Source organism: Hemicordylus capensis, chromosome 3, assembly GCF_027244095.1.
Source record: "Hemicordylus capensis ecotype Gifberg chromosome 3, rHemCap1.1.pri, whole genome shotgun sequence".
NCBI classification, from domain to species: domain Eukaryota; kingdom Metazoa; phylum Chordata; class Lepidosauria; order Squamata; family Cordylidae; genus Hemicordylus; species Hemicordylus capensis.
In genome coordinates, this window is record NC_069659.1 from 96,710,789 (window position 1) to 96,823,688 (window position 112,900).

Here is a 112,900-nt window from a genome sequence, read left to right on the forward strand (position 1 = left end):
TAACTTCCTAGATCAGTGTCAGTGCAGTGATGCTTTTGTGGATCTGTAATGCCCAGGTGCTTGGTTCTGTGTCCCTGTAACACTTGTGTAACACATATATTTTTAAATAAATAGAAAATTGGCCCGTTGGTATACAGAACAACTAAGGGAGCTGAAGAAGCAAGATAGACAACTGGAGCACATGTGAAGAAAGACTTGACACTATTTTATTTATTTTTATTTAAAATATTTATACCCCGCCCCTCCAGTACACTACTGCTCAGGGTGGCTCACTCTAAGCCAACAGATTACAACATAGAGCAGATTTGAACACCTACAGTGGGTATAGGAAAGAATCACCCCCTTTGATAGACCTTAAATTCTGGTTCCCTTACATCCTGAAATGAAAACACAAAGAAAATTCCCTTCACCAGCTGTACTTATCCAATGCAACCTATAACATCCAACTGAAAAACATCACAATTACAGCCCAGAAAGAGTGTCAGAGACAAAAAACAAGAATTACTGAGATTGAAAAAGGATCACTCCCCCCCCCCATGTCAATATTTTGTTGAACCACCTTTTGCTTTAATAACAGCCTTGAGTCTGTTGGGATAATTCTCTATCAACCTCATGTGGCCCAGTCAGAGCCCAGACCTAAATCCCATAGAAAATCTGTGGAGAGATTTGAAGATAGCAGTCCACCAACACCTACCATCCAATGTGACCGAACTTGAACAGTTCTGTATGGAGGAGTGGGCAAATATTGCTCCGTCTAGATGTGCAAGGTTGATAGAGAAGTATCCCAACAGACTCAAGGCTGTTATTAAAGCAAAAGGTGGTTCAACAAAATATTGACATGGGGGGGGGGTGATCCTTTTTCAATCTCAGTAATTCTTGTTTTTTGTCTCTGACACTCTTTCTGGGCTGTAATTGTGATGTTTTTCAGTTGGATGTTATAGGTTGCATTGGATAAGTACAGCTGGTGAAGGGAATTTTCTTTGTGTTTTCATTTCAGGATGTAAGGGAACCAGAATTTAAGGTCTATCAAAGGGGGTGATTCTTTCCTATACCCACTGTATGCTCAGGTAATACATGCAGCATTCTTTTCTGCCCATATTGCATCCGCAAGTTCACGCCCAGTGGAGTTGTCAGAGTTGTGAGAGGGCTAGTATGTGCCCCTCCATGGATCCCTTGAATCAGAATTTGGAACCATCAATTACCCACTGTGACGTTTTTAATGAGTTCTTTGTGGATAAAATATCTCATATTCGAACCTACTTAGGACTCGGACCCCACAGTGTCTGCAATGTCTGATATGGAGGTGTCCAGCAACTTCTCTTATGTGGTTAGGTTGGATCAGTTGCAGTCTGTGACTCCCAAGGATGTGGACAAACTGCTTGGAACGGTGGGGCCTACCACCTGTTCGTTTATACTATCTGGCAGGGGAGTTCCTGTAGGCCTGGTAGATATTATAAATGCTTCTTTGAGGAAGGGAAGGATGCCTCGTTGCCTTAAGGAAGAGGTCATTAGACCTCTTCTGAAGAAGCCTGCATTGGATCCCTGAGTTAAACAACTTACCCTGGCTAGGCAAGGTAATTGAGAGGGTGGTGGCCACCTACCTCCAGGCAGTCTTGGAGGAAACTACAGGTTACTCACCTGTAACATTGGTTCTTCTAGTGTTCATCTGTACTTCTACACATATGAGCTATGCGCCTGCACAGAGACCTCGTAGGAATCTACAAGCTCGATTTCTCCTGCTTTGAGTAACCTGTAGTTCTTCGACGTGATCTTTGTCCTCTACTCATACGAGTGCATAACAAGCAAGCACCCAAGAAGGAGGGAAGAAACAGAGGCAATATGCAAACAGCCAGAAAGAATTTATTTCAAGACAAGCAAATTCAACTGAAAATAGATTGCAGAACACTCCTGCCAAATACAGCATCATTACGTGCTCTAACATCAGCAGCATAATGAATGAATGAATGAATGAATGGGGTGAAACCCAAGTAGCTGCCTGACATATAGTGTCCAACAGGAACGCATAATCAAAGGCCACAGAGGTCGCCACAGACCTAACAGAGTGTGCCTTCACAGTAGCAGGCAACTTCTTATGGGCCAACTGATAACAAAGTTCAATAGTGGAGACTATCTACCTGGACATGGATTGGGCCGAGACTTGGAGCCCTTTACGTGGCCCATTGTATAGAACAAACAAGGAGGGAGACTTCCTCCACTCAGCAGATCTCCGAACGTAGAAGGACAAGGCCCTTCGGACATCTAAACGGTGTAGCAATTTCTCTGCATCTGATGAAGGATTTGGAAAGAACATGGGTAAAGTGAGTGGGGACGAGCAGTGAAACATGGACACCACCTTTGATAGGAATTTGACAATAGATCAATGTCTTGTACAGATGGATTAAATGCATCAAACCCATTCAGGGAAGCAAAGGACGTGAAACGAGTCCATTTGTGGTTATACAACTTCCTTGTGGATTGCTCCCTAGCAGCCACCAACACCTCTTTCAGTCTCAAGGGGAAGTCAGCAAGACCCACCATGCAGTCAAGTGGAGGGACCGAACATCCGGGTGTAACACCCATCCCTGTCCCTGAGACAACAGGTCCGGAAGGACAGGTAGATGTCGCCAGTCCAGCACCATGCACTTCAGGGTCAGAAACCAAGGCCTCCTGGGCTACCACAGGGCTATCAAATGTAAATAAATATCAGGATTTCCCTGGCCCGATCCACTCTGTTTACGCAAGACCTTCAGAATGAGAGGAAATGGAGGGAACACATATAGAAGAGTCCAAGACTGGACAAAGGCATCTCCCAGTGAACCTTTGCCATCTCCTCCCCTGTAGCAGTACAGGACACATTGTGTATTGTCCTGGGAAGCAAACAGGTCCAGAGTTGGAACCCCCCAACTCACAAATATGTCCCTCAGAACACCCTGATGTAGCTACCACTCGTGGGAGACCACAGTTATCCTGCTCAGAGTGTCTGCCTGAACATTCAGCACACCTTGGATATGGACTGCCTGAGGCAATACCCCATGTGCCAGGCACCAATGTCACAGTTCCAGAGCCAGAAACAGAAGGCTCCTTGAGGACATGCTGCCCTGGCAATTGATACAGGCTTTCGCTGTCGTATTGTCTGTCTGTATCAGCACCGAACGACCCCCCAACAGGGGCAGGAAGCCATTGAAAGCATTGAAAATGACCAACAGCTCCAAATAATTGATGTGCCAAGTCCGTTCTGCGGGGGACCAATGTCCACTCAGACAAAATCCGTCCAGGTGAGCTTCCCAATTGAGCTCCAACGTGTCCGTTATAAAAATCCTGATGGCTGGATTGGTGTGGAGGTGTTTGGAAAGGAGCACCAAAACTTAGGTGCCAAAACTCTGTCCACCACTGTGCCGTCACCCAAACCCAAGGAGAGGGTGAGCGTTCTAAATGGCCTGGATCGAACATGTCCAAAAACCATCTCTGAATGACATACATCCAAAGGTACGCTTGAGGTAGAACGTATGTACTCGATGCCATGTGGCCCAACAGGCGTTGTATGGAACGCATGGTCTGTGGGAACTCGGCTAGGAAAGCTGCAGCTAGCCTCTCAATCCATCAAGCTGAATAAGTAGTCCAGCTCACCTTTCTGTTGGTTGCACAAGTTTACACCAAAAGCCGAAGCCATACGGGCCACATAGGCTGTATACAGTTTGAGATCCTCCGATGGAGAGACAGACTTAGAGTCTGAACGGATATTGAGTGGGGGACAACCCCATGGATACAACTTCAGAGTCTGGAGAGCTATCATCTTTCTCATACGCAGGGTCCGGAGGCGCCGGTAGATCTTGCGTTGCGGGCATCGAACCTGAAGGGGAGCCCAGTGTGCTACTGGGATTGTCCGGTACCAAAACTGGAAGGTCCGATGGCAACCCCTGGGCTGGTACAGAATCTCGCTGGAACGCTGGTATCGACAGAACTGGTTCATTGCTGTATGGTTCATTGATTACTGTATGTTTTAATTTTTGTAAACCGCCTTGGGGTTTTCTTTTAACGAAAGGCGGTATAAAAATGTAAAAATAAATAAATAAATAAATTGCGGTCAGCTCGAACCCGTGGCAAACGATGTGGTAAGCGGGAACATGATCGCCCTTCAGAATGTTGGGGCGGGGGGCTCACGCCAAGCCCTTATTGCCATGGGCTGTCCATACACATGGTCTTCTGGGCAGTGGGACCCATAACGAGGTCAGGTATAGTCTGAGTAGTCCCATCTATAGTCCAGCTGGTATTGATCATAAGATCCAGCATCTCGGCGCCAAGCACCATAGGAAGATTCAGCTTCCAATAAAGGGGATCAACACTCAAGTACTCGATATCGATTTTCCCAGTGAAGATCCTGTCAATAAGATGAGGAGCAATCTTCTCGATGAAGTCGAGGTGGCAATCTTCACCTAGGCAACCACGAAGCACCTTCTTCAGGCTTGGGCGGGGTGTAGGCTTCTTCTTCAGATGAAGCATATGCCGTCTCATCCGTCATGACCAATGCTCTGCTGGACTGTGTCCGCTCGTTGGTCACGTCAAACAACTCTGCCGCTATGGGTGAACCAGGGCACGTTGATACAGATGACTTTTGTGCTGGATGATCCGAGGCTGTCTTGGTTTTCTTAGGCACCGGAGCTTACAATATCGGGATGTCTTCCGCCTTTTGTGTGTGTGTGTGTGGGGGGGTAATCAGAGGGAAATGCTGACCAGCCGGCAGTTGTCTATGTAATTTCAGCTGCTGCTTCTTAATCTTCCCGAAGAGTTCAGAGAGGCCTTCAGTGCAGCCGGAGGCTGATACAAAGTGATCTCCTCTGAGTGCGCCCTTTCATTCGAATCCATAGAAGGCTGAGCATTTGACGGTGTCAATACCAATACCGGTATCAGTAACGGTCTAGTTTTGGGTCTCCACAGCAGCAGATGTCACATAGTTCGATGGTATTGATGCAGCCATTTTCAATGACTGTTTTAATGACAAGGCTTCCAATGGAGAGCCAAATCCCACAGGGCTGTGCGCGAGAAGCCCTATTTCTGCAAGCCTGTTTTGTCAACTTCTGACAGCGCAGACAGGTCTCGACAATGTGGGATTCCCCTAAGCACAAGAGCCACTCGGTGTGCATATCGGGGGAAAGGTTCTTCAATCCACAGCAGACACACTACTTAAGAGTTCTTTGTGCACAGCATACACTTCGAAAGCCAGCAAGCCACCACGCTCCGTCCCAGCCGGGATCGGAGCTCTGGGATGATGGGCTGGATGAGGGATAACCAATTATGATAACAAATTATGTTATGAGGGATAACCAATTGAGACTGAATCCAGATAAGATGGAGGTACTTATTGTGTGGGGTCAGAACTCAGGTGACAATTTTGATCTGCCAGTTCTGGATGGGGTCATCCATGCACTTCCTCAGAAGGAACAGGTATGTAGTCTGGGGGTGCTTCTGGATCCAAACCTCTCTCTGGTACCCCAGGCTGAAGCGGTGGCCAAAAGTGCTTTCTGTCACGCCAGCTGCATCAGTTTCTTGAGATAAACAAGCTCAGAACAGTGCTACATATGCTGATAACCTCCAGACTTGACTACTGCAAAGTGCTCTATGTAGGGCTGCCTTTGCATGTATTCAGGAAACTGCAGCTGGTACAGAATGTGGCACCCAGGTCATCTCAGAGAAAACATATTATTTCTATACTAACAAGAGCTACACCAGCTGCAGATAGGTTTCCAGGGAAAATACAAGGTGCTGGTTATAACCTATAAAGCCCTAAACAGTTTAGGCCCAGAGTACTTAAGAGAATGAGGCACTTCACATGACCTGTGCAAAGCACCAGGAGAGTTTGTGCAGGGAGAGCGGGCTTAGCCCGCTCTCCCTGCACACGAGCAGCCTCCAAGTCTTGGGCAGCCAGATCACCGGCTCCATAATGGAGCCAGTGGGGGCTGCGGGGATCAGGGGCCGCCCAGCCCCTGGAAGTCCCACGATGCCCCAACCAAGTGCAATGGACATCATGGAGAGACCCCCAAGACTGCGAGGCTTGTTTTATCCTCGTGTGTTGCCGCAGCACAGTGGCACACGATCAACTAAATTGGCTTAGTGGAGCACTCGCTCCATTACTCTCGTTAAAGGGGAGGGGTAGTTTGGGTGGTTTGCTGCCAGGGTCCACATGACTCCCATGGCAGATGACCAGGAGAAATCGGGCTGGGCTGATTTCTCCTGGTTGTGAGAATAGCCCCACTTTCTTCTTCGCTATGAATGCCACTGCCCATTGAGATCATCCAGAGAGGCTCATCTGCAGTTGCCACTGGCTCATCTGGTGGCTATGCAGAGACGGGCCTTCTCTGTTGCTGCCCCAAGACTCTGGAATGCACTCCCTGCTGAAAAAAGAGCCTCCCCGTATCTGACAACTTTTTAAAAAGCAGTTAAGATATATTTGTTCACCCAAGCTTTTAATTAGATTTGCAGTGTTTAACATTCTGTTCAAATTTAAATTATTTTAATAGTTTAACTTTTCAATTTTGTTTTAATTTGTACTGTTTTATTGTAAACCGCCCAGAGACATAAGTTAGGGCAGTATATACATACATGAAATAAATAAGCAAACATGAAGACACCATTACATCTACCCTCCAAAATAAAACTTGATGACTTGAGCTTCCTAATATTCATGGAAGGAGGAGGAGCAGGAAACAGTCTAATAGTAACAATGGAAAGGCTAGTGGAGGAAGCTGTGGGAAAACCTGACAAGGAATGGGGCAGCAGAAACTGTATAACGTTCACAGGAAGAGTGAGTGGAGTGAAGGCAAGGAGACTTGCTGAAGGCAATGTTATAGTGTAGGAAAAGGTTACATACTGAAAAGCAAGATTCTGAAGAAATCTTGGGTGGTGGAAGCTTGAAGTTCAAGAGTGGCTGTTCTTACAATGTAGCTGCATGAAGGTTTTAAGTTGCCAACCTGTAGGTAAATCAACTTGCAAATAGGCACCCAAGCTGCTGTGCAAGTTCTATATTTGTTCCTCGTTGTCTTTTGACCCTGGTTTTTCCTGTGGTGATCTTGGCACCTGTGTAGTGCAAACATCTCAGGAACAAAGACAAGATAGCTTAAGACAAAAAATAATAATAAAAACGAACACAATTCAACAATTTTGGTGCATTCTGTAGTCAATTAAGACATTTTCTTCACAGATAACTTAACGAACACCACCTTTCAATAATTTATAACAGTAAGAGACAAATGTAGCTTGCTTGTAATCAAATGCGGTTTTATTCACGCCATTACATCTTTGACTTCTAACAGTCTTAAGCAGAGATGATGACACATTGTGGTCAAAGTATTAAAACTCTTGGGGAAATAACATACACAACACTAACAGCAGAACATTTTCATAAACAGTATGTGTTTCTACAAAAATACAGGCCAACAGCCAGACTAACGAAGTGCCCATGTAGCAGGGCTGTGCAGTCATGTCAGTCTGCCATACCCTCTGTCACGCATTGTCAGAGGGAGAGCTGCAATAACCACCGCAGGGAGCTTCCAACAGTCAGAACCGCTGTTGTTGCAGAACTCTGGAGTTCCAACTTGTCTGTCAGACTCCATGCCCACTGCCCTTTTCTCCCCTTTCCTTTACCTGTAACTGGGTCTGGGTGGGGGCAGGGAAAAGGGCTCCCTCTTTGGTCTGGAGAGAGCTTCCCTTCTAGGGGCCTCAGGGGTCCTTACTCAGGGCCACTCAGGATCTAAAAGGAAAGCTGTCCTATTAAGTGCCTAAGTGACCTGGCTGCTTCTGGGATTACCTGGGCCACTGAGGCACCCAGAAAAACAATTTTAAGATCAAGCCTCAAGCTGGCAAGGCAGCTGGTTAAGTGCTCCTTCCAGAGCAAAGAATAAGCTAGGCAGCCCTGCCCTCTGCCCCTATACAGGTAGAGGGCAGGGCAGCGGGGTGGTAGTGTCCAACAATATGTTAGAGTTCTGCAATGACAGGACCTGACCCAGTCCCTTCCAAAAGTGCTACTGTTGGGTCATGTGTCATCTGAATCCAATATTTTCGGTCATGTACAGGCCTAGCATGCAACACCACTATAGAGGAATGATATTCATCCATCTTCCCTTCCCCTTCTGAAGGTGACTCTGACTCCAAAAAGTACATTACTGGGGGTCAAACAGCCCTCAAGGACATATTTTCAGACTTAGTAAGGAAGGGGAGATCAACAAAAACCAGCCCTCTACTGTTACACTCATCCAGAATTATCTACATGTGCACATTGTTAGTCTGGATGTCAGTCAGTTAAGAACTCAAGCTTTTCTCACACCGTAACTGCATCTTCACCAAATTTGCATCATTCATAATTCTTGAATTTCACAAGCTGCAACCCATCTTATAAGAAGGTTGGGCCTTATTAAAATGAGTTACAACCAAATAGGACTTCCTCAAAATAAGTGAAAAATGGCATAACCAAAAATGAAATTACAAGGCATATATCTGACTTGGGATATCCTGCTATATAGCACTTGACAAGTAAGTTTCCACCTTGGAAAGTGGAGAACAGCAGAAGAGATGATGTACCCATTGTTTGCTCCCATCACTGTCAATGGTGTGGTACACGGCACGCTGCCCTCTCCACTCATCTCATCACTCAAAGAGACAAGTGCAGGAAGAGGAATGGCACTAGTTCAATGGAATGGCTACCTTAATTTATCCTACCCAGCAATAAAACTCTTCAGTATTTATCACTCACATTAGGCAGACTCAAATGTCTTAGCTGTGCATCTCTTGCAACACTTACTGATGACATCAGATTTTGCAAAATAGTTATTAGTGAGGGTGTGGTATTATGTGGCTAGCTTGAAAACCTGATGGGTACTATTTAAAGCTATGACAACTTTACTTTCTTCTGCACAGGAATAATGGTCACGTACATGTAACTACTACAACTAGAGCATGCTTTATCACGAACAAGAGGTTTTTAGAACCTACTGCTGTACAGATAAAATGCTAAAAAAAATAATGTCATAACGTATACTCTTATATTTCACTCTCTAATATTTTAAGATCCTCGAGAAGATCTTGGGCCAGCATTTGTAGATCTACATTGCGGCTCTTTGACAGCATAACGATACGTGGAAATGGCAACGTGTCGCGCATTTCAGGAGCTGACTTGGTCAAAACCTCTGGCTCTAAAATCACAGACTGGAGAAGCCGCAGAACATGAAGACAAACTTCTGGATCTACATCTAGAAGTGGAGAAGAAAACCGTTTAGCTAAGCTAATTGTTAGCATTTACAAAGGAATAGAGTCCTGAAAGATCAGCTGTACAACCACTACACAAGGCCAACTTTCCCCACCTTCTCATTATGTTTGCCTTATTCTTTACTCCAAATGTAGCAAGTCCTATAAATGCTTATGGTATTAGTATTACTTAGGGGTGTGCATTCACTTTGCAACAAAAACAAAACAAAACTTTGAAACAAATGGCATCCATACGCTTCATTCATTCCTTTTAAAAAAAAACACACACCAATGTCACAAATGAGTTTTCATATTCATTTCATTTGTTTTTCCCAGTCAGATGCAGGAAGTGGAAAACAGAAGAAGAAAAGAGAGACTGACATTGGAGAGCTTACATCTTTAACTCAAAACACATTTTAGCAAAAGTGCCCAACTTTATGAATAGTCTTGAACTCTCCGATCACAGTGGCAAGGGAAAGCTGGAACTCGCTGTGCCTATAGGTTTGTTTGCCTGCTTTTTGCATTGCAAGTTCTTTCGCCTTAACAGCTGAATATTGGCAAGTTCCTCTGTGATGGTCTGTTGCTGTGCAAAAATAGTTCCATTCCCAATCACCCCTCAGAGTTCCTCAATCCATTGCAGACTGAGGATAGTGTTACCAAACCATTGCATACTATGTTTTCTTACCTTTTCTATTCCCTTGTACTTGGTAAGTTTAGCAGTTTGTAATTCTGTGACCTTTTGTATAATGATCTAGTATCAATTTTAACCAATTTTAAACATCCATTGTAGTTTAGAGAAAGATATTAGTTAAGAGCCTATGTGCCTTTTAAAACTATCTATAAAGTGCTTTTTAAATTATTTGTAAAATGAGGAAGCTTTTCCCATTTGTCTGAAATTTGGTGGGTTTGATCCCCAAAATGAGCAGTAGCCTGCTTGAAAAATTAATACCAGTTGAATGAAAAACACAAAATCACAGACAGTAGAAAAGCAGTTGACTCCCCCATTGAAAACTATGGGAAATGAAAACAAAATAACCAAAACATTTTTGCATATCGCTAAAAATATTGTAATAGTGAATTACAAGCTTTTAAATATTGGCCAACATTCAGACTAATACTGTATGTACAGAACAATGTTTTGTGCTCTCAAAAGGGGAGGGGTGATTTTCATTGACATACATGCCCCACTTTCCTCTGCAGCCTAGAAAATATGTCCCCAAGAGCCCCACAACCCTCACAGACATAATTTCAGGGAACACAGAGAGAAGAGGGAATCAATGAAAATCAACTCTCCCCATGAAATATTCTTCAACATGCACAATATTACTCTGGATCTGTCAGCCATTGCAGTTTTCAAGTGATGTACAGTACTGCAACACAAATTTGGACCACAACCTGGTGGGTTGAAAAAGCAGTACTACTGCTATTTTCTTTCTCTCTTAAAAGCCTTCAGCAGCAAGTTGTGAGGGTACTGTTGAGTGCTTAGAGGATGTTAAGGTTCATGCACATTTACTAGTGAACAAATGCCACTGAACAAAGTGCGGCATATTGCCAAGTTAATATGCACATGACTAGGCTGCAATACTTAATTCTACACTTCTCACCCAGGAATGGTTTACACATTCTTAGCTGTCAAACACAATTGTGAACAGTTCCCACCACAAAGAGCAATTCATCTTGCAGGAAAAGATTTCTGCATTAAAAAGAGAAGTCCACATAAGGTTGGGCCAAAGTATTGCCAACAATAGATTAGTGGGGAAACAGAGGGGGGGAAGGGGGTGTTGGGCACGAAATGCCTCCCAGCCCCTTTGCTCTGCGTACCTTTATTTTGCTTCTTCTGTTGCAACTTGCAAACACAATGCTCTGCCTCTATTCTCTCCTCTGTGCCATTCTGCCTCTGAATAGAGACAAAAGCACAGCATGGGAAGAGAGCGAGCATTGCTTAGGCAATGCAGAAATACTTGTCTGGTTTCCAGCCTCTGCTGCAAGAGTGCAACACAGCACAAAAGTTGACAAGTATCCCCAAATTACTAGGCAACACAGGAATGTGCTCCCTTCCATCATTAAGTGGGTGAACTTTAACTAAATTCACAGTCCCTCCCAGAAGCATCAAGCAACAGGGGGATTCCACAGCCTACAAATGAGGTTGCAAAATGAGAGGAGCTGTTCTGATTCAACCTCTGCAATATTACAAAACACCTCCACTATCCGTGAGAGAACTGACATGGTAAAAGTCTGCCCCTGGAACTTCCTACCACTTTGGGAAGTGGAGCATGAAATAATATTATATCTTGCCAAAGGAGATGTCAGAAATGTTCCCCCAAAGCTCAGAAACCTTTTTGGTGCTTTTAAAAAAACTATTAGTCATTTTAAAAAACACATTCCAGATATTTGTGTGTACATGTAATTTGGAACAGTGTGCAGGAGTAATTTAATGCTAACAGAATTGCAAGTGAGAAAGTTTTAAACAGTGCACTGAAAATCTACCTTAAATTCACTGACGTTCCCTAAGCAGACAGCATAGTGCTGTTTGATGTCACTAGAATTCAGCCACCAACAAAAGCAGCTGATGAAGCAGACAGTCACATGTTTCATTAACGGCATACTCTCAGATGAACCATTCTCTATAATGAGGTTTAAGTAATTGCATTACATCAATGCTAAATTGTTAATCTGCAATAGGCTCTAGAAATGTGGTGTGAATTCAATTGACACGTGCCTGTAACATTCTTTGGTCACTAGAGGCAGGATTCATTACACGGACAAGTAATGCATACCAAGTTCAAGTCTAATGTACCAGCTTTCTCAAGTTTTCATCACGATCGCATTTTAAAAACATTTCATACTAGCTAAGTTACATTATGGGCTGGCTGTGGACAATATGCCAAAGTTTAAAATCCTATCCACACTTATCTGGGACTGGGAGGAAATCTCACTGAATTCAGTGGCTTACATACTGGACAGCATCCCCTCAAAGCGTGGGCCATGCACACTGGTTCCATGCGACTGCAAAGCCTGCTGACACTGCTAGCGAAGTTGGAGAAGCTCCAAGGCTCCTAAGGATTGTGTCATTGCTATAGTGACCCTTCTTCCATCTTTCCCACTAGCAGTTTCAACTGGCTCTGCAGCTGCACAGAACCAGCACACGAGCCCCACTCTTCAATCAGCGGTACACTGTGCAGCATGTAAGCCAGTGGGGTTTGCTGAAGGTGACCCCAGAGATACTTTACTGCTAACTAAAGTGTTAAAAATAGTTTGTGAAGAAAAGTAATGTGAGGGGCCTGGCCTAGCAAAGGGTCTTCTCTGTGATGTGGCAGGAGCTATGCAGAGGGTGTGGGATGGTGCTTTGACAGGGAATTGCTCTGTGGGGGAAGATGGCAAGAGAGGAGAATCTTCTTCCTTGAAAAACTAGACTAGAGGCTAGTGTTTTGGGACACTTTTGTCTTCTCTCTTCTTTTTGTTTCCTTGTACTCTTGGTTATCTTATAAAATACCAGATCAGGGTAGAACAGCTATGTGGAAAATAATTATGCATCCTGCCCCGAAGAAAGAGTGGAAAATATCTTAGTAGTGAACTTAACTTCACATTACATTGTAACTGTGAGCCAGTACTAATACTTAAAACCGAAAATGAAATCTCTGAACCCTGAATATATTTGTGGTAAGAGAGGCCTTGCTCTCTCTCTCAACTCATGGGATGAGTTGTTCCCATGTTCCCAAGAAATACCTCACACTGTGCCAGATACAGGCAGGAGGGGAAACGTCTCATTTACATCCTAATGACAGATGATTTCAGCAGTGGAAAATGTTAATGTCTGCTGAGAGGAGGGCTCCACCAGCCTGCACCATCTGAAGGTTTCATATATTTCCCTTAAGTAATGCTCCAGACCCTGTATGTGTGGGTGGCTGTAAGCTGAGAGTCATGTGAGTGTACATAAGGGACAGTTAAGCAGAAGACACCGTAGAGGATGGTAGAATGTAGAATCACAAAAGCAAGAACCTCTGAAGGAAAGGCTTGACAAACAAATTTGGGAACCTCTAGTACATGCTCTCATCTATTCCATCAAATCCTGCTTGAAAAAGAACTCAGCTGCCTTGACTCGGGAGCCTTGTCATTAGTCAAGGCTCAAAATCAGAAGATCTCCTCTTTAAAGATACATTTCTTAAACTGCAAAAACTGTCCAAGTGACCTAACTGGATATGCTCAAGGATGTATTCTGTGCTAGTGTCACTTATCACGTTGCAGTTCAGTTTGTCCCCTCCCATGGACACTTGACTTAACATTTCATATGGGCTAAAAGATATTTTAATTTGGAGATCGTTTTTAAAAACTGAGGTTAAGCAGCTTTTAATTTTAAAATAGTGCTTTTTATTACTATTATAGAGATTTTAGTTACAGCTTTTATCAAACTATATTTTTACCACTGCTAAATGCTCCAAGCCTTCATGATGGAGCAAGTTAGATACTCAACAAACTAAGTAAAACACCACAAGCTAAAAGTTAACAAACTTGCCTATCCAAGGTACACATGCTGAAAGCTGGAATGAGACCTTGGTGTGGCGGAGGGTCAGAAAAGAGGACAAACTTTAGACTTATCTTTCCATCAGCAGCTGCACAGTTAACGCCTTTGTGTTTTTAGAAGATGGCAACACATTTAATTAAACATTAGATTACATCAAATATGTAATTCCAAGCAAGAACAACTTCTTTGTTCTAGAATTTTGAAGGGCATAATTTGGATCCTTAATTTAAAGAACATTTTAATTTAACTACCAAAAAAAATCCCAACCAACCCCTGAAGTTGATTAATTCAAGATTCTATGTATGTCCTGAGCAGCAAATCTTATTAATATATTTTACTTCCTAGCAAATGTGGATAGAATTGTAGCTGATATGCATGAAGAAATGCGTGATGTTCTATATGCTTTAGAACAATCACAATACAAGTTTCTTTAGAAAGATTAAGAGGTTGTTAATTAAACAACACATTTACTGAAGTTCTGCAGCAATTTTAGTTAAAAAGGGGTTTGCATGTATGTAGGACAAGGCCACAGGTAGGCAAAAAAGCAAGGTTCTGCAAAAACACAGAGGCTGGCGTGTCCAAACTTGTCAAACTCAACCAGTGCACCAATGGGAGCATTAAGAATAAAACTCAGATCACCTGCATCTTTTTCTCATACACCAAAGCTCCTTGGTTTGATTACTGTTATACTTAGCTCATAAACTAGTTTTCTCCTGAATATTTACTTCCTTCACTACAGTACTTAAAGATGAATAGAAGATTGTCTACATATGTAAACAGCATTTCTTTGATTGTTTTGGTGACTATACACGATAGTACAACTCAAGAGATTCAAATATTGGTGTCCACTGCCTGCCAGTTTATAACTGAAGAACATCAGTGGTATTTTTGCCTATGTCCCACAGCAACATTCAACTACACGTCCTCTGCCATTTATAATCAGAAAAGATACACACATAAACATCCATCTAAACTTCCAAATTCACCTGCTCTTTGTATCAAAGGTTTTCTACTTGTGGGGAGGGCCTCCATATGCAGACATGAGGTATTCAAGTGAGATTCCCTTCTTTCCACCCACTGCAGTCTCTCCCTCTCCCTCCTCAACTAACACACAAACACACACACACTGTCTCTCTCTCTCTCTCTCTCTCTCTCTCACACTCACACACACACACACACACACACACACACACCCCATCTCGCCTTGATTCTTCTTCTACAACCCATCCTCCCATTCTCTATTATCCACCACTTCCTTGTTCTTAAAATATGGCTTTCTTTGGCATATTAAACACAGTGCTCTAAATCTCGCATAACTGCAAAGAGATAATTTACTATTATTGCCATATTAACTAAAAGATGCATATTAGGATAACTGTAAGTTTCATATATAGAGATATTGCATCTGTTTTCCAGCAAAAGCATTATCTGGTACTGTATTAATACAATTCTTACCGTTCAGAAGCCACCAGAGTAATGGGAAGAACCCAGGGCTTTCACTGATGTACTTCAAGCCTTTCACGTTGATACTTACATTGTATAAAGACATCAGCATTAGCCTGTAACAAATGTTGAAGGTGACTGAATGTGCAGATTTCATCTCACTGCAATAACTGTAGAACTTGTTCACAACAAGTCTCAAAAGGTTTAATGCATTCCCGACATTCAAAAAAGCAAAGGCTGGGTGCATCTACCTACATTAATATAATCCTATGTGTTCTTTTTATTCATTTTAATCTACAGATGAGCATTGTAATAATGCAGTGTCAGGAAACCTGACGGCAGTTAAATCCCATTGAACTTGCTGGAAAGGTTCATGTGAGCACAGCCTTCAATGATCACACAACACATTCAGTGAAATCCTCTTAATTGGGACTCCCTAGTGGACAGCCTATCATCCTGATTAAGCTACTTGCCCTGACAAACAGAAAAGGGCACTTTAAAAAATTAGCCTGAGACGGCTTAATTTAAAATCCTGTCACACAAGTGCAAATCCCAAGACAATTTTACCCTGTTTCACTTCATTCATTCTCTTGATAGCTTCAACACCTTTATTAAAGATCAGCTTCTTTCTCTGAACGCCATAGACCTTTTAGAAACTCACATAGACCTTTTAGAAACTCACCCTGCACTCCCTCCACTACCTAGATCCAGTGGATATTTTTACCAACAAAGCTGTAGTTCTGTCTCAGGTACACTAAAGCAGTCCTCTCACATTAGCAGGTTCATATTAAAGGTTCAGCTCAAAGATTCCAATAAAAGAGGTGCCTCATTCCTAACACTCCCTTGGAAAGAATGCTATTCCAGATTCCAGCTGCATCAGACCCTAAGTAAAGCATTCTAATCATATCTTGCATTATTTTATTCATTTATCTGTAATATTTATATACCAACTGATATGTGCCTCTCTGGGCAGTGTAAACAATTTAAAAAACAACAAATACAAAAAACAAAGCAATTTCAAGGAATAAAACGTTAACAATCTCATAGGATTAAATAGTTAAATAGTTAAAAGTTAATTTCAGTTAAAAGCCTGAAAAAGCAGGTGTCTCGAGGGTCTTCCTAAAACCAATCAGAGATGGAGATGCTCTAATTTCAACATGGAGCATACTCCAAAGTCGCGGGGCAGCCACAGAGAAGTCTCGGTCCCAAGTCGCCAGCAAACAAGCTGGTGGCAACCATAACTGCATCTCTCCAGATGATCTTAATAGGCAACAGGGTACATGACAGAGAAATTGCTCTCTCAAGTACCCTGGACCCAAGCTATTAAGGGTTTTATAGATAATAACAGTACTTTGTATCTTGCTCGGAAGCATATCAGCAGCCAATGCAGTTCTTTTTAAATCAGTGTTATATGGTCCCTTCGGTTTGTCCCAGAGTCCAGTCTGGCGGCCGCATTCTGTACCAATTGTAGTTTTTGGACTACGTACAAAGGCAGCCACATTTAGAGTACATTACAGTAGTCAAGCCTGGAAGTTACCAGCATATGCACCAGTTTTAAGGCCATTTGCCTCCAGAAATGCGTGTAGCTGTCGTATCAGCTGAAGCTAATAAAAAGCACTCCTGGCCACTGCCTCAACATGAGAAACCAGAGAAAGTTCTAGATCCAGGAGCACTCCCAAGCTACATACCTTATCTTTCAGGGGGAGTGTAACCACTGTTCCTCTAAAGCGTGCACATGTGCTCACAAGTTTTTGGATGTCCACTCAGTTCATTTTAGATCCCGCTCAGGTTAAATCAGGAAGGCCCCATTCTGAATATACGTGTGCATGCACTGGCTTGATACTGCCGCCCAGAACAAAACTCATTCAGCACAGAGATGAAAAAAATTAGAGGGACCACTGAGTGTAACCCCATCCAGAACTGGCAGATCTAAACCATCTCTCAGGTCCACAGCAGCACCTCCATCTTATCTGGATTCAACTTCAGTTTGTTATCCTGCATCCAGCCCATTACCACCTCCAGGAAGGCATTTAGAGAAGTTATGCCATTTCCTGATGAGGTCAATATAAATACTGTTAACACCCTTCATAAAACCTCCTGATGATCTCTCCCAGTGGTTTCATGTAGATGTTAAAGAGCATTGTAGACAGTATGGAGCCTTGTGGAACTCCATACTTTAGTTCTTGCTTTGCAGAATAATAGTATCCAAGCAACACCATCTGGAATCTACCGGAGAGGTAGGAACAGAACCACTGTACAACAGTGCCACTCAATCCCACTTCCTTCAGGCGGTCCAGAAGGATACCATGGTCGAAAGCTGCAGAGAGATCCAAAAGGATCAGCACACTCACTCTGTCCACAGCCAGTTGGAGATCATCCATCAGGCCAACCAAGGCAGTCTCAACCCCATAGCCTATATGAAAGCCAGTTTGAAATGGGTCTAGATAACTTGCATCAGCCAAAACTGCCTGGAGCTGAGAGGCCACCACCCACTCAATCACCTTGTCAACCATGGAAGATTAGAAACAGGTCTGTAAATTAGCTAACTCTGAGGGATCCAATGCAGGTTTCTTCAAAGGTAGTCTAATAACAGTCTCCTTAAGACAAGGAGGCATCCTTCCCTTCCTCAGAAAAGCATTTATAATATTTACCAGACCCTCTCTGATAAAATGATTACCAAATGAGATAAGCCAAATTGGGCAAAGGTCAATAGAACAGGCTGCAGGCTTACAATCTGAAGCAGTCTGTTCACATCCTTGGGAGTCACAAACAAAGTGATCCAATCTAATCCTATAAGAGGAGTTGCTGGACACCTCCAGAGTAGACTCTGCACCTTCCACAGTAGACTCTGCGGAATCCAGTTGGGCTCACATATGAGAGATTTTATTCGTAAAAAAATCATTGAAGATGTCACAGTGAGTGACTGAAGATTCCAAGTTCAAATTCAAGGGGGAGAGGGCATATACTAGCCGCCTCACGACCCTAGACAACTCTGCTGAATGTACATTTGCAGAAGCAATGCAGGCAGAAAAGAACCGCTTCTTTGCCACCCGCACTCCCAACGCGGAGATCTTCAAATATGCTCTGTGTTGTGCTCTGTCGGATTCGCGCCACATCTTCTTCCACTTGTACTCTAGTTGTCTACCTCACTGCTTCAGCTCCCATAGTTCTTCCAAATACCACAGAGCTGATTTTGAAGCAGGGAGGAGAGGACGCTTACGAGTGATTGTGTCTACTGCTCTAGTGAGTTCATTATTCCATGTTTGCACCATAACATTGACAGAATCACTAGTAGAGCCAATTCTAAACCCTTTCGAGACTTCTTGGAATCCTCTTGGATCCAATAACCTTCCTGGGTGGACCAACCTAATAGGTCCTTGACCCCTGCAGAGGTGGGTTGTGGTTGCAAGTCCTACCTTAAGCAGATGGTGGTCTGTCCATGACAATGGAGAGATGACAGGAACACCTCCTTGATCATTATGTACTCAAGACTAGCACTAGTTCTCAATTAGGTATGGACTGAATAATACCACAAACAGTCAGACAGAAAAATCTCTTATAGAAAACAGGATATCAGGGAGAATGTTTTTAACCTAGCCATTTCCCTGGCACTTAGTTTTTAACATAGAAGGACCTAGAAGAGCATTTAATCATGTGAGCCCTATCTACATTTTGAAGTGAGAAGTAGGCTTTTTTTTTTTAAGTGAAAGTTCTTTGGTACTATATTCTAAAAGCCATGATCTTTATCAATCAGAACCACAAATCTTTTCAGTAGCAGTGTGACCTGGGATGCTCTGTGCCAACTGCTTGGGCTGGGAGTGCCACCTCAGCTACTAAGTAGTGGGGTAAGGTTGCACTAGGACACTGTGGAGCCCGCTAGTTGCCCCACACACCTGCTAATGGAGGCGACTATTTGCTTTCAGGTGAGAAAGAAGCTAGGTTTGCCGAACTATTCTAAGTTGGAATGATCGTGAAAGAACTTCCTGCCTGGGCAGATTGCTTCTCATGTAGTTGCTGCCCAGCTCACCACTTCACCTGTTCCTCTTAACTTCACTAAGGAGGAGGTTAGATGAGGTAAAGGCAGAAGAGATGCTCTACAGTAATCTAATCCTACGCGCTCTCTGGTTCAACTAGGAGAAGCTCTAGCAAAAACAGTTGTCTCCTTAGAGGCAGAATCCAGATTGGCCTTGTAAGGAAACCCCTCCCTTGGGAGGAAGTCATCAATCTTAACCCTGCCTCCTGTCATCCCAAAGCGGGAGACTTCCCAGTAAGCCAAGCTGTTTCTGAGCAGGAACAGACCAAGGTACATGAGAGGGACTTGTCTGGCTACATTTCAAAAAGAGAGGAACCAGCCTGAGTCACCACACAGCTCATGCTAAGCCCCCCCCCCACCGCCGCTCCTGCCCTACCTAACTGCTTATTTGAGTTTGAGCTATTTAGTTTGAAGAACCAAGACAAAGAAACAAAATGATGCAGTTGTCTTAACTGTATTTCTTCCTCTTTGCTATGATTGGAGTGGAGGACAAGGGCAGCTCTGTCCTTCAGTCCCATAATAATAGAGGCCTGCATTTGATGGAACTGTAATAAAATTACACTGTCTTGGAAACAGATTGTACTAGAAAGAAGAAAAATATGACCTGAATACCACAAAGTGTAAAAAAGAAAAAGTGTATAATTATTAAAAGGTGTTTTAACTACAACTAATAAGTAAGACACCTTAAAAATGAAAACGACTTGATCCACCTATATTCATGATTAAAGTTTGACATTTTTAAAGGGAGTAGAAATGGTAATGCTCCCCAAAGTAGAAAACAAGCAAAAATCAAGGCAAGAATGATCAAACGGTACCCTCAATTCATATATCATACTAAAACCAAATATATGGTAGAATTGTTCTTCTGAAACCTCATGCCCATTAATCTGAAATTTATATACTGAGCCTGTAAAGAGATTCTGTATGTTTTACAGGAAAATAAATTAAAGTGCTGATTCCAACAATAAAAACATTATATTAGTCTCGAGCAACATAATTAGATATCCCGTAATTATCAGCCTTGAAATCTGGATAGTAAACCTGAGGTTCTTTATTCTTCTGATGTTAAGATGAAATTAATCCTGAGTTTCCACAGGACTGGCAAAGAAGAAGAAGAAGAAGAAGAAGAAGAAGAAGAAGAAGAAGAAGAAGAAGAAGAAGAAGAAGAAGAAGAAGAAATGAGCTGCTTTTATTTATATTTCGGAGAGGCCATGGCATATTTATTCAAATTACAAAAAAGTCACCCACCATGCCATTATTTTTGCAGTGACATTATTCTTGTCAAACCACTTGTTACTGTTTACACAGCACTTAGAAAATATACACACTGGATAAGTGCTATGCTCTGTCAGCTATTTTCAAATGCTCCCAGAACTGTGTTTCATAACAAACTGCTTTGCTAACTTGCATACTTGTGAACACTCATACAAGAGTGAGACAAGATTTTAATTCAAAAACAAAAGAACAAATACACTTATTTTTCAATCCTCATATCTGATTGACAGAAAGTTATTTTTTCTTCTGATGCACAATTTCCCATAAAAATACTATGGTCTGAGAGCCAACATAAGATGTTTAAAATGTTGACAAAAATATTATATTAAGTTGCTCTTACTTAATAAGGTTCCTAGTTATGACTTTTCATGTGCTTTACATTTGTTTATTGGTTTTTATTTTTGAAATGCTTTTATCAACTACTTCCAAGTGTCAGAGAGCCATGACAGAAATATTTTAGATCAATACATGGAATGCCATCTCTCAAATAATGATGTGATATGACTAGTGATATTTTTTTATACTCTAGCCTCAGTGTCTTCAGTAAGACACAGAATAAATTTAACAATCCAAGGTCTAAACTCTCTCTGGGTAGACTAAAACCCAAAATTTTGATCTAAAATCCAATTTAATGAACTATTTATTTATTTACAATTTAATGAACTATTTAATGAACTATTTGCTACAATGGGCAGAAAGCCATGAAACTAAGAACTATGTAGACAAATAAGCAGCTCAGTTAATTGTTTAATAATTGACTTTTTATGTGGGCTAAGTCAAAGAGAGTGGGGGGGGGGCTTCATAAACACTCTCACTATAGTCACTACCTGCAGCAGTCTTTTGTGGATCGCTATGAAAAGAACGCAAGTGCTCACCTGTTCAAGAAGCACTGCTGGATAAGTTGTGTTTGCCAACACCTACCTAATTGATTAAGATCACTCATATCATGAACAAATAGCTTCATTTGCCCTCAGTGGCATCATCAGCTAGCCAAATCTGATTGGTTATAGAGCACTGAGATTTTACTACCGGTAAGTTCACTAGGTGGATCCTGGTTAGCTGGGATAACTGTATGAAGGAGAAAAAAGCCCTAGCACAGGGGGAAAACGAAGTGAAAGCATGTCAAAAAAAGAATAACTACAAACAGGTGCAAAAAAAGAGACCATTATCAGTAGTAGGATCGATCCATCCCACCACAACCCACCCAGAAAACAATTTTTATATATACCACTTTTCAAGAAAAGTTTCCAAAGCGGTTTACATAGAAAAGAAAAGAAAAGAAAAAAAAGAGAGAAAACATTGGGGGGGAACTTTGGAAGCACTACTTTCACATCAAAAACCAAAATGGCTCAACATGCAGGGAAGACTTTGGAGAAAACTGAGTTTTGCCAAATATACTCTGGACATTTAAACTGTTCCAATATAGAGAAGCTGACACGTTCAAGTGAAGATGGTGGTGCGGGGAGGGAAAGGGAACAGACTATGTTGTAAAACAGTAAGTTTTTTTTAAAAAAAATTCACAGTAAAATGATGACATGGTCTGTGGCTAAGTTTTATCTTTTACCTGATCAGTAAAACAACATTGGGCAGGTTGTTGGGGATTTTACTGCTTTCATACTACATATGTTGTTAAATATTTTTTTCTGTGCTTTTTCTTAGCTTGGAGGGTAGAGAGTGGATACTACTATGTAGCATGCATAAACAAGAACCAAAGGCTTCATTGTGTGTTACTCAGAACATTAATTACTCCTCTGACAGCCTTCGCCATAGAATTTAACCTTGCTCAACAAAAATGAACATTTTAAAACTTACTGGAAGTTTTTTCCTCTCTTATGTTTCCTCCCTCTGGAGGTGGGAGGACATTATGTGTCACCAAGTCAAAAAGCAGTACACCACAGGGAGGGTAAACAACCCTTAGGTCACGTACTCTACTCTGTCCTGGAGAGTTCAGGACTAGAGACGTCCTGCAGAATCCTTCTCCCAAAGGTGACTTTTGCTGAGGAGAAGAAATCTACCCAATAATCCCTAAATAGATGATCCAGTTTGCTGCCCTACATATCTCATCTAGGTGAGCTCTTATGAAGGGGACAATTGAAGAGTCCATCACTTTCACCAAATGGGTGTGGATTCTTTCTGGGCAAGACCCGAGACATAAGACACTTCCATGGCCATCTGGCTATATTGGCACTCCCACTCCTTGTTGGTTTAAGGACAAAAATTGGGAAGAATTAGCTCTTGAACCCTTTAAAGAGAGTAATTAATCTTGGGAATAAAAGAAGGGTCAGGGTGTCCTGCTCTGACCTGTCCTCAGAGCTCACAAGGCTGGAGGTGAAGAATAGTTGAGGGTCTTGTGCAGGCCAACGGCCTGAGCTCAGAGTATCCTCCCCAGCCCCGCCTCCATGCCTGGAGTGTCCTGACTTTAAAAGGAGCCATTGCCTGGAATCTGATGCTTCTCCGCTGTTCCAGCTGATTTTCCCTGGATTGCTGGTGGCACTGGCAGGCTGATGTTAGGGGTGCTAGTGGTGATGGTGGAGAGGCCAGCTCTGTGGCAGGCTCAGGTTTCCCAAGTATGACCTCAGGGGTTTCTGGCCCCAAAGGGCTTCCTCGGTGGCTTCTGCTCCTGTGGATTCCTCAGCTTCTAGCTCAGTAGTGTGGTCTAGGTCAGCCTGATGCCCTTCTGCTCCACTGGTTGGATACGGGATGAGGGGCCGGCACCAGTTCCACCCCCTTAGTAGGGATGTGCAAAACGATTCAGGTACAAAATTATTTGTACCCGATTCTGGCTGATTCAGGTGATTTGTAGAAAAAACAAATCACCCCTGTCCTCAATTGCCCAGATTCAGGTACCAAAAAAATCACCCCGATTTGGATTCAAAAAATTCAGAGATTCAGACCTCCATTTTGTGGCCAAAGTGGGTTGGCTGGTAGTGCCCAATGGATGGAAGCTACCATCCAAATTTCAAAGAAATTGGGCAAAGGAGTGATTTTTAAATAATTTTTGAAGTTGGAGCATCTTTAAACTTTTCTCCACAGGGAATAATGGGGATTTCAGCAACCTTATAGCTCCGGGGGGGGGGCATCAGGGTGTGCCAGAGTGGTGGGTGGTAGGGCCCAATGGGTGCAAGGAAGCTACCACCCAGATTTCAAAGAAATTGGGCAAAGGGGTGATTTTTAAATAATTTTTGAAGATGGTATGTCTGGGGCAGATAAGGGGTTTTGGGGGCAGAAGAGTGGGTCAGGTGGTAGTGCCCCAATGGGTGCCAGCTACCACCCAGATTTCCACCACCCAGATTTCCAAGAAATTAGTGAAAGGAGTGATATTTCTGAATTTTGCGTGTTTTTAAGCTTTTCCCCATATGGAGTAATAGGGATTTCAGCAGCCCCATAACTCCATTTGGGGGCACCAGGGTGGCCCAGAGCAAGCGGTGGTGTAGTAAACATACAGTGCCAACAACCCACAACGAACTGGGTTTTGTTGTTTCTGAGGTGTTCTGCGAGTAGATTCAATGACAGAGTAAAACAGTGTGGGTGGTTCTGGGTGGGTGGGGGGGGAGGATTGGTTTTCTCCGATCTCCCTTCCTCCGAACCCTCAGGACACATTTAGGGGGAATCACAGAGCACTTTTTGAGGGAAGGCTAGACCTGCAAAAATGCTACTTTATTCTGGAACACGCTTCCTTTGCTGCAAGCATGCTTCATTTATTATTCATTCTTTCTTTCAATTTATATACCGCCCTTCCAAAGAGGCTCAGGGAGGCTTACAAAGTTTACAAAGGTTCATAAGTCAGGATGCCAGCCACTGTTTTAAAAATATAGTTGAACTCCTTTGCGACAGGCCACCGGGACCTTTGTGAAACCTTTTGGGGCAGCTGTAAGGCTGAAAATAAGTACAGTATTGGTACTGGAGATCCAAAGCTGTATCCAAACCTCTGCTTCCTTTGTGGTGGGTTTCCCTGATGGAGATTCACAGGTAGGCCTCCATCAGATCCAGGGAGGTCAGAAATCTCCCTTCACCAGACAAGCCAGAATGGATCAAGTGTCTCCATTCAGAGATGCTTCTTTTTTACTTCTTTTTTTTTGTTTTAGGTCCAGTACTACAGACAACGACAGGGATCTGTGGTTGCCAGGAGTCGACACCGACTCAACGACACACTTTACCTTTACTACCCTTAGTTCCCCATTCTTACAGTGAAGGATTTCAAAATGCTGGATTACATTCAGGATTCTGTGATGCTCTTCCAAATTCTAGAGCACTCAGCTGAATCTCCCCTTGAAGTGCTCATGCACTTCAGGGCATTCCCCATCCTACCTGGAATCTCTGGTTAGGGCTGCTCCAAGTTAGGCTGAGATCTTCTTATTGGCTCTAAAGCAGGGATTCTCAAACTTGGGTCCTCAGGTGTTATTGGACTTCAACTCCCATAATCCCCAGCCTCAGTGGCCTTTGGTTGGGGATTATGGGAGTTGAAGTCCAATAACATCTGGGGACCCAAGTTTGAGAATCACTGCTCTAAAGTATTCTTGGAGATGGGTTTGGATTTGTTTCCACTGAGCTTAGAATACCTAGATTCTTTGAAAGTAGAATGTGGTTTAAAGCAGCAAAAGGATTGGGTATTTGAGGCTGTTTCCCCCTCTCTTTCTTGGCTCGTACTGTCTTCTTCTTGTACTTTGTATTGAACAAGATAAGGCTTACTTCCAGGAAAAACAGATGTGGTAAGCTGGCTTTCAAATGAGGGTCAATACCTCAGTGAAGGAGCTGAAGATCAGCTGTGACAATGAAAGCCATGGGTCAGATCTGGCCTCCATTGGCATGGAGTCAATCAGGAATGATACTCTGAGAAAGGATCCCTTTATCTCTTATGGGAGCATTTTAAGGTTTCAAACTTGGGAACATTTGTCAGATTGTTCCAAACACTGTGGAAAACAGTCTGATAAAGTAGGAGAAACATCAAGAGAAAGCCAGCGTGGTGTAGTGGTTAGTGTTCATCCACCTGACCTTTGCTGCTTCTTGGTCTTCTTTTTAGGCCTATCTCCTTCAGGAGGAATCTGAAAATTAAAATGGCTGAGAGAGAGCCTGAAAAAGCCTGCCTTTCTCTTTCAAGGCAAAAGAGCAATTGGAAAAAGAAGTAAAGTCCCTCCTTTGCCATACTTTCAGGTTTGTTCCTAAAACAAGCTGTTGAGGAGGGCCTTACCCCAAAACAGAACACCCTCCTGAATCCAGAGGGAGAATGTAAATACCTGCTAAGGGAAGTTATATAAAAGTGTATTACCACAGAAGGATTAATACATGTGGACACTGTCTTGCAGCCTGTTTAACAAAAGAAACATAAAAACAGATTAAACTGACGTAGATAAACATGGCAATTTGTGTTTTTCTTTCAGCTGTTTGTTTTGAGGTGAACTAAGAAAGCATTGTAGTAAGGAATGCTGCAAGACTGAAGTTCTTGAGAGTTTTAACAACAACTGCTAAGCTGTTCAAAGGGCAAAGCTCAATTCTAAAACAGGCTGCATATGTCTACATAGCTCCCCTCAGCACCTCCTTCTGTTGTCAAATGCTCTCTTTAGTTTACAAAATGGTATTATTCATACTTTGAAAAAGTCCAAAAATTTTCATTAGGCACCTCATTTTAGTTGTATCTTTAAACAAAATGTTATCTTAGCCTGATTTGTACAGATTTATGACTGGTGACAGTACTTCAGTGTGTTTCAAAAGCCTGTACTGTCCTCTGCTGGGCATCCTTTGTAACAAAACATAAAGCTTAAAATCTATGAGGCATATTTTCAACAAGCAAAACAAAGAAAACTTATATATTGATTTATAATTACAAGCTGAGGAGTAAATGCTAATTGCTTTCCTGCCTAGGAGTTATATACTGGAGTCATTTATTAAGGACATGATTAAGAGAGTTTCTTTATGTATACACAAAAACTTGCAAGCATGCACTGGGACCGGTCTCTTATCACAAAACACCAAACCATCACTCATCAAAAAGAGATGACTTCTAAATTATTAATAGTTAACAATTAAATGCTAAAACAATTTTTAATGGTGTTTCTAGTTGTACAAAGGAAGATTTTGTTTGTTTACTTCCAAGGTTCAAAAGCACTCTACTGCTTTAAAGCAGCTTCTGCCCTGCTCACTTCCAATATTGGAGTCAGGCTTGGGGGGGAACTGCTTAAAACCAGCATAATGTACCAAGTAAGGCAATGGTGAGAGATTTGCTCCCCTCTTGTATACATACTCTCTCTGGTATAAAAAGCAGATCCCCACCCTGCACTTTAAAACAGGCTAATGTGGCAAGCATGTGTTTTTAACACACACAGTTGCCACAGATTACTTTGGCACTGAATTTCCCCTGGAGTTAGCTGCCCTCAGCCTCTTTCTACTGCTGAGCTGTGCTTTCCACATGCTCTATGGCACCACCTAGATAGAAGAGCAGCTGTTTGTTTGAACTTCACTATGAGCCCCGTCACCCATTGAGATCATCTGGAGAGGTTGGTCGGCAGTTGCCACTGGCTCATATGGTGGCTACACAGGGACGGGCCTTCTCTGTTGCCGTCCCGAGACGCTGGAATGCGCAGCTGGCTGAAATAAGAACCTGCCCATCTCTGACAACTTGTAAAAAGGCTTTAAAGACACATTTATTATTCAGCCAAGCTTTTTAACTAGACTTGTGTTTTTAAATTGTTTTAGGGCTTTGGTTTCTGTTTTGATTTGTTTGATTTCTGTTTTAATTTGTTTTATTGAGATGGACGTTTGGCGGGGGGAGAGGTTTACACATTAACTAACTAACCAACCCACCCACCCACCCACCCAAACACTCACAAATCCCTGACTCCTGGGAGTAACCCTGAACTGACAGCAGAGCTCACCTGCAAGGCCTGCCCAAGTAAGTACTTGGTCTCATTTGGTCTCCCTGCCTGCCAAGCTAAGGCAGCTACGAGGCCTGAAGCTGCTGCTTCGTTTTGCAAATCAGTTAAGTTGCTTCCTGTGCCAAGGATTGTGACTGCTTCATACAGCCCTAAATCTATTCTTCTCCTCCTGCCATACAAGTAGAAAAACCGCCTTTTCTCCTAGAGCATTTTCAAGGCTTAAATAACTGTTGAGCTTCTCTCACACTATTCATGCTCATTGTTGACACACAGGTAGAAGTAGAGGCATTTTTATGGCCAATATAGATTGTTTACATTCACATTACAAATTGAAATTCTTACAACCACCCTGCCCAGTAGGTCAAGGTATTATCATCTCCGATATGGCAAATGTGAGATAGGTGGGGCTATGGGTTGAGTCCAGATGGGGGCTTACTTAAACTGGGGGCTTTCCAAGTCATAGGTCATAAGCTTAACCATTCCACCACACTAAATCAGCTCCTGAATATTGGACTGCAAGACAACATACTTCATTCTAAATACATCAAATCATCATACACTTTCAGTTTGGAGCAGCATCCAGGCTTCATCTCTCCCAGAAGTTGCATCATGGTGTCCAACAAGACCCGATTTGAATTAACCAGAAACTCACGACCACATGCTAAAGCCGCCACATCTACAAAAGAAAACACAAAAAAGGAGCATAAAAGCTACACTTCAAAGAGAGTGCAGTCCTGTTCCACACAGTTCTGAAATCTAGCATTATGTAACTTAAATCTAGCACTACTAAAAATATTGTAATCATTGGGAAGTCTATGGTCTTGGAAGTCTATGGAAGCCAAGTCTACGATTGGGAACTTCTGGAAGACATATTTGAGAGGCCTCCTCCACACTTACATTCTATCAAACTTCCAGGATCAAACAGGTACACACACAGAGCAGCACTGCGACTCCTTGTCAGGTGTAGAATACCATTCCATGCACATTCACGGAAGTCTGGACATCTTTCAGGAGACATTTTTATTTCATCGGACTTATGCGGACAAGGGTAGTTTTTAATCACCAAGCACATTCACCATCAGCAGCTCCGTAAGCTAGGAACACGTCAGTAAAATGTTGGGAAGAAAGAGCATGCACTCCCAGTAGGCATGATGTCTCTCAACCCGTTCAAGTCTGGTTCCCGCATCGGATTCCCAACATTCGCTCGACATTCTCTGCCCAACATCAAATGCAGGTGTCAAGTTGGGCAGAAAATGCCAGGTGAATGTCAGGAATCTGGTGTGGGAACCAGACTTTGGTGGGTTCTGACGTCATGCCCGCTGGGAGCACATGCTCTCACCTCTCGACATTTTACTGATATGTCCCCAGCTTACAGCTCTGTTAGTGGTTGTGTGAACCTGTCCACCATAATTACATGTACAGTTCTGACATACTGTTACCTGCTTAGAACCTCTGGAATATGACAGGCCACAAAATAATATTATTATTGCATAATATTGTTATGAAGTAATAAATACAATCCCTATCTTAACTATCATATTTACTACATTTAATAAGTTACATGTTTAACTATGTTTACTCTCCTTAGATCTGAACGGACAAAGTTTGGAGAAGAAAAGGTATATTCCATTTTAATAAATCTATCAGTTACAGAAATTCCCTATGCACAAGAAAAAATTTAACTTCAGCTGTACATTAGAGTCATTTGTTATAATACATAGCCTAGCACATGCTTACTGACTCAGGGACAGTGGTTATTTTGCCAGGCTGGAGAGTAGGAAAATATCTATCTATCTATTTTTTTCTCCTGGGTGTGACAGGGAAAATACGTCCCGGCAGCCCAGCCGATTGGCTGGGTTGCGGAGGCGCCTAATTGACTGGCACACCCAGGAGAAGGAGAATTGGCCGGCTGCAAGCCGGGGGGGGGGGTAGGGCAGGAGAAAGCGGCAGGGGGGAGGGCAGGAGAGAGAGGCAGGGGGAGGGGAGGGAGGGCAGGAGAGGGGAGCAGGGGGAGGGGAGGGAGTGCAGGAGAGACTGGGGCAGGAGGGTGAGAGGGAAGTGAGAGTGAGAGAGAGGGGTGGGAGGGCAAGAGAGAGTGGGGCGGAAGGAAGGGGGAGGGAGGCAAGAGTGTGAGGCAGGAGGAAGGGAGGGAGGGAGAGTGGGGCAGGAGGGAGAGGGGAACAGCCAGCCCCAAAAAGCGCACAGATGCTCTGTGCAGGTTGGCTAGTCTTTTACATATTACCTGAACAAAGGTTGATCTGAAAGTCATCAAGATTACAGATGAATTAAGAGCAGACATATCCTCAAGCAAGAAGTCATTAATATGGTGAAGTCAGATTTCATAAATATTAAAACTAAACTACAAAAGGTCAGTCTAAACAAAATGAACCCAGTACAAACATTTTGAAAGGCAGGGAGTTTTTACAAGATGTAGGTCAACCTAATGTGTGATGCATTTTATTCTTCATACGACGTAACAGAAGTGACTTACTTGTAACAATCCCTGCCAAAGCTAACACAAACTGACTTTCATCGGAATCCACATCCTGCTGTTTGATATCTTCACCTAATGATCGCACAAAACTCTCCATCGTTTGTCCAGCAATGCTAAAAAACTTTACAGCTTTACTCTGGAAGTTCATGAGGAAAAATTACTATTTTATACTTACAAATGTATAAGGTCTGAAACAATGCTTAGGTTTTTCAATAAGTAACATTCAAGTGAATGCGAGGGTGTGCTGGTATTATCATTACTGATCTGCACAACACATTGTTCTCTATACTACACCAAGACTCCTTTGCAAAAACAAATTTTTTCTATTTGCTATACGTCTCCTAGCAACTTTCGCAAAAATGTGAAACAGGAGGTAAATGGTGTGAAACAGGAGGTAAATGGTGTGCGGATGTTTTGAAACTGCATCAGCTGTGTAGACTGAACCAACCATCACTTGAGATTACATTTATCCAATATGTAGCCTGTACTCAAGAGTTAGAGATGGCTTCACATATACACATTTCGATTTTAATCATCAACACAGTAGACAAGTATCTCAAAGAAAGTCCTGTGAGGAGGAGTTGAAGGAGCTGGGTATGTTTACCTGGAGAAGACTTGGGGGGCCGGGCAGGGGGGTTGGATTATGAAAGCCATCCTCAAATATCTTAAGGGCTGGCACATAGAGGGAGGCCTGGATTTATTCTATGCTGCTCCAGAGTCCCAATGGGTTGAAATTGCAAGGAAATAGATTTAGGCTAGACATTAGGAAGGATTTCCTACCTGCAAGAGCTGTTAGGCTGTGCAACTCTATGATTCTAAGTAGCTAAGTTCTAAGTTCTATGATTCTAAGTAGCACAGCAGGAGCTGAACTTTGCATATAAGTCTAAGACAACCTCCTGCACATGTGCAATCTCATTTGTGTACATAAATGGCCTCTATGGATTGAGACCATGATTCTTCTTTTGAAGCTACCATTTCAAATCACAATTGGACTATATTGAGGAAATAGTGTTAGAAAAACAGGTTGCTCACCTGTAACTGATGATCTGATAGTGATCCATTGATATCCATTAGAATGGGATCTGGGCCTGTGCGGAAGCCTCTCGAGTTCTACAGCTCCTCTTCGGCACCTGCGCCCCACCCCATGTGACCACGTGGCTAGGAAGGAAGCGCAGGCACCTCAGTTCCTTGGAGACCGCCGAATCAGTCTAGTAAGCAGGTAAGTTCTAATACAGAAGTTCTACTACTACTGCGGAGGGGAGATCCGGGAGGGTCTAATGGATATCAACAGATCACTACCAGATCATCAGTTACAGGTGAGCAACCTGTTTATCTGGATCGTGATCCGCTGAATCCATTAGAATGGGTGTTTAGTTAGCTCCTAAAGGAGGAGGAAGCAGTAGAGTTATTGCAACACCCTTTTCAGGACAGCTCTCCCAAAGTTCGCCTCCACAGCAGACCGCAAGTCTATAGCGTAGTGCTTTACAAAAGGTTGCTCTGAAGACCAAGTAGCCACCTTACAAATGTCTTGGAAGGATATGCCAGATAGGTGAGCAGCCAAAGCGCCATACGCCCTCGTGGAATGCGCCTTGATGGTCTTTGGCGGTTGAACTTTCTGCAGAGAGTATGCCAGACGGATGGTTTCCACAAGCCAGTGTGATAGTCTCTGTCTAGACAATGCCTGCCCTTTCTTCGCTCCCTTATAGGAGATGAACAGTCGCTTTGAAGACCGGAAAGGCTTAGTCCTAGAGAGATAATAGAGAAGCGCTTTGCGAACATCCAAGGAATGCAGAGCCTTTCCCAATGGCGTGGATGGCAACTTGAAGAAGGTGGGCAACACCACGTCCTGATTTATGTGGAAGTCAGACACAATTTTACGTAAAAAGCTGATATCTGGTCGAAGGAGAACCTTATCTGGGTAGAAACAGGCATAAGGGACATCCATCCAGAGAGCCGTAAGTTCACTCACCCTGCGAGCAGCAGTGATAGCCACCAAGAAGGCAGTCTTCAAGGATGTCTGCTTCAACGCCGTGGAATGCATGGGTTCAAATGGGGGCTTGGTCAGGGCCAGAGAGATACTCCACTGCTCAAGTGGCTTATGGATAAGGGGGTGCAGGTTAGAAAGGCCTTTCAAGAAACTTTTGCAAGAAGGGTGGGAGAACACTGTCTTGCCATCCCATCCTGGATGCCTAAACGACAGTGCCGCTAGGTGGACTTTAATTGATACACTTGAAAGCTTTGCCTTCTTCAGAGAGGTCATATACAGTAGGACCTCCCGGGTGGAGGCTTCCTTAGGGCAGAAAGCATGCCGACAAGCGTAGGCAGCATATCTTTCCCACTTGCTGGCATAGTTTCATCTAGTAGACGGCTTATGTTGATTCAGCAGGATTAGTTTTAGGAGTCGATCCTCCACGCTGTTAGTTGTAGGGTGAGTACTTCCGGATGCAGAAGGCACCCGTTTTCCTGAATCAGGAGATCTGAATGATTTGGAAGTCTCTGAAAGGTGTTTGAAGGTAGTCTGAGTAAATGTGGAAACCATGCTTGGCGGGGCCACCAAGGCGTGATCAGGATGCCCTTCACATGGCCCGACAACAGGCGCGCCACAACCCTGCTCACTCCCAGCAGGGCCTATTATTCTAGGTGCTTTTCAATTTTATCCTTGAAGATGCTTTCCATCAATTTGCCTGGAACGGACGTTAGGCTAACTGGTCTGTAATTTCCCAGATCGCCCCTGGATCCCTTCTTAACACGGATTTTCAAGAAGGATCCAGGGGTGATCCGGGAAATTACAGGCCGGTTAGCCTAATGTCCGTTCCAGGCAAATTGATGGAAAGCATCCTCAAGGATACAATTGTAAAGCACCTAGAAGAACAGGCCCTGCTGGGAGTAAGCCAGCATGGCTTCCACAAAGGTAAATCTTGCCTCACCAACCTTTTGGACTTCTTTGAGAGTGTCAACGAGTGTGTGGATGAAGGTGATCCAGTTGACATAGTCTACCTGGACTTCCAAAAAGCTTTTGACAAAGTTTCTCATCAAAGACTCCTGAGGAAATTTAGCAGTCATGGGATAAGGGGACAAGTACATGTGTGGATTGCTAACTGGCTGAAAGACAGGAAACAGAGGGTAGGTATAAATGGAGAGTTTTCACAATGGAGGGAAGTGAGAAGTGGGGTCCCCCAGGGATCTGTACTGGGACCGGTGCTTTTTAATTTATTCATAAATGATCTAGAAGTTGGGGTAAGCAGTGAGGTGCCAAAATTTGCAGATGATACCAAACTCTTCCGGGCAATGAAATCTAAAATAGATTGTGAGGAGCTCCAAAAGGATCTCTCCAGACTAGGGGAGTGGGCGACAAAATGGCAAATGCGGTTCAATGTTAGCAAGTGTAAAGTGATGCACATTGGGACGAAAAACCCCAACTTCAAGTATATGCTGATGGGATCCGAGCTGTCGGTGACGGACCAGGAGAGGGATCTTGGGGTCGTGGTGGACAGCTCATTGAAAGTGTCGACTCAATGTGCGGCAGCTGTGAAAAAGACCAATTCCATGCTAGGGATCATTAGAAAGTGGATTGAAAATAAAATGGCTAACATTATAATGCCCTTATACAAAACTATGGTGCGACCACACTTGGAGTACTGCATACAATTCTGGTCACCACATCTTAAAAAGGACTTTGTAGAATTGGAGAAGGTACAGAAGAGGGCAACCAAGATGATCAGGGGCCTAGAGCCCCTTTCTTATGAGGCAAGACAACAACACCTGGGGCTTTTTAGTTTAGAAAAAAGACGACTGCGGGGAGACATGATAGAGGTCTATAAAATCATGCATGGTGTGGAGAAACTGGAGAGAGAGAAATTCTTTTCCCTCTCACACAACACTAGAACCAGGGGTCACTCCATGAAATTGATTGCCAGGAGGTCTAGGACCAACAAGCGGAAGTACTTTTTCACACAATGCGTGATCTACTTGTGGAACTCTGCCACAGGATGTGGTGACAGCCAACAACCTGGATGGCTTTAAGAGGAGTTTGGATGACTTCATGGAGGAGAGGTCTATCAATGGCTACTAGTCGGAGGGCTGTGGGCCACCTCCAGCCTCAAAGGCAGGATGCCTCTGAGTACCAGTTGCAGGGGAGTAATGGCTGGTGAGAGGCACGCCCTCAACTCCTGTCTGTGGCTTCCAGCGGCATCTGGTGGGCCACTGTGCGAAACAGGATGCTGGACTAGATGGGCCTCGGGCCTGATCCAGCAGGGCTGTTCTTATGTTTCTTATGTTTCTGCTCACAAGAGGGCAGAGGGGAGAACATGTAAGTCCAACGTTCCGACCAGTCCAGCTGGAAGGCATCTCCCAAAGACAGGGGGTCGTGGCCCGCTCTGGAGCAGAACAGCTTGCATTTTTTGTTTTGCTCTGTAGCAAAGAAGTTGATCTCCAGGAAACCCCAGAGCCAGAATATCTTGTGCAAGTAAGTGTCGTTCAGTTTCGACTCGTGTCTGATTTCTGTTGAGAATGAACGGCTGAGGCCATCCGCCAGTGTGTTGTCTGCGCCCTTGATGTGGATGGCTACTGGCGTAATGCTGTTTCTGATGTACCAATGCCAAATCTGAAGGTTCAGGGCACACAGAGGCCTGTAGACTGTCCCTCCTTGTCTGTTTAGATAGGCTATGGCCGTAGTATTGTCCAGTTGTAACTGTACAACTTGGCCCCGTAGCACTGGAAGGAAGGCTGTCATTGACTGAAACACTGCTAATAGTTCTAGAAAATTTATGTGCAGTTGGCTCTGAGAGTGAGTCCAGAGGCCTTGAGTCCCTCCTAACTGGGCAAAGAGGCACCTTTTACCGTGGTGATTCTCTTTATTTAGCAGGGGGAGAGTAACTGGCCCTATCTACCCCCAGCACAGTACTTCCAGTGACTGTTGCTGGTGTGTGTTCTATGTTTCTTTTTAGAATGTGAGCCCTTTGGGGACAGGGAGCCATCTTATTTGTTTTCTTTCTCTTTGTAAACCGCCCTGAGCCATTTTTGGAAGGGCGGTATAGAAATTGAATTAATAATAATAATAATAATAATAATAATAATGGTGGCATTGCAATGACCACTTCACCCTCTCAGGGAAGCATCCATCATCACCCAAAATGATGGAGCCTGAGCTTGAAAAGGCACACCTCTGAGTAGATAAATCCCCCGAGTCCACCAGGACAGCGTGCGTAGGACTGGCATGGGTACCAACAAGAGTTTTACCGGGCTGTCTCTCAGCAGGTTGAAGGGGGAGGGGAACCACATCTGCAACTTTCTCATCTTCAGACAGGTGTATCGAACAGTAGATTTGCAAGAGGCCATCAGGCCCAAGTTGCACTTGACGAGCTGGTTGTGACGGGTTGTCTTGAAATTGTTGTACAAGCGACGCGATGGTCTGGTAACGTTTCCCCGGAAGGAACACCCTCCCCAGGGTAGCATTTAGTACAGCCCTAATGTATGAGATGACGGGCACAGATGTGAGGTTGGATTTTTTCCATTTGACCTGTATTCCTAGGTCCTGGAGAGGCCACAACATGTATTGTAGTTGCGAATGTAACTCGTTTTCATCCTTTGACGACAAGAGCCAATTGTCTAGATAGAGGCACAGTTTCAGCCATTTGTTCGTAAGTGGGCCACTACTACCGCCATGCACTTTGTAAAGACATGTGGGGCGGTGCAAAGTCCGTATGGTAGCACTTGGTACTGGTAAACCGCATTTCCTACAGTGAACCATAGATACTTCCAGAAAGATGGACGGATCCCTATGTGAAAATAAGCATCCTTTAGGTCTAACGTCACCAGCCACCATTCTTGATGCAGAAGCGATAGGATAGCCTGTAACATTGTCATGCGATGCTTCTTCACTTGGACGTATTTGTTCAGATGTCTTAAGTCCATAATTGGTCGAATCTCTCCATCCTTCTACGGGATTTGAAAATAACAGGAGTAAAACCCCTCCTGCCTTTGTGCCCATCACAACGGCACAATTGCTTTCTTGCATAAGAGTTCCTGAACTTCTTGGCCTAAGGCTGGTGTCACCTTTGTGAAGCAGATGCCCCGAAACTGTGGACAAGCTCTGAACTCTATTGCATAACCATACTGGATAATTTTCAGCACCCAGCGATCTGATGTTATGTGGTGCCATGCTTGCGCATGACTTGCCAACCTGATGGAATTGGTGGCTAGTGGGAGCGGCTGGTCATTGTTGTTGTTGTACACCACTCCCCAGCTTTCCCCGATGTTCTGGGGAGGTAAGCAAAATTGTGGTATTTGGTGATGCGATGGGCTGTCCTGAATCTCAAGGTCGCTGTTTCCTCTGCCGGCTTTCGTTGGCCTGCCTGAAATTTCCCTTCTGTTGAGTGTTACATTTATTATAAGGCTGGTAAGACTTACGGTAGGGCAAGGGCAATAAAACGATCTTTGCTTCCCCCCATAAGATTTTGAGAAGGAAGCAGAAGTTGTAAACATCTTGGCTGTGAACTTTGATTTTTTCATTTTTTTCCCCCATCGTTGCATCGGTCTCCTCCGAGACAGGCCCTTTCCATCGAAAGGTAGCCCTTCTATTTTGTCTTTCATGTCCTGCTGGAGGGTAGCAGACTGTAGCCATGCATGTCATCTTAGAGTTATTGCTGTGGTGATGGATCTGGACTCTGATTCTGCCAGATGCTTGGCCGTACTTAGTTGTTGGCAGGTGAGGTCCGCTGCTTTTTGAAGTGTTTTGCGGAATCTACTCTTAAGCTCTTGTGGCAACAGCGCATCCAAGTCTTTTTCTAGACTCTCCCATATACAATAGCTATATTTCGCCATGCAGGCAGAGTAATTTGCCACTTTAACTGAGAGGCAGGAGGTAGAGTATAACTTTCTCCCCATAACATCCAGCTCCCTTCCCTCCTTATCAGCAGGGGTGGTATGTCTCCTCCCTGATCTGGAACTGGTTGCACAATCAGTGACTATGGAGTTCAGAATAGGATGTTTGAACAGGTACATGTTGTCTTGCTCTTGCACTCAATATAGGCCCACCAAACACTTCGACGTAGGAGTAGACGTGTGTGGTACTTGCCATGCGCACTGAGCTGCGTTAGAGGTTATAGGTAGCAATGGTAAAGCGACTGGTTGGGCAGATTGGGACCATTGCATAAAATTGTAGACAGGGTTGTCAATCATTTTTAGCTAAGAAGACAGATCTAGACCCAATGGAGCAGCCATCTGCTTTACATGTGAGTGGTATGCCTTCAGTTCCTCTGTTGGCAAAACGTGGGCTGGGGTAGCTACATCTGGGGATGGATCAGCCTCCACGGTTTCTGCGTCTGATTCAAAATCGGAGGAGCCATGGTGACTGTCTCCAGAGCCGTCATCAGAATGAGCTTGACTGGATGGTGGTACGCCCGGTGATTCAGGGGGCAGAGGAACTACTGCTGCCAAGAGGTCAGATTGCACTGCCGAGCTGGTAAAATGTCCCACTGCCGTCTGGGAATATCTATTGGCAGTAATAGGTCGAGGAGTCTGAGTCAAAGCCATTTACAGTGTTTTCACTGGTCTGGCAGGAGCATCTCCCGCTGATAGTGGGCGTATGCGGAGCAGTGTAGGATCTAATTCAGGCTGTCGAACCAAGGAGTCCTCTGGCTGTTGAATCACAGAGTTCACTGGTCTCCAAGCCCAGTCCTCTAGGTAGTCATAAGCCATCCCCGGAGAGGTGGAACCTGGCGGCGCCGTTTCTTTTGAAGGTGTTACAGCATGGCTAAAACCACAAATGTGCCATGGCATTGGAGTTGCGAGTTGCATGGATGTCAGCAATCCCGGAACTGGGGTAGAAACAGGTGCATGGTCATCGTGTGAGAGCGCAGAAAATCTCGAAAAGTTGAGGGGGTAGTAGTAGTTGAGTCCAGCGTCTTTAGAAGAGGTTCTAAAGGAGCTGTCTCCGCATCATAGAGATCCTCCTCCTCCAAAGAGAAGGTCATGACAGGCCTGAATCGAGGAGTCACGGTGGTAATATTAGCCGGTGTGTTCAATACAGAAGGTTGTTCCTCATCTCTCGACGTCAACGGGGACCTGATAGGAGTCATAGCAGGTCCCAAATCATGGGCGGAAGGTATTGTGGGCAACGACACTGGTGCAGCCATCAATGCCGATCGCACCGCGTCTCTTGATGTTGATGACGGTTTTGCTTGTCGACTTGACGGAGAAGTCTCTCTCAGTGTTGATGTCAACATCGAGTGACACATTTTCGGTTTCGACTGAACAGATTTTTCTGTTCGGTGCCGTCGGTATCGAACCCAGAACCACCTCTTGAGCCGATTTCGGTGATGGCGTCGAGCTCGATAGTTTTCGCGCCTGTTTCACAGGTTTTTCGGCAGCAGCCATCTTGTCACCCGGCCTCTTTGAGGACTTAGGGGTAGTCTTGGCAGGCATAGAGGTTTTAGACTGGGCTGAACCCAGGGTCCTCATGCCATGTGGAGATTTTGACGAGGTCGAGGGTGCAGTTAAAACATCATCATAAAGAGCTGCTCTTAGGCAAAGTTCTCAATTTCTTCTTGTCTGCTTAGAAAAGGACTGACAAACTTTGCAGGCCAAAGTTATGTGGACTTCCCCCAAGCACATCAAGCATAAGCTGTGGCCGTCTTGAGAGGGCAGTTTTGCTTTACATTTAGTACAGCGTTTGAATGTTTTCTTTCCTTTAGGGGTATCCATTGTACTCACTCCTTAAACAGTCTGTGGTCTACAGCCAGAAATCCGTCCACCCTTTCCAACGTTCAAAATCGCCAGGCAAGGGCAGCAAACAGAAAACGGTACAAGGTCAAATCCAGTGATCAGTCAGTCCAAATCACAATCTGAAGAATAGTAAAAAAAACAGTCCAATTCAGAACGAAGTCATATACTAGAACTTTTTGTAATGTAGCAAGGAATCAAAACGAAGGAGCCGCAGAAATCACGAGCGATCCCTACAGCGGTCGAAAAGGAACTGAGGTGCTTGCGCTTCCTCCCACCTTAAATAGCCACGTAGTCACGTGGGGCGGGACGCAGACACCAAAGAGGAGCTGTAGAACTTGATACCGAGAGGCTTCCGCGCAGGCGCAGAACTCATTCTAATGGGTTCAATGGATCACGATCCAGATCTGAAGTTTCTCCACGGTAGAATACAAAAGAGAATTTCAGGATTCCTTCCAAGAAGCAATACTGGACAATTTTCTAGACTGCTTCTCCATTTCCCAATGGTGCAATGGGAAATGAGCACATTATATAGGCATTCCTTTTTAATTCAGGGATTTCTATGGAGAGAGACATTAAAGGGGCTATGAAACGTTCCTGCAGAAAATGTTGGGAGTGGCATCCCCAAAACAGGAAGTGGTTAAACAGTTTAAAATGTTGGTGGCAGCAGATACTGGATACCACTCTGCTGCCACAGCAGCTAGCAAAAAAAGCAGCACCCTCAGCAATCCCATACCAAAATGTAGCTTGTGTTTACTTCCTTTTGCAGTTCCACAGGTTGCACAAGTTTCTGATATACAGAAGTGGCAAAAACAAATGCAAAATAATTCCCAAAGATGTCATTTGAGTGCCACACTTTTAAATACAGCCATTTAAGCTGTATTAAGCATCAGTTTTGTTCTAACAGTACTAGTTTTATTTTGTCAACTCAGTGTGGATCAGCATGTGGCCAAAAACTGTGTAAATATATTTGCCAGTGGCTTTCCAGAACCTAGATCAAAGTAGATATATCCAGATCCTGTGTGCTGATTGACCAAAAAGGCAAGCTGGTTTAAATAACAACAACAACAACAATAATAATTTTAAAAGATTTTTGAATCTGCACTAAGTCACAGTTGTACTAAACTAGAATATCTAACAAATAAACATGGATGCAGTCACTGTACTGTACTTACACTTCCTAGGATATGTTTAACTGCTTCTTCATTGCTAGAGACACTCCACAACAGTGTGCAAACGGCAGCTCCCATTTCTGTACAGTATTCTGCTTGCTGCAGTAACTGCTGCTTTGCCTCACTCAACTGCTGCCGAACACTTAATTTTTCCTGAAAGTAGTCAAACTAAATATGACAACTTGTTTAATACTGAGGGGCATTATATTATTCAGAACATCCGGATTAGTTTGCCCAGTAAATTCCAAAGTAATCTGAGCAAAAATGTCGTCCCCACTCCACCCACCCACGACTCAAAAGAAGCCCTTGTGCAGTAGATCTGCTGGAACTTTAATAACCCTCAATTGATAGTCTCTTATAGCTGTATGGTACTGAAATGAGTGCAAGGACCAAACTGGACATGGGGGTGGTAGCAATGTTTATTGAACACGTTTGCCCCATACAGGAAGATAGACATCTAATTTTAACATCAAAATGGGCAGGTAGATGAGGATGGAAGAAAACTCCTGTGCCTAACCTTACCTTCTGACACTGGAGGCGAGCCAGGCTTGGAGGAAGGTGTTTCTAATGACAGGACATGGAAAGGCAAGATGGGAGGGGGTTAGTCTTCCCGCACCCACTCATTCCTACGTTAACATTAGTCTGCCACATGCACCCTTCTTTATACATGAACAGGACAGACCCAGAACAAAAAACAGTGGCTGCCATCTTCCCATCTCATTAGGATCAGGATCACAAGACAGATATGTGATAAAGTCTCTCCGCCGATAGAGAACCTGAGGAACTTGCGATGTTGCAGTCAAATGGATATGTGATAATAGGCATCTTGAAGGTCTAGAGAGAATAGCCATAGATTCCTTTCCAGTAGCGACAGAGTTGTGAGGACGGGAAGCATACGAAAACACTTGTAAGTTATGAACTTGTTGAGGTTTCTGAGATCCAAATTGGACGGAGGCTGCTGTCCAGCTTTGAGACTATGAAATACCTGGAGTGAAACCCTGGCATCCCTGAGTTGGTTACCTTCTCTGCTGCGTTCTTTAGAAGCAGTGCTGAAACTTCTTCCTCTAGAGCAGGAGTGGAAGGTGTGCAAATGTTGCTGGAAAAGGAGGGTTTGGTGTTGAATTCCAACACATAGCCGAGGTGAATAAATGTTAAAGGACCCACTGATCTGACGTTATTGCATCCCAGTTTTCCAGACAAGAGGCCAGGCAAGTGTTGAGTGTGTACAAGGGAGATTCATTGCATCTTATGAAACAATAATTGTTTCTGCTTCTGCGGAGCGACCTTACCCTGCTGGTAAGGAACCTTTGGCCAAGACTGAACCTCATTGTTGGGTCAAAAGGAATGATCTGACGAAGATTGTTGTGAAGTTGATCTAGGTCTAGGAGATTGAAAGGACACTATTTATATTGTTTTTGCTGCATGTTGAGGTTGGTAACATAGGACGTGGATCTGGCCATGGATCTGGCACCTTTTGTAGTTTCATCTGTCTGTTCTCCAAACAGGGTCTGCCCTTCAAAGGGTAAATCCTTGATTTGGGCACGGGTTTCATAAGTGAGGCCCAAAGAACAGAGCCAAGCATGTCTATGAATAGCCACAGACATTGCCATCACCTTGGCTGCACATTCCACCAAGTGGCACGTCAAATACAGCTCCTGTTTGGCCAACTGTGCTGCTTCTTTTAAGAAGACCTTAGCCAGTTCCTTCTTATCTTATGGAAGTAAGCTTCGTACTCCTGGACCCAGGCCTCACCCTGGTATCCCAGGTGGAGGCTATGGCCAGGAGTGCTTTCTATCAGCTTCGGCTGATTCCACAGCTACACTCATTCCTTGAAAAGGATAACCTCAAAACAGTGGTGCATCAGCTGGTAACCTCCCAGCTTGACAATTACAATGCGCTCTACATGGGGCTGCCTTTGTATGTAGTTCAGAAACTTCAGTTAGTTCAAAATGTGTCAGCCAGATTGGTCTCTGAGGCAACCCAGAGAGACCATATTATGCCTGTCTTAAAACATTTACACTGGCTGCCGATATGTTTCCAGGCAAAATACAAAGTGCTGGTTATTACCTTTACCTTTAAAGCCCTGAACGGCTTAGGTCCGTATCTTAGAGAGCGCCTTCTTCTGCATGATCCTCACCGCATGTTAAGGTCAGATGAGGAGGTCCGTCTCCAGTTCCCACTGGTTCATCTGGTGGCGACTTAGAGGCGGGCCTTCTCTGTAGCTGCTCCTGGGCTATGGAATGCACTCCTGGCAGAAATCTGTAATTTGCGTTCATTATTGTCTTTCAGGAGAGCCCTTAAAACCTATCTCTGTTTGGCCTGACCTTCCAGGGTTTTTAAATTTTTATAAACTTTTTAAAATTGTTTTAAATGTTTGCCCTGGTTTTCCAGGGTTTTTAACTGTTTGAATGTTTAATTGGTTTTATTCTGTTTTTATAGTTTTGATTTTAATTAACTGGTTTTAATTGTTTTTATTATTTTGTAAACTGCCCTGAGCCATTTTTGGAAGGACGGTATATAAATCGAATAAATAAATAATAAATAATGAAAGGAGCAATCTTTTCCCACAAGTGGTGGCTATACCCTGCATTGTAAGCTTTATCGTTTGCTATCTTCAAGTGTAATATAGCAGCCAAATACAGACTTCTTCCAAAATTATCCAAATTCCATCCCTCCTTATCGCCTGGGTTCTAAGCATGACCACAAGTCTTATTCAAAATAGCTTCCACAACAACTTAGTTTGGAAAGATGGAAACATCCCCCTCTATTTGAACTCAATAAAATTTTTCCAGATGACCTGTAGGTTGAGGCAAAGAAGACAGTTTTTTCCAATAGCTCCTTACAACTTACAACAGAGCTTTCTTCAATTGCAGAGAGGCAGGAACCTTAGTTTCAGCATCAATTGGGCTAAAGAGAGGGTCAAGATCTCCCTTCTGCTGTGTATCCAGGTTGATCCCCAAGGTGGAAGCCATCTGGGAAATACATGTCAATTATCGCTTATTCGGACTGCTTGGGACCGGATAAGTTCCAGATTTTGGACTTTTTTGGATCTTGGAATCGTCCATAAATAGTACAGTGAGGTGGAACTCTCACGAGAGCACGCAAGAGTTCCAGCAGCAAAAAAACAATGGCGGCAGCAAGGAGGTGGGCGAGTGGAGGAGGCTAGCAGAGGAGGTGGGAGGTGCCGGTGGCAGGATGGGATGGCCCTGGCCCTAAGGGAGGCGGTGGGACAGCCCTGGCCCTGAGGAAGGTGGCTTGACCGCATTTTTAAAGTGAGCTGAGGCAGGGGTTTTTGTTTTTTACAACGTGGTGTCCGGATTTTGGAGCATTCTAGATTTTGGATTTTGGAAGGGATACTCGACCTGTATAAGCTGAATATAGCTTCAAATCTTCCTAAGGTAAAATAGGTTTATTGTCCGGCAATGATGAGAGTCTGTGGATCCTCGCCACCAGATTCTACCTCACACTCTGTCTCAGGCTCCTCATTACCCAAGTCTGGTTCCGCAGCCAGTACCTCTGGAAGAGCAGGAAAAACTGAGTTATCTGAAGGCAGTTGGAGGAGGGGCTGAGTTGTTTACGTTCAAAACCGGCTGCGGGAGCTTAAGTTGGGCAGTATCCACTTTGGGTGGCCTGCTAGTCTTACATTGTGTAGTAGAAGAAGGGCAGTGTGGGGATCTGGATGGGACCGCCTTCAGGACTGAAACATGTTGGGGCTGCGGCGTAAGTTGCCATAATGATCCAAGCGGTCCCAATCATACCACTCCTTCTTGTTATCTCTGAAACAGGAGGCATAGGTAGACTGGTACATTCTGTCCCGCCCAGACTCATAGTAATTGCCTACCCACCGGATTCATAATGGGCCTGGAGCATTGTCTTATTCCTGTTAGCTTTGCCCTCAAGGTAGTATCTTCCTCATAAAGAGACTCAGTCCATCCACCCGCACAGTGATGGTCTCCAGGGGACTCACAATCTCGGAGGCAGGATTCTCTATCCCAACGTGAGGCATTAAATTGGGAGCAATCCAAATCATAGAAAGGCCCCCCAGTCAGCGTGGGGCAAACCATCCTCCCTATCCTCTGTTAAACAGTCCTCTGCATCTGAGAAGGGATAATAGGGTTCGGCTCCCTAATCGCCTTCATCCTGCTCATCTTCTCCCAGTGAGTGTTGCCAAAACAGGTGATAATCTGGAGAGCTGTCTGCAGGCACTAGGTCCACTCCCTCATCCTCGAAGGCTCTCGGAATTGGAAGATCGGAAGTCTCAGCTTCCCACACAAGCTCCTGTGGAGGGGGGAGCTTTTTCTTTTAAGCTGAAGCATCGGCTGGGGCGTCTCCCAACTTGTTTTTTTTTAGACATTTGTTTAACAGGCTGCTCAGTTGTAACACTAGCCCGCTTTTTCTTTAGGGTTACTGATCCCGAAGGTCCCTCCTTCGGTATAGAGCTGGCAACACCTGAAACCATTGGAGGCGACAGCGTTGAACAGCGGTTGGAGATAGCGTTCCAGTGCACTGACCTTTTGCACCGACTATCCTAATGACCACTAGGGCCATTGGGAGTAGAGATAGCTAATGAGGGTCTCCTTACCTGTCCCTGCTTTACCCCTACTCTATGACCCATGCCTTGACTCCTCAGGCATTTCCTGTGATGAGTCAGAATCCCTTATTTTCCTCTTAGAGAACAAATGGAAACATCTCTCTCCCTCCCTACCTGTTCATTATGTAGCCTTTAGATAGGATTAGGTCTTTCCTATCCAAAGTATACTTCACCAATAAATCTACTTAGTATTTAATTCTACAAGAATCTCCATGTGTCTTCTCTAAATACCTTCAACAGCTAAACTCTGCATTCTACTCCGCAACTGGAGTGGCTAGTTTTTTTAGTGCTCTGCTAATTAATCACAAAACCCATCACAGGTAAATTACACCCTCCAGCAACAGTTCCCGAAGTCCCCTCTCTCAAATCAGGAGTCACAGGTGCAGAAGCTATCAGTATCAGCTCCAGCTTAGACAGCAGGGAGGGAGTCAAAGCAGAGTCTGGCTGCATAGCAAGGACTATTTCACCTAAGAAAATAGGGCTGGTCTGCTTTGACAAGTCCTGCGAGACACGTAATGCTCATTCCCACAAAACAGAGCAAAGCCTCAAAGCTCTATTCTTCCTTACCACTTTGACAGTGAGAGCAGGCTGCCACTACGTGAGCTTCACCAAGGCCAAGCAAGAACTCTTGTGGTAGCAAGCATGACTTGTCCCCTTAGCTAAGCAGGGTCTGCCATGGTTGCATATGAATGGGAAACTTGATGTGTGAGCACTGCAAGATATTCCCCTCAGAGGATGAAGCTGCTCTGGGAAGAGCAGAAGGTTTCAAGTTCCCTCCCTGGCTTCTCCAAGATAGGGCTGAGAGAGATTCCTGCCTGCAATCTTGGAGAAGCCGCTGCCAGTCTGTGAAAACAATACTGAGCTAGATAGACCAATGGTCTGACTCAGTATATGGCAATTTCCTATGTTCCTAATTCCGTTGTACAGCCCATGCACTTTTTAAATTCCGTCATGCCTGGCATATAGCCCAGGAAAAACGGTCAGAGGCCCTAGCATTCCACCCGCACAAGAGCAGGACTGCAAAGGTGGGAAATGGGGGAAGGAGCCCAAATGAACAAAAAATGGAAGGAAAGAAAGGCAATTACCTGAAGTGGGATAACAGGGGAAAACTAAGAAACAAAAGCAACTAAACCTTCTATTCAACTCTCAGTTCTATTTTTGAAGCCCAGTAGGTCTAATGACTGTATCATGGACAACAAAAGACTGAGGGGATGAGGAGTGGTGTAGCCGCTATATATAGCGGCAGGGGCAGGGTTTCCGCCAAAAATCAGGGATAGAGCTTGGTAGATTCCGACATGGTCTTTACGCATGCTCAAAGCCCACTGGTGTAAAAGGCAGAGACCATGTCGAAGAAGCACATTCATAGACTCTTTTTTATGATACCACAGATATATGTGGTAGGATCTTAGGTAAGATAAGAGTAATTTCTATTAATTGGTATCAAAGTGGTGCAAATCCACACCCCATCTGAAACTGGGAAGTGGAGTTCTGGTCACAAAGACAGAAAGGAGAAAGTGCAGAATGCAAGCATCAGAGACAGATCACAGACTCTTTCCAGTGAAAGGAAAAGGAACATAGTAAAATTCCCAGAAACTACCACACAGAATTATCCTGAGTTGCATTAAATCCACTGGTTAACTAAAATATTATTCAATGTCAATTAGAACAGAACTTTGGCAACCACTTTAACTAGCATGGCAATTCTCATGTTGTCAACTGAAACATTAAAGACCTAACTCTCAAAAATAAGAAACAAGGACCATTACATGTATAGATGAGCTTACAAGTGATAATCTTATCTACCTTTCTTTCTTTCATACAGTCTGCTTGGGCTGCTTCCAGGCGGGCTTTGAAGTGTTCACAATCCATTCTCAATTGTTCCAGCTCATGTTCTCTCTTTTCTACAACTGCACAAAAAATGGAGAGGCACATATAAAACAATGTCGAGAACAAAATAGATCAAGTATTCTCAAATACTATAATTTGCAATTAACAACCAAGTTAGCAAACCATAACAACTAGCTGATCCGGCGCAGACCATCTGTGCCCCTAGTTCTCCCTGTCATTTCCACCCCCGCTTCAGCCCCAGTCCGTTCTCCATCCTTTCCCCCCTCCATTCAGCCCCAGTCCGTTCTGCGCTTGGCTTTCCTTTCTCTTCCTGCCCGCCAGTGGTGGTTTCCCTCACTGGCCTGCGTGGCCGGTGCTTTCCCTCCCCACCAGCCAGGCTGGGCTGTGGGAGCTTTCCCTCCCCACCCCCTAGCAGAACTTTCCCTCCTCGCCAGCCAGCCGTTGCCATTTTCTCCCCATCCCTGTTGCTGTCCCCTAGGGAGCTGCTCGCAAACTCTCGCGAGAACTGCCACACATGGGATTAGCGACGGGTACGTTTAGGAGAATGAGAGAGAGAGAGAGAGAGAGAGAGAGAGAGAGAATGAATAAATAGATATATCATGTGGTGTGGCTAAGCTTTGGTTCTGACACAACAATGATGTAAGCATTTGCCTCTACTACCGGTTAACTTTTGGTTTTTATATGTATCAGTAGCACCTTATGGCTCCTTTTATTGTAAAATAGAGTGTATCAGATGATTATGCTGACAATACTGTCAGCACCAGGATGGGAAACTGCCTGGGAATCCTTAGTATACTACCTTGAGTTCCATCATGAAAGAATGATGGGACATAAATAACGTATCCCAAACCAGCTTCCCAGACATGTGGTGCAATCAAAATGACTTCACAGGATTTATTTCCTAGGTAGAATGTATAATATTGCATTAGGTGGAAAAGATTTCTTAGAATAGCTGTGAAAGTAACAGACCTCACAGGTTTCAAGACAGAGTTGAACATTCATCAAGCTTATGTTTTTGCTAGCCAGCCCTGCACAGAGCATCTGTGCGCTCTTTGGGGCTGGCGGTTACCTCTCCCGCCCCCTTCTGCCCCAGTCTCTCCTCCCAGGCCCAGCCACCTCTCCTCCCCACTGCCACTTCTGCCCCCCCTTCCCCTCCTCCTGGGCCTTGCCTCCGCGGCCGAGCCCGGCCCGCCACCTCTGGCCTCCACAGCCGGGCCGCTGCCGCGACAACCAGTCCTCCTGAATGCACCTCAGCCAATCAGGCGCGTCCGCCACCCAGCCAATCAGCTGGGCTCTGGGCCACACATTCCAAAGCACACCCAGGAGAATTAATATAATAGATCCTAATGCTTCAGTTGTGATTTTGGAGGTAAAAGTCCACCTAACCATTCACTGAGCTACGTACACACACTTCCTACTTAACTGAATTTTTTTTTTTTTTGGATCAGTAATCAGAGCATTCATCAGCATATCAATGAGAATCACAACATTCAACTAAGAATGGAAATAGGCAACCCACAAAATACTTGATCATCTGTTCTAATGAAAATGAAGGTCTAACTACATGCTACATGCAAATTCATGTAAGTGAACCCCAACAGCTCATTTCTGCAGGAAAAACTAATTTGCAGAGAAGTGGAGCAGGAGAGCCTAGCTCTTTCCCCGCTGACCATTTCTTTCCTCCATACCACCACTACTCTTGAGCTGCTTTTTCAGATGAGAGGAGGGAAAGGGCTGCCCAGGGTGAGTTCCACATTTCAACGTCATATCTAGTTTGACCCTCAATTGTCTTCCTCCACAGCAGAAGAATATTAATAACCACCACAAACTAGGCTGCACTCATTTTAAGCAGTACAGAGAGCAATAATGATAGTGGCCAATAAAGGGGAACTCACTTGCTTCAACAGTGTCCAATTTCTGAAAGCTCTCTACAACATCATCATTCAATACTTGGGGCAATATATCATGTAACTGCATCACTTCAGTCGTCAACCTCTCCAAAGCTCTCTTTCTGACTTTAACATATTCCCCTTGCATCGAGATGTTCTAAAACAAGAAAATTAAAACATATGTTAACTTTCATTTTTCTTTTTAACTCTGAAATGTACTTCAGTGGTGGTTACGGTTCCAATTATACTTAAAACACACTGGCAACAATCCAGTGCACATTTACAAGTATGTAAAACATATGACAGAATCTGTGCCAAGAGCAGAGTATAGCTGAGCAAAGCCAGTTAAAAGCTCAAGATTACATCTTGCTCTAGCATCACACCAAGAAACAGAACCCAGGGCAGGTATATCCAGATGAGAGCTGGCTTTATTATCAATAGCCCATTGAAGTTCATGGGACAAAGTAAATGAGCTGCAATCTAGGATATAGTTGGCAAGAGGAAAATCTGTCCCTCATCTCAGACAGTGTGGTCACAAATGATGGTCCAGGAATCCTACAGAAGTCAACATGTCTTGTACACAAATCATCCCCCGGGGTCTCTGGTCTGTGCCCATCCATCACAATGTCAAGTATTCCAATAGTGTGAATATAAAATAAATAATTAGTCCCTCAACATTCAGGTAACCTTTTAGAAGCTTTTCCAAATATTCAACCTAAATATAATGGTGATGCATCTTAAAATTATTGTACCTTGTCTTTCTTTGGGACAAGAAAATATCCTTCCTCTTCTCTGTGATGCCCTTTGCAATACCTGAAAATTAGCAGCACACCCCCACTAAGGTTTTGCAAAATTCCCACTCAAAAACTCTTCCATTTAGGAACTGATATGGTGGCCATGCTTATATTGATCTGTGAATTCATGTTTATTACAGCATGTACACTACTTGCTGGGAAGCAGCAGCCAATCTGCTTCTCAGCCCAAGTATATGCAGTAAAAATCCATGTGTGTAACTGTCACACATTATGCTCTGCATACAGATTACTTCTGCATGCCTTCCATGCTGTTACAACATGCAGCTATAATGCATGAAGCAGCTTGATGTGCTGTAAATTACACGTGCGGCTATTGGTTAAATATCTTTGAGTGGACCTAGTTGCTTTACAGCCCAAAGAAAGACAAGGTACAATAATTTTAAGATGTATCATTTTAAGCAAGTGGACATTGGTTTGCATCTTTAAGGGACTGTACACCTTCAGCAGGAATCCACAAGTGTAGGCTTAGCTCAGTAGCCAGCCATTATTTCAGGTTGTCACCAATCTCCTCTCTTCCCTTAGATCCTTTTCTAGCATACAGGCAGAAAAGTGGGTATTCTGTCATTTGCAAAGGAACATGGAAATGGTAAGAAACAGGGGGAGCCCTCTCTTACTGCTCAGAAAGAATTCCTGCTGTTTCTTACCTGCTCAAACTGGCAGTGGAAATGAAACCTCTGGTGAGATCTGTGTGGTTCTGAGTGTCCTGCTCACCAGAGGGACACTTTCCACAAACCGCAAGTGGATTTGTAAATGCCTGAAAATCAGTGTGGGATCACTTCTCTGGCTTCCTTGCCCAGAACAGAAGCCACATCTAGACTATTTTATTTTCAAGACCTCAAGTGATCAACAATCTTATCTAAGCATGCATTTTGATGCCAACACCCCTCCCTTCAAAACTACCATGTCCACATGACCTTTGACTTGTACTCTCAACCCTCATTCCCACTATAACCAAGTGGTTATAATAATAGCATTTGCCCAGAAATGCTATTATGCAACTCTTCCTAGTCTCTCCCTCTCCTCACTTTAGACTGTAAACGTCTTAGAGTAGGGACCTATCTACATAATTTTATAATATGTACATAGATAGCACAGAATGCATGTAAGTATACATAATCTCAGCCTATAGAGATTATTTAATCCTATTTCTATTTCATTCTATGCCTGAAGAGGTATATTCTTGAGACTAATAAATTTTAAAACCACTGAAGTTGTGCCATCGAGTAGGTGTCAACTCCTGGCGACCACAGGGCCATGTGGTTTTCTTTGGTAGAATACAGAAGGGGTTTGCCATTGCCTCCTCCCGCGCAGTATGAGATGAGGCCTTTCAGCATCTTCCTATATCGCTGCTGCCCGATATAGGTGTTTCCCATAGTCTGGGAAACATACCAGCGGGAATTCAAACCAGCAACCTCTTGCTCCCTAGGCAAGTTACTTTCCTGCTGTGCCATTAGGAGGCTTTAAAACGACTAGCCACAGCAAAATAGTATAAATTTATTCTTTGTTACCGATATGCTTTTTAAAAAATTGGCCACAATCAATCAGGGGCACCTTTATAGTTTTATACAAACCTTTTTATATAAAAGGTTTTTATTTGATTAATGAATGTTTTAATATATTTTTTTAATGTTTTATTCTTAGGTTCACTTTTTGAAAACAGTTCTGGAAATTGCCTAGTTTTAAAAAATAGTTATTTTTAGTTATTTTATTTCTAATTAGTTAAGTAATTGAAGGGTATATGTGTGTTTTTCTCCTCACAACATTAAGATCAAAGTTGTGATACTAGCAGCAAGCTAGAGTGCACCAACCACTATCTTAAGCCAAGAGAAAGGAATCTGAAGACCTGGTCCATCCCTACACCATTTCTGTCCGGAGTATTTTTTGCTCGGTAGTCACTTAGCACAACTACTCTTTGTGCTGCCTATGGCGATCGTTCTTCTTATATTCTATCCAGTTATCTTTTGCTGTTTGTTTGTTTGGAAAGTTGTCCCAAGGGTGATCCTGTGGAGAGTGTGGGGAAGAAGTCAGAAAAGGGAGGGAAAGGATAAAATGGAGTTGTTGGTGAATAAACCTTCAATTAAGTCCACATACACCTTAAGCGGCACAGCAGGGAAATGCTTGACTAACAAGCAGAAGGTTGCCGGTTTGAATCCCTGCTGGTCTGTTTCCCAGACGATGGGAAACACCTGTATCAGGCAGCAGCAATACAAGAAGATGCTGAAAGGCAGCATCTCATACTGCGCAGGAGATGGCAATGGTAAACCCCTAGTGTAATCTACCAAAGAAAACCACAGAGCTCTGTGGGTGCCAGGAGTCAAAATCGACTTGACGGCACACTTTACCTTACCTTTAGATGATCGTAAGATTTCCTTGTGTGTATATGAGGGAAGAAGCTATAAAACAGTACTCTTGAGAGATCAGGTGACTACAGTCCTGCCCTTAGGGCAAGAAGGGTGCTACATTCCTTATTTTAGTAACTTGCACCTCCAATCTAATTTTAAGATTGTGAGCTCCTCAGGAAGAAACTATTATTTTAAAAAAATGCTACAAGCTGATCTAGTCTGGGAGAGCATGTGTGAAGGTGGAGAGGGTAGACACTGAAATCAACCCTCCCTCCTCATTTAGTGGATTTATCTCTATTTGTTTTACTTTCATTTGGTGAATGATTTACTGGTCGGTATAATGACTTTGGGAAATTTTGCAGCACTGAACGGTGCTAAAGTTCTCCCTTTAAAAAAAAAAAGACTGCTTCTCGGAAAATCTGGTTAAATTCAGTGCATTTGTGCTTGGTAAGAAGATGACAGATGCTGTTAGTCTGGTAGAAGAACTTACGAGATGTGGAACTAGTGGAGGGGAACTCTATTTTAGAAGAAACATTAACTCCTCAAGCTTTTGGCGCTCCGTAAATTGTTAAGAGAGGATATGAGAGAGAAGAATAGAGGGATGAAAGAGCAAATGAAGATGTTACAGGAGAAGGTAAACTCTATCTTGGACAATACAAAGAAAAAAGGATCAGGCAGTAAACATGAATAAGGCTGAGATAGAGTCTCTGAAAATAGCTCTGGAACAAAATAAAATGCAGTTGCTTGATCTTCAGGCATACGCATGGAGACAGAATTTAAGATTTAGGGGCTTTGTTGAAGAGCAACATACTGGCAAAATTAAGCAGTCTTTAATAAATTGGCTTAATGTGGTTATTCCAGATGTGGAAATACCAGATGTTGTCGTTTTAAGAGTTCATAGAGTGTTTCGTGCTTGACCTAAAGCTTCAGCCCCTCCAAGGGATATAATAGCTGAGTTTGAAACAGCAAGTACATCAGGCGTTCATGCAGATCAATAATTTACAGTATAAAGATAATCAAATTTGTGTATATCAAGACATCCCTACTGAAATCTTAGCTTTAAGGAAGACATATCGGAAAACTATGGAACGGCTGAGGGATAAAGGTGTTTCTTACCGCCGGATGTTCCCATGTGCTTCGTTAATCTTTCATCAAGGAAAGTCATATAAAGCGTCTTCCAGTTTCGAGGCTCAGCAAATATGTGATTCAATAACAGGAATGGGGCAGGAGGAATCCATTGGAGAAGAGGCTGAGATGAGAACCAAGGCCATAGAAAAAGTTAAAGGCAGAAATAAAGGAGAAAATGCTCAGATAGAGAATTGAGACCCAGGAAGAACAAGGAGGCATTTAAAATGAAGGAAAGGAAGATCTCAGAAATGTTTGCCAAGTGAAAAGAAATAAGACATTGGTTGTATATTCCAATTTTGAAGGTTTTATTAAAGTTAGCGTTAAAACCACATATACTTCTAATAGACATAAAGATAATGTTAAGAGGGGGGACAGAATAATGAACATCATGTTAATCAGTAGAGGAATATTCCACCTGTGGGCATTAACCATTCTGTTTGGAGGATGGTGGTTAAGGACAGATGGTTTGGAATTGGGTGTTCCAATACTAAACAAAGGGACAGGAATTAAAGTGTGGAGAAGATTTACTTCAAAAAGTATACATGTCCCTTCATTAGGATTTATGATTTGGGGGGAGGGAGGGTTTGGGTTAGGAAGGGGACCTGGGCAAGGTGGGAAGGGGGAGCAAATTACTCACAATTATTTAATGGTGGTACAATTTTATATGGAATTTGTAATTACTGTGTTATGCAATATGGAAGGTGGAAAAAGTTATGTATTGGATAATGAGCTGCAATTGGGAACACTGGGGAGGAGCTCTTATTTTAGATATATAATGAGAAGGAACCTTGACGTGGGCTGATAAAGATACATCTGAGCTCCTAACAGTGGTTTCAAATAATGTAAACAGTAAGAGAACACATTTGAAAAGAAAACTGGTATATAAAAAAATTAGGGAGAAATGTCCATCTGTGGTTATGTTTCAGAAAAAAAACATCAGGCTGTACGTTATGTGAATTATACACTATTACCTAAGGGACAATATATGGAGTTTGTTGACCTGGGTACTTCAAAATCTAAAGGGGTGGCTATTTTTGTTTCTAAGAACTTACCCTTTCAATTGTAAGATAAGTTGGTAGATTCTCAAGGAAAACTTTTGGCTATTAAGGGTTTAGTATTTGATTACCAGGTAACATTTGTGACAATCTACTCTCCTAATCAAAAGCAAAAGCAGTATTTTAGAAAGATTCTTCAAAGAATAACAGAGTTTGCTGGGGGTTTATTGATATTAGGAGGAGGAGATCTTAATTTTGTATTAAATCCCTTATTAGATAAGTCTAGACAAACTGATAAGGATAAATCAGTTAATCCTAAAGATATGGTTCAAATCAAATCAAATCTTTATTGTTACGGTCATTCGACCAGCAAACCTAAAGATATGGAAAGACTATTACTTGATTATGGGTTAGTTGATACATTTAGATGTTCACACCCCTTGAGGAAGGATTGCACTTTATTTTCTTATAGACATAATGTTCATTCCAGAATTGATTTACATTTTTGTCTCCAAACCTTTAGCACCCACTATTTCAGGGGTAGCTATTCAGTCTAAACTTCACTCAGATCATGCACTGATATGTGCAAAGCTAGAATTACCGATAACTGCTCCTAAGATAAAATCTTGGAAATTTCCTTCCACACTTTTGAATAGTCCATTGATTAAAAGTTTTTTTAGAAAAAGAAACAAAGAATTATTTATCTTTGAACAATAAATTAGAAATGAATGGAGTGACATTATGGGAAGCAATGAAGGCTGTAGTTAGAGGAGAATGTGTATCTAAGGCAGGTTGGCAGAAGAAACAATATAATGAGAAAAAGAGAATTACTTCTCCAGGATTTACATAGGGCAGATAATAAACATAAGGCAAATCCTAATAAAAGTACATTAGAGGATCTTAAGAAAATAAGGAAATAAATTGAGTTATTCAATATAGAAAATCATGTTAAAGCTCGGGTACATACTAGTCAGAAATATAAAATATATGGAAATAGAAATTACAAATTACTTGCATCTATTTTGACTAAAAGGAGAATGAGGAATAATATATTAGGGATGGAAAAGAATAATAAAGTTCATCATGATATTAAAGGGATTGCAAAAGTTATGACAGAGTATTATCAAAATATATATAAATCTAATTTGGAAGATCCTGAACAAACGATATCCATTACTGAGAAGCCAAATTGGGTAAATTATCGGAAAGCCAAACATCCACTTTAAATGCCCCATTTACAGAAGCTGAAATGCTAAATCAAATAAAAAGATTGAAGCCGAATAAGGTTCCAGGTCCAGATGGTTATACCTCTGTTTTTTATAAAACTTTTAGAAAAGTTCTTGTACCACACTTAGTCAAACTTTTTAATGAGGTATATGAAAAAGGAAACATACCACCTTCATGGAAGGAGAGTATAATTGTGCCTATATTGAAATTGAACAGAAATCCCAATCAGCCTGGATCATATAGGCCAATAAATCTGGCTAATCAAGATTATAAAATTTTTATGGGTATTCTAGCACGAAGATTACATGTTTTATTGCAAGAATTTATTCACAAGGATCAGTTTGAATTTATGAAAAATAGATATATGTCTGAACCAATAAAAGTATTGTTGCATGCATTATATGATAGCGCTATTAATAAAAAACCACTGGCTTTATTGAGTTTAGATATATTTAAGGCATTTGATACTCTTTCTCATAAATTTTTATATGTAATTTTAAAGGAAATGCATTTTGGAGACACCTCTGAACAGTTAATTCAGCAAATATATCAGGATACAGTAGCTAAGATGCTGATTAATGGCCAGTTGACGGGGGGGAAATTAATTGAGAGAGGGGGAAAACAGGGTTGTCCCTTGTCCCCGTATTTGTTTAATCTGGCCATGGAGGCCAGAAACTGAAAACTAACAGAAACTGAAAGCTAACAAATCACCAGGGCCGGATGGCATCCATCCAAGAGTCCTCAAAGAACTCAAATGTGACATTGCCAACCTCTTTGCGAAAATATATAACTTATCCCTGAAATCGGGCTCTGTACCAGAGGACTGGAGAGTAGCAAATATAACACCGATTTTCAAAAAGAGATCCAGGGGCAATCCGGGAAATTACAGGCCGGTTAGCTTAATGTTCGTTACAGGCAAATTGATGGAAAGCATCCTCAAGGATAAAATTGTAAAGCACATAGAAGAACAGGCCCTGCTGGGAGTGAACCAGCATGGCTTCTGCAAAGGTAAATCTTGCCTCACCAACCTTTTGGAGTTCTTTGAGAGTGTCAACAAGTGTGTGGATCAAGGTGATCCAGCTGACATAGCACACCTGGACTTCCAAAAAGGTTTGGACAAAGTTCCTCATCAAACACTCCTGATGACACTTAGCAGTCATGGGATAAGGGGACAAGTACATGTGTGAATTGCTAACAGGTTGAAAGACAGGAAACAGAGCGTAGGTATAAATGGAGAGCTTTCACAATGGAGGTAGATAGTAAGTGGGGTCCCCCAGGGATCTGTACTGGGACCAGTGCTTTTTAATTTATTCATAAATGATCTAGAAGCAGGGTAAGCAGTGAGGTGGCCAAATTTGCAGATGATACCAAACTCTTTTGGGTAGTGAAATCTAAAAAGGATTGTGAGGAGCTCCAAAAGGATCTCTCCAAACTGGGGGAGTGGGCAACAAAATGGCAAATGCGAATCAGTGTTGGCAAATGTAAGGTGATGCACATTGAGATGAAGAACCCCAACTTCAAGTATATGCTGATGGGATCTGAGCTGTCAGTGACTGACCAGGAGAGGGACCTTGGGGTCGTGGTGGACAGCTCACTGAAAGTGTCGACTCAATGTGTGGCAGCTGTGAAAAAGGCCAATTCCATGCTAGGGATCATGAGGAAGGGGATTGGAAATAAAACGGCTAATATTACAATGCCCTTATCCAAAACTATGGTGTGACCACACTTGGAGTACTGCGTACAATTCTGGTCACCACATCTAAAAAAGGACATTGTAGAGCTGGAAAAGGTGCAGAGGAGGGCAACCAAGATGATCAGGGGCCTAGAGCACCTTTCTTATGAGGCAAGGCTACAACACCTGGGGCTTTTTAGTTTAGAAAAAAGACAACTGCGGGGAGACATGATAGAGGTCTATAAAATCATGCATGGTGTGGAGAAAGTGGAGAGAGAGAAATTCTTTTCCCTCTCACATAACACTAGAACCAGGGGTCATCCCATGAAATTGATTGCCGGGAAATCTAGGACCAACAAAAGGAAGTACTTTTTCACACAACACATAATCCACTTGTGGAATTATCTGATGTAGTGACAGCCAACAACCTGGAGGGCTTTAAGAAGGGTTTGGATAACTTCATGGAGGAGAGGTCTATCAATGGCTACTAGTCAGAGGGCTGTGGGCCACCTCCAGCCTCAAAGGCAGGATGCCTCTGAGTACCAGTTGTAGGGGAGTAACAGCAGGAGAGAGGGCATGCCCTCAACTCCTGCCTGTGGCTTCCAGCGGCATCTGGTGGCCACTGTGCGAAATAGGATGCTGGACTAGATGGGACTTGGGCCTGATCCAGGAGGGCTGTTCTTATGAGGTTCTGGCTAATACAGTCAGATTAGATAAAGGAATCTCCCCTTATATGATTGGATCGAATAGTTTTAAAATAAACACTTCTGCAGATGATATAGTCATATTTACTAGTAACCCACAGTTATCAGTACAAAAGCTTAATCTGATAGTAGATTATTTTTATAGAGCCTTGGGTCTTAGAATAAATATGAGTAAGTCAGAAATTATGTTTTGAAATGTTCCTCAAGTACAATTAGCATGTACAAAGAGCTTAGGTTTGAAGATACAGAGAAAAGGAATTAGATACCTTGTGATAATTATTACGAGAAATCCTAATAAACTGTTAACTGAAAATTATTGTCCGCTATTGACTCAAATTAAGTGACATTTAAAGTACTGGAATAATAATAATAAATATTTAACATTATATGGTAGAATAGCGGCTATAAAATTGAAAATTGTTCCTAGGATATTGTTTCTTCCTATAGCTCCACCATCAAGAATATTAGCAAAGATAAGTAAAGAGTTGAAAACATTTGTTTTTAAAGCAACTAGACCCAGGGTACCTAGACAAATATATGCATGTAAGGTAAAGAATGGGGGTTGGGGTTTTCCAGAATTGAATATTTATTTTGATGCATATTCATTCATTCATTCGATTTCTATACCACCCTTCCAAAAATGGCTCAGGGCAGTTTAGACAGAGAAATCACAAACAAATAAGATGGAGCCCTGTCCCCAAAGGGCTCACAATCTAAAAAGAAACATAAGACACACACCAGCAACAGTCACTGGAAGTACTGTGCTGGGGGTGAACAGGGCCAGTTACTCTCCCCCTGCTAAATAAAGAAAATCACCACGTTAAAAGGTGCCTCTTTGCCAAGTTAGCAGGGGCATATCGCATTACACAACTTATACATATGCACCATGACCCCAGGTGAAGTGGGCGAATTTAGAGATGTTACAAGATGATTTACTCAAACTGCCTTTGATAAATAATTTAGGTAAGAAGAAGAAGAAACAAAGTAACCCTATTATTAATATGATTGGGATGGTGTGGAAAAAATGGCAAAATAAGTTGCTTCCAACAATGTCACCCTTATTAGAAATGAAGACATATGTGTCTGGAAATATGTACTGTTCAAAAGAATATTGGCGGTATTTAGGAGAAAATGGTTTTATTAAACTTAAGGATTTCTACTCAAAGACCTCAAATTTGCCAAAGATAGAGCTGATTAAGAGGATCACTTCAGTGAATGATAAATATTGGTTATTTACAAATCAAATTATTTATATATCATATAAATCTGAGTTTAAAATGGCTGCAACTCGCTCTTTGGTTAATTTTGAGCAAGTGTATGAAGAGCTATTAATTAACCCCTGTGGAGCTACCTCAAAATTATATAACATCTTGTTGAATCTTGATACTTTCTCATTTTTAGGAATGAAACTTTCCTGAGAACAGGATACAGGAAATTGTATAGACTCAGTAAATTGGGTTAAGTTAAATAAACCTTTAAAATGGACAAGTAATGTTAGAATATGGGAGCAATGGATTAAAATATTAACTGAATGGCATATGACAAGAAGGAAGTTGGCGAAGATAAAAAATCTCTAATGCTAACTGTTGGAGAGGGTGCATGGAATTAGGGTCTTATAAACATATGTGGTGCGATTGTGTCAGAGTTAAAAGATTTTGGCAAGCAGTGGAAAATGAAATAGTAACCAAACTTAAGAGTTTTGATAATGCTTAATATAGAATTGGGACTACTGCTTTTGTTTACTGGAAATAATATAAAATTGGATAATAATGTTTTGTTAAGGTTTCTTATACTGGCAGTTCAAGCATTAATTGCTCATAATTTGAAAACTGCTGAAAATCTTAACATCAGTAACTGGTATAAAAATAATATGGGAATATATGCGTGAAGAATTCATTTTTCCCCCGGTGGAATAATATGTGTCAAAAGTTAAATAGATATGACTTTAAGCAGGTATGGAAACCAGTTACAGATACAGCAGAGACAGATAGGGTTTATTGGTGTAGTGAGTTAGAGTGCTGGACTAGGACTGGGGAGACCCGAGTTCAAATCCCCATTCAGCCATGAAACTAGCTGGGTGACTCTGGGCCAGTCACTTCTCTCTCAGCCTAACGTACTTCACAGGGTTGTTGTGAAAGAGAAACTCAAGTATGTAGTACACCGCTCTGGGCTCCTTGGAAGAAGAGCGGGATATAAATGTAATCATCATCCTCCTCCTCCTAGTAAGATCTTGGTTGAAATGGTGAACAAGATGGTGGACTGAATACATAAGTATGATCGATATACCAGTTTAACAAAAATTTACACCAACTGTACATATTTCAATGTTTCTTTATCCTGTTGTACCATCTTGCTGTAACATTAATGTATATTTCTAATATTCAATTTTTTTAAAAAGCTGATCTGAGTCTATAGGAAACAATCCTATATAATAAAGCCCTAAGTGAGTGTCCGTGGCCTTGGAACGTTGGGGATCTGCGTCCCTGTCTCCCTGGGCTGTTCTGGGCCTGCACAAAGCGCAGAACAGTCCAAGGGAGACACGACCGCCGACACCAGGCGGCCATGCTGGCCAGTTCTATTGCTGCCGGCCAGCACTCTGGGAGGCGGGAGGGAAGAGGACACCGGGGCTGGGCGGGCAGCAATCTGGCTGGGAAAGACGGCAGGCGGGCAGCAATCTGGCTGGGAAAGACGGCGGGGTCGGCGGCAGCAATCTGGCCGGCACTCTGGGAGGCGGGAGGGAAGAGGACACCGGGCCGGGCGGGCACCAAACTAGCCGGCGGGAACGGCACTCTGGGAGGCGGGAGGGATGAGAACACCGGGGCTGGCGGTAGCGGGTCCAGCCCGGCCACGGAGAGCTCAGAGGCAGCAATGGGGCGTCCAACCCGGCGCCCAAGCACACCCCGCCCCCAAACCAAATAAAGCTATAGCAACGGAACACTGCTACCCTCTACTCTGGCTGAGAAAATCAATCTGCCTGGGCGGGCTGCGAAGCAGCTCTTTATATGCTCAGGGAGCGGACCACGTTGAGAACAACAACAGGGAGCTACAAGGCAAGCTCCAAGTTGTGCTTTTAGGGGCCCCTTTGCTGGGGTTTCTCTCTCCAGTGCCCTGCACCCTAGAGACAGCGTACCACTGCCATTCCCTGCTCCCGGCGGTGCCTGATCGAGCTGCCAGGGTGCCACAGCTCTCTAGCGCTGGGAAAGGCCCCGCAGAAGCAATTTTAAGGGCGCACCCTATGCTGGAGAGAGACGGAGGATAGGGGCGCCCTGTATAGAGGGCTCTGTCTCCACCAAGCAGAGGCGCTTGCGAAAGCCAATGCATGGATCGGGTAGAGAAGAGGGAGGGAGACAGGACAATAGAAAGATAGAAAGAAGGAAGGAGACAAAAGAGAGAGAAAGGAAGGAAAAGGACAAAAGAAACAAGGAGGGAGGGAGGGAAAGTAGGAAACAAAGAAGTAAGAAAGGAAGGAAAAAGAAAGAAATAGAAGAAAAGAATGAAGGGAAAAGGACAAAAAAAAGACAGAAAAAAGGGAGGAGCAGCCAACCGCAAAGAGTGAGCCCGTAAAATAAAGAAAAGAGGAAAATAAAAATAAAAAAGAACGATGGGAGTGAGAAGAGGTGGAAGAAAGGAAGGAAAGGAGAGAGGGATAGAGAAGAAAGGAAGGAAAGGAAACAGAGGAAGAGGGAGAGAAAAGGAAGGAGTGAAAGAGAGAGAGAGAAAAAGAAAAAAGAAGAGGCGGGCGAAAGAGAGAGGGAGAAGGAATAAAGGAAACAACACCAAAAGAAAAAAGGTTCTAGCGCCCGTTATTTTAACGGGCTTAAAAATACTAGTGGAATATAAAGTGAACAAAAAGAAATGTAGTCACCCAGAGGAATCAGTCCTTGTTGAGTCTGTGGGGGTGTATGCCAAATCTGCAGATGACACTAAACTATTTAGGGTAGTGAAATCCAAACAAGACTGTGAGGAGCTCCAAAAGGCTCTCTCCAAACTGGGTGACAAAATGGCAAATGCAATTCAGTGTTAGCAAGTGTAAAATGATGAACTTTGGGGCAAAAAAACCCAACAACATACACACTGGTGGGATCTAAGCTGTCAGTGACGGACCACAAGATAGGACTTGGGGTCGTGCTGGACAGCTCGTTGAAAGCATCGACTCAGTGGGTGGCAACTGTGAAAAAGGTGAATTCCATGGTACGGAACATTAGGAAGGGGATTAAAAATAAAAATGCTAATATTCTAATGCCCTTATACAATTCTATGGTGCAGCCACATTTGGAATACCATGAGCAGTTCCAGTCACCATATCTTAAGAAAGACATTGTAGAACTGGAAAAGCCAGGTGCAGAAGAGGGCCACCAAGATGATCAGGGGCCTGGAGCACCTTCCTTATGAGGCAAGGCTACAGCATCTGGGTTTTTTTTAGTTTAGAGAAGAGGTGACTACGGGAGACATACAACACCACAAATATTTATATACTGCTTTTCAAACAAAGGTTCCCAAAGCTGTTTATATAGATATAAATAAAAATGGCTCCCTGTCCCCAAAGGGCTCACTATCTAAAAATGAAATGTAAGTTAGACACCAGCAACAGTCACTGAAAGGTTGCTGTGCTGAGGAAAAAGCCAGTTGCTCTCCCTCTGCTAAATAAAGATAATTGCCACTTTTTAAAAGTGCCTCTTTACTCAGTTAGCAAGGGACACAGATGTATAAGATTATGGATGGAGTAGAGAAAAAGGACAGATAAATTTTTCTCCCTCTCTCACGACACTTGAATAAGGGGTCATCCCATTAAACTGAAATCTGGGAAATTTAGGATTAACAGTAGGAAGTACTTTTTCACACAGCATGTAATTGATCTATGGAATTCTCTGCCACAGGATGTGGTGATGGCTACTAGCTTGCAAGGCTTTAAAAGGGGCTTAAACAAATTCATAGAGAACAGGTCTAACAACAGCTAGTAGTCTGGTGGCTATAGGCCACCTCCAGCCGCCATGGGAAGAGAGATGGTCTTGTGGTAGCAAGCATGACTTGTTCCCTTAAGCTAAGCAGGATCCACCCTGGTTGCATACGAAGGGGAGACTAGAAGTGTGAGCACTGTAAGATATTCCCCTCAGGGGATGGAGCTGCTCTGGGAAGAGCATCTAGGCTCCAAGTTCCCTCCCTGGCATCTCCAAGATAGGGCTGAGAGAGATTCCTGCCTGCAGCCTTGGAGAAGCCGCTGCCAGTCTGTGTAGACAATACTGAGCTAGATAGACCAATGGTCTGACTCGGTATATGGCAGCTTCCTATGTTCCCCATGCAGCCTCTCAATACCAGTTGCAGGGGAGCAACAACAAGAAAGGGCACACCCTCTTGCCTGTGGGCTTCTCAAGAGGCATCTGGATGCTGGAATTAACAGGCCTTGGGCCTGATCCAGCAGGGCTGTTCTTGTGTGTGTGTTTCCAATTCATGGCATCTACATTTCTATCTGGCAGTCCAGAGAAGGGGGAAGGCCTGATGATGGACGATGGAGACGAAATCCAAGGAGGACTACAGCGTTGCTGCTAACCCTCCACGACTGGCCTGGCGTCTCCAGCAATCAGCACCAAAATACGGCAGACTATTGAAAGCAGTCCTGGAACTCGAGATGGTAAAAAGGCACTGAAGGAGAAACCCTCCCAGAGTTGGCAATACTAAGGGACAAAAACAAAGGCAGCTCACAGGCTGCTGGAAGCAGGAGCCCAGCCTGATCCCCGCGAAAAACGCGGACCCCAGAACACGAGGCGGGCAGAAACCGGGGCCGCAATGTATTCTCCCTCTCCCATCCCTGGAGTCGAGGGGGGAAAGCATCAGCACAAATTTCAATTTACACCTCGCAACAAACAGCCTCGAAGGAACAGAAACAACGTCAGCGCCCTCGCGGTACCTGCCGCCCCTCCCCAGAACAGGATGCATTCCCGCGCTTCATGGCAGCAGCGCCGCCGCCGCCGCCAACAGCCTACACGCGGCTGAGAAGCAACTCTTCGTAAACCCGCCCCATAATCATCCACACCACGTGATATTCGCCGACCGCGAGACAAAGTTTAAAGCCACGCACAGAGCCCGGACTTCCGGTAAAAATCCGAAGCCACAGACTTCGCCATGATCGATGGGCCTCGCTCTATCCCACCGCCTCTTCTCTGCGTGAAAGTGCTCTATACTTTGTATTGAAAGTAGAAGACCACAGAGATAGAAAAACTAGATAACCACGCCCTCTGGCTTTCCTTTTGATGTGGGGTCGCCATTTTACACTGTAGAAAAGACTTAGGCAATTGTGGCTACCCATCAGTTCCCATCATCTCCAGCCATAATTTTGTCTGGGGATTTTGGGAGTTGTAGTTCAACAAAAACTGAAGAGCCGAGGTTGCGTATCCCTGCCATAGAAAGTGTCTACGTGCAAATTAATGGAGCACAAACGTCTGCATTCAATTGAATGCTGGCTTTGGGTGTGAGGGTGTGATGAAGATGGGAGTTTAGTTAGATTTACCTTTTCTGAAACATGCTTTTTGTGCGGGATCTTCTGCTTGCTGTTTGTTTTCAATTTGACTGTGTAGTTGTTTTTTGGTGATAGGCACAAGGACGCTGTTAAAGAAATTCATTTAAAGTATCTAATATATCTCCTATTGATGTTATATTGTCCATCTGCATCCTGATAAAAGGTGTCCAGCACTGAAAACCAGTATCCATATTATTGTATTTTGCCAATCGAGTTAAAGTAGGTTTAAATCCTTTAGTAGAAAATTGTTATAAGCACTAATTACCAGACTCAGACCTCATTTGAAATGTAGAGATCATAATGCAAGGTGGCTGTAAATCCCATCCCAATTTGCAATATGGGGGACCCAGTGGACCGTATTACAAGGTTTTTGTAAGCCACTATTAGGCCCCATCTCACCTCAACCTGCAGTATTGTTTTTCCATGTACAATGCAAGTTACTGGTTGTCACCTTTAAAGACCTAAAGACCACCTTCTCTCGAATGAATCTTCCACCCACTTGATCTTTAGGGAGGCAAGGCCTCCCAGCGTGGTGTAGCAGTTAGAGTGCTGGACTAGGACCGGGGAGACCCGGGTTCAAATCCCCATTCAGCCATGAGACTTGCTGGGTGACTCTGGGCCAGTCACTTCTCTCTCAGCCTAACCTACTTCACAGGGTTGTTGTGAAAGAGAAACTCAAGTATGTAGTACACCGCTCTGGACTCCTTGGAGGAAGAGCGGGATATAAATGTAATAATAATAATAAGAGGATGATGATGATGATGACACCTGCTGAAGCTAGATTGTCATGTATGCAGAACATGGCTTTCTCTGTGATTGTCCCTTGACATTGGAGCTCTCTCCCAGAAGAGATCAGCCATGTCTTCTGTCCTTATCTTTTGTAAACCGCTAATGGCTGTTTTGTTTGATTGGGCTTTTGGTCAGGAAATAGAGAATCCCACTCTGCTCTTAATTCTGGTCCTTTTTATTCTGTGTTTGATTACTCTTTTACTATTATTATTCGTTTTAGGAAATTTTATTGTTTTTGTGGTTTGATTTATTGTACATGACCCTCAGTTGTTATTGCTGTTTAAAGAAGGGCAATTTAAAAATGTAAAAAATAAAATGCATATTACTATCCCCATGTTGCTGGCCTCCTCTCTCTCGAGTCTACAGCCACATGGGAATAATAATACTTTACACAAACATTTCAGGGTTGTTGTAAGCCTGCTGAAGCTTGAATGTTCACAGGCTTTGGAATTCTCCCAGAAGACATAGGAAGCTGCCATATACCGAGTAAAACCATTGGTCCATCTAGCTCAGTATTGTCTACACAGACTGGCAGCGGCTTCTCCAAGGTTCCAGGCAGGAATCTCTCTCTTGGAACTTTCTGCTCTTCCCAGATAATCCCTAAAGGGAATATCTTAAAGTGCTCACATGTAGTCTCGTATTCAAACCATGATAGACCCTGCTTAGCAAAGGGGACACCATGCTTGCTACCACAAGACCAGCTCTCCCCTCCCATAAGACCAGATCCTCCTCAGCCCCCAATTCCCTACAATATGGGCATCATATTTATCAGCCTCACACATGCCCACCCTATCTACAGTATGAGGATAATAATATTGGGCACTATTTATCCCATCCTAGCACAGGAAACATTTGCAGGGCAACTTTTAAAATTTTGTAAAAAATAAACATCGTATTTTCCCACACACAAGATGACTTGAGTTTCAAAGAGCATGAAGCTCTGACTTTGCTTCTGCTTTAGGTGGAGGAGCACACTGCTGTCGCCTCATAGCAAGATTAAAGGCTTAGACTTCTCCATTGCCCCCTGCAAGCATTCGTCTCATTCCCCATCTGCAATGAAAAACTGAAGAATAAGAACAAAGGACTACATCAGTAGGTTGTCCTGAGTCATTCTCTTCTCAGTACCACACCTCACCACTTTGCAATATGAGAATAACACGGCATTAACATTGCAGTGCTCATGGAAGCTACTCTTTGTGCCTCGGTCGCCATCCTACAATATGGGCATAATATTTCTTGGGCTCATACACACCCATCTACAACATGGGGATAAACATACTATTTATTTATTTATTTATTTATTTGAATTTATATACCGCCTAGTATAAAAAATCTCAAGGCAGTGTATAGAATTAAAACATATATAAAACATTAAAATTCACAAGATAAAATAGATAAAAACACATCAAAATTTAAAAGTTTAGTCTCCGTTGAAGGCCTGGGAAAATAGGTATGTTTTCAGGGACATATGTCCTTAATGGACATATCTGGCGTGTCATCCGAAGCTGATAAGAAGCACTCCTGGCCACTGCCTCAATCTAAGAAACCAGGGAGAGTTTGGGATTTAGGAGCACTCCCAGACTACAAACCTGATCTTTTAGCGGGAGTGTAACACCATCCAGAACAGGCAGATCTAAACCATCTCTCAGATCCCAACCCCCTACAGACAGTACCTCCGTCTTGTTTGGATTCAACTTTAGCCTGTTATCCCTCATCCAGCCCATTACTGCCTCCAGGCAGGCATTTAGGAAAGTTATGCCCTTTCCTGAAGAAGTTGATGTGAAGAAATAGATCTGGGTGTCAGCATATTGATAACACCCTGCACCAAACCTCCTGACAATATCTCTGAGCAGTTTCATGTAGATGTTAAAAAGCACTGGAGACAGTATGGAGCCTTGTGGAACCCCACACTTTAGTTCTTGTTTTTCAGAGCAACAGTCTCCAGGTGACACCATCTGAAATCTGCCAGAGAGGTAGGAACGGAACCACTGTAAAACAGTGCCACTCAATCCCTCTTCCTTCAAGCAACCCAGCAGGATACTATGGTCAATGGTATTGAAAGCTGCCAAGAGATCCAAAAAGATCAGCAGAGTCACACTCCCTCTGTCGATCGCCAGTTGGAGATCATCCATCAGGCCAACCAAGGCAGTCTCAACCCCATAGCCCACCTGAAAGCCAGACTGGAAAGGATCTAAATAATCTGTTGTCATCCAAGAATGCCTGGAGCTGAGAAGCAACCACTCATTCAATCACCTTGCCCAACCAAGAAGATTAGAGACAGGTCTGTAATTAACTAACTCTGAGGGATCCAATGCAGGTTTCTTCAAATCAAGTTTAACAATAGCCTCCTTAAGACATGGAGGCATCCTGCCCTCCCTCAGAGAAGTATTTATGATATTTACCTCTCTAATAATATGACTGCCAGAAGAAATCAGCCAAGTTGGGTAAGGGTCAAGAGAGCCGGTTGTGGGACATAACCGAAGCAGTTTGTCCACATCTCCAGAAGTAACAAACTGAAAATGATCCAATTCAATCCTACAAGAGGGGTCGCTGGGCATCTCTACGATAGACTCTGCAGTAACTGTGGAGTCTAGTTCAGTACGAATACAAGATATTTTATCTGCAAAAAAAGTTGTTAAACACATTACAGTGATTGACAGATGGTTCCAAGTTCAAATTCAAGGCGGAGGGGGCATGAACTAGCCCCCTCACAACCCTAGACAACTCAGCTGGACGTGAATTTGCAGAAGCAATGTGGGCAGAGAAGAACCGCTTCTTTGCCTTCTGCACTGCCAGAGCACAGATCTTCAAATGAGCTCTGTGTTGCAATCTATCCGATTCGTGCCGAGTCTTCCTCGACTTGTGCTCTAGTCATCTACCTCGCCACTTCAACTCCCCACCCCCACCCAGTAAAGGTAGCATTTGCAGGGCTTAAAAAAAAGTTTTAAAAATCAATGGGTCAGTTCAAATAATACTTTGGTGCCCCATGATTAAAAGAAGTGCCAGGAGTGTGCCCATTGTGATGTCCCAATGCCTTCTCCACATGTTCCTTTTTTGTGTATGGGGTTGGATCACCCAAAGATTCCTTTACACGTGTTTGGAATATTAGTTTAAATATTGGTTTAGAATTTAAAATGCCTGTTGAGTGGTGGTTTGGGTGAGCCCCTCGCCACAATAAAGGAACGCTCTAGGAGGGTGTCAGGAATCAGGATGTCCACAAAATACAACACGGCAGGTGCACTACTGAGACGGTTTTCATCATCTGGGCTAGTTTGCGGGGTGGGTGGGAGTTTCATCCAAGTGTGGGCCAAAAGTCAAGGTGTGAAGGAGAAATATGTCCTTTGGGTTCTTTGGATCTCATTTATTTATTTAACTTATTTATTTAACATATTTTTATACTGCCCAAAACACAAGTTCTCTGGGTGGTTTACAAAATAAAAACAACCAATAAAAAGATTAAAACATTTCAACAATTAAAATTTTAAAAGTTAAAACTATTAAAACATAATTAAAACACAATGAAAACAGTAACTAATTAAAAGCCTGGGTGAACAAATGCATCTTGACTGCCCTTTTAAAAGTTGTAAGAGATGCGGAGGCTCTTGTTTCAGCAGGAAGTGTGTTCCAAAGCTTTGGGGCAGCAATGGAGAAGGCCCTTCCCTGGGCAGCCACCAGACAAGCCGTTGGCAACCGCATGATGGCATCAAAAGAGTCCATGCTCTCTCCACAGGGGCTGTAAGTGGAAAATGTTGTCTTAGTTGATTAACGATCAATTGCGTATAGGTCTTTCTCGCTTTGGGGGGCCTCCATGGATCCCGGCACTGGTGGCTTCAATGAAGTGCCAGAGTTTTTGAGATTGTAAACTTTTAAAAACAGCCTTAGCAATGCAAATATAGTTAATTATCCCCATATTGCAGGTACGAGGATTTGAGGCTGAAAGAATGGCTTATACGACAGCCCTGCCTGTAGTCCACTGTTAATATTAGAGGTTAGACTCATCAATAAGTTAGACTGGAGGCGGATTCCCAGAAGATCCCCACAATACATGCCCCTCAGGCCCCGCTCGCAGCCCACAGTTCGATTGCAAAGTTCAACTGCATGCAGGAACCTGCTCCATGCAACACGCTGCGTTTTTATGTATTCAAAAACTCAGAATAATCGCATGAAATAAGACCTGGGTTAAACAAGCAGGGACTATTCTCTTTGCTACCTTCGCAAGAAAATAACAGCTGATGCCCAAACACAACCATGGTAAAATCTTAGAGGGTTCCATTGATTTCTAGGGAAAGCTCTCACTTCCGCCCGGGGGGGCGGATCTATAGCTACCGGAATCCGGCCGTGCCTGCCACTCTAGAGATTACAACTCTATGTTTGAGCCCGAGAGCGGCTGTGGCGTCATTTACAAGCGTTCGGCAGTCAGCCTGGGCTCTGCCTGCGCGGGGCGGCGCGCTCTGTTCGGCAAGGGCAGCGAGGAGCGGCGCTCTGTGGTGGATCATGGCTCCCGCCGCTGACGCCTCTGCTGTGCAGCCCCTTGAGATCCAGTTCGCTCAGAGGCTGGCCGCGAACGAAAAGAAGATTCGGGATCGGGCGCTGAAAAAGCTTCGTGCCTATATCACTCTCAGGACCCGGAGTCCGAAAGGTAATCTCAATCAGGGAGAAGCACGTGGTGGTGGTGGTGGTGGTGGTGCTGTGTGGCGAAGCAGCATGCCACACCACGGATCCGCAAAAGGAAGAAATGTGCGTGTGTGTGATGATAGACACGTATCTCTGGCTTATGTAGTTATGGCAGGCAGCGGGAAGGAAAGGCAAGCACGATAGTGAGAGGAACGTGAACATCAGGATGTGGAGCAGTTAAGGAGAGAACTCTACTCTTTTTAGATGCTATTAAACTTTGGGGATGAAGGTAATGGGAGTTATAGTATCGCTATAGTTCTATGAGAGGATATGTTCTGGGGGGAATAAATATATGCTGTCTATAAGTGAGGGTCATAGTTGTAAGACAAACTTAAACTTCTGATTTCTCTAATACCTATCTTTTTGGTGTGTCAGGTGGCTTCAGCCATGAAGAATTATTAAAAATATGGAAAGGACTGTTCTATTGCATGTGGATGCAGGATAAACCCTTGCTGCAGGTACGTCAGTTAATATATTGGTTAACGTTGGGATGTATGATACAGAATCTATGAATGGAATTCTCTGGCTTTGTTGAGTCCAGGCAGCATGTTTTCTTAGAAGTGAATCCCAGTTAAAGTGAGATCCTGTGTATTTTATTATTTTATTATTATTTATTTGATTTCTATACTGCCCTTCCAAAAATGGCTCAGGGTGGTTTACACAGAGAAATAATAAATAAGATAGATCCATGTCCCCAAAGGGCTCACAATCTAAAAGAAACACAAGATAGACATCAGCAACAGTCGCTGGAGGTACTTTGCTGGGGGTGGATAGGGCCAGTTACTCTCCCCCTGCTAAATAAAGAGAATCACCACATTGAAAGGTGCCTCTTTGCCAAGTTAGCAGGGGTTATCAAAGTAAGTCACATGTTCTGTTCTGTTTACTCACATGTAAGTTTAATTGTAGCCGTATCGGGAGTGTAGCTATAATTGAACAAGGGGAGAACAAATGTCCCTGGGCCCCTGAGGGAGGTGTGGGGCCTCACTTGCTGGGTGACAGCTTGCTCTCTGATCTCCTCCTCTTGTTGCCTTTCTGTAGAAAAACGGGGTGTGCGTGGAACTGGCAGGGGGGGCAGCTCAAGGATGGAGGGGGCATACTTTTAAGGGAGGGGAAGAGTGCTCTTATCCCTCCCGCTGCATTTTCCCCACTGGCATTGCAGTCTGGCAGGGTGGTAGCGTACCTCCCTGCTACCTCGTTGCCTCATCTGACCAGAAGTACCAAGTGTGTGCGCATGCACACTCAGCATTTCTGGTCACTTCCGGTCCAACAAGGCAACAAATTGGCTTAAACACAGGTCCACAGAACCAGTTTGGCGCTCCTAAAATGAAGAGCCAAACGGTTCCATGCACATCCCTAGCATGGGACAGAGATCCATCTTTTTGTCCCTGGGCCCACTCCAGCTTTCTACGCCCCTGAGACATATGCACATAGATTTAGCTACCAAAGCAGACTGTGTAGTATAGGTTATGTTTAAATGAATCAAGAACAATTGAGAAGAACAAAAATTTGCCCAAGTAAATGTATATACAGGCAAATGAAATGAAAGTTAAAATTGTTTTGAAATTCTGAACCTGCTTTGAAAAGAAAAACTTGTAACTACCATTGCTGCAGCCAGTAGCAATAAATCAAGCACTGATATGTGAAATAAGTTCTCCAACCACTAATAATCATAGAGCACACAAACTCACTTCAGATACCTCCATTCATAAGTTACTACAATAATTTTGGTAATTTATATAACTCTTCTTTGTATGTGAAGTGTGTGATTATTGATATCTGACAACAGCTAGATAGAAAATTATCCTTCTGCAGGTTGGGAACTGGGTCTGGGATATGCTGACTTTCTCATGTCCACATATGTTTGAGGGGATTTGACCCCAGGGACCCCAACAGTCTATGCCAGGGTTTCTTAACCTTGGGCCCCCAAATGGTTTTGGACTACAACTCCCATCCTCCCCAGCCACAAAGGCCATATCTGGGGGTGATGGGAGTTGTAGTCCAACATCTGGGGGCCCAAGGTTAAGAAACCCTGGTCTATGCAGTTAAACTGCACTAGCTCATTGGGAATTTTACAGGGATTACAGCTTTATCAATTAAATACTGTATTTACCTGAATCAAAGATGACTCTGAATTTAAGACAACCCCCCTAAAAGGTAGATGCTAAATACAGGTTATACCTGCATTTAGTCAAAAGGAACTAGACTCTGAATTTAAGATGGCCTCCTGATTTCTAATGTCAAAAAACTTGGAGAAAACATACTCTTGGATTCAGGTAAATACAGTAAAACCTACTGCTGTATAATGAAAGTAAACAGACATCTGCCTAAAGAATGTTTCATTGACTAGTCATCATATTTTAAACTGATTAATTAGTTAAGCACATCTTAATATTACAGAAATCTTCTTAGGTTCCTCTGTAATGTTAAAGGAAGCATGAGACTTTGAGTTGAATAAATAAAATTAGGGGTGTGCACGGACCGGTTCGGAGGCCATTCTACTGGCCTCCGAACCGGTCTGGAGAAGGGGTGGTTTTGGTTAGGGTGGGGGGTTCCATTAAGGGCGGGGGGGGCTTTACTTAACCCTCCCGCCCTTTCCCGCGTTGGCGCCGTAAATATTGCAAAAAATCCAGGCGGCAGGATCCCTCGCCGCCTGCTTCTATTATGTATTATGGCTCTGCTCCTCCTTATTTTAAAAATCGGGGCGCGGCAGGGTTCTTCCCTGCCGCCCCCTCGAAGCCCCCTGCTGCCGCTGAAGCCCCCTTAAATCTCGCCTGGACTGGAGAAACCGCGCGCGGGCGGGCGGCAGCGAGACATCCGTCCGCCCGCCCGCTCCCTTCCTTGCCGAGTGCGAAGTTCAGGGAGCCTTCTGCGCACGCGCGAAGAAGGAACTAGGAAGCCTTCTTCGCGCGTGTGCAGAAGGCTCCCTGCACTTCGCACTCGGCAAGGAAGGGGGCAGGCGGGCGGACGTCTCGCTGCCGCCCGTCCGAGCGCGGTTTCTCCGGTCCGGGCGAGATTTAAGGGGGCTTCAGCGGCAGCAGGGGGCTTCGAGGGGGCGGCAGGGAAGAACCCTGCCGCCCCCCGATTTTTAAAATAAGGAGGAGCAGAGCCATAATACATAATAGAAGCGGGCGGCGAGGGATCCTGCCGCCCGGATTTTTTGCAATATTTACGGCGCCAACGCGGGAAAGGGTGGGAGGGGTAAGTAAAGCCCCCCCCGCCCTTAATGGAACCCCCCACCCCAGCTCCTAACTGCAGCTCCGCGGTCCGGTGCACACCACTAAATAAAATTTCTTTTATGTTCCCAATTACAGTCATAGAGTAATATACCAGAACCACAATATTCTCAAAAAATAACCTTTGACCTTTATTTTGGAGCCTCATCAAGTATAATTTGACTTCTGCCCCTATCAATTAATTCGCTGAAGTTTTAGTTGGATGATATACTAGTTAAAGCATTCAGCCAGTTTCATAGATACAAATATTATTTATTTAACAGGAAGATCCACACACAATGAAAATCCAATACATGCGCGAAGGAAGAAATATGTTTAACTTTTAAATATAATAGAATAATTCAACCTTTTCTAATAAACCATGGGCAGAACATTAATATTTTGCTTCTACAAGATCAGAATGCTCAAGAGTAGACCTCTATATTTCTGGATGATAAATTCAATCTCTTGGTCATTATGTACTGCTGTGTTGAATCTAAAAGACACAACTCATCTTTCCACACAGCTTGAGTGTTGTTGTTGTTTTAATTCTTTAGTGTTTGACTGCTGCTTCAAAGTGTTTTTACATTGAATTGTGACAGTTGAGAATTGGTTGTAACGGTGATGACATTAGGCCTTGTTGCCTCCTAAATTGTGTGAACCCCTCCCCTTCATACAAGGGAATGTAAAAACAGAGGACACCTTCTGAGAAAGAAACTGGGTAAAAATAGGGAGTTTGTATAGGATATGCACGCTTGCCCCTTCGAGTTGCAGCCTTAGAATTATTCATTCAGCATCATTATTATTACGCTATTAACACACAGTCTTCCAGATGTTATTGAATGGATTTGGTAATTTAATTATCAGGCCCTTTCCAAGGGTCTAGGATAACTAAAGAAGAATTTAAAGATATCGTCGTAGTATTCGTGCTGTCCCAAGTAGTGTGGCATTCTGTAGTTGATGTGTTGTAATTTTATTGATGCCCAAGGTGTTGAGATGATGTTCAAGTTCTTTTGGTACTGCACCAAGGGTACCAACAACTATTGGCACCACTATTGTTTTCTTTATTATTTATTTAACACATTTCTATACTGCCCAAAACTTGCATCTCTGGGCAGTTTACAATTAAAATCATTTAAACATCAAAATCCTTAACATTAAAATCAGTTAAAACCCAACATTAAAAGTATTAAAACTATGAATCTAATTAAAACCCTGGGTGAATAAATATGTCTTCAGTGCCTTTTTAAAAGTTATCAGAGATGGGAGGCTCTTATTTCAACAGGGAGCACATTCCAAATTCATGTACTAAGGGATGGCTTGTGGAATCTACTTTTGCAACAATATATACTTTTTTTTCCTTCCAACATTTAGGAGGAGTTGTCAAACAATATATCACAACTTGTTCATGTAATTGAAAATATGGAAGCTCGTAAGTTTTTTATTTTTTATTTTTTGTGAATTCAGGCTGGTTTTTTTTATACACTGTGAAATATAGTCAGGATTCTCTTGTGTCTTGGAGATCTCTGCCTTTATTTTTAAAGATGTCTGAGTGTCTATTTCTTGTTATTTCAGAGCAACATTTGAGCAGCCAGTGGGCAGGATCTAAACTAAGTTAGCCATGACTAATTATTGGGCAATTAATTAATTAATGGGATAAAAGTTAGTCCTGTCTCATTTTATTTCAGTGGTGCTTAGTTGTTCCTAAATCTGGATCCTACACTGTTTCCTACAGGTACATGCACTGTGCAGAGCGTGGGTAGGGATCCTGTTAATATAGAGTAAAATTTCTGTGGGTAACTACCTTCTGGAAAAGCCAGTAGTCCAGACAATTTTACTTAACCCCATAATCCAGCTGTCCCACATGAAATGCAATTCAGAAGTTACCTTAGCTGCACAGAAGTCATTTTTGGCAGCAACTATAGCACTGTAGGGCTATATGAACCATCCTTGAATATGGCTTTATTGGGCCAATAATACATCACCTATATCTGGATTATGTGGGTAAACATGTGAAGATTGGTGTGGAGGACCAATCCATTGGGAAAAGGGTTGAACTTGGTGAATTTCTGATCTCTGCCACCCCTTAAATCGATGTCTCACACCACAGATGGTTGTGTGCTCCCTCCACTTATTGAGAACTGGAGGACAATATTGCTCACTCAAATTCTTGGATGACTTCAAGCATGCTATAGATCCACATGGTTCTGTTTCCGTTGGTATGCCTGCTGTAGGGAAGCTCAAAATGTGTGTGGGTGGGGGTTCTCTTGACTTATGAAAGGTGTAGTGAACATGTTTGAGATGAACTACTATAAAATCCTAACAAAAAACATTACCTTAATTATTTCATTGCAGGTCACCTGTTCATTCAGACTTTTTGGCAAACGATGAGCCGTGAATGGAATGGAGTAGACAGGCTGCGTCTGGATAAATTTTACATGGTAAATGCTAACTCTTCAAATGCTATATAAGGACAAAGCAGTCCCAGGATAAGAGCATAAGAGCAGCCCTGCTGGATCAGGCCCAAGGCCCATCTAGTCCAGCATCCTGTTTCACACAGTGGCCACCAGATGCCTCCAGGAAGCCACAGGCAGGAGTTGAGAGCATGCCCTCTCTCCTGCTGTTACTCCCCTGCAACTGGATGCAGAGTCACTTGTCTGCTAAGGCTAAGGACAAGAAGCTGTTGAGACACACATGCCTTGATTATGTCAGTTGTGTGTCTGTGCCCTTGTGGGGGACACACCCTGGCCGTTTTTAGACATTCAGAAGGGACGGAAGTACTATAGTCACTCGCAGCGCCCCAAGCAGTGTTCCCTCTAATTCTTTTCATCAATGTGCAGAATGAGTTTTGTTCTGGGTGGCAGGAGTTTTGTTCCTGTGCGCACGTGCATTCAGAGTGGGGCCTTCCTGAGCGGGATTTAAAATTAACTGAGTGGACATCAAAAAACATGTGAGCATGCACACATGCCTTGGCGGGGGAACACTGGTCCCGAGAGCACATGCGGAAACCCCACGCTGGTGCTGATGCACTCAAAAAGCCCCACCCCCTACACTGTCCATGCTTATGGTGTTTTGTCATGTGTAAACAGTGTTAAACAGTGTAAGTGCAAAGGACATTGTTTCTGTGATTGGAAGGCTGGGGTGCCTCTGAAGAGGGCTACTGTTTGGGTGGAAACTGAAAGAATGTAGGCATATCTGATAGTCGTTCAGTTCAGACATCATGCCAAATCATGGTTTGTCAAGAATCCAAATCATGGTTTGAGTTTCAAAATGTTCAACAAGCAAGTCATGGCTTAGGGCTGCTTATCTGCTTTTGTTTTTCATCCTCAATAAGTACTTGAATTCTGCAGTTCACTCTCATCTCTATGATGCAGCAGCCTCTAGAGGTACAGTGGTAGCCATAACTGCATTGTCAGTTTAGACATGTCACCAAAGCATAACTAGCGTAAACCATGATTTCCAAACCCACTTAATACTGTGGTTTCTAATTCTGATTGGCTAGCTAGTTGCAACCCATGGCTTGTCAGTTCAGAGATCAAGACAAATGTAACTATGATTTGGGTGAGATGAGTTGGCGATGGTATTGGATAAGAATGTTTGTGTAATATATTTTTTTTTTCCATGCAGAGTTGTAGCTACTCTTCAGGCAAAATTATTTGTAAATGCTTTAGAACCTTAATCTAGAAGCTGCTGGGGAAATGTTCATGGTACAGGCCTCCTAGAATTTGTGTTACTGTGGGATGTGGGTGTGGGAATTGCATTCCTGAATGCTTTTCCCATGCTAATAATGCTGCATGACAGAACTGAGCTGTTATGAAGATTTCTAGCTCAGCCCTTTCTTTGATGTACAGGTGAAACTCGGAAAATTAGAATATCGTGCAAAAGTCCATTAATTTCAGTAATGCAAATTAAAAGGTGAAACTGATATATGAGACAGACACATTACATGCAAAGCGAGATAAGTCAAGCCTTAATTTGTTATAATTGTGATGATCATGGCGTACAGCTCATGAAAACCCCAAATCCACAATCCCAGAAAATTAGAATATTACATGGAACCAAGAAGACAAGGATTGTAAATAGAACAATATCGGACCTCTGAAAAGTATAAGCATGCATATGTATTCAGTACTTGGTTTGGGCCCCTTTTGCAGCAATTACTGCCTCAATGCGGCGTGGCATGGATGCTATCAGCCTGTGGCACTGATGAGGTATTATGGAAGACCAGGATGCTTCATTAGCGGCCTTCAGCTCTTCTGCATTGTTTGGTCTCATGTCTCTCTCATCCTTCTCTTGGCAATGCCCCATAGATTCTCTATGGGGTCAGGTCAGGCGAGTTTGCTGGCCAATCAAGCACAGTACACTGTATACTTTTCGGAGGTCCGATATTGTTCTATTCTTCAATCCTTGTCTTCTTGGTTCCATGTAATATTCTAATTTTCTGGGATTGTGGATTTGGGGTTTTCATGAGCTGTACGCCATGATCATCACAATTATAACAAATTAAGGCTTGACTTATCTCGCTTTGCATGTAATGCGTCTGTCTCATATATCAGTTTCACCTTTTAATTTGCATTACTGAAATTAATGGACTTTTGCACGATATTCTAATTTTCTGAGTTTCACCTGTACTAGATTTCTATGTACAGAGTTTGGTTTGTTCTGTTTTTATGGTGAGGGAGGTACTTGGTCATGTGATTCCCACATTTACATTTTGAAATGGTAGGTTTCAAATTTAAATCTACCATTTGAAATGTAATGGTAGATTACATCTTGAAATGTAATCCCGTATCATTACATTTAGAAATGGTATGGGATGTAATATCCCCCATACTGTGGGATGTTACATCCCACAATAACACAAATTCTAGGAGGCCTGTACCATGCACATTTCCCCAGCAGCTTCTAGATTTAAGGTTCTAAAGCATTTACAAATAATTTTGCCTGAAAAGTAGCTACAACTCTGCATGAAAAAAAAAAAATTACACAAACGTTCTTATCCAATACCATTGCCAACTCATTTCACCCAAATCATAGTTACATTTGTCTTGATCTCTGAACTGACAAGCCATGGGTTGCAACTGGCTAGCCAATCAGAATTAGAAACCACAGTATTAAGTAGTTCTCAGTAGAAGTATATTGCATGATGCTTGTGAATATGTAGCTCAACTAGCTTTTCCACAGCAGAGAGTCTTTAATGTTGGGGAGTATTCAAATATGCTGAATGGAATCTCCCAACTATATCTGGAAATGTGACAGTGGTGCAGGTGGGAGTGGAGGAGGAGCAGAATTATGCATACCATGTGTACTGTTCCCTCCAAGGTGCGCATGTGCATGCACACCAGCCCACCGACCCCCACACAGCAGTTTCTGGTGGGTGCGCAGTCTCTGCTGCACCTGCCACCACTGCCCAGCACCCCGTTTCCCCCCCTCCCTGGCCGGGAAGCATTGCCCTGTTTCCCCCTCTCCCCCTCTCCCCATCAGGTCGCCGCCACCTTCTCTGTGCCACCATCTCCCTCCCCCCCGCCTCTCCCCAGCCTCATCTTCCTCCAGTTCTAGCTGCAGATCTCATGAGATTTCATAGATCTGCAGACGGAGCCAGGCTAGGACAGAGGGAGGAGGATGGGAGGAAGTGGTGGTTCTCCCCACCCCCGACCCGGGCAGGGTTTAAAAAAAACAAAAAACAACAACACCTCTCTTAGAAACTGAACAAATTCCAGACTTAATAATCTCAGACTTTTGTGTAGCTGCCATTAGTAATTACAGTTACTGTTTCACGCTTACACTGTGTGCCATACTACATAAAAAAGAGCTTGCTAAGAAACATTTAGCTCTTCCTTTAAACAAAGAATTCTCCCAGCAGCATTAATTTCACAACCTCTAAAGAGCCCTAATAACTGGGTTTTATATGTTATCAGGTTATACTGCCAGATGACAAAATGCAAAATCAATCAGAAATCCACATTTCCCAAGAAATGTGGGAAATTGATTCTGCCGTTAAAATATCTCCCCTACATCAGAAACTGCAGGGCACCTTACTCATTCTGTTCCAAAGCAATGCTGTTTCGAAGAAACTACTCACTCACAGCTTCAGCTACCACTTCAAATGAAAGCAGATGTCTCACAGCTGTATTTTGAAGGCTCTTGTTTTCAATATGGTTATGGCTGGCACACAGATGTCTCTAAAATACCAGTCACTGAAAGAAAGACAGAGCAGAACTGACAAACTGAAAAACTAACTTCTATCATGTTTAAGCAGAACCTACAACAGGCTTCACCAGTAGGGCTGAAACCTTAAGAGTTTTACCCTCTTGGCATGCTGACGGTACTGCGCCAAGAAAAAACTGCGCCAAGAAAAAAGACATACTGCGCCAAGAAAAAATCCTAAATGAATATTTTGCTGAATTAGCACGAATATAGGAACTGTTATCACTCATGCATACATTCTAAGGCATTGCATGCGAGGGCAACTATATTTTTAGTGTAAGGTGCATTCATGCCATATGAATGGGAGGGGGTTGTAGTTCAGGGATAAAATATACTTTGCATGCACAAGGACCCAATTTCAAATCCCAACATCTCAATGTATATATCCAAAAGAGAGATCTATCTCAAACCCTGGAGTGTCACAGCCAGTGCAGACAATACTAAGCTAGAAGGACCAATGACCTCACTCAGTATAAGGCAGCTACTTATGCTTTTAATGTAAGCACATTACACTGCCAATGAAGATATCTACCCCTGAACTGGAGATGTACAAAGGTCACTGCTGCCATTTTGAATAGTAGATTTGATGAGATTGCTTGCATGTCGGTTGGCCTTCCAGATATACACTGCTCCATGGACAAGCCAGACAGTTCAGAATCAGACTCGGGCTCCTTTTCTTGGAATTCAATTCTATCATTTCTCTTCACCTACACTGCATTAATTCTGGAGCAGTGTTCCCTCTAAGGCGTGCACATGTGCACGCGCTCACACATTGTATCAGTTAACTGTTACTAGAGTGCTTTAGCTTACAAATACAATTTAAAAGGTCATTTGTAATGTGGAGTAAGAGGTATATGCATTATTATAAGAAGACCGCCATGAATATTTGTGGCACTTTGGAGCACAAGCACAAATTTCAAGTACTAAAAAGATTTTGTGTGCTGCATGCAGCACATTAGTTATTAAAGTGTGTGTGTGTGTGTGTGTGTGTGTGTGTGTGTGTGTGTGTGTGTGTGTATGTATGTGAGCAGGAGAGAGTGTTTAATGTGCACACACTACCTTGATACTGCTGCCCAGAACAAAACTTTCCGCTGATCGGTTAGAAAAATTAGAGGGAACACTGTCCATGTGGTTTGTATGGATATGTAGAGCAGCCCTAAGCACATGCAAAATCAGCCCTGAATTCAGGGGAATTTATTTCTCTGTTATATTTTAGGACTGAGATGTGAATACTGCATGTTTAAAGAAACTTTACTCTTTTGTAACTGATGCTAAGGAACTTATGGCATTATGGAGAACCCGTTGTATTTTGTCTGTTTTGTTGCATTATTAATACAAGGTAACACTTGAGTTTATTAATCCCACCATATTTTCTTAACTACTTTAATTGATTTTGGGAACAAGGAGAGACTTCTCTTTTTGTACATAGGAAAATACTGCTCTATCTCCACCTCCTCTTAAAAAAATGTACATTAAAGTATTTATCTGTGTGATAAACTTGATTATTTAGCAAACTTGACTATGACTAAAAAATTTGGGATGTTCCTTTTTTTCTCCTAACCTAGTTGATGCGCATGGTGCTACGGCAGTGCTTTGAAGTATTGAAAAGAAATGGATGGAATGAAAGGTAGGTGGGGTGTGTGTGTGTGTGAGAGAGAGAGAGAAAGAAAGAAAGAAAGACACACAGCCTTGTGGGCATAACTAAATGGAAGATGTCAAAACTGTACAGAATTCTGAAGTCTTCAGATTTAATTTCTTAGATGTTATTGTAAACTGCCCAGAGACAAATGTTTGGGGTGGTATACAAATTTGATAGATAGATAAATAAATAGCCATTGTGTTTGTAAGAATGCCTGCTATAGCTCAAGACTAGAGGTAGTATTTCTAGATTTTGTGGTGAACATGAAAATGTGTTTGGGGCACACGGAAAATCTGCTGTCTTTCCCCCTAATATGTGACTGATGGCGTAGCTTGTGGAAGCTCTGAAAAAGGAGTCCTTTGTGAACGATCTGTTTAAGCTCTGTAATGTTTGTTTTGGGAATTAGATGAGCCTGCAGCTTAATTTCTTTTGGGTCAAAGCACTTCTTTCCTCATAATAATTTGGCACCATTGTGCAAGATAAGAGGGGAAGAATAACACATTGGAATTTTTTTGTTTGTTTTTTGTTTAAAGTTTGTGCACAATCCAGTGGAAGTTTCCTGGTGGATTGTGCTAATATAAAATAGAGAAAATTTGTGTGAGAATGCTGTTGCTCAGCTGAAATGCCAGAGAAGTTGGGAATTCTTCAGTCAGTGCCTCTAATGAAATAACACTTGGACTACTGACCCAGTTTAGGTTTAAGTTTCATGTTTTGCATTTGCCTTGCTTTTAGTCCTATGGTCTCTTGATATGGTCCAAATAGGCTTAAATCTGTTTTGGTTTTGTCCTGTAATGGTTTAGTAAGACCTGTAATGGCTTGATATGGTTCTTCTTAGGTTTAGCTTACTGTTTTATGTTTTCTTTCTTTAAAATCTGTAGTTGTTTGATATGGTTTGACTAATCAGTAAAATTCTATTCAGTTCAAATGCAATGATCTAGTACTACATGAAAAAGTAGTGTTTAATGTAGCACTCAGAACACATTCCAAATTTAATATGGACATTGCAGCTTGCTGTCAACTCACATATTTGGTACTGAATACTTTGGTGCTTGTTAATATATTCAGATATTAAAATAGTTTTTCTTCAGGGAATTTGTTCTTCTTTCTTTGTCTCTCCCCTACTCTCCAGTTTCACTGAGCCATTTTTGAACCTGCTAATGAAAGAGATTGTCCATTCAGACAGCACTGCTCCCATTGGGATAAAATTGCATTTTATTGATATCTATCTTGAAGAACTGGCTAAAGTTGGGGCTAAAGAGGTAGGAAGCATGACAACTTTCTCTAATGCTTAGTGTCTGCCACAGATGGCTTCCAATACCCAGTTTACTTATTTTGTATGTCTTGTTACTTTCACTTAAATTGGACACTGCATATCTTATTGATTCTGCTGTCCTAGTACTATATAATCATTAAGAAACCTTACAGATTAAAGTTTGGCAAGCATATATTAGTGCTACACAAATAATCTCACCAACTCATCACACTGGAGGAATTTATGAATTACAACATTGCTTTAATTTTGTCCTTTATTTCATGATCTGTAAAAATAAATATGTTCAGTTATAGCAGCACTAGTTTCTATAATACTTTCCATTTGAGCTTGCAGAACAAATGTCAGGAGTATTATCTTGATGTGTGTGTGTGCCACTTTTAAAATATTATTTTTGTGAGGCTCTGCCGGAAAAGTTTGACTTGGTAATACAATAGGAACAGTTGATGCCAGAATAACTATTATAACTAATTTTGCCTGCATACTTGCGAGGCAGTGAGCCCCATTGAATACAGAGGGATTTTCTTCCAAGTAAAAGCTGTTAAACTAGGATTATGCTGTAAAACTAGTCCTTGGACATCTTGCAGCATATACATTGGGTTGTGTAATTCATAAATGCATCCCATGTCTGTATTTCCTCATAAAATCTCTACTTGTGTGTAGGCTGTCATTTTATTTCCCTCCAACTCGGCAGCCTTCATCATAGATGTGTGCACAAACCAAGGTTCATGCACCAGTTTGGTGTTCCAAGGGGCTGGCAGAGGTGGTTGGCAGTGAGCAGCACCTTTTTAAAGGAAGAACGGCAGGTCCTTACCTACTCTGCCACTCCATGCAACTTCCTGCTGTATTGGTGCTCCCCCCAACATCCTGCAGCAGCACCCACATGGCCTCCGTACATGCATGGATGCCTTTTGCGTGGTCAGCATGGTGCTCCTGACCCCGCAAATGGCGTATGCAGAGGCCATGTTTGTGCTGGTGCCATGCGCTAGCTATTATTATTATTATTATTATTATTATTATTATTATTATTATTATTAATTCAATTTCTATACCACCCTTCCAAAAATGGCTCAGGGCGGTTTACAAAGAGAAATAAAACAAATAAGATGGCTCCCTGTCCCCAAAGGGCTCACATTCTAAAAAGAAACATAAGACACACACCAGCAACAGTCACTGGAAGTACTGTGCTGGGGGTGGATGGGGCCAGTTACTCTCCCCCTGCTAAATAAAGAGAATCACCACGGGAAGATCGTCACAGATCTATTGAGGGAAGATCTATTGAGGGAAGATCGTCACAGCAGGAAGCTGCATGGAGCGACAAGGAGCAGGTAAGGACCTGCTGTACTTAAAGGTTCTGCTCACCACCCCGCTGCCCTCCAACAGCGCTTTGGAGTACTGAACCGGTTCAACCTGAACCGGTGCACAAACCTTGGTTTGTGCACATGCCTATTTCATCACCCATATCTTCCTGACAAGTTTCAGAAATCTTATTAGAGAATTTCCCTTCCATAGGTATAGCTACGATGTGACCAGATACGGCTTTTGTACTGATTGATCATCATGGCTCTTCCAAAGCAGCCTTCAGAATCTCAGAAGCAAAGGCAGGCTTAGGGTTGGGCGAGCCAGGCAGTTGCCTACCTGAAGGGGGTACTTGGCTGTGCTTAGTGTCTCGCTGTTTGCAGGATGCACTGTCTGCAGTGAGCTAGGGAGGGGAAAAACCCACTGATAAACTAATCCAGGGGTTGGGGGACCAAAGGTACTCCAGATGCTATTTATTCTGTGACTGGCTCTGTTTAGAAGGAAATAATTCCTAGTTCTTTTGAAGAGGGTTAGTCTAGATGGGCCAGGTCCTTGCTGAACTAATTGTAGTAGTAGTAGTAGTAGTTGTTGTTGTTGTTAGATATGTATTATTATTTGTTATTAATATTCATAATATGTATTATTTTACAGCTCACAGCAGACCAGAATCTGAGATTCATTGAACCATTCTGCAAAATCATTGCCAAGACCAAGAAGTGCGTTCAATAGCTAGGTCTTTGCTACTTATATTGGCTCCATCTGTATTTTATTTTATTTTTTAAAAAATAGTAGTGAACTGTGAATAGGCTTGTGGAGAAAAATTGACCATAGACCCTAGAGAAAGAGAGAAGGAAGAATATTCATTGTGAAGCTAGCTTTCTTTTGTGTGCCTCAAAATGAAAGTGTGCGTAACTATGGGAACCACGTCAGTTTCTTTGTACTGATAATAAGAAAGCCAATCCACCACATGCTAGTACAGTCATATCGGAATGTTAGAAAAAAATATTGGATGAATCAAAAGGTTATAGCTCTCATTTCAGAATTAATGTGATAGTGCAAGTCATATACGACTCTTCACAAGTTAGGGTTTGCAAGGATGAAATGGAATAAAGAGGAGACCCATAAACATACATGTTTTAATGATACTCTTTCTATCCCCCACCCCATGGGTCAGCCATGCTGTTCTGCAAGCCATAATCCGTGGCATCTTCGAAACCATTGTGGATCAGTCCCCATTTGCCATAGAAGATTTAATGAAAGAACTGAAAGCCGGCAGTGATGATGGCATGTCTGAAGAAGATGAGTGGAGTGATGAAGAGAGTCAGCTAATGGCCAAAGGTAAAGCATCTATTTGCTGTAACGCGATGGGTTACTGTAGTGTGCTCTGTTCAGAGCTGCCTTTGAAGACTGTTCAGAAGTGGCAACCCACTTGTTAGCTGTTGGGAGCACACAACTAGGGATGTGCATGAATTGCGGTTCGTGCACCAATTCAAAAGGTTAGGTCGGAAACCTTTAAGAGCAAGGAGAGCAGGTCCATACCTGCTCTTGCACCACTCACCACAGCTTCCTGCCGTGGCGTCTTGCTCCTCAGTACCCCTTGTGCAGCAGCAGAACACATGACCGCCATGCATGCGTGGTTTGGCACAAGGCAGCTGGAGTGCTTGGAGCACTTCCTCCACCCAAAGACTGGGGCTCATTTGGGTGGCCAAAGCACACCTGCCAGCCAGTTGCAGCCTTCTGCTCTGGAACAGGAGGAAAAGGTTGGGGCTTTGTGGAAAGTGAGTGGTAGAGGCACTTCTGAGGGTGCCTCTGCTGCCCACCACTCAAACAGAGGGATCTTCCCAGAATTGTGTTGAGCCTTGAGTTCTTTGAAACTCAATGTCATTGAGGAGGATGTCTCCACCCTCTCCAACTCCAGCTTGAAAAGGCAGATGTTGCTTCATTCATTGTCCTCACCAGTAAGCGATGGAACACCCAACATGGTGAGGATAGTGACCAGAATTGTAGAAGGCTGAGATGGAACCAAGAGCAAACTGATAGAGGTTGCACTGCAATACGATGTTTGGAGCTTGAACTATCCTACTAGGAAGAGACCCATCAGAACCCAGCCTCTGGGTCTTGTTACCTCTTAACGGCCTGGTCCCTTGTCTACATGTTCCTGTTCTTTCTTCCAGTTGCATGGCCCCTGCTTTAACCTGATGAACTCTGTATGTTATATGCCGCTTTTAAGTGCAAGCAAAAGGATGTGTCTGAATATCGGTGTTAAGGTGCAAATATACAACATTCAGCATGACCAAATTTGTATAAAAGTGCAGCTATCCCTCCTCTATGGCTGAATCAGCCTTGTTTGCTTCAGCTAAGGCTCTTCTGTATTTTTGCTGGAGTGCTCTGTGATTTTGTTTGTGTTAGTTTCACAGCACACACATTCTTAATTTGTGTTGCATTTTTTCTGTACAGACAGGAGCTTGCCAAGCAAACCCTCATTCAGTTCTGAGGCCCAAGAGCACTTTTTAGGAGATGCAGATGACAACATTGGGCCTGTTCTTCAGGTAGGTATCTTCTTTGGCAGGTCACCAGTTTTTTGCAGTACACTAGTGACTGCTTTCTTAAACCCAATTATCTACATGGACTGCATCTTTTCTTTTGAAGTACTATAAATAGTATGTGAAGGGCCTTTTGTTTCAAAATGGGAAGAAGCTCATGCTGCATTATTTGATCATAAATGTACGTTAAGCTGCTGTTTCTCTGACTGCAGGACATGGGCGCCAGCATGTGTTGAGCAGTCATGTGGCCCTGATCTCTCATTGGTCAAAGGTTTCCCAGTGTATATTTTTTGATCCTACTGCGATTCCTGAAAGAAGTAGCATAGAATGGCAAGTTCCTGACACTTGTAAGATCAGGTGCTTGTGCCTGAGGTGAAAGGGCATAGTGGGAGTGTGTGTGGTGGTGGTGGTGGTAGTGGTGTATTTGGGCTGATGGAGAAGTGGTACTGGAGGGATTAGGAGCTGGAGAGATGTGCTTATTGAGGTTTCCAGGTTGGGTGAGTAGCTGTAAAGGGAACATGGTGGCATGAAGTCAGCATTTGAGAACTCTGGGATAAATGATGAAGCCTAAACTGATCTAAGGTGCCATAATGCTTTTTTTTTTTAATGACAGTTTGATTATAAAATGGTTGCCGATAAACTGTTTGAATTGGCCAGCAGAAAAAACACACCTGTGTTTAACAGAAAACGCATCTACAAAGTAGTTAAAAAGTAAGTTCCCTCGTAATAAACCTTTTCTGATTGTTCTGACTTACCTGTGGATCTCCTCTCTTTCCACATTCTTGAATCCAGCAATCCTACCTTTTTCTTGTATCTCAAGTCCCCTCCCTTCCCCCCAATATGTGCAAACTCTTTGGAAGTGCATTATTTCTATTTGTGTGTGAATCATACAACATACTTTCTTTCCACTTATGTTCCAGGTTCCAAGACCTTGGAGAAGGTGAGTTTTCAGCAACTTTTTGCTTCTATTTTGTTGCATTAAAAAAGGTAAGTGGTGGATGAAAAAATATATATAATTGTATGAGATTTGCAATGGGTGACTTATGTGTACCTGGAAGGATTTCATTTTTCATAGGGCATTTACCTGAGTTTATCTTGGAAGGAAACTTATCCAGATTTTCCTGTTGATTATGTTTGGAAGTGGAAAAATCTCTGTTTTAGAATTTGATGTTTCACAATTTTGGACAGATAGGATAAGGTCTTGCCTTTCTCCTACTTTAAATGAAAAACTTGATGTTTAAACAATGAAAAAAGCTGCATGTTAGAGTTCTGAGAAGTCAATAAAAAGGAGGGATCTGTATTTGCTGCTGTGGGATGTGATGAAGGATCTCCAGTACTACATGGTTGGGGTAACTCTGATTTAAATGTTCTCTCCCACCAGGGACCTTTCCACAAGATGACTTTCCTGAAGATGTTTCTACAGATGAAGATGATGAAGCCTTTAGCAGGAAAAAGTGGAAAAGAAAATCTGGCAAGCCCTTGAATAAAACAAAGCTGGAAAAAGAAGGTGGGGAAAAATAACAGCTTGCAGCATCTCATGCAGTCTAGTAACTAGGGAGTCTGGCTTTGTTCTTGTTTTCTTTTTCTTTATCTAAGTAATCAGCCAGTTATTGTTGAGCTTCACTATTCTGATAGAGTGGCTTCATTAGAAGTAAGATATAACTGGTGCTGAGTAGGAACTGGAAGGAATGGTGTTTTTAGAGGTGTCCCAGGCTCAGGATTTGTACATAAAGTTTTCTAATGTGAAAATCAGCCAGAATAAATTATTGTCATCCAAGATCCCCATTGAGTGTACTAGCAACAGGAAGGCTTTTGAGGATATCTTACGGGAAATAATTCTGCAATATTAACTTAACAGTTACTGTTCTGAGGTCAGACTAGTGGCTCATTTAGATCCATGTTCTATCTCCCAACTGCATCGGGAGCAATACGCTTGGAAGACACACAAGCAGGGCTTAATCGCAGACTCTTTATATTATTTCTCAGGCCCTGGCATTCAGAGGTATACTTTTTTCCTCCCTCTAAAGCTTCCTTCCCACTGCTAGCAGAAGAAGTTAGAAACTGCTTTTCAGCTGTTTCACCTTTAAAGCCAATTCATTTGTTTTGACAGCGAATGCTACAAATGGAGAAATTGGTGTTGAGGAACATGATGACAAGCCAAGACTGAAAAAGAAAAGGAGGATGAGGAAGAGGAAGTCCAGTCAGACTGCTGTTGACACTTGCACAACTGTTGGAAGTAATGAGAAAGTGCCAGCAAAAGTGGTAGAATACAAAGAGCTCAACCAGGACAGTGAATCAGCAAATGCGAAGAAAAGACCAAGGAAATGTTCAAGCGTGGAAGCAAATGAAATTGACTCACCAGCAAGTTCTACTGCTGAGAACTGTGCACTGAAGACACTGACATGCTTGGTAAGCAATATAAAGAAAGGACCAAAGAAGAAAAGTTGCAACCTGCAGAAAGTTCCTGCAGAAACTGTCCTTCAGAATGGACAGACTTGTACTCAAGAGGGTCCTGGCTGTTGTGTGTCAGTAGAACCTGATAGTAAAATGATTAAGAAGAAATGTAAAACAAAGTCTGGAATTATCACTGGAAACTGCATTTCTGAAGAGGAGAGCCCTGCAGAGTTGGACTCCACAGTGCTCCAAAAAGTTAAACTGAAGAAAAAGCACAAGTTGAGGAACTTGAAAATGATTAGAAGTTCCAAACAGAAAATAGTAACTTTGAAAAAGAAAAGGAAAATAAAGGAAGTCTTAAATTCTGTAGAAAACAATGAACTTGAAACTGCAAAGAAGAAGAAGAAAAACAGCGTAAGTAGAGATGTCCTTTTTTTAACCACCTCTGGAATCCATCCCCTCTTCTTTCAGAAAGGGAATCCTCAAGGGAGCAGAGGTGGTGCAGGTTACAGCGTCTGGCTCCAGAACCGCCACTGCCCCCAGTAAGCCTCAGTGGATCACTTGCAGATCCCTACTCAGGCCGCAAGTCTATTGGACTACTCACTCATATGCCACTGGATCTGTACAGTCTTGCCTCGAATAATCATACTTACATTTCAGAACTTTCTGTTTTCAGCTTGGGAGATATTGCTTGCATAACAAAATGTAGACGAGAAATGGAAGCTAATTGTCCTATATCCCCCCCCCCAAATTCCTACACATTTTCTGAAAATAAGAACTGAAAACCTTTCTCTAGTGGAGGTGGCTTGTTATAAATGTGCACAAGCAAAGGACTCAGTGGGCTGGTTTCCACTGGCCCAGCATAGGTGAAGAAAGAGGGGCCTGCACAAGTGTGTACCCATTGGGATGTTCTCCATGTTTTGACAGATGCATCTCTTGATCGTGGGGAGAGTGGGGACATTTATCCAAATGTGACCTAAACACGCATTTACATTTGTTTAAATGTCCCAGTGGGTACACATTCTATGCAGCTCCTTTACACGTGCTGGGCCACTGTCATCGGAACCGGCCCCATATTTGTTTTTTATGAGATGATTTAAATCTGAAAAGACTTTGCATTCTCGTAAAATGCAAAATTAACTTCGGTTAATTGTTGTTGGGCAGTTTGAAGCAGAGATGTTGTAAAAAGCTCCTCGTAAATTGTTCACTGCCTTAATACATTCACGGGGCTGCCCAGTTCCAATGGGTGCTGTGCTCAGTGGATGTTTGAGCGTAAGGGATGGAAGAGAGAAGGAACACTCTCTTAGTCATACATGGACATCAGTCAGATTGACTGCACACGCTTTAAAAGGAATTGCGTTAATATCTTTCCCAGAAGAAATCGGCAAACACCCTTATTCGTAGCCCATGTTTCAATGTTGCTCCTCCTTGTTCGACCCGTTAAGCTTCCAAGAACAGATTGTCAGTGATATCATTACTTAGGGACCCATGATTGCCCTCTCTCCAATGTGTGTAAACTAACCTGTGACGTGGCTATACACAAATGGGGGGGGTGGAAGAATGAGCCCTATCCAGAAATGTTGTTTGTGCATACAGATATCTGTATAAAAGTACATGGTTTTGTGTGAATAGCTACACATGCATTCATTTAAAAAGTAAACCTGGCTACAGGCCGTCCCAAATGCAGGGTAGAGATCAGAAGTGTACTACTGAACACATGTTGAACATAATGTGTGAATACCTGATGTGCATGCTACTGTATGTACTGCTTATGTTCATATTTGAATAACTCTAGATGTGTGCACTATACGTGTTGAACATAGCATGTGAACAGGACTATGAAATTCAGGATGTTGTGTATTGCATGTTGTGCTGGTATGCACATTGAGGACCACACTAATGAGCCTGTTGCTACACCATACATTTCTGGCTTCCAGATGTGTGAAGCAGCCCCTTGCCAGGTGCTTTTGTGATACCAACAATTGCCTGCTGGTTTTCTCTTTGAAGCTGACCCCATTGTTGTGCCAAGGCCCCTGGAATTGAAGGGCTAGTCGTGTCAACATTGCAGTATTGCACTCTGACTCAGCTCTTGTTCTTTTCTGCTTGGCTGTTCTCTTACCTCCCCACAGGAAACTGTTGGCACTGCCATTCTGAAGAAGAAGAAGAAAAAGAAGAAGGCAAAGGCAGGAAATGATTTGGTGAAATTTGAAAAAACAACACTTCCAAAGCCAGTATTCTTTAGAAAAGCTAAAGGAAGTATTACTTCCATGAAGGTAAGGTGACATTGAAATAGTCAGCCACAGAGGAGGAGGGCTCTGAGCTTGTGATTATAAGATTTCTGAAGATGCATAGTCTGCCCTTTAGACAAAGACACTCTCCAAGATGGAGGCATCAGCCTGCTGTGCCAGTACTTTTGTCATCCAGGAAAAGGCATCTCTGCCCTTGGCAGAGGCCAGAGCTGTGGTACAGGAAACAAGCAAAAGACCATGGTTCCTAGCAAATGTCTAGCACTGTCACTGGCCTACATTCAATTTTTTATGCTGAAATGGATAGATTACTGCATTATTGCTTACATTAAATGTTCTAGAACAGATCCTTTAGCTGCTGGAATGTTAGTATTTGTTTTGTTTATATTTTTGGTGACTTAAGAAGGTTGTTAGTCTATTTTTTTTAACTAGATATCTGAATAGTTTATAAAAATAGATGTTCCAGTTTTAAAAATATATATATGAAAGGGCTCCTGCTGGAATACAATTGTCTGAATGCAGTTTCATGCGTCTGCTTCCCATGTTAGCCAAGGTTCAGTTCTCACTTGTGAAGGAATGTTGGTAAGCTGCCCAGCATGAGCAGTTGAATGGCCACTCTTCCTCTTAGCAGATTTTAGATGTAGGATTAGCAGAATTTGGGGACGGGCCATAGTTCAGTGGTAGAGAACATGATTTGCATGTAAAAGGTCCCGGGTACAATTCCCCACATGTCTGTTAAAAATAATAACAATTTTAAAAACTGCCTTATATACAGCAAGTTTGCAAGGCGATTTCCATAGAAAAATAAATAAGATGATGCCCTGTCCCAAATGGCTCACAATCTAAAAAGAAAAATAAGGGAGACACCAACATCAGCCACTGAAGGGATGCTGTGCAGGGGTTGGAGAGGGCTCAAAAATAAATAAATGGAGAGCTGCTGGCAACCAGTGGAGACAATATTGAGCAAGATCGACCAATTCGACTCTCTCTAAGGCAGTTTAATGTGTTTTTGTGCTCATGGTCAGTTTTAAGAATACGTAAGTAACTGGGAAGCATAAAACAAAACTGTGAGCTTTCTACTGTTATGTGTAATTAGACCACGGCAGACGCAATGATGGCTCCCTGTTAACAAATTGGAAAGATGCTTCAGGAACTAGGGAGGTGCACAGAACCAGTTCTGTGCACTCCCGAGAGGGCGGGTGGGGAGGGGGGTTGGTTTAAGGCATGGGAGGGTGTCCTTACCTCCCCCACCACATTTCCCCTGCTGGCGCTGCTGTCAAAATTGCTGGCATGTGGCAGTTGTATACCTTCTTGCCGCTCTGGTCAGCGTAATACCGGAAGTGGCCGGTGCATGATGTGCTCATGAGTGCCGGCCACTTCCAGTATTACCCTGACCAGGACAGCAAGAGGGTATTCAACTGCCCTGTGCCAGCGATTTTGACAGCAGCACCGGTGGGGGAAACGCAGCAGGGGAGGTAAGGACACCCTTCCCGTCTCCGAACCAGCTCAAACATCGGTCCTTTGAGCCAGTTCGGCAGTCTGTCAGTAGACCGCTGAACTGGTTTGTGCACACCCTTAACAGGAACACAAGTTCCCTTTCCTTCTCACTGTTCCTCTAAGTTATTGGATGTCCGCTCGGTTCACTTTCGATCCCACTCAGGTTTGCTTCAGGAAGGCCCCATTCTGAATGCACGTGCGCACACACTGCCTTGATACTTCCGCCCAGTACAGAGATGGAAAAAAATAGAGGGACCACTGGAGCAGATTCCTCTCTCTTCTCCCTTAACCACAGTTAAGCACTTCATCAGCTCCAGTGCCACCCAGGCTGAGGCTAAGTAGGGCTCTAGTAACCCAGTTTGAAATGGGTTTTCAGATCCTGTATTAATGGAATTCTTGGTTAACTTTAATCTGGTTAACTACTGATGGACTACTGTAGTTAAGGAGAGTAGAGCAAATTTGCTTTGCTCTGAGGCAGACCTGTGAGGCAAGAACATCCATTCCTAAGGGTTGGCTCCTGATGTGTTCACTTTGGCTAACGGGATTACTACTACATCTCTGCACTAGGGCTGTGCAAAGATTCAGCATCAAAACCAAGTCATCTGCACATTGCCCCTGGCTCTGCAGGGAAGCGGCAACTACCAGCACTTACCTCTGCACAGAGTAGTCCTGTGCACAGTATTAGGGAGGACTCTTAAATGGATTCAGAACTGTAGTGGCACATCGGGAGGCAGACAACAAGGCTTGTGCGCAGTACTGGGAAATGTAGTGCTTCTCAGCTCTTTTTCCATGCAGCTCTATAGAAAAATTGCTAAGGACTGTATTACCCAGCACTCTCTGTACCTTCCAAGATATCACGAGATTTTCCACAGCTACAAATCCCTTTAACGGTCCTCCCCAGTGAGGCACAAGAACTACTCTGCAGAGGTAACCACTAGGGGTCGCCACCTCCCTGCAGGGCCAAGGGCAATGTGCAGAAGATTTGGCTTCAAAACTGAATCTTTGCACAGCTCTTATCTCTGCTGTTACTGAGGAAATCCGACCAGTTATGCTTTTGTTGAGTCTGCTTTTTCTATCCCTCAAGGGCAGTATTGCATACAAGAGGTAAGGCAGGTGCAGTTGATTAAAACCAGTTAAGCAAAAGGAGTTGCAAGCCTCCTATCTGTTGTGTTCTGTCTAGTAATCTTTTGTGTTTTGTTTGGATGTTTGTCCCAGTAGGGAGCTTGTAGAGCAGAGATTCTCAAACTTGAGTCCCCAGATATTATTGGACTTCAACTCCCATAATCCACAGCCCCAATGGCCTTTGGTTGGGGATTATGGGAGTTGAAGTGCAACAACATCTGGGGACCCAAGGTTGAGAACCCCTGCTGTAGAGAGTGTGGGGGGTGGAGTCAGAAAGAAAAGGTAGGGAAAGAAGGAGAAAAATGGAATTGCTTCTGAATAAAGTCTTAGTTAAAACAGCAAAGATTTCTTAGTTTATAAGGGAAGCAGCTATAAAACATTTAGCGATGAGATTTTGAATGGCTGTGCATGTGTACCTGCAAAGCTTGTGGAAGTTCCTCTATCTTCCTTTTATTGCATCACTGCGCCTACAATATGGGAGGAGAGCTGGTCTTGTGGTAGCAAGCATTGATTGTCCACTTTACTAAGTGGGGTCTGCCTGTTCTGCATTTGTTGTGAGCACTGTAAGGTATTCCCTTTAGGGGATGGGGCCACTCTAGGAAGAGCACCTGTATGCTTGCATGCAGGCGGGTCCAGGTCCCCTCCCTGGCATCTCCAGATAGGGATGAGAGAGACTCCTGCCTGCAACCTTGGAGAAGCCACTGCCAGTCTGTGAAGACAATACTGAGCTAGATAGACCAATGGTCTGACTCAGTATATGGCAGCTTCCTGTGTTCCTGAACTGCTGCATTCTACTGTTGCTGCTGCTGATTGTTTCTCCAGCTTCCTCCTGACCTGCACAACCCTTGAAGGTACTTTTTCCTTATCAGTCCTAGACTCTTGTTCACAGGATCCCAACTGCAGCACAGCACCCCTTTTCTTGTCCATTTCAGGAGAAGATGTTCTTCCCTGGAAACAGTGATATCCTGTTTCTGCAATTCCCTCCTCACTGTACAGACCTCTGATCTTACTCCAGCAAAATAGAAGACTATAGTATGTCACTTTCTGGGCTCTGAAGGCCAAAGAATATTTAATCATTTGCCCTTTCCTGCCAACTTGAAAGGGGATTCCAACCCTTATGAAGCTGCTCTTCAAGTCTTAGATGATCACTTCAGCCCTATTTTGAATGTGATTGCTGAATGTTACAAGTTATATTCCAGATCCCAGCTGCCTGGTGAATCTATATTGATCAATATGTTGCAGCATTTCGTGCCGTAAGTGTAACCTGTGAGTTTGCCAGCTTTACTGATGAAATGACCAAGGCTCAGATTGTTATAGAAACAAACTGCTCCAAACTGTATGGAAAAACTGCTACTGGAAGGGGAACTTACCTTGGATAAAGTTATAGAAATGGCTAGGAGCGTGAAAAATGCTCTTCTTTGTGCCAAATCACTCCGTTTGGAACCCTCAAACCCACCTTCTAAAATCCAGGCTGTTCAGTCTAAGCCCTATCTTCTCATATGGCACTTCCCCAGAAAGTGGCAGCACAAGCAATAAAAAGCTACCAATGTAGAGAGACTGCCCACAAAGCCAATTTTGCTCACTCTCCTGCACAAAAGGTCACTTGCAACAAGTATTTTTAAAAAGGGGGCACTTTGCTAAGGTTTGCAAGTCTGCTGTCCACTCCATTACTGACTCGCCTTATGATAAGGATGAGGCAGCTGAACCACTTCCTGACAGCATTTTAAGTGTGACAGACCCAGAACCAAGAAACTCCTTACTACATCAGATCTGCCCTTGCAGCCTTCAGACTTCCACCCATGGCGATATGGAGGTTCATAAATGGATACTTCACGGCTGTCCTGGAATACAAAGGATGTACTTTGTATAGTGTCACAAAAGGGAAAATATACGTGTCACAAAAAGGAGTGTCAATATTGGGCTGAAACAGAAATAACTACAGATAGTGTTAGATCCAAATAGCATGGAACCCGTATTACAGATGATGGAGTCTCCATATGCTGATTTGATTGCTGATTCTTCGGACATTTTTGCTGATATTCCTGGCACTGTTATACATTTCAGACATAAAATTCAGATGAAGGCAAATGCAATACATGTACAACACAAAGTGAAGAACATACCCATAGCATTGAACCAACTACTTAAAGAGGAGCTTTTAAGACGACATACTGATATCAAAGAGCCTGTTGATTCACAACTTTGGACTTGTTTTTGGCCTGTCATCAGATTCCTCTGCTCAAAGGTTTTCGCAAATACACAGCCTTCATTACCCCAGAAGGTCTTTTTTCAATTCAAAACATTGCCTTTTGGGTAAGCCTCTGCAGCTTTGGTGTTTCAAAGAATGATGCATGCAAATTTTGGGACTATGGATGGCACCACTTACTTTCAAGAGGACACTTTAGAGTATGCCAAAACCATTGAGGAGCATGATGCTAAACTGACAGAAGTCTTAAGAAAACTCCAACACAGACTTACTATCTCTGCAGAGAAATGTCAATTTTGCATACACAATGACATACTTGGAACACACAATATCTCAGAATGGCATACATCCCAAAACAGATTTAATGAAAGCCATTCTGGAAGCACCAGAGCCACACAACAAGGATACACTTGGCTCATTTTTAGGACTTGGTATTACTCTAAATTTGTTAGAAGATTTGCCTCCAAAGTAGTTCCATTGTGTTATTTTTTAAAAATAATGTATTGTTTAACTGGGATGCATCCTGCAAGGCTAGTTTTCAGACTATCAAATCGGCCCTTGCTGAAAGCCCACCAGCAGGCACACTATTGTAACCACTGATGCTTCTGAATATGGTTTGGGTGCTGTCTTGACCCAGAAAAATAGGGGACAGGGAAGTTACAGTTGCCTTTCCTTCCAGAATGATTACTGCATCAGAGATTATGTATTCTATCATTGAAAAAGAAGCTCTAGCGTGTTTTCTGGCCACTCAGGCACTTCAGGACTGACTTGTGGGGCAGAAAATTCACTTTATGGTCAGACCATAAACCCCTATCTGCTTTATTTACTATTCGGGGATCAAGTCGTGCAACCCCAAGAATAGCCAAATGGATCACCAGACTTTGATTTCTAGGTGGAACATCTTCCAGGTCTTCGGAATACAACCACAAACTGTTTGTCTCAACTTCCAATTCCATGCCATGAGGAGATCCCAGAAGACAAAGAAGCAGAAGCAGTCATTGTCCAGATAGCTTCATCCACTCATGGAGTGATAACATTTTCTGAATGGAAAGTTCTGAACAGTTCTGACCACTCAGGGTGGCGTCCGTACATGCTCAGATGCCATTTCCTGCTGGGAACAGGGAACTTTCTGATTCTAAGCAAATGCAGCCAGGCAAGCAGAGAGCCCGGCTGCTTAATACAAACAGCCCCACTCTGGGGCGGTGGAGGGCAGTGAAGGTGTAGTGGAGGGGCAGGTAAGACCGGCAGATAAGACCTGCCTTACTCCCTTTAAAGTGCCCGCTCATCCCCAGCCAAAACGATTCGGCTGGGGAGGCTCAAAGTGTTTTGGCACCTGGAAATGGGTTGCTGAAACACTTCAAGCACATCCCTAACTGGATGTGAAGAGGAGATCTGGTCTTGTAGTAGCAAGCACGGCTTGTCCCCTTAGCTTAAGCAGGGTCCACCCTGGTTGCATATGACTATGTGTGAGAATTGTAAGATATTCCCCTTAAGGGATGGAGCCACTCTGGGAAGAGCAAAAGGTTCACTCCCTGGCATCTCCAAGATAGGGCTGAGAGAGAAACTGCCTGCAACCTTGGAGAAGTCTCAGTATTGTCTACACCAGGCTTCCCCAAACTGTGGCCCTCCAGATGTTGCTGAACTACATCTCCCAGCATCCCTAGACACGATTTTTTGTGGCTGGGTATGCTGGAAGTTGTAGTTCAGCAACATCTGGAGGGCCACAGTTTGGGGAAGCCTGGTGTAGACAATACTGAGCTAGATAGACCAATGGTTTGACTCGGTATATGGCAGCTTCCTATGTTCCTATATTCCTAGCAAGACATTCCCTACACTTTTAAATCTAGATGTCAGAGAGAAAGATACTAGTGTAACCCTTTCCCCAAAATCTAGTGCTCTCTGCATAGGAAAATTTTCCTTGTTGGTGTCAAAGACCCTACATTTGAGTGAGCCTTCTTTTCATTCTGAAGTGGCACAGTCCAGACACAGGTTTACCATCTCTGTAAGAACTAGATAGTATATAGGCGGCAACTTGCAACCTAGCTTAGAAGCCACTGTGTCTTAAAATCTAAAGTACCTATCACTGTTCATTCTTAAGGCGTGTGCATGTTCACGCGCTCACACATTTTCTGATATCCATTCAGTTAATTTTAGATCCTGCTCAAGTTTAATCAGGAAGGCCCCACTCTGAATGCATGTGTGCACGCACTGCCTTGATACTGCCACCCAGAACAAAACTCATTCCACACACAGATGAAAAAAATTAGAGAGAACACTGGTACCTACCTTTTAGCAAAATATTAAATTCCAGCTTTTCTTTCCTAAGCTTGCATGCTTATTTCCTTTCCTCATGAAAGGAAGCTCATCTATTTGTAAGCCAGTTACTTTAAAGAGTAGCACAGACTATCTTTTCATGCTGTGGTCAAGCTATAAGAATTGTCTGCTTTGGGATAAAAGCACAAAATGTGGTGTATACAAAGGGTACTCAGTGGAGCTCAAATTAAGATAGGGAAGGAAGCATTTCAAATATTTTTTGGACATAAATCACTGGCTGACATCTAGAGCAATGAACTGCTTGTGGAAGGAATTTATGCTAGCGTAAAACTGTTGCGCTACCTAGTAGCACTAAGTCTGGACCTTGCATTCCAGACTAGTGTTTTGCTACTGCAGGCATGCTTGTGCAACAGTTTTGCAGTTGCTGAACAACTCACTTATTTCCATGGGAACTTCTGTGCAAAAGCACTACAGTGCTCTTGTGTTATGCCTATTTTTAGCACAACCAAGCCATCTGCTAGCGGTAGTGCAACAGTATTAGTTCTGCATGCAGTTCCTTGCTCTGGATGTTGGCTGCTCAATTTAATGGGACTTGCCTTTAAGTCTACTTACATGGGAGTAAGCCTCATTGAACTCCTTGAGACTTGTTTCCGAAAATATTAGGAATGCTCGCCTCCCTATCTTAACGTGAGCTTCATAAAATATCATTTTGTACATAGAAAGCCTTTATCAGTAAGTGCACAGTTATTTTATTATCTATCTATCTATCAAATTTATACCCCACCCAAACGTACGTCTCTGGGTGGCCAAGGAACTGTCCTACCTTGGGATATGTTCACAGTGTATCAGAAATTCAGAGCTGCTTAGCTGAGGGCAGCCATGTTCTAAGACTGAAGGCAGGAAGTATGTACATTTTCTAACTTTTTTGTGTGGTAGTATTCAGGAAGGGTTGTAAGGCCCACCTTCTTAGGTTGGCCTTTGGGAGTTAAACTGTGGACAAGCTGATCATTTGAACAGCTGTCATGTTCATGGGGTGGTCATTTATTCTGGTGATGTGTTGCAATAATTGTCTTGTGACTTTGGTTGTATTATCTTTAACATTTTTATTATGATTATGTTTGTAAGCCACCTTTAAATAAATGGGGAAAACAAATAAGGAGAAGTTTTATCTGGTCTTAAAAAAACCAACTTTATTGGTCACCTTTTCATTTTCTAGCTAAGCAAACTGCAGTCTTCCAACTCCAAAAAGGTCACCTTTGGACTGAATAAGAACATGACTGCTGGTGAGTTCCACTGACTGGTGTGACTTTTTAACTTCTCTGAAAATCATACAGTTTAAACGAAGGGGCACAGGGCTGCAATTCGTATGCAGCAGTTAACTGCTTAAACAGCTGTGCTTGCTTTGCATTCTCACATAGAAATGAATGGCTGTTGTTTACTCTGATGGGAGAAAGTAAAAGAACTGTAGTCGTGCCACCACTGAGGTCAGGACAAGTTTTTTTTTTTTTTTTTTTTAATTTAATTGGGATCACCAACATCTGGGCTGGGAAGCAGATTTGCCCCTGGATTAATTCAATCCGTGAGTGCATCTACTCTATCAACCACAGAAAAGAATGGCTCTTGTTAATATTTGCAACTAAAATACATCCAACTTGTCATACTGACAGGTGATTTGCCAATAGATATGGAATAAATTTGGGGTTACCGTTTTCTGCTGGATTTGCCGCCTCTAACAACCAAGAAAAGACACAACACCAAGCAGCAGTATTATTCTTGAGTAATTTTGCTTTGTAATCTTTGTTTGACAGAATTTAAGAAAACGGACAAAAGTATTTTAGTCAGCCCGCAGGGAGCCTCCAGAGTGGCTTTCAATCCTGAGCAAAAACCGCCTCATGGAGTACTGAAGTCATCTCCTGCCTCTACTGCAAAAACACCTCAATTAAAGAAAGCCTCTTCAGTGCCAACTAAGAAAAGACCAACTGCTATGGACTTCTTCTAAACCAGGGTTTCTTAACCTTGGATCCCCAGATTATGTTGGACTACAACTCCCATCATCCCCAGCCATGGCCTTTGCAACTCGGGATGATGGGAGTTGTAGTCCAACAACATCTGGGGACCCAAAGTTGAAACCCTGTTCTAAGCAAAGACTGACTAGTTTTGTAAAGAATATTTCAGTTTCAGTTTAAAAAATATTTCTGGAAGTATTTTGGTATATTATTTTTGAAGTTAATACAATTGTATACATAATGTGACCTGTGATGCTGTTACTTTAATAAGCACCTCTTGGCTGTGGATTGAAACAGTTTTGTGTATTACCAAAAGAAAGGTAATGGAATTGGATATACCCTTGGACTTTAAGATCTATAACTCTTAAAAAACAAAATCCAGTTCCATAGTGAATGAATCTGTAAAGATTTATTCTAAATGATTGTTGCTCACATCTGTTAATCCTTTGTATTTCCCCCCGGTAAAGAAAAAATTTAATGGGGGGAGGGTCTCAGTTCTATAGGCTTAAGTCTTTGGAAGTAAATTACACATGGCTCCCCTCATTTGATTCCACACTGCCTTGTTTCTTTTCCTTATAATATATTTACCTTCCTTCTTCCTACCAAACGCTTTGGATTAGCAACAAAATATTTCTTCAGGAGAACTACTTCTACAGAAAAACCATTTGGACATTGGTTGAGTAACCAGCTGCTATTATAAATATCTTGTTATCAATGGTAACCCAAGTACTACATTTGGCACTTCTTTCTCAAGTGCTTCCACTGCTCCTCTTCTTGTGCTTTCTTTTTCCTCATCAACTTAGAAAATAAAAAGATCTTCTTACCCCAAAACTCCTAGGCAGTGCTCAGAATTACATTATCTGCCTTCCATCAAAAGAAACCTGTTGTACCTGTTTCTGAAAGCGTTAATGCCTTATGACACAGGGTAAAGATGGTTTTGGAAATAAGTCCATGACTTAATCTGCAGTGTAAGATTTAATTACATTCCACATGAAATATGCTGCTGTGACTGTGCCTATCTTCATTTTCCTTTTCACTTCAGTACAGAGTACTCTTTTTAACCATATCATCAATTTATTTTGAGAGTTAAGACTGTCTTAAAGACTTCTCTATACAAAATCTGGTTTAAATTTCTATACTGGATCTCAACACCTCATTTCTTAGGTACAACACAGTATGAAGACAGTTTCTTATTTATTCTTTATCCTCCAAATTACTGGTAATGCTGATGATCCCCCCCCCTTTAGCCATGGATATTAGTGGTAAAAATTTTTTTAAGAAAAATTCTTTGGTGTACTCCAGCTTCAGAGTGAATGATACTCTGGGCAATAACCATCTATAAATCTCTCTAGAGCCAGGGGTAGGCAACCTTGGCTCTTGAGCTGTTGTTGAACTACAACTCCCATCATCCCCAGCCACAAATTTATTGCTGGGGGTGATGGGAATTGTAGTTCAACAACAGCTTGAGAGCCAAGGTTGCCTATTCCTGCTCTAGAGCATTCATACAATTACCACCTAATGATGTTCTCGGTGGCTGTGTTTTCAAATTACTCAGGCTATTGCACTGTGTTAATGGCTTTGTCCATGGCTTTGATTCCCCACTACCACCCCCACCCCCAGTTGCAATTTTAAATGATACAAATGGTCATGATTAAAGACTTAACTTCTCTGGACTTCTTATATCAGATGTTGTATATCTTTAACTCTTTGTATTGGCAAAATATAATGGAAAGCATCCATCTTAATAGGAAAAATTAGTATTGGTCCTTTAAAATAATGTTAATATAAAAACAAGAAAGCCAAGTTATAGCTTTGGTTATACAATTTGTTTTGATAAACTATTGGGAATTTGAACCCACATACATTAATGGATCAGCTTTTGGACAGGTCTTTTATAGAAAATGCATATCAGCAGTTGTATGCACATTATTTTAAAATACTTTAGTGTTATAATATTGCTCCAGTGAAAAGTTCAAAACTAGAGTACTTAAAGACTTGGGGGATAAGAGTTTTTATCCTTCTATTGATCTGAACCTCGGGGCTTTACGTTTATCCTTATTATCATAGTTGGCTCTGTTATCAAGTGTGTTGCAGAACAAGAGTGACAGCACTGTTTACTAAATGTTAAGGTAATGTACGTATCATAGAGACTTCTGGATTAATGAATACTGTATCTGTAGTCTGTTATATGGTTGATTTCCTCAGGGGTGGGGAATGACTTGTAAACATGCGTGTATAGTATACATCTTCCTGATCTTCCATGTTTCCCCAGGATTTCAGTGAGAGTAATTAAAATGGATTTATATACACAGCATATGAGTTCAATTACACATCTGAAAATATTAGAAGACCTGAAATTAATGCAGCATTACTGGGGGAGGGGGTCTCCTCTGCCTGTTTATTTGTATAAGACAATGGGCAGCTTCACATGGTCTCTAGAAAATAAGTTGGCAGTAACTAGCTAGTTCCTGGCAAGTGCAAGCTGCCAAATATGAAAAGCAGGAATCTCCATATTCAGACCAACATAAATTACTCTTAAACATATCTAGAATCCGAAGTTAAAATGACTTGTATTTAAAAAGCAGTGGTTTGTAAAGTTCTTTTTTTAAAAAAAACAAAACAATCTGTTTAAAATATTGTGTCTAAAGGTTTGTATTCAAAATATTTAGGAGTAAAAAAATTTTTATCAAGCTTTTGTGAGTAGAAAAGCATCTGTTTTGATCTTTTGTGTCCTGGTACCTCTTTTGTTGCTCCCCTTCCATTACATTACACACTGAATGAGTGTGCATAACAGGGTGGGCGAATGTGGCCCTCTAGCTGTTGTTGAACTACATCTCCCATCATCACTAGCCACAGTTTTGTGGGTGGGAATAATGGGAGTTGTAGTTCAACAACAGTTGGAATGAGGGTAAGGAGATGGCTTCTCCTTGCAAGTAGGCCATGTATTTTGACCTTTCTCAGAACTTTCTGCCAAACTATATAAATGTGCATTTTAGAGAAAAAGAAAGTGTTAGGAGCTGATATTTGCCCCACACAAAGGGCTGCTTCACACAAAATAATTTTCATACACAGATGTTACTTCCGTGTAGGAAAGCAAACATGTTTCAATGTCTTTTGCCACTCTGACCAAATCAAGCCATTTTTCTCTTTGCAATATTGCAACAAAGCTTTCCACTCTGCCCCTTCCAAAAAATACTTTATGCTCTGGTACTCTTTCAACTTGGCAGTGGCTGATGCAGCCATCTCCCATTTGGTTCATATTGAGCCTCTCACCTACATCTAGCACTGCTGCCAGATTATTCACCTATTTTGTTGCACTGATCAAGTCATATCTCTCCTTAAATTGCTTTGCTGGCTTCCTGTCCATTGCCAGAAGAAGCACAAGCTCCTTATCCTTCCCTTTCTCCCTCCACTCTCATTTCCTGTTAACTTCTGTGACTCCTCCTTCAGTTCCACGACTCTCAGCCACTTGAAGGTCTCCTGTTCCCTCAGATAATTATGTCCTCTCTTCCTTTCTGTCTCTATGATTGACACTGCCTCCTGGAACATCTGTGTGATGCTGCACTCATTTCTTTCCAATCCCTTCTTAAAACTTACCTTTTCTGTGAAGCCTTTGGCTCAACACCTTGGTCTCTATTCCCTACTGCAAATAAGCTTAAGTATGTGTAACTGAAACACATCTATATTCCTCCCTGTTTACCCTGCCTCCATTCCTATGCTAAATCATTGTAAACCGCTTAGAGAGCTTCGGCTATAGAGCGGTATATAAATGTAAGTGCTATTGCTATTGCTAGTGCTATTCCTCTCCCCTGCCTCTGTCTTAAGTATATTAACATCTGAATCTACAGTCATTGTGACTGTAGGTACTACATTTACCTGACTCCAAAACTAGGTTCTCCCCACCCCTCCAAAGTTTTTTGATACTAGAAGTCAGGAAGTCTTAAATTCAGAGTCCTGTTCTTTTGGGGCAAATGCAGGTATAACCTGGACTTAACCTCTACTTGTTAAGGGGGTCATCTTAAATTCAGAGTCTTTGATTTTGGTAAATACAGTAATGGGAGGAGTTGTACAACATCTGGGATCTCCCAATCTAGATCATATGCCCCTTGAGCAGGAATCTGTTTTTTAATTCTCTGTAAAACACCATGGACATGGATGGTTTAGTAAAGTACAGGCTTTTTATTTTGCTGTTACCAATTTCGGCTTCCTGTTGTATGTACACATGGTAAAATGTGCAACAAATGCAGCATAGCATACTAACTTGGGAGTAAGTTCCATTGAATTCCTTGGGATTGACTTCTGGATAAACATGCCTAAGACTAGGTCAAAAGAATGTTTTATGTAAATAATTTAAAAATAAATGTTACTTTCCTTAATTAAAATATGCTAATCTGCAGTCCAGCTAATAATAATTTTCAGTATGGTCAGGTTTTCTCCTGTAAGTCATACTTTCTGATGACCAATAGGTATCAAATTTTGCGTGAACAATCCTACAACTGAAATTAGCTGAATGCACTGCATTTTAAACCAGAATATGCTTGCTGAATAGTTTTTTGGGATGTTTTTAGAAGAAATTCTGAATATAATCAGCAGGTTTTAACTGTTATTGTTCTCAACAGATTTTTAACACTCTGTAGCAGATTAAAGCCTTTGTCTCAGAGCAAGCTCATGTGAGGGAAAGAAATGCTGAATCATCCCTGCTGAGCTGCCTGGCTAGGCTTCTCCTAAAACTATTCTGTATTATTGGTAGGTCCAAAATACTGCTGCCGCCGCCACCACCACCCCTTTTGTCTACAGAAACTCTCTGGGCTTGGGGTGCGATAACGCAGGGGGGAAAAACCTTAATTATTTGGCTCGTGGACAAGTACTAAAATATTCTACATGCAAGCCTACATGTAGTGAGAAAACTGATAGCTGCTGAACGTTTGAGGACGTTTATACCAGAGAAATCCCCCTCCTCCTCTTTTCCTATGTTAAAAACCAACATGGAGAGGCTTGTAAAAAGAAAATAACTTAAACCAGTTTTATGCAATTACTACAGACTGCTTCTGTCTGAGGCTTTCTCAGCTTTTAGATACAGTTAAGAATACTTTGTAGAATTACAAAAATAGATTGTCTTAATGCACGCTTAAATGTTTATAGAAGCTTTTTCAATGCCCTAAGTGTATTGAGTGTAGGCTAGGGTTTCTTATTTCAATTTCATTGCAGGTAAACTATAATAGAACAGTATCCAGAATATGCAGAACACACACGCCAAAGAAATATAACATTCCTAATGCAAAGTCTGACTAAACAAACTTTCCTTAGACTAAACTTCCCATTTCCTTGAACTCACCAAACTCCTGAGGAGAATTCAAGCTCCCTCTCTTTCAAAGATCTGCAGAGTTATTCTCCTGCAGCCAACCTCCAGGGGCATATGTCTCTAGCCTTGCTTTTCTAACAAAGAATTCCCCTCTTCCAGGCAACAGCTCTCTAGTTCCCACCCACCTGATGTTCTGATTGCCTGAGCCTTGCCTGAGCCCTGGAGTTCACCAGCCTGTCAGTCAAAACAAGGGTTCACTTCCAATTAACCCTTTAGTGGAAGGGGAGGCTGATCACTACACACTCAATCAGATCAGAAACGCAAAAGAGGACACAAACTTTCTCAGATTCAAATTTACCATAGATAGTAATTATTCAATTAAATGAATAATGTTGAAATCCTACAAATGTCAGACTTCATTTCAAAATTTCAAAAGAAGTTGAAATCCTACAAATGTCAAACTGTTCTTTTACTTCCCTTTTGCAAGCACCTTATTTTTTAAAAAAATCTATTACATATATTTAATTTCTCTATTGCTGTAATCTAGTAAAGCTTACTTTGCCCAGTTGACAGGCCTCACTTACTAATTAACATACATTTTGTTTTGCTGTTATGAATGGACTGGAAGACAGATATTGAAGGGATTTTTTCCAGAATAAAAATGTTAAAAGCCCATGAAGCATGTATAGATGTCTCAATCTAGTGGACTTCAGCAAGGTTCCTTAACCTTGGGCCCCCAGATGGTTTTGGACTACAATTCCCATCATCCTCAGCCACAAAGGCCATGTCTGGGGTTGATGGGAGTTGTAGTCCAACAACATCTGCGGGCTCAAGGTTAAGAAACCCTGGACTACAGGATTAGCTTCTTTATAGAAGGCTGGTTCTAATGAGAGAGTCACTCCCACACAATTATGTTTAAACAAGTAGTTGGAGCAACACTGTATAGGGGCCTTTCAGATTAGCAGCCCTTACATGATTATGGGATGCACTGGGAGGATATCAGGATGTCCTTTGAGGAAGTCACACCAAGTGCAACCTTGGCTTGCCCCCTTCATAATCACAAATGCTGAGAGGACTGCATCATCGGGATCAGCCCAGAAATAAACTGCATTCCAAACAGAGGGAAATAAGTATGGGGTAGTAAACTAGAATTTTTCAGTGACCAACCCATTGTCATCTACACCAGCTCCTCCTACCTTCAACAGGAATGGTTGAACCCCAACAACAAATCCCAGTAAACCCACTACTATGCAGCTCACAGGCTAAACCAGCAATTTAATTAACAGGCTTCCCCCCGCTGCCCCCATTACTGTTCTGCATAAGAGTAATACAAATAATCTTTGGCCAATATCCAGATTAAGGAAGGGCTGGTGCAATGGCTCAGGAGCATTTGTGGGGAGGGCTGTGCACTGTGTGAGAGATGTGCTAGTGCTCTCTTAGTCTGGATGTCAGCTTTTGCCTACAGTCACTACAGTGAGAGTCTAGGAGCTGTTTCAACCTTGCATTCTTTTGTGTATTGTTGCTTTTTAGAACAAATTCTTTATACATGTAGCAACAGATTATTTTATATGGATCTTATTGCCACATCACATTTCAGAAATAACTGACAGGCTGGAGTTGTGCTTCCTGAAAGATGTGGCCTCTGTTATGTTCTGTGTGGCGAGTTTTAAAGGGGAAGCTGTCCAGAATCCAGGAATTACATCTCCGTTTATTGTGGGTATCGTTCATTTCAGGATGCTGTATGTGCATAGACTGCTGTAGAGCTGTCACTGTACTTAAATGTCCTTTATTTTCACTACTGTGTCTTCGCCGCCTATATGAACCAAAAAGAAAACCACAAGAAAACTTGGTCATATTGGCCATTTTGATAATAACTGAAATAGCACAGAAGCTACTACATGGGTGCAGGGGGCGGAGGGGAGGTTATATTTAGTTCATTCAAGTAGATGGTGTTTTTCCTCGCTGTAGGAAAAGAACAAGGCAATGTAATTATCGTCACCCAGGTAACGTGACTGGAGATGAATACAGACAACAATAATCAATCTACAATGAAACCCCTGCAGCTCTAACTCAAATGCAAGTCTGTTCTGTTTAGATCCCAGCAGTGGCCTGAGTTTTCCACTGTTTTGTGTGCATGTTTTTCAGGGAACGAAAGATGACTCTTGCCAAGCCGATGTCCCTGAGCGATGGAGAATGAAGGAAGTGGCTTGTGACTGCCAGATGACAGCATGTGACGCAAGCCATGCACAGCAAGCAAACTGCTGAGGGACACAGTTTATGCCAGGAGGGTCTTCCTTAGTTCTTATAAAGACACTTGAGGTGGGCGGGGTGCTGCTCTTTTTTGTTCATATTCTCCATAAGACTAGCATGTGTATTTAGGCATTTCTTGTATTATTCTCACCCCAATTCTAGTTTTACAGAGTACAGCATAGCATTTACAAGGCACATGGCAGAAAAATATGGAATAAAGGAACCAAATGCCTGTTAAATTGCTCGCTAAAACACAGTTCCAAAAGGAAACATTGCTTCTTTAAAGGCTGCTCACCACCTAATGTAGTGCTGTATCTATCACGCTGTATTGAATCTCCTGTAGCTCTTTACAGCTGGCGTACAACACTGATTTTTTAACATATGTACATGCTGCTCTCAGCTGTGTGTTAGCAGCTACCATGTTATTTAAGGGCTTCAAAGTGAGGATCTGTATCTGAAGACTGATGTGTTGAATTTTCTTCTGGATTGGGTGGTAGGTAGCACCCTTCATGCCCTACCACCCAACCTGCCTTGGTGTCAGGCGCAACCCATGGGGAATAATGGGCTGGTTCAAGTCCCCTATTATTCCCTATCGGTGAAACAGTGCACCACTACACAAGTGAAAAAGGAATCACCCAGCATAGAACACAACACATGACACAAAACAAAGTCCAAAAAAGAACCACTGACACAGACTCTGCCAACCACAGTGCCAAGTGCCCACGCTGCATCATTGGCACAAGATGCTCTCTCACACCCTGACACACAGACTGTTATGACTCCATTGCAGCGGCTACCGCTGCTGCCTTTGGAAGCATAGCCATAAGCTGAACTCACCTAGAACAACCTCTTCAGCGTCAGCCACATTTTGAGTACACCTGACCTTGCAATGCAGATTGCAGACATAGCAGACCTCCAGAGAGCAACTTGCAGATCAACCACAATTCAAGAGTAGTGCACCTTGCAATGCCAATGCAGAATCGGATTGCGGAGCGGAGTCACCATTGCAGTGAGTGAACCACAAGGCCAGACATGGAGCTTGCAGCAGACACTGGAACATAGGAAGCTGCAGGTGGGGGTGACCATGAGTCACTCACCCTCTACAGCCAGTGTGATATCCCAGCAGCGGGAGATTGGCCTTGAGGAACACCAGCTGTTCCACCAAGCCAGCATCCTGGTGCGAACAATGGGGTGCCACCACATCCCCAGTCATGGAAAGCACCCTCTCACTCTGGATGCTGGTTGGTGGGCAGGAGAGGAGCCATCTGGCAACTGTTGCTAAGTCCAGCCAGACTTGGTCATGTGTTGCCCCAAACGGGATCAAATTCATTTCTGGGTCCACCACCACCAGGTACTGCAGAACACTCTGCTCAGCACTCTGTTGGTGCCTCCTGTACCCCTGGCAAGGTGCCAAGGCACCTTTGTTTCAACCACAGGGTGGAATGCATAGGTGGAAGTGCCGGCTGCGTTGGCCCTGCCAGGGAAACCACGCCGCTGGACTGGGAAGTGGTGGGCTACACTGCTGCTGGGTGTGGACTTAGGTAGGTGCTCCAGCATCCTCCTCCTAGTTCGGACGAAGCCTCCTCTCCTCTGCCCACCCAACCTCTTGAACCAGAAGGGCCCTCCACCTAGGCAGCTCGGCAGGGGTGATGGTATAGTCCTTCATAGTTGGGTCACATAGGCAGGCCAAAACATGCTTTGCTGATTGACCCAACTTGCTGTTGAGCCACTCTACCCCTCCAAAACTCAACTGACCTGCCAGGGCACATGCTTCCCCAGTGGTCAGCATGGCCTGAAGCTCACCCATCTTCTTCAGGAGAAGAGCAGTGGGCAAAGCCTGGCTCACTGCTGCTGCCTCAGCACACAAGCTGCTCGTTGCACGAAGGAATGGCTTGAGTGTCAAGACAAGCTCAGAAATGAGCTTCCAGTCTGCGTTGGACAGATTGCCACTCAAGCTACAGTCCTTCACCAGGGCATAGATGGCCACCTCTTGCTCCTGCAGATGCTGCGGCCAAAAGAAAGGTGGAGTTCCACCATGTCTCAGCATCCCTAGGGATGATGGGTGCAGGTAGGCCAATCTCACACTGCCTCTGGCTGAGCATCTGCCTACTCTTCTTGGTTTGGTGGAGGTGGGCTGCTATCTTAAGAACATAAGAACAGCCCTGCTGGATCAGGCCCAAGGCCCATCTAGTCCAGTGTCCTGTTTCACACAGTGGCCCACCAGATGTTGCTGGAAGCCACAGGCAGGAGTTGAGGGTGTGCCCTCTCCTGCCATTACTCCCAGCAACTGGTACTAAGAGGCACCTTGCCTTTGAGGCTGGAGGTGGCCCAAAGCCCTCCAACTGGTAGTCATTGATAGACCTCTCCTCCATGAAGTTATCCACACTCCTCTTAAAGCGATCCAGGTTGTTGGCTGTCACCACATCCTGTGGCAGAGAGTTCCACAAGTGGATCACACATTGTGTGGAAAAGTACTTCCGTTTGTTGGTCCTAGACCTCCTGGCAATCAATTTCATGGAGTGACTCCTGGTTCTAGTGTTGTGTGAGAGGAAAAAGAATTTCTCTATCCACTTTCTCCACACCATGCATAATTTTATAGACCTCTATCATGTCTCCCCGCAGTCGTCTTTTTTCTAAACTAAAAAGCCCCAGGTGTTGTAGTCTTGCCTCATAAGAAAGGTGCTCTAGGCCCCTGATCATCTTGGTTGCCCTCTTCTGCACCTTTTCCAGTTCTACAATGTCCTTTTTAAGATGTGGTGACCAGAATTGTACGCAGTACTCCAAGTGTGGTCGCACCATGCACATTGAGTCAACACTTTCAATGAGCTGTCCACCACGACCCCAAGATCCCTCTCCTGGTCAGTCACCAACAGCTCGGATCCCATCAGCATATACTTGAAGTTGGGGTTTTTCGTCCCAATGTGCATCACCTTACACTTGCTAACATTGAACCGCATTTGCCATTTTGTTGCCCACTCCCCCAGTTTGGAGAGATCCTTTTGGAGCTCCTCACAATCCATTTTGGATTTCACTACCTGGAAGAGTTCGGTATCATCTGCAAATTTTGGCACCTCACTGCTTACCCCAACTTCTAGATCATTTATGAATAAATTAAAAAGCACCGGTCCCACTACAGATCCCTGGGGGACCCCACTTCTTACTTCCCTCCATTGTGAAAACTCTCCATTTATACCTACCCTCTGTTTCCTGTCTTTCAACCAGTTAGCAATCCACACATGTACTTGTCCCCTTATCCCATGACTGCTAAGTTTCCTCAGGAGTCTTTGATGAGGAACTTTGTCAAAAGCTTTTTGGAAGTCCAGGTATACTATGTCAACTGGATCACCTTGATCCACACACTTGTTGACACTCTCAAAGAACTCCAAAAGGTTGGTGAGGCAAGATTTACCTTTGCGGAAGCCATGCTGGTTCACTCCCAGCAGGGCCTGTTCTAGGTGCTTTACAGTTTTATCCTTGAGGATGCTTTCCATCAATTTGCCTGGAATGGACGTTAGGCTAACCGGCCTGTAATTTCCAGGATCGCCCCTGGGTCCCTTTTTGAAAATCGGTGTTACATTTGCTACTCTCCAGTCCTCTCGTACGGAGCCCGATTTCAGGAATAAGTTACATATTTTAGCAAGGAGGTCGGCAATTTCACATTTGAGTTCCTTGAGGACTCTTGGATGGATGCCATCTGGCCCTGGAGATTTGTTAGCTTTCAGTTTTTCCAGACAGTTTAAAACATCATCTCTTGTCACTTTTACCTGACTCAGCACTGTAGCCTCCATCCCTAAAAAGCCTGGTTCAGGAACAGGTATATGCTGCTCAGTATCCTCTGCCATGAAGACAGACGCAAGGAACTCATTGAGCTTCTCTGCAACCTCCATATCCTCCTTAATAATCCCTTTCACTCCCCCATTGTCTAATAGTCCAACCACCTCCCTGGCAGGTTTCCTCCATCTGATGTATTTAAAGAAGTTTTTGTTATTCCCCTTGATACTTTTGGCTAAATGTTCCTTAAACTCTCTTTTTAACTCCCTTATTGTCACCTTGCATTTCTTTTGCCAGAGTTTGTGTTCCTTTCTGTTCTCTTCATTTGGACAGGCCTTCCAATTTCGGAAGGAAGTCTTCTTCCCTTTTATGGCTTTCTTGAAGGTACCGGTTAGCCATGCTGGGATCCTCCGGGACTTAGTGGTACCTTTCCTTCATTTGGATATACAATCTAACTGGGCTTCTAGTATTGTGGCTTTGAGTAAACTCCATGCATTTTGGAGCAAAGTGACTCTCCTGATTTTCCCTTTCAGCTTTCTTTTCACCATACTCCTCATTTTGGGGAAGTTTCTTCTGAAATGTCCGTGTTAGACGTCCTTGGTGATTCTTTCCCCGCATGTATGCTGAATTTGATGGCACTATGGTCACTGCTCCCTAAAGGGTCAATGACACTGACATCACACACCAGGTCCTGGGTGCCACTCAGAATTAAGTCCAAGGTTGCCTTCTCTCTGTTTGGTTCCAAGACCAACTGTTCTAGGGCACAGTCATTTAGTGTATCTAGAAATTTGACCTCTTTGTCCTGGCCTGACTGTGAATTTACCCAGTCTATGTGCGGGTAATTGAAGTCACCCATAATTACAGCCCTGCCTCTCCTTGACACCTCCCTGATTTCCTCCTGCAACTCCCAGTCACTGTTGACGTTTTGATCCAGAGGACGATAGTCACTGTCGGCGTTTTGATCCGGAGGGCGATAGCAACATTCCCAGATGTTCCCTTTCAGGCCTTGTATTGTCACCCGCAGGGTTTCTGTGGAGGACTCCAGTCCACTTAGGTTTTTTAGCTTGTTAGATTCTATCCCTTCTTTAACATACAGTGCTACCCCTCCTCCAGGGCGCCCCTCCCTGTCCTTTCTATAGAGTTTATACCCAGGAATAACGGTGTCCCACTGGTTCTCACTGTTCCACCATGTTTCTGTTATGCCCACTATATCTATTTCTGCATTAGCAACCAAGCACTCCAGCTCACCCATCTTGGCTCGGAGGCTTCTAGCATTGGCATACAAGCACCTATACGCTGAATCTCTCACCTGATGTATGCTATTCTTTTGACTCTTTGACCTGCTGGCACAGGCTCCTGTCTGCTCTTTATGCAGCTCTGCTCTGTCCCATTCTGTTTTATCTGAATCCTTTGCACCCTCACACTTTAAGGGATGGCTTTTGCCAAACCAGATACTGCCCAGCTCTCATCGGCTGTTCCCCAGGCATCATTTTAAAAGTTGCTCTGCAAACTTTTTAATTTTAAGCACCAGCAGTCTGGTTCCATCTTGGCTCAAGTGCAGCCCGTCCCTTTTGTACAGGCCTTGCTTGCCCCAAAATGTATCCCAGTGCCTAACAAATCTAAACCCCTCCTCCCAGCACCAATGTCTCATCCACACATTGAAACCCCTCAGCTCTGCCTGTCTCACTGTACCTGCGCGTGGAACAAGTAGCATTTTTGAGAATGCTACCTTGGGGGTCCTGGACTTCAATACACTACCTATCAGCCTAAATTTGGCTTCCAGGACCTCCTGACTACATTTCCCCACATAGTTGGTGTCGACATGCACCATGACAGTTGTCTCCTCCCCAGCACTGCCTAGGAGCCTGTCTAGATGCAGCGTGATGTCCGCAACCTTTGCACCAGGCAGGCAAGTCACTGTGCAGTCAACACGTGGGTCGCAAACCCATCTCTCTATACCTCTAATGATTGAATTGCCCACTACAAGGAGCCCCCCCCCGAGGAGTATCCCTTGTGCGAGAGGATATGGGCTCATTATCCACGGAAGGAGTCCCTTCTAAAGGAGCATTTCCCTCTTCCTCAGACCGATGTCCTCCTTGCTCAAGACCTTCATTCTCCCTGACAGCAGAGGAGCTACTAGCCCTGGAGTGGGATGCCTCTATCACATCCCTGAAGGTCTTTTCCACATGCCTCTCTGTCTCTCTGAGCTTCTCCAGATCCATCACCTTGGTCTCAAGGGAACAGATTTGTTCTCTTAGGGCCAAGAGCTCCTTGCACTGAGGACACACAAATGACTTCTGCCCATGGGGCAAATAGTCATACACGTGGCACTCTGTGCAATACACTGGGAAGTGCCCCTTCCCCTGCTGACTTTCTATCTTCATACTGTTTTTGTTGGCTGTTTACAGTATTTAGAGATAGTTTATTAGAAGTAGTTTATTATCTGTTTATTAGATAGTTTATTAGAAGTATAGATCTCAGCTGTAATGGTCAGCTATTTATCTGTCCAAACAGCCTTTCCCAAGAATATGAGGGATACAAGGGAGGGATTTGTACTTATGTTCTCTTCTCCACCAGGTTCCTTGTGATCTCAGGGGCTTGTTCCGGGTTCCCCCACACAGTTCCTGCTAAACTCCTGCAAAACTCCTACGACCTGTTTGCTATCCCTGTTCACTATGCTCTTGTGCCTTCACCTCTTATGTAGAGTAGCC

The 112,900-nt window shown here is 43.1% G+C and overlaps 2 protein-coding genes across 12 annotated transcripts; one reads left to right on the forward strand and one right to left on the reverse strand.

Annotated features, from left to right (window-relative positions):
- Nucleotides 1–7,251: 7,251 nt before the first annotated feature.
- Nucleotides 7,252–63,169, reverse strand: HSF2BP (heat shock transcription factor 2 binding protein). 8 transcript variants are annotated; one of them, XM_053306061.1, is made up of 10 exons: nucleotides 63,051–63,169; nucleotides 48,098–48,248; nucleotides 46,158–46,261; nucleotides 39,767–39,931; nucleotides 29,868–30,006; nucleotides 27,935–28,052; nucleotides 15,212–15,315; nucleotides 11,722–11,858; nucleotides 11,056–11,131; nucleotides 7,252–9,239 (listed from the first exon to the last, which is right to left on the reverse strand). In XM_053306061.1, the coding sequence occupies exons 2-10, from the start codon at nucleotides 48,237–48,239 to the stop codon at nucleotides 9,031–9,033; spliced, it is 1,194 nt and encodes a 397-aa protein (XP_053162036.1). In that variant the 5' UTR covers nucleotides 48,240–48,248; nucleotides 63,051–63,169; the 3' UTR covers nucleotides 7,252–9,030. The 8 variants fall into 8 exon arrangements, with proteins under 8 accessions (XP_053162036.1, XP_053162035.1, XP_053162034.1 ...); XM_053306060.1 differs by lacking the exon at nucleotides 63,051–63,169 and adding an exon at nucleotides 62,880–63,037 and having other exon boundaries at nucleotides 39,767–39,916; XM_053306059.1 differs by lacking the exon at nucleotides 63,051–63,169 and adding an exon at nucleotides 62,880–63,037.
- A 4,736-nt stretch (nucleotides 63,170–67,905) lies between these two features.
- On the forward strand, nucleotides 67,906–106,657 carry RRP1B (ribosomal RNA processing 1B). Of its 4 annotated transcripts, none has more exons than XM_053306056.1 (17): nucleotides 67,906–68,012; nucleotides 68,561–68,916; nucleotides 69,327–69,409; nucleotides 73,538–73,595; nucleotides 74,519–74,604; nucleotides 79,936–79,997; nucleotides 81,139–81,268; nucleotides 83,230–83,294; nucleotides 83,753–83,916; nucleotides 85,036–85,127; nucleotides 85,735–85,832; nucleotides 86,042–86,061; nucleotides 86,503–86,628; nucleotides 87,232–87,929; nucleotides 89,645–89,788; nucleotides 98,077–98,143; nucleotides 106,314–106,447. In XM_053306056.1, exons 1-17 carry the CDS (start codon nucleotides 67,921–67,923, stop codon nucleotides 106,325–106,327), a joined length of 2,355 nt encoding a protein of 784 aa, XP_053162031.1. In that variant the 5' UTR covers nucleotides 67,906–67,920; the 3' UTR covers nucleotides 106,328–106,447. The 4 variants fall into 4 exon arrangements, with proteins under 4 accessions (XP_053162031.1, XP_053162029.1, XP_053162030.1 ...); XM_053306054.1 differs by lacking the exon at nucleotides 106,314–106,447 and adding an exon at nucleotides 98,669–101,558; XM_053306055.1 differs by lacking the exon at nucleotides 98,077–98,143 and having other exon boundaries at nucleotides 106,314–106,657.
- The last annotated feature ends 6,243 nt before the right edge of the window (nucleotides 106,658–112,900 follow it).

Bases quoted from the DNA above. Each gene is read 5' to 3' on its own strand.
- RRP1B (XM_053306054.1), top strand. From the start codon at position 67,921: ATGGAGAAGGCCCTTCCCTGGGCAGCCACCAGACAAGCCGTTGGCAAC. The intron at 68,917-69,326 runs GTAATCTCAATC...TTGGTGTGTCAG, and splicing joins CAGGACCCGGAGTCCGAAAG to GTGGCTTCAGCCATGAAGAA. The intron at 79,998-81,138 runs GTAGGTGGGGTG...CCTACTCTCCAG, and splicing joins AGAAATGGATGGAATGAAAG to TTTCACTGAGCCATTTTTGA.
- HSF2BP (XM_053306059.1), bottom strand. From the start codon at position 62,921: ATGAAGCGCGGGAATGCATCCTGTTCTGGGGAGGGGCGGCAG. The intron at 39,932-46,157 runs GTAGATAAGATT...TGTCATATTTAG, and splicing joins ACTGTATGAAAGAAAGAAAG to TTTGACTACTTTCAGGAAAA. The intron at 11,132-11,721 runs GTAGATTTTCAG...GTCTCTATTCAG, and splicing joins GGAACGTCAGTGAATTTAAG to AGGCAGAATGGCACAGAGGA.